Source organism: Hordeum vulgare, chromosome 4H (assembly GCF_904849725.1).
Source record: "Hordeum vulgare subsp. vulgare chromosome 4H, MorexV3_pseudomolecules_assembly, whole genome shotgun sequence".
NCBI classification, from domain to species: Eukaryota; Viridiplantae; Streptophyta; class Magnoliopsida; order Poales; family Poaceae; genus Hordeum; species Hordeum vulgare.
Genome location: NC_058521.1, coordinates 197,658,963 through 197,803,141, shown reverse-complemented (window position 1 = coordinate 197,803,141; position 144,179 = coordinate 197,658,963). Strand labels below are relative to the sequence as shown.

Here is a 144,179-nt window from a genome sequence, read left to right as displayed (position 1 = left end):
GCAGCGTCAGTCACCACAATATCGACGAGAGCTGCTCGACCCTGTGCCCGAGGTTATCCACGCGCAGCACATCAGCTTAGACGTTTGCTGGTGTCGGTGGTGAGCTGGCCGAGCCAGTCAGGTCATGCAGCAGCACCTGCAGCGGCTGACGTGGCCACCAGCGCCTCCCCTACTGCAGCCCTGCACCGTCCGGCGCCGCCCCTTGCACCTGAATGCTCCGAATGTTCCTTGTCCCTATTTATGTCGCGTATTCCATTGCCACGCCCTTGGCAGCGCATAGCACAAAATCTATTGCTGTCGTGCACAGTGAGACCCGCACAATCAAGCCACGTCTTGCGTCAATGGCTGGTCGATCTTTGACCGAATATGGAAACCCCTAGCTGAGTAGGTACCGACCCGACCACCTAACCGCCTAATTAACCCCCAAGATCACCGCTTGCCGGAGTTAAGATGCGCCACACCTCTCTCACGCCTCTATAAATAGAGCCCCCTCCGAGCTGTCGAACCCATCATCCACTCTACCACACTCGATCCCCACTCCGAAGTCGTGCCCAAGCCAGAGAAGGGCCTTGAAGAGGACTTCTTGTGGCGACCGGTTTTTCAGAAAATAGTTTACAAAAAAAAGGTCTTTGTGTTCACCAGACCCAGGACTACTGTTAGATGTTAGGCACTCACTTGATAAATTCATATCTCACAAGGCTGCTATCCTGGACCAGGAACAACTGACCTAGATAAATTCATATCTCACAAGGCTGCTATCCTGGACTGCTAGGTTCCGGGGTTGACGACATCGTGCTCCTCTCCATACGCAATCTGGCCAAGACAATAGCCAGGGACAAGTCAGTGAGTACTTTGAATGTACTCGCAAACATCAAGAAAACAAATAAGTTAAAGAAAGTGAGATTCATCATCCACTTAATAACTCTACCATGCCATTATATTTAATCCATGAATGCATTCATGTAGATAAGAAATTGCCACCAATGTTGTATGAACCAGCAAGGAAGGTAACAATGAATAAGTAATAACATGCGTGCCGCAGTCGGGCATCGGAGCGACACCACCTAAAGGGCTCACATGTAAGTAATAACAGTTGCCACAGCCGGGCGTCTAAGCGACACCACAGAAAGGGCTTATAAGAAATAATAACGAGCAAGCCGCAGTCGGGCATCTAAGTGACACCACAGAAAGGGCTTATAAGAAATAATAATGAGCGCGCCACAATCCGGTGTCTAAGTAACACCACAGAAAGGGCATATAAGAAATAATAACGAGCATGCCGCAGTCGGGCGTCTAAGCGACACCACATAAAGTGCTTATAAGAAATAATAATGAGCATGCCATAGTCGGGTGTCTAAATGACACCACAAAAAGGGCTTATAAGAAACAGTAATAAATATTGAATATCGAGGAGGTAGAAGCGTCCGAGGGATATTCAACAACCATAATCATAGGGGATAGTCCAGAGTAATAATAATAATAATATGAGCATCCACCATATTTCATGATTGGTCTAACGATTTATTTAACTTCCTTCGAGGACCGACACTCAGACCGACACTTTACTAGTCAACTAGTCGTTCTTGACCGTGGACACGGCTACTTGAATAGTTTTGACTCTACAGAGGGTGTACTCCTTACCCACAACCCATGGGTTTCAATAGTCACTTGGACTAACCCCATGTACGGTATCTCAGAAGAAACACTCAAAACTAGTACACACCCATTTTCCTCGCATGAAGACCGACATCACTCGGACTACGCTGCCACAGAAAAACCATAAGACGGGGAGGCTCCAACCTCGACTAGCCTGGGATCAAATTTATACCGCGCGCTACAAGGGAATGGCCATTATTCCCTGTTGGTCCCAGATCGGAAACACCCATGCCCCCTGACCGAATGACTGGATTTAGTCCAGGGCCATGGATACCTTCATCCCGACCTCTCTACTTGGTGTGTACCTGGTAATAGATTTACGACCTACTAGACCGTATTTCCTTTCGGAAAGACATGCGGCAGCATGAAAGTTAAGGTGACACACAGACAAGACTTGATCTACGGTTGACTTAGGAGGTTTAATATTTTTCCTGCAAGGGTTAGTACCACACAATCTTGCTGAAGGAATTATCTCATGGTTATTTCCATCACACTCCGACATGCTTTCAGTGACCACTCTCGTCCCACGAGATGTCAGCCCATGGTCTCATTTTCACCATGAGACACCTTACTCCGAGGTTGTCCAGACCAACATAGCATACGAGGTATGAGGTAGTAACCACTCACCACTTTCCTCCCACAAACTTAGCAACAAAAATATCCATCACATGCTCTTATGCAATGTATGATTTCATGCAAGAGTTTTATGCACATAACTTAAAATCATGCAATAGATGCACCACCTCAAACATCACACAACTTTATGAAAGTCATAGTTCAAGATGCTTTCCTTTGGAGTTGAGGAGGGTGAGGTGTATCCCAAAATCTTGAAGTAGGTATCCTCTCTCCAAAATCCTATTTTGAAAATATTTGAATTAACATGCAATCACAAAATAGCACATAAAAGTTATTTTTTTTCAAATAAATATAAAAATAAACTAAATAAAATTTTAGACTGGTAGGAAAAAGAATCAATTGATTTGGATTTGTATTGCAAAAGCTAGAGCGAGTCAAACTTTCTGGTCAAATCTGTTTTTTTAAACAATTTAGAAAAGAAAACGTTTCAGACCATATATGTTTTCTAGAATCTGAAAATGCATTAAGCAGAAGGCGCTTACGCACGGGGAAGGCACACCAGCAGGTGACTGACCGACAGGTGGGCCCCACCTATCGAGTTCGTCACTCACCTCACGCGCGCTTCTCGACAGGGAACAACGACGATTCCGGCGAGGCTCGCCGGCGCTAGACACCATCTCTCGTGGTGCTTCACACACTGGAGTGATCAGGAGGCACAACCGGAGAGCTCGCTACCGAGCAGGGCTTCACCCATGGAGGATGACAACTTTGGGAGAAAAGGGGTTCTTTCCCCTGGTTAAATTTGAGGGAAAGGGGAGGTCGGAATGAGTTTACGGTGGCTTTGGGCGTGTTTTGGTGAACGAGATAGGGTGGGAGCTGCGGCACAAGGTCGAATTCAGCATGGATAGAGGCGGCGGCTGAAAATGGAGGAGACGACCTCTCGTGATGCTCTGATGCTCGGGGCCACTCAGGAGACGAGGAGGGGATGATCATGTCAATTGAGTCGGTTTAGGGGCTTTATATAATCGGCAATGTCGGTTCACCGGAGCCTCTGGATAAGCACAGCAGCGGCGGCCACTAATGTTGAACCAGGAAGATGGGGCTAGCTGGCTGGTCTTGTCGAGGAAGTAGACGCATGTGCGGATGAGGACAACGAGTTGGAGGGCTTGGGGGCGGACCACGTGGCCCATACTAGACCGGCCACAACGGGCAGCAATGGCGGCTAGCGTCTGGCTTGCCTGGGATGCGGCGGAAACACTACAGAGTGGAGGGGTAGGTCGGTTGGAGGCTTGGTGGGACGAAACAGTCAGCACGGGATCAGGATAAGCTCGGGGAGAGGTGGTAGGTGGACGCGGTAGCGCGGGTGTTGCACATGCAAAACGCACGCTCTAGCCGCACTCTCGACATGCCCACTGAGTGCTCGAGTAAATGACACGGGTATCTATGATCGTTGGATGCAATTGAAATTTAAAGAGTCATTGATGAGGGCGGTTTAGGGGTAGTGGACATGTTGGTTTGGCCAGGGAAGCAAGTTCCCAATGCAATCATAGAACCATGACAACACTAGTCATGCACCATACGTGTTTGACAAAATGTCATTGGCATGAAGAGGACCTTTCTGGCCTCCAATCTTCCTAGAGTGGGGTCTCTATGGATGAAATAAGAGATGACATAATTAATTTGGCAAAAGTGAAAACTTGGTAATGCAAGTTTTGGTGAAAATTAAATCTGTATAGAAAAAGCAGGGGGCAAATTTTCCAACTTAAAATATGACCATAAGCCTGATCTCTTGGACTTAAGGTTTTGATAGGGTGAACAACCTGCAGTAAAAATCTCATGGGCATTGGAGCAATTAAAATTGGGCTGCAGTACAAATCATCAAACTGGACCAGAATAGACAAAGCATTGTTTTGCTAAATTTTTCCAAAGGGTGTAGTTGGGTTTTTGCATAAAAGTGAATCCCATGCATGTTGGAAATATGCCCTAGGGGCAATAATAAAATGGATATTATCATATTTCCTTGTTCACGATAATCGTCTATTGTTCATGCTATAATTGTATTAACAGGAAACAGTAATACATGTGTCAATAAATAGATCACAATGTGTCCCTAGAAAGCCTCTAGTTGGCTAGCTCGTTGATCAATAGATGATCATGGTTTCCTGATAATGGCCATTAGATGTCATTGATAACGGGACCACATTATTGGAAGAATGATGTGATGGACAAGACCCAATCCTGAGCATAGCACTAGATCGTATTGTTCGTATGCTAAAGCTTTTCTAATGTCAAGTATGTTTTCCTTCGACCGTGAGATTCTACAACTCCCGGATACCGTAGGAGTGCTTTGGGTGTATCAAACGTCACAACGTAACTGGGTGACTATAAAGGTGCACTACGGGTACCTCCGAAAGTGTCTGTTGGGTTGGTACGAATCGTGATCGGATTTGTCACTCCGTGTGCTGGAGAGGTATCTCTGGGCCGACTCGGTAGAACATCATCATGAGCTCAATGTGACTAAGGATTTAGTCATAGGATGACGTGCTACAGAACGAGTAAAGAGACTTACCGGTAACGAGATTGCACAAGGTATAGGTATACCGACGATCGAATCTCGGGCAAGTTCTATACCGACAGACAAAGGGAATTGTATACGGGATTGATTGAATCCTTGACATCATGGTTCATCCGATGAGATCATCGTGGAACATGTGGGAGCCACCATGGTCATCCAGATCCCGCTGATGGTTATTGGACGAAGAGCGTCTAGGTCATGTCTGCATGCTTCCCGAACCCGTAGGGTCCACACACTTAATGTTCAATGACGCTAGGGTTATAGGGAAATGTTATACGAGGTTACTGAAAGTTGTTCGGAGTCCCGGATCAGATCCCGGACGTCACGAGGAGCTCCGGAATGGTCCGTAGGTATAGATTGATATATAGGATGGATGGGTTTGGACACCGGAAATGTTTCGGGCGTCACCGTAGTGTATCGGTACCACCGGGAGGGGCCACCAGCCCCAAGAGGTAGCATGGGCCAAAAGGTGGAGGGCAACGTGCCCAAAGTGGTCTGGTGCGCCTCCCACAAAGAGGCCAAGCCACAGGAGGTGGAGAGGGGGGGGGAAACCCTAGGCGCTGGTGGGACTAAGGCCCACCTAGGGGTGCGCCACCCCCTCCCCCTCCCCTGGACGCTGCACCTCCCATATGGGGGGGCTGCCACACCCCTCCTCCTATATATAGAGAGGGTTGTGGGGCAGTTTTGCACACGGTTTTCCCTCTCCCTCGGTGCAGCCCTGCTCCCCTCCTTCCTCCTCTCCCACGGTGCTTGGCGACGTCCTGCCGGGAGACCTTGTCTCTCGATCGACACCACGCCGTTGTGTTGCCAGAGATCTTCCCCAACCTCTCCCTCCTACTTGCTGGATCAAGGTGCGGAAGACGTCACCGGGCTGCACGTGTGTTGAACATGGAGGTACCATGGTTCGGCACTAGATCGGAATCACACCGCGATCTGAATCGCCGCGAGTACGACTCCATCAAACGCGTTCTAGCAACGCTTCCGCTTAGCGATCTTCAAAGGTATGAAGATGCACTCACCCCTCTCTCATTGCTGGTCTCTCCATAGGAAGATCTAAATATGGCGTAGGAAAATTTTGAATTTATGCTACGTTACTCAACAGTGGCATCCGAGCCAGGTTTTCTATGCGTAGATTCTATACACGAGTGGAACACAAAAGGTTGTGGGCGATGATTTGTCAATTGCTTGCCGCTACTAGTCTTATTCTTTTCTGGCAGTATTGGGGGATGAAGCGGCCCGGACCGACCTTGCATGTACGCTTATGTGAGACTGGTTCCACTGACGGACATGCACAGTGTGCATAAAGGTGGCTAGCGGGTGTCTGTCTCTCCCACTCTAGTCGGATTGGATTTGATGAAAAGGGTCCTTATGAAGGGTAAATAGCTTTGGCATATCATCGTTGTGTCTGTCACGTAGGTAAGACGGCGTTCTTACTAGAAGACCAAATCAGCCACGTAAAACTTGCAACAACAATTAGAGGATGTCTAACTTGTTTTTGCAAGGTTTTGACATGTGATGTGATATAGCCAAAGTTGTGATGTTGCATGTGTGATGTATGAGATGATCATGTTATTGTAACAGGATTCAGGACTTGCATGTCGATGTGTACGACAACCGGCAGGAGCCATAGAAGTTGTCTTAATTTATTGTATGAGATGCAACACCATGTGTTTACTACTTTTACTTCATTGCTAACGGTTAGCTATAGTAGTAGTGATAGTAGTAGTTGGCGTGACGACTTCACGGAGACACTATGATGGAGATCATGATGATGGAGATCATGGTGTCATGCCGGTGACAATGATGATCATGCGATGGCTGAAGATGGAGATCGAAAGAGCAAAGATGATAATGGCCATATCATGTCACTATATGATTGGATGTGATGTTTATCATGTTTTTCATCTTATTGCTTAGAACGACGGTAGCATAATAAAATTATCCCTCTTTAAAATTTCGAGAACGTATTCTCCTAAGTGTGCACCGTTGCGAAGGATCGTTGTCTCGAAGCACCACGTGATGATCGGGTGTGATAGATTCTAACGGTCGCATACAACGGGTGTAAGCCAGATTTACACACGCGAAACACTTAGGTTGACTCGACGAGCTTAGCATGTACATACATGACCTCAAATACAAGAGACTGAAAGGTCAAACATGAGTCATATGGTTGAATACGATCAGCATGAAGTTGCTCACCATGACGACTAGTCTGTCTCACGTGATGATCGGACACGGTTTACTCAACATGGATCATGTATCACTTAGATTACTAGAGGGATGTCGATTTTAGTGGGAGTTCATACTTAATTTGATTAAATGAACTTAATTGTCATGAACTTAGTCTAAAAGTTGTCTTTATAAATATTGTAGATGGCCAACGTCAACCTCAATTTCAACGCATTCCTAGAGAAAAAAAGCTGAAAGATGATTGTAGCAACTATGCGGACTGGGTCCGCAACTTGAAGCTCATCCTTGAAGCAGCTAAAAAGGCTTATGTCCTTGATGCGCCGCTAGGTGACCCTCCTGCTCCCGCAGCAGCCCAGGACATTTTGAACATCTGGCAAACGCGGAGACATGACTACTCTCTGGTTAGGTGTGGCATGTTATACAGTTTGGAAACGGGGCTCCAAAGTTGTTTTGAGCAACACGATGCATTTGAGATGTTCCAAGAGCTGAAACTAGTTTTTCAAGCTCATGCCTGTGTCGAGAGATATGAAGTCTCCGACAAGTTCTTTAGCTGTAAGATGGAGGAGAATAGTTATATTAGTGAGCACATACTCAAAATGTCTGGGTTACACGGCCGTCTGACTTCACTTGGAGTCGAAGTTCCTCGTGATGCTATAATTGACAGAATCCTCCAGTCTCTCCCACCAAGCTACAAAGGTTTTGTGCTGAACTACAACATGCAAGGGATGGAGAAGACCATTCCCGAGTTGTACTTGATGCTCAAGTCTGCAGAAGTAGAAATCAAGAAAGAGCATCAAGTGTTGATGGTCAACAAGACCACCAGTTTCAAGAAGGCCAAGGGTAAGAAGAACTTCAAGAAAGACGGCAAAGCCGTTGCCGCGCCCGATAAGCCAGATACCGGGAAGAAGAAAAATAATGGACCCAAGCCTGAAACTGAGTGCTTCTATTGCAAGGGAAAAGGTCACTGGAAGCGGAACTGCCTCAAGTACTTAGCGGACAAGAAGGCCGGCAACGTTAAAGGTATATATGATATACATGTTATTGATGTGTACCTTACCAACACTCGCACTAGCTCCTGGGTATTTGATACCGGTGCTGTGCTCACATTTGCAACTCAAAGCAGGAACTGTGAATAAGCGGAGACTGGCCAAGGACGAGGTGACGAGACGCGTCGGGAATGACTCCAAGGTCGATGTGATTTACTTAGGGAAAGAATTTTATAGAAGGAAAATGAGTGTTTCAAAAATCAACTGAAAACCTAGAAATTTAGATAATAAATAAACCTCGCCAAAATAATATCCCTATTTCATCAAATAAAGAATTTAAAATGGTCTTAATCAAGGGCTCAAGCACTAAATTATCTTTAAAATAATACTTGAAAAGAAAAGTGTTTGGAAATTATTTCTCAAAATTATTTCTAAAAATAATACTCTAGAAGAGTCATGAAGCTACTTCTTCTCTACCTCCGGCCGCTCCGATCCGCCGCTGACCTCGACAACATTCGAGCAAGGTCCGTAGGGATGTGAGCACTAGAGACGCTTTGTAGCTTCCTACTGGTCCCCTCCTCCTGAGACCACTCCGATTTGATTGCACTCGAGCCCCTCGATGAGAGTCGGTGGTGTCCGAAGCTACCGTCCGCCGGAGCAAGGTCGTCCTCGACGTCGAGCCTCCCCCTCGAACCAATCCACCTCTCACCGACGCGTGGGAGCACGTTGAGTGCGCACGTGCCCTCCGTTGACTCTCCCCCTACGTTTGTAGCCGCCGGCGACAACCGCACGCCTCTTGCGCGAGTTAGTTCGAACCAGACTGGTGGGACCCCTTGTTAGGATTCTTTATTTTTTTGAAATGTTTTTCCCCAAGGCGTTCTCGCCAGAAGCCATCTTCCAGGTAGGTTAACATATTTTTCTTTTGGGCGTTTTGAGTTTCTCAAACTAGCCCCTAGACAGATTCTCTTTTATTACCGAATGTCCCCTGATTTTGTGTTGGTTATAACTATTGATTTATACCAGCATTTAAATTGATTCCTTTTGCAAAATCTTTCTCTCAGGGTCTAGGTTATTTTGAGATTTATTTGAAAATTATTTGGAGAGAGTAGCTAGCCCTCAACTCTTACGACGGTATGTGTTATATGACGTAGATTCCGACAAAGGAAACACCGACGTTAACTTCACCGAGCTTGATCCCGACTGCGTGGAACCAGGCATGCATGTATAAACTGTTGATGTGTTGTTTCCTCACTAACAAAATTTTAACATTCATCCATTGCATTATTCAAGCATATTGCATATATGTATCCAGTGTTAAAATATGACTGTGTCAAGTGATGGTTGTGAGAGGTCGTGGATAACCTAGACACGCAGAACATTATAGGTTATGGCTTGGTCATGACAATTGCATAACTGAGATGGGAAGGAAGTAATAACTACAGTACTGACCTAGATCCAGTCTTGTCATTGTCTTACTCTCAGTATCGTGCTACCACAGTTTCTTGAATGAGGATTCGGTACAGTCGGTCATAGGCCTATTATCAGTCGCACACCAAGTAGAGGGGAGAGGATGAAGGTATCCATGGCCCTGGACTAAATCCAGTCATCCGGTCAGGGGGCATCGGTGTTTCCGGTCTGGGACCGAGAGGGAGGGCACTCCCTTGTAGAGGGCGGTATAAATTTGATCCCATGCTAGTCGAGGTTGGAGCCTCCCCGTCTTAATATTTTGCCCTGGCAGCGTAGTTCGGGTGAAGCTGGGTTTCGCGGGGGTAAAATGGGTGTGCGATGATTTTGAGTGTCTGCTTCGAAAATACCATAAGCGGGATTAGTCATATAGACTATCGAAACCCATGGGCTATCGATAAAGAGTACACCCTTTGCAGAGTCAAAACTATTTGAGTAGTCGTGTGCACGGTTAAGGACGGTCGTTTGACAGATCAAGTGTCGGTCTTAGAGTCGGTCTTTGGAGTACAAGGTTGTTGAACAATAATGGTTGTGGATATCTAATGATATTGTGGAAAAATTAATTATTAACAACTTGGTTCAAAAATTATCCTGAAGGTTGGTTGTACGACCTTGATAATTCTTATTTAGTTTATGCCCTTTTGTGGTGTCACTAAGACGCCCGACTGCGACTTGTTATTTATTTTATGCCCTTTCTGTGGTGTTGCTAAGACGCTCGACTACGGGTTGTTATTTATTTTTTGCCCTTTCTAAGGTGTCCCTAAGATGACCGACTCAGGCTTGTTATTTATTTTATGCCCTTTTTGTGGTGTCGCTAAGACATTCAACTGTGGCTGGTTATTATTTTATGCCCTGTATGAGGTGTCGCTTAGACGCCCGATGGTGGTAAATTAATACTTGTTAACCTTTCGAGGTGTCACTCCACACACCCAATCAGTGCTTTTTTATTTTTTGGTTAGGATATCTCGGGAGGATTACCGCCCGGTTTATCCACTAACTTAATTTATTTATAACACCTCTATTTGACAATTTATGAACTGAACCATGCATATTAATAATTAACTGCATGCATCTCATCTTTTGTGCAAACTGTTTACGAGTACTTTTCGAAGTACTCACTGGCTTGTTGATGTGCACAGATATGGATGAAGGAGATCTCATGGATGAAGAGTTTGATAGAGAGTCCGATTTCTAGAAGAGTCCCAGTCAGTCTTGTGATCCTGGAGGCTGTTGTTGTATTATTTCACCGCTTCCGTCACCATAAATAAATCGTCAAGGCTGACTCTGATGCTTGGCCCGGAGTAGTACTTGTCATGCCACATTACTTTCATGTGACATGCCCTTTTTATTACGAGCAGTAGAGTTATCCCATTATCACTCTAACATATCTATCAATGTGAAACTCGGACATGTTGTAATAAATAGTAGACCAAGCTCTGCTCTACTTTGTTTAATATTAAGTTCTACTGGTTTTCTGTATCAAGATGAGTCTATCAGTGGAAAATATTTTTCTATAATGGGGAGGCACATGAATGATTTCCAATAAATTATTTTATTCGGAAACCGGTCATGACAACCTTGGTATCAGAGTCAGGCTGATTGTAGGACACCTCTAGGCATGATCGCTAACCAGATTAGTTGTTTTACTATTCTGTATGTTGTAGATATTTCCTATTAGTCGACATATATTTATGTTATGAATATATGAAAATTTTGTCTACTGTGTAGATGGCTGGCAGCGGTTACCAGTCTCAGGTGTTCGCCAACGAGCCGACGGGATTTTTGCGACTTCTTTCCGTCATTAGCAAGATTGTGATTGGACCGATGACTCGCTCCGAGTACATGTTCTACTGCCACAAGATCAGCGACTCCCTGACAATGCATAAGGCGTCTGTGCATTTTATTGGGGGCTATCGGAAGCCCGTCGTCTTCATTTCGTGGGGAGAGCTATGCCTACGGAGAGGCAGGCTATTTGGATGGCATCCACGGAGCCAATTGCCCATCTTCGGGACAATCTCCGAGTGATGAAGACTCGTCCGTATCACTACCTTCCATGCCACGTGTCATACACCAGTCACTATGCTTTTGCCTGACCTAGAGGTGAGGAAGACGATGCTATTGGGATGCTCGTGCAGTACCTCATAGCGTTGGAGTCAACCTTTGAACTCTTAGTGGATGACTTGGTGTCTGCTTGCATGGAGGCCCTTACTCGTCCTCACAGCAGGACTGAGCTCCTTCTCCCTGCACCACCTCGATCGTGGCCATCTTCCTCTGCTTCGTGCAATCCGCCAGCTCAGCTTGCCCGCGAGCTGCCTTCAATTGAAGAGTTCAATCAAGTTATTGCTCCTGCTCCCATTAGAGCTGCTATGCCTGCTAGTCTAGTTCCTGATTCACCGTCTCGTGCAGTCTACCCAGAGCCCGTGCGTGAGGAAGTGGAGTTCAATCCGTGCAGTATAATTATGTGCGATGTAAGACGTATCGCAGTCCTTCTTCAAACGCGACGGTTATTTGACAAAAAAGACTTTCCGTAGTGTGTCCTTGGATAAAATATTATTTTAATTTTTTCCTTGAACTAGGATTTCTCATTTGGTTTTTTTCACATTAACCCAGTTTTGAGAATATGAGTCGTCCCTGTACACGGTCCATGCCAAGTATGCAGGGAGAAAATCACTCTGTTGAGACGGGGAATGATTTCACTCAAGGACAGTCAAGCCTGCATGAGAGCGACCCAACATTTTTGGAAGTTTGTCTTTTTTATGAGCAGAGCGAGCAACAGCAACAAGAGATGATGAACCAACTGATGAATATGGGAAATCAGCGTGGCCCATACCCACAACACTCCAGGTTGGCTGAATTACACAAGACACGTCCGCCAACTTTTTCGCACACCGACAAACCTATAGAAGCAGAGGATTGGCTATGTGACATTGAAAGGAAGCTTATTATTGCGCAATGTTTCGACCATGAGAAGGTATTCTACGCACCTAACTATTTGACTGGAGCTCAAGATTGGCTAAATATGAACAAGGGGTTTATTGACTGCTTCAACCGAATGGTCACACTCACCCACCGTCAGGGTAAAAGAGCAAAAGTTGCAGAACTATTAAAGAAGAAGTCAGCTCAAGCACAAGTGAATAAAATGGAAGCTATAGAGCTGAAGGACGTCCCAGTGGTCTATGAATTTCCGGATGTATTTCCCAACGAACTACCAGGTATGCCACCAGACCGAGAAATGGAATTCGTTATTGACCTTGCACCTGGTACCACCCCAATATATAAGAAACCATACCGCATGGCACCTACAGAATTAGTCGAGCTCAAGAAGCAAATAAAAGAGATGTTGGACAAAGGATACATCAGACCTAGATCTTCGCCTTAGGGATCACCAGTATTATTTGTCAAAAAGAGAGATGGGATATAAAGACTTTGCGTTGATTATCGGGCCCTCAACATGGCCACCATCAAGAACAAGTATGCACTACCCAGGATAAATGATTTGTTCGTTTAGTTAGCTGGAGCAAAAGTATTCTCGAAAATTGGTCTGCGATCCGGTATCATCACCTCAAGATACATTCCGAAGACATTCCAAAGACAGCATTTGCGTCACGATACGGATTATATGAGTTCACTGTAATGCCTTTCGGACTAACAAATGCGCTGGCTTACTTCATGCATTTATTGAATAATGTATTCATGAAGTACATGGATAAGTTTGTCGTAGTCTTCATCGACGACATACTTGTCTACTCCAAGAACCCCGAAGAATTTGCAGAACACCTAAGGATTGTGTTGGGAGAACTACGTAAGCATCAGTTGTATGCCAAATTCAGCAAATGTGAGTTTTGGCTGAAAAAAGTCGGATTTTTGGGACACGTAATGACCCAAGAAGGCATAACTGTGGATCCTGAGAATGTCAAGGTTATAAGTGAATGGCCGCAACCATCTACCATGACAAATATCTGAAGTTTCCTCGGAATGGTGCGATAGTACCGGAGATTTATGCAATGTTTTTCCACCATTGCCAAGTCCATGACCCAGCTACTCAAGAAGGACAAGCAGTTTGAATGGACTGAAGCCTATGAGAATAGCTTCAAGGAGTTGAAGAAGAGACTGACCACAACACCAGTTTAATTGTTCCAGACATAAATAAATATTTTGAGGTATATTGTGACGCCTCAAGGAATGGCCTTGGATACTTGCTTATGTAGGAAGGGAAAGTCGTGGCTTACGCCTCGAGACAACTATGGTGACATGAAGAAAATTACCGCACTCAAGATTTGGAATTCGTCGCTTTGATACATGCTCTCAAGGAATGGAGACATTTTCTGCTTGGAAATCGATGTGAGATATACACAGATCATTAGAGTCTCAAATATATATTCACGCAGCCAGATATCAACCTACAACAATGACGTTGGCTGGAATTAATTAAATATTATGATGTAGGCATTCATTACCATCCGGGTAAGGCTACCCTGGTAGTCGATACTCTCAGCTGGAACCCCACCTCAGGCAAAGGCCCGGTACCAGAGCTAAGACATGAAATTGCGAGAGAGCTCGCTCTACTAAACCTGCTTCTTGTTACAGAAGGCACCATGGAACAAATAGAACTACAACCCACTCTGGATGGGAACATCAAGAAGGCTCAGAAGGAGCACCCCAGCATTGAAGGCATAAAGAAAAAGGTGAACCTTGGAAAGGCGCCCGAATTTATTATTGATGAATGGGGGATACTATAGTATGCAGACTAACTATGCACACCAGATCAAGAGGACCTCAAAGCTCAAATTTTGGAAGAAGCTCACAAACTTCCATACTCAATCCACCCAGGAGGCACAAAAATATTCAAGGATCTACAGGCAAAATATTGGTGGCACGAGATGAAAAGGGATATTGCTTCTTACATTGCCCGTTGTGATTCATGCCAACGAATCAAGCCAAAACACCAGAATCCAATAGGACTGTTACAGCCTATGAAAGTACCCGGGTGGAAATGGGATGAGGTAGGCATGGACTTCGTTGTCGGACTACCCCAGTCACGACGCAGACACGACGCTATATGGGTCATCACAGATCGACTTACCAAAGTGGCTCACTTCATTCCAGTACAGACTACATACTCCACTCAGGAACTAGCAAAGTTATACCTCTCCCGCAATGTCTGCTTACATGGCATACCTAAAACCATTGTATCCGATAGAGGCAAACAATTTACATCAAGATTTTTGGATTATTTGCAACAAGCATTGGGAACCCATTTGGTGTTCAGCATAGCATATCACCCTCAAACTAGAGGACAGACCGAACGTGTAAATTAGATTCTGGAAGACATACTCAGGACTTGTGTACTCACATATGCAAACAGTTGGGTGGACACTTTGCCCTACGCCAAATTTTCATACAAAATAAGTTATCATGCAAGCTTACAAATTTCACCTTTTGAAGCCTTATATGGAAGAAGATGTCGTACGCCTCTAGACTGGTCTGCAACTTTGGAGATAGCCATATCTTTGGCCCGCGACTACTTCAAGGGGTAGAGGACAAGGTAAAACTCATAAGGGACAGACTCAAGGCAACCCAAAGCCGTCAGAAGAGCTATTACGATCAAAAACACCGTAACGTCGGCTTCGATCCATATGATTATGTATATCTCGAGGTATCACCAATGAGAGGACTATAAAGGTTCAAGGTCAAGGGGAATCTTGCGCCCCGCTTCATCAGACCATTTGTGTAATTGCTCGAAGGGGCCAAGTTGCCTATAGACTCGACCTACCTGCAGAACTTTCAAATTTGCACAATGTGTTCCATATTTCTCAACTAAGGAAGTGTGTAAGTAGGGATGGCAATGGGTCGGGTTTGGTGCGGGTGGAGCTGGTCCAAGTCTAACACATGACCCATCTTCCTATCTTCTGCCCATCCACCAAAGTATCCATTGGCACAATTTGTGCCCATGCCCAAACACATTGGATACCCATATACCCATGGAGCTCCATGGGCATAAAATATAAACATGACACCTTCCCAAAGATGAAATTAACTCATCATTGTTCATTCGCAAATGACAACATAAGCTACACGCATAAGTAGGCAACAATTACACTGTAGATCACAAGCAAGGAGAGCACTGAGTTGTAAAAATTGTAGCAATAACCACTTGCACTGATGATGGTGTTGTCGTCGACACCCTGCTGCTCGCTTGTGCACGACGACTCAACTGCAGGTTGCCGACCACACAAACTCCACCTCGGGAAGCTAATAGTCCCTCCCTTGCCCTTCCCATGATTGATGCCATTTGTACTCTTGCCCCCTTCCATTGAAGGTTGGCTCCTATCAGACAAATAAAAAAGCAGTTTGCTCAGGATGAGATTGGTCGCAGATTGGGGAAGGAGAGAGGGAGTGGGACGGAGCATGTCGGTCACCGAGGCCGTTGTCGATGCTGGTTACTGAGAGAGTGAGAGGGAGTGAGATTGGTCGTGGATTGGTGAAGGAGAGAGGGAGAGAGGGAGTGGGATTAGGCGTGCCGGTCGTCAAGGCCATCCCCGATGCTGGTTGTCAAGGGAGTGAGATTGGTCGCTTGGAGATCACTCACCATTGTTTGTTCTCGTCTACCTGTCACCGATGTGTTGGCCACTGATGCGTGACACCGAGGCTGGTCACCGAGTATGGCCGCCGATGTTAGCCGCCGACCGCCGGTCACTAGTATGAGGTGGACAACCAGGGATAGGTGGGGGCGACGATTGTGGTGCTCGGCACCACCATTGTCACGATGGGGACTCGAGAGGGACTGAGGGAGGAGCACGACCTAGCTTGTGAGGATTGGGGTATGGGATGACAAGATGTGGGTTGACGCAAGGTAGACGGACTAAATTAGGTTTAATAATTAGGTTCTGGGATTAGGGAACATCGGCATGGTCCGGGTTTTCACATTTTTTGACCCCGAACAACTTGGCTTGGACATTTTCTTAGCCCAGTGTCACTATCATATGGACCTATCTATTATATGGGTATCCACTTGGTATCTGTGGAGGAGAAATCATAACCGTGCCCAACACGCCTATTTGCAGTTATCCAAGTCCCTGAATCCATGGACAGAATTGACATCCCTATGTGTAAGGAACCCTGATCAACAGGTCGCCCATGACAGTATAGCAGTGCAACCACACCTATCCTATCAGGAACACCCCATGAGAATATAGGAGGAGGTAGAGAGGAGGACATGACAGAAGATGACCAAGCTATTTCGGGTACAGTGGAGCAAGCATTCAGAGGATGAGGCCACTTGGGGATGGGAGGATTTCCTGAAAAAAGAACAACCACAAATGTTTGAGGACTGGCTGAAATCTCGGGGACGAGATTTTTCTTAAGGGAATAGGTGTTGTAACACCCAAAATTTTTAATTTGGATTTCTTGACTTTTTAATTGTTTTCAAAATGTATTTTTAAAATTTCCTTTGATAAAAAGCTTTGGGAAAACCACTTTAAGAAAATCTTTGGGGCTTTATTTTTCAACGTCCCTAGTTTGGAAAAATGGTTCGTTTAGCCTCTTCCCAAATGAAATGGTTTGGGAGAATATTTTATTCCTTTGCAAAACCTTGGAATTAATTTCTATAGGTTCAATTTTCAATTTCCTTCAAGATTTCATTTTCCCTCCATTCTGATTATACCCTTTGGCACTTCTCTAACATCTAGGTCTTCATTTTCATTGATTTCCCAAAGTTTTAGAAGGGTTTATCCACCTTTTATATTTAATTTCAAATAAAACAAATTTCTGTAATTAGATTTGACCCCACCAAATTTGCAAAGGATCTTATTGATTTCCTTGGAATTTGAAAGCCAAACTCCTACACTTAGAAGGCCTTAGTAACCACGATCCATTTCACCAAAAACCTTGGTGTCAGTAGTTTGAAATTTTCAAATTTCATTTGATTCAAGTTTAACCCAAGAGACTATGTTTCGATAAAAACCTCACTAAATTTTTTTCAATAATTTTAAAAAATTGTAGGCAGTCTCTACACTCAATGAGAGATCATCCCAAAAATTTCAGCTCAAATCATTTTGGCCACGTGCCACTTTCATTTGGTCGAACACCTAGCATGCACTGTTGCCCCTGTCTCTGAACTTGATTCAGTCAACATTCAGAGTTCAGTGTTTCAGTCAGTGCACAGCGTCAATCACCACAATATCGATGAGAGTTGCTAGACCCTGTGCCCGAGCTTGTCCACGCGCCGTGCATCACCTTGGACGCTTGCTGGCGTTGGTGGTGAGCTGGCCACGTCAGTCAGCTCCGGGAGCAGCACCTGCAGGGGCTGCCGGGCCACCAACCCCTCCCCTGCTGCAGCCCCGCACCGTCCGGCACCACCCCTTGCACCTGAAGGCTCCACGAGTCCTTGGCCCCTATTCATGCCACGTTTTCCGTCGCCACGCCCCGGGCAGCGCAGATCACGAACTCTGCTGCCGCCGTGCACAGCGAGACCCGCATGGTCGAGGCGTGTCTTGCGCTGATGGCTTGTCGATCTTTGATTGAAAATGGAAACCCCTAGCTGAGCACGTACAGACTCGACCACCTAACCACCTGACTAACCCCCTAGATCATTGGAATCGCTCACCAGAGTTAAGACCCCCGGCACCTCTCTCGGGCCTCTCTAAATAGAGCCCCCTCCGAGCTGACAAACCCATCACCCACTCCACCAAACTCCATCCCCACTCCGAAGCCATGCCCAAGCCAAAGAAGGGCCTCAGAGAGGCCTTCTTCTCCGACTCCGTCCACTCCGATCCGCCACTAACCTTGACAGCATTCAAGCAAGGTGAGCGGGTATGTGAGCCTAGAGACATTTTGTAGCTTCCTAGTGATTTCCTCCTCCCGAGCCAACTCCGATTTAATCACAGGCAAGCCCCTGAGTGACATCCGGTGGTGTCCAAAGCTACCGTTCGCCGGAGCAAGGTCTTCATCGATGTGGAGCTTCCCCTCAACCCAATCCAACTCTCACCGACACGCGGGAGCATGGTGAGTGCGTAGGTACCCTCGGTTGGCTCTCCCCCTTCGTCTGTCGCTGCCGTCGACCATCTCACGCCTCTGGCGCCGGTGAGTTCGAACTTGACAGGGTGGGACCCCCTGTCAGGATTCTTTATTTTTTTGAAACATTTTCCCCGAAGGCGTTCTCGCTTAAAGCCGTCCTCGAGGCAGGTTAACATATTTTTCTTTAGCGCGTTTTGATTTTCTCAAACTAGCCCCTCGAGAGATTCTGTTTTATTATAGAATGGTCCTTGTCTCCCTCATTTGTTTTTCTTATAACTATTGATTTATAACAACTTTTAAATTGATTATTTGTGCAAAATCTTTCTCTGAGGGTCTAGTTTTTTTCTAATTTATTTGAAAATTATTTGGATACAGTAGCTAGGCCTCAACTCTTACGATGGTATGTATTATATGACATAGATACCGACGAAGGAAACTCCAACGTAACTTCATCGAGCTTGATCCCGACTGCGTGGAACCAGGCAAGCATGTTCAAACTTTTGATGTGTTGTTTGCTCACCAACAAAAATTTAATATTCATCGATTGCATTATACAAGCATATTGCATATCTCATAATCAATGTTTAAACATGATTGTGGCAAGTGATGGTTGTGAGAGGTCGTGGATCAACTAGTCACACGGAACGTGATAGGTTATGACCTAGTCATGACAAGTGCATAACTGTGATGGGAAGGAAGTAATGACTCCATTAACGACCTAGATCGAGTCTTGTCATTGTCTTACTTTCAGTATCGTGCTACCACAGTTTTCTGAGTGATGATTCGTTATAATCGGTCATAGGCCTATTATCAATCGCACACCAAGTAGAGGGGCCGGGATAAAGATATCCATGGCCCTGAATTAAATCCAGTCATCCGGTCAGAGGGCATGGGAGGGCACTCCCTTTGTAATGCCCAGATGTAACCCTTGCCATTTTGGGAACCTTTCCTATTTTAGAAACCATGTTGTGATGTTATAGAGTTATCATTTCATGTGGCTTTAATTTGTGTCTTCATCTTGCATCATGGCATTCATTGCATTCATGGCAATCCCATTGTGTTGATGTTGCTTGATCATCATGATTCTCATGTGATTTTGAATGCTAGTGTGCTTGTGTTGATGTTGTGGTGTTTTAAAAAACAGTGGGGTTTCAAACATGGTTTCAAAAACCCCTTATCTATTAATATTTGAACTTATGAATCAACTTTGTTTAAACCTGTTCTAAAAATGTTGATCATTTAGTGTTTTATCTTGTGATTGAGGGGTATTGTCTTAGGGTTTTAAAACTTAAGTCATATGGGGTTCTTTTTACAAAACAGTGAATTAAATCCTGTTTTGATTTTAATTTTGTTGCTCCAAAAATCAGTTTCGTATTTTATTTAAATAGGGCATAATTCCCTTATGACCTAAGTATTTTTATTTTATTGTCTTGAAACACCAATGTGGCACTGTGCATTTAAGTTTGGGTGTTGGTTATTTTAAAAAGGAAAACCGCCCCCTCGTTTTCTTTTCTTCGGCACGCTCTATATAGCAAGTGGGCCAGCTCTCTTTCCCTGGCCCATCTCCTCCTTTCCCCCGTGCAAGCCCGCTCGCCTCTCCTTCTTCATCCTCGCTGTCGTCACCATGTATGACTCCACCTCCACCACCGATCCTTTCCCTCTTTGATCCGGTGGCTCCAAGCGCGCATCCCGAGGCATTTAAGCAGCCTGCAGCCCCCCTCTCTCTCCTTGGCGCCATCAGAAGGCGTTCCCGAGCGCTCCACCGCCATGGATCGCTCCTGTTGAGGTCGTCGCCGGCGGATCGCCACCTCGCCTTCTTCCCCGACCGGACCAAGAGGTAGCGGAGGGTCTAGGCGTTCCATTTTCTTGAAGATCCGGCGTCGATACCTCCTTCCCCGACATCCACGACGACCGGCTCCTTCTTCTCTCTGGCGAGCTCCTCCAGTACGGCTCGTCGCTCTGCTGCATCTCCAGCGACGGGTTACCTCTCTGACCCCTAGGTGAGCTGCGCCCCGCTCCCCTCCGCCTTCCCCTTCCCTCCGTAGCCGCTCGCACCGCGTCTTTGCCGACATTGCTCTATCGTGCAGAGTAGCAGCAACTTCAATCCAGTAGATAGGATGTCCATCGCGCCGCCGTCGTGGTTCACCTCCCAGCGAGTTTGAGGCGGGAATGGAACCCCTGGGGTTCCCTCTTCCCCCCCCCCCCCCGCAAGCGACATTTAGCCGATTCGTCGCCGTAGCATTTTCGGGGAGCCTCCCTCGTTCCGTCTGCTGCTGATCTGCGGTAGGAGTAGAGGGGGATGCTAAAATTAGCAACTCCCCCTCTCTTTTAAGAACCATAAGCATAGCAGAGTGGTAGGGATGTGTTTTTGCACCAGGTAGGTCCTGGGTTTGATCCCAGCATCTCCCCCTTTTTTATTTTCTTTTCCTTTTGCTGATATGTTTTGTTTTTGTTTTCCAATCCTACCAGGGTGTTGTTTAGTATTTTAGTATGCTTAGGAGATTTGTTCCATGCATGGGCATGTGTGTATGTGTTTATGTGTGTATGTGTGCATGAGTTTCTGTGCGTAGGTTGGAGATGTGTGTGTATGTATGTATGTGTTAAATACACACACTTCTGCAAGTATGCACAAACACATGAGTGTGCATCTCCACATATAGTGTGTGTTTCATTTATGTGCGTGTGCTCATGTGTGTGTGTGTAGGAGTAGGTTGATGTGCTCATAAGTGTGTGTGCTCAAATGCATGTGTATGTGTGAGCACATGACTGTGTGTCTGGATGAACACATCACACTTGATGTTATTTATTTATGTGATGCTATGCCTAGCTAGTTTGATCTTGTCCTAGTGCAAGTGCATGTGTAGGTGATGCATAGGACAACTTTTACATGTGTCTAATAGGCAATTGTAGCTCATGTGATTCTAGGTGGTATTTTCGAGCTAGTTCTGTGCCTTGATGTTACATGCAAGTACCCATGTATTATATTTGATTTTGGGTTAAAATCATCCTTGGAAGCCATTGGTGCAATCATATTTCACTTTAGAGCAACTTCATAAAACTGTCATTTTCTGTCATGATGCCATGTTTAGTGCTTTGTATTAGATGGTGCCTTGACCCTTTGAGGATGAATCCTTGATGTAGTGGTAGTGGGTGAACCCCTCTACAACATGGGGTCTTTGTTTTGTTCTTAGGAATTTGTATGCACCTATTATGCCTTGTCAAAGTTGACACTTGGCTGAAACTGAGAGATTGTGAAACCTTGTGATTTTCACTAAGTGTGGGAATCTGATGTTATTTTCTTCCCATGTTGTCTTGGATGAATTAGCTCATGTGTTGGGAATCAGCCCATGCAACAAACTAAAGTTATTGAGCTTTTGTGCTTGTCTAGCCCCCTGTTAAATTTCATGCTTATTCACTTCCTATAGATATCATTTTGGAGGCTGCCAAAATGCTGCAGAGCATAAGCAGCTGTTGAAAATTTGTGATTTTCACTATGTCCCAGAATCTGTAATATTTTGTCCAAGTTTGTGTCCATAGATCTGTCATTGGTGACTCCTTTGTATTAACTTCTTGTTCAGGGTTGTAGATCTTTCGGATGGCTTCTGCCTCATATCTTGTTTGGCTCATTTAGATGGCTGTAGCTACTTTAAATATTGTAGACAAACTACCATGATGTTGTTGAAAAACATATTCCAAGTTTTTGTTGATTTGTAGCTTGTGTGGGCATTGTTGATAGTGTGGTGTGTTCCTATGCACCACCCTACTTATATTCGGTTGCTTGATCATGTGGCAACCTGGTAACACCAGGAGAGTGCCATTGGAGTGTGTTTGTGGCTGATTTGAACCGTAGGTCTCCATAACTTGTTTCGTAGTTTCCGGTTGATCCTTAGCTCGGTTCTCTACGTTCATTATATGCTTTTGCATCGTTTTCTCGTGATGCACATGTTCATGCCATCTTCATGCATGTCAAGATAACTTAATATGAGGTTTTGTCCAGAGTTTAATTAACTCAACTAATCCGGGGCAACTCGGCTGATTTCTATCATACCACCGTACGCTTCGCTTATCCGACGTGTCCTGAGACTGCGATACGCGGATCTTATCGGGGTCGACGACACGTCGGGAGGTCTTGCCAGATTTGTCTTACCTTAGCGATATATCTAGCGTATAGGAAGCCCGGTGAAACTTTGGGTCTCCTCAAAGTTGAGGTTTTCCTCTAAGGAATCTGACGAGATCACGAGTTTCATGATAGAGGATTACTTTGCGGCCCGTGGTAGTTTGTGATGGACTAGTTGGGGCACCCCTGCAGGGTTTAATCTTGCAGAAAGCCGTGCCCGCGGTTATGTGGCAAACACCAATATTTTTTTAACATCCGGTTCTAGACAACTTAAAGTAACTCTAATAAAACTGTCAACTAAGTGTGTAACCGTGATTGTCTCCTTCGAAGACCACTCTTCGATTGGGAACATGGTGGGGTTATGTTTCACGTAAGTAAGTGTTTAGGATCACTTAGTGATCATCTAGTCTTCGTTCACTCGCGTAGACCACCATATGATTACTCTGATCATCGTAAGTTAGCTACCATATATTGTTGAGTCCCCGTGTCTCATAGCTTACTACAAACTCCAACAGGTACAGGTACGCCCGATGCTGGAGATCCTGATGACAACCAGCTGAAGTGGGAGTTCGATGAGGACTCTGGCAGTCCGTATGTGAACTATCCGGAAGACTGAGGCCATGGTCGTGATCGTGTGCTAGCATACGGGATGTGTTAGACCATCTATTTTTCTGTTTAAGTCTGTACCTGGACTTGCTGCTACTCTGAATAATGTGTGTCGGTAAGCTATATCATATATTCTTAACAGATGGCAAGTGTATGCCCTACTTGTTAATCTTTAATTATGTATTGTGTTGATTATCCCGTTTGCGAAACGCGTAGATGCGCCCCTTTCCCCTTTTGAGGCCTCACCCCCAAATAAGGAAAGGGCCGCATCTCAGTCGTTACAAGTTGGTAATCAGAGCCTTACGACCATAGGAGCCTTTGTGTGATCGAATTTTGCCGAGTCGAGTCTAGTATAATGTTTTGAGTCTTAGTTATATCGAAGAGTAGGTTTCTTTTTTCTCCTCTTCTATGCTCTGGTTAGGTTCTCGACTTAGGAAATCTTAATTATACTCCTCTTCTCGCTCAAAATTCTTTTTAGGATCACGCGGGTATTTTGAAATCTATATGATATCAATGTGACTGAGTTCTGTCTTGGTGCCTCCTGTCCGACTTGATTTCTTCTGGGGAGTTGAGCTCCAGGGGATTCTTGTGCACATCGCCATCATTCAGATTTCTTAGTATCTCAGGACGGAGGAAGTTCTTAATTGCTTCAATACTAGTTGTGACGTGAGGAGTCCGGCTTCCCTGGTACTAGTAGAGAGAGTTCCGGATGTATCGCCACACTTTGTATCGTTGTGATTACGAGGGTCTATAGTAGATGAAGGTTCGAGATTCCGGTTATGTGTTGACGGAAGTGATACACTTGACGGGTTAGTATAGGAGTTTTGTGACATACTACTCGTTGTATCCGCATACCAGATTGCATGACCAGATATTTCAAGAATTCATAGGTGGGATATCAAGTAGTCACTTATAGGACAATCTTCCTACAGATGCATGATGTGAGGTTGGGATTCGACATTCAGTTGGTACGTTTGTTCACAGTCGTCTGACAGCGGTTCTTGTTGTGTCTTAAAGAGTCCTTGTAGCTTGCTATGACTCGGCGATGCTTCGTAAGCCGTGTGCACTACCTTGCACAGGATGGCTACTATAAATTCAAGCCCGTGCGATCATATCCACGAAGATATCGGATGGAATCTTTGTCATACGTTTGTTTCGAGGAGTTCTAGCTCATACTTGGTTTGTAAGTGGTCTTAATCAGATTTTGTCGACAGTCACTTTGAGGAAGCATTCTTACTATTTTGTTCGATGCAATTGCTAATATTCTTGTTCAGATATTCCTGCCTTTTGATTCAGCTTTACCTTCAATGTTATTCTCTGGTCTAATGTGTTGTCCGTCTTTAGGATGGCTCCACCAACTCGTCAGAATCCGAGTCGCGAGGGTACTAATGTTCCGCCATCACCCGCTCGCCCACATCCGCCACGGCCTCCTCGTGCACAGGCTTGGCAACCGGTGATGGCTGCAACCAATGCTAACACCCAGATGTTAATCCACCTGTTGCAAGAGAGGACCAATCAGCAGCAGGGCAATTTCAACCATGGTGGTAATCAATTTGCATCTCCGAGTCAATTCCTGGCAAACCAGCCGAAGACCTTCGCGTCGTGTGATCCGCCGTTTGACGCTGAGGACAGGATTCGGGGCATGAACAAACACTTTGAGTGCGGCAATGTCCGTCGAGAGGACTCCGTCAAGTTTTCAACGTTTCAGCTCAAGGGGTAGGCAGCAGTTTGGTTGTCGCAATTGAAGGACTCCAAGGGTGGCAGATTGATCAGTTGGGATGAGTTCCACAGAGATTTTAGGTCTCACTATATCCCATCTAGCTTTGTGGAGGATATCCGTGAGAAGTTCACACGCTTGAAGCAAGGTGGTTCCTGTGTATACAAGTACAATGTCGAGTTCCATGAGCTGGCTTGATATGCCTTGTAGGACATTCCAGATCAGAAGAGCAAGATCTATCAGTTCAGAGGTGGTCTGAGAGAGGCCTTGCAGCTGGCCCTCGCCTTGCACGATCCCGATGAGTTTGATAAGTTCTATAACATGGCTCTCAGGGCTGAGGCAGCTTTGCTCAGGGTGGAGAATTCAAGGAAGTATTTCAGAGAGTCCAGTTTGTCGCCCTCAACTCAGGTGGTTCCGAAGTAGCAGAAATACTGTGTGTCTCCTCCTCCTCATTGGCAGACTCGGCAGTTCAAGCAATCAGTTGGTCGTGGTTCTTCCCACCCACCCAACCCAGCTTTCCAGCAGAGGTTTCAGCAGCAGAAGCAAGGGAATCCTCAGGTGCAGTTCCGTCAGCCGGGAGATATTACTTGTGACAAGTGTGGGCAGGAAGGTCACTATGCCAACAAGTGCACCTCTCAACTGCGTCTTCCTCCTCATCCTCCAGGGAAGCCTCCAAGCAATGCTATAGTGAAGTTCAACCCCAGGTCTGCAAGAGTCAATATGGTGAATGTAGCTGAAGTAGACAACTCCTCAGACGTGATTATGGTTAATCTCTCAGTTAATGATTTTCCTGCAGAAGTATTGCTTGATTCTGGTGCTTCGCATTGCTTTATGTCAAAGTCATTTTTCATCAAGCATGATTTCCCCTCTGCAAATTTCGATAGACTTTGGGTGTTGTTTCTCCAGGTGCGCAGAGGAGGTCAAATTCTATGGTTCTTGATGTCTCTGTCAAGATGGGTGATTATGCTTTTCTGGCATCTCTGTATGTCTTAGGTAACTCTGATATTGATTTGATCCTTGGAATGGATTGGTTGGCTATGAACAAGGCATCTATTGATTGTGAAGCCAAAGAAGTGAAGCTAACTCATTCTTCAGAGGACGTGATTATCTTCGCAACGTGTGATGACATGGTCCGTCTGTTTTCCTTGAATGAGAAGGGTGAGATCTCTCCAATTTCGCAAGTCCCAGTGGTGTGCGAATATGAAGATGTTTTTCCGTAAGAACTGCGAGGAATGCCTCCGCACCGAGCAGTTGAGTTCTCAATTGAGCTTGAACCGGGTACTGAGCCTGTGTGTAAACGGCCGTACAAACTGGGTCCAGAAGAGCTGAAGGAGCTGAAGAAACAACTTGATGAGCAACAGCGCCTTGGTCTGATTAGACCAAGCTCATCTCCTTGGGGCTCTCGAGTTCTTTTCGTCAAGAAGAAGGATGGTATGGAACGACTCTGTGTTGATTACCGTCCATTGAATAAGAAGACGATCAAAAACAAGTATCCACTTCCAACATCAATGAGTTGTTTGAGCAATTGAAAGGGGCTAAGATCTTCTCGAAGCTTGATCTTGGGATAGGTTATCATCAGATTCACATTCGCGAAGAGGACATTCCAAAGACTGCTTTCAGAACAAGCTTTGGCTCGTATGAGTACATTGTGATGTCTTTCGGTCCGACCGATGCTCCACCGACCTTCTGTCGGATGATGAATTATATCTTCTCCCCATTCAAGAATGAATTCTTCTTGTTGTATCTTGATGATTTTCTGGTCTTTTCGAAAACTGAGGAAGAGCATGAAGAACATCTCAGGCTTGTGCTTGATAAGCTAAGAGAGCATAAGTTGTATGCGAAGTTTTCCAAATGTGAGTTCTGGTGGAAAGAAGTTGTCTACCTTGGGCACATCATCTCTGCCAAGGGCATCAAAGTTGATCCGTCGAAGGTGCATGCCATAGTTGAGTGGGAACCTCCGCAAAATGTGAAGCAGCTTCGAAGCTTTCTCAGGCTTGCAAGCTATTGTAGAAGATTCGTTGAGAATTTCTCCAAGATTGCTAAGCCTCTCTCAAGTCTTCTTCAGAAGGGTGTGAAGTATGTCTGGTCTCCAGAGTGTCAGTTGGCTTTCGACACACTCAAAGAGAAGCTCACTTCTACTCCAGTCTTGGTTCCTCCTGATGACTCCAAACCTTATCAAGTGTTCTACGATGCCTCTCTTCAAGGTCTTGGTGGAGTGTTGATGCAAGACAAGAAAGTGGTAGCTTATACCTCGAGGCAGTTGAAGCCAAGGGAGAAGAATTACCCCACTCATGATCTTGAGTTGGCGGCAGTGGTAAATTGTCTGATGACTTGGAGACACCTCTTGTTGGAAAGAAAGGTTGAAGTGTTCACCGATCACAAGAGTCTCAAGTACATCTTCACCCAGCCTAACCTCAATCTTTGGCAAACTCATTGGGTGGAGATGCTCCAACATTTTTAATCCGAGCGTTGAGTACACTCCAGGCAAAGATAATGTTGTGGCAGATGCTTTGAGCAGGAAGGCTTACTGCAACAGTCTCATTGTGAAGCCCCTCCTGCCTGATCTTTGTGAATTTTTCAGAAAGCTCAACCTTCAGTTAGTACCTCACGGATTTCTTGCTAATCTTCAGATTTTGGAAGACCAGGTCCGACAAGCTCAACTTCTTGATGCAATGGTGAAGAAGGTTAAGATTGGTTTGGAAAAGGGAGTTCCCAAATATAAGTGCTTCAGTTTTGATGCTAGACATACATTGTTCTTTGAGGATCGCCTTGTCGTTCGAAAAGGAGATCTCATAAACCTTATCATGGAAGAAGCTCATAACTCTCTTCTCTCGATACATACAGGAAGTTCCAAGATGTATCGTGATTTGAAACATACCTTCTGGTGGACTCGCATGAAGCGTGAAATTGCTCAGTTCATAAATGAATGTGATGTATGTCGAAGGGTGAAAGCAGAGCATCAACGTCCAACAGGTATTTTGCAACCATTGCCCATTCCCGAGTGGAAGTTCGACCATATTGAGATGGATTTCGTCATCGGGTTTCCGAAGTCCAAGAAGGGTAACGATGCCATCTTCGTCGTCATCGACAAGTTGAGCAAACTTGCTCATTTCCTTCTAGTCAAGGAGTCTATCTCGGCAGCTCAGCTTGCAGAGTAGTACACTTCGAGGATAGTCTCATTGCACGGTGTTCCAATGCTGATTTCTTCGGATCGCGGAAGCATCTGTACTTCCATGTTCTGGGACTCATATCTGTCTGTGATGGGTACTAAGATTCGATTCAACACAGCCTTTCATCCTCAGACTAGTGGGCAAGTTGATAGAGTCAATCAGATTCTCGAGGATATGCTAAGATCTTGTGTCATTTCCTTTGGCATGAAGTGGGAAGAATACCTACCTTTTTCTTAGTTTTCTTATAACAGCAGCTATTAGGCAAGTTCAGGAAAAGCTCCGTTTGAGATTCTCTATGGGAGGAAGTGCCGTACCCTGCTCAACTGGTCAGAGACTGGCGAGCGTGAGATTCTTGGGAATGACTTGATTGAAGAAGCAGAAGAAATGTGTCGTGTCATTCCGGATAATATCAAAGCAGCGCAGTCCCGTCAGAAGAGCTACTATGATAGCAAGCATCGTGACATGGCTTATCAGCTCGATGACTTCGTCTATCTTAAAGTGTCTCCTATGAAGGGCACTCAGCATTTTGGCATCAAAGGCAAGCTTGCTCCTCGTTTTGTTGGGCCTTTCAGAATTGTTGGCAAGAGAGGCGACCTTGCATATCAATTTTAGCTCCCTTCAAACTTCACAAATGTGCATGACGTGTTCCATGTCTCTCTGCTCCGGAGATGCTTCAAGACTCCCGAGCGCACAGTTGATCTTCACGATATCGACCTTCAACCCGACCTATCCTACCGTGAGCATCCAGTTGCAGTTCATGAGATGACTGAGTGCAAGACCCGCAATAAGTGAATCAAGTTTCTCAAGGTGAACTGGTCAAATCATTCCGATAAAGAGGCCACTTGGGAGCGCGAGGATCACCTCCGTTCTGAATTTCCAGAGTTCTTTCAGTCCTAGATCTCGGGTCGAGATCTTCTTGTAGTGCGGGAGAGTTTGTAATGCCCCAGATGTAACCCTTGCCATTTTGGGAACCTTTCTATTTTGGAAACTATGTTGTGATGTTATAGAGTTATCATTTCATGTGCTTTAATTTGTGTCTTCATCTTGCATCATGGCATTCATTGTATTCATGGCAATCCCATTGTGTTGATGTTGCTTGATCATCATGAGTCTCATGTGATTTTGAATGCTAGTGTGCTTGTGTTGATGTTGTGGTGTTTTCAAAAACAGTGGGGTTTCAAACAAGTTTTCAAAAACCCCTTCTCTATTAATATTTGAACTTATGAATCCAGTTTGTTTAAACCTGTTCTAAAAATGTTGATCATTTAGTGTTTTATCTTGTGAATGAGTGGTATTGTCTTTGGGTTTTAAAACTTAAGTCATATGGGTTTTCTTTTTACAAAACAGCTAATTAAATCCTGTTTTGATTTTCATTTAGTTGCTCCAAAAATCAGTTTCGTATTTTATTTAAATAGGGCATAATTCCCTTATGCCCTAAGTATTTTTATTTTATTTTCTTCAAACCCCTATGTGGAAGTGTGCATTTAAGTTTGGGTGTTGGTTATTTTAAAAAGGGAAACCGCCCCCTCGTTTGATTTTCTTCGGCACGCGCTAGATAGCAAGTGGGCCAGCTCTCTTTCCCTGGCCCATCTCCTCCTTGCCCCCGCGCAAGCCTGCTCGCCTCTTCTTCTTCCTCCTTGGTGTCGTCATCCTCTACGACTCCACCTCCACCACCGATACTTTCCCTCTTCGATCTGGCGACTCCAAGCACGCATCCCGAGGCATTTAAGCAGCCAGGCGCCCCCCACGCAACCCTAGCTCCACTTCCCCCCCTCCTCTCTCTCCCTGGCGCCGTTAGAAGGCGTTGCCGAGCTCTCCACCGCCAAGGGTCACTCCTGTTGAGGTCGTCGCCGGCGGATCGCCGCCTCGCCTTCTTCCCCGACAGGACCAGGAGGTAGCGGAGGGTCTAGGCGTTCCATTTTCGTGAAGATCCGGCGTCGATACCTCCTTCCCCGATGTCCACGACGACCGGCTCCTTCCTCTTATCTCCGGTGAGCTCCTCTAGTACGGCTCGTTGCTCTGCTTCATCTCCACCGACGGGTTACCTCTCTGACCCCTAGGTGAGCAGCGCCCCGCTCCCCTCCGCCTTCCCCTTCCTTCTATAGCCGCTCGCGTCGTGTCGTCGCCGGCGTTGCTTTATCGCGCCGAGGAGCAGCAGCTTCAGTGCAGTAGATAGGATGTCCATCGCACCGCCGTCGTGGTTCACCTCCCGGCGAGTTCGAGGCTGGAATGGAACCCCTGGGGTTCCCTCTTCCCCCCCCGCAATTGCCATGAAGCCGATTCCTCGCTGTAGCGTTGCCGGGGAGCCTCCCCTGTTCCGGCCACCGCTGGTCTGTAGTAGGAGCAGAGGGGGATGCTCAAAAGAGCAACTCCCCCCTCTCTGTTAAGAACCGTAATCGTAGCAGAGTTGTAGGGGTGTGATTTTGAACCAGGGAGGTCCTGGGATCGATCCCAGCATCTCCCCCTTTTTTATTTTTTTCCTTTTTCTGATTTGTTTTGTTTTCGCTTTTAAATCCTGCTAGGGTGTTGTTTAGTATTTTAGTGATGCTTAGGAGATTTTTTCAATGCATGGGCATGTGTGTATGTGTTTATGTGTGTATGTGTGCATGAGTTTGTGTGTGTAGGTTGGAGATGTGTGTGTATGTATGTATCTGTTACATACACACACTTGTGCAAGTATGCACAAACACATGAGTGTGCATCTCCACATATAGTGGGTGTTCCATTAAGTGTGTGTGTGCTCATGTGTGTGTGTAGGAGTATGTTGATGTGCTCAGAAGTGTGTGTGCTCAAATGCATGTGTATGTGTGAGCACATGAGTGTGTGTGTGGATGAACACATCACACTTGAGGTTATTTATGTATGTGATGCTATGCCTAGATAATCCGGTCTTGTCCTAGTGCAAGTGCACATGTAGGTGATGCATAGGACAACTTTTACATGTGTCTACTAGGCAATTGTAGCTCATGTGATTCTAGGTGGTATTTTTGAGCTAGTTTTGTGCCTTGAAGTTACATGCAAGTACCCATGTATTATATATGATTTTGGTGGTAGAATCATCCCAGGAAGCCATTGGTGCAATCAGATTTCACTTTAGAGCAACTTCATAAAACGGTTATTTTCTGTCATGATGCCATGTTTAGTGCTTTGCATTAGATGGTGCCTTGACCCATTGAGGATGTATCATTGATGTAGTGGTAGTGGGTGAACCGCTCTATAGCATGGGGTCTTTGTTTTGTTCTTATAAATTTGTATGCACCTATTGTGCCTTGTCAAAGTTGACACTTGGCTGAAACTCAGAGATTGTGAAACCTTGTGATTTTCACCAAGTCTGGGAATCTGATGTTATTTTCTTCCCTTGTTGTCTTGGATGAATTAGCTCATGTGTTGGGAATCAGCCATGCAACAAACTAAAGTTTGTGAGCTTTTGTCCTTGTCTAGCCCCCTGTTAAATTTCATGCTTATTCACTTCCTGTAGATATCATTTTGGAGGCTGCCAAAATAATTCAGAACATAAGCAGCTGGTGAAAATCTGTGAGTTTCACTAAGTCCTAGAATCTGTAATATTTTGTCCAAGTTGGTGTCCATAGATCTGCTCATGGGTGACTCCTTTGTATTAACTTCTTGTTCAGGGTTGTAGAGCTTTCGGATGGCTTTTTCCTCATATCTTGTTTGGCTCATTTAGATGGCTGTAGCTACTTTAAATATTATAGACAAACTGCTATTATGCTGTTGAAAAACAAATTGCATGTTTTTGTTTATTTGAAGCTTGTGTGGGCATTGTTGATGGTTTGGTGTGTTCCCATGCAACACCCCACTTATATTTGGTTTCATGATCATGTGGCAACCTGGTAACACCAGGAGAGTGCCATTGGAGTGTGTTTGTGGCTGATTTGAACCGTAGGTCTCCATAACTTGTTTCGCAGTTTCCGGTTGATCCGTAGCTCCGTTCTCTATGTTCTTTATATGCCTTTGCATCGTTTTCTTGTGATGCACATGTTCATGCCATCTTCATGCATGTCAATATAATTTAATATGAGGTTCTTTCCAGAATTCAATTAACTAAACTAATGCATATGAAAGTGACCAGAATAGTGATGCATGCTTCCTTCTTCACACATGCATAATATTGCTTGTTGCATTATGTTGTATTGGTGTTCATTGGTTGTTATCTTATCTTGGATAGCACCGAGATCGGAGACCGAGTACGTGGATTCTGCTGAGTACGTGTAGGAACATCAAGAGCGGTTCCAAGCTGAAGACATCAGAGGCAAGATGACCGTGACCTTGATACCGTATCTAGCTTTGTTATGCATAGAATCACGTTTCCTTCGATACATGCTCGCTGCCTACCACTTGAAATATATGCCACCTATCTTTTCCATGAACCCCAAACACCTCCCTCTCCTAGCAAATGTTTTTTGGCTAAGTAGGCTTGCTCAACTTCTAATGAGTAGCTTTGCTAGTTGCAGGTGCGAGCTGTCTCATGTGTTAACATGAGTATTTTGATATCACTATGTTTGAAATGCTATTTAACTAATGCACCTATATACTTGGTAAATGACGGAAGGCCTAGCCTTTTGTCAGGTGATTTGTTCCGTTGTTGCCGCCTTAGTTTCGGTTACCGGTGTTTGTTTCCATAACTGATCGCACCTAACACATTCGGGGTTGTTATGGGGACCCCCTTGATAAATCGTGTAGTGTTAAGGCTCGTCTGGCAGTACCCAACATTGGTTTAAATCTACTAATCACCTAATAATAATTTGCATAGGGAATAGCTACCGCGAGGATTTAATCAACAACCCGGGCCAGTGCTCCTCATGAGTGTTGGTCCAAACTAGAGCATCGTGCGGGGCCAATCCGGGGCATCTCAGGTGATTTCTATCAGGCCACCATACGCTTTGCTTATCCGGCATGTCCTGAGACTGAGATACGCGGCTCTTATCGGGGTCGTCCACACGTCGGGAGGTCCTGCCAGATTTGTCTGACCTTAGCGATATATCTTGCGTATAGGAATCCCGGTGAAACTTTGGGTCTCCTCAAAGTTGAGGTTTACCTATAAGGAATCCGACGAGATCACGAGTTTCGTGATCGAGGATTACTTTGCGGCCCGTGGCAATTTGTGATGGACTTGTTGGGGCACCCCTACAGGGTTTAATCTTTCGGAAAGCCGTGCTTGCTGTTATCTGGCAAACATGGATATTTTGTTAACATCCGGTTCTAGACAACTTAAAGTATCTCTAATAAAACTGCCAACTGAGTGCGTAACCGTGACCGTCTCCTTCGAAGACCACTCTTCGATCGGGAACACGATGGGGTTATGTTTGACGTAAGTAGGTGTTCAGGATCACTGAGTGATCATCTAGTCTTCGATCACTCGTGTAGACCACCATATGATTACTCTCATCATCGTATGTTAGCTACCATATATGCTTAGGTTGTTGCAAACCCATACACTAAACCTTCCTCACCAATAACTTGACTAGATTCAGTACGAAGGTCATTAGATTGTTGAGTCCCCGTGTCTCATAGCTTACTACAAACCCCAACAGGTACAGGTACGCCCGACGCGGGAGATCCTGACGACAACCAGCTGAAGTGGGAGTTTGATGAGGACTCTGGCCGTTTGTATGTGAACTATCCGGAATACTGAGTTCGTGGTCGTGATCGTGAGCTAGCATACGGGATGTGTTAGATCATCTGTTTTTCTGTTTAAGTCCGTAGCTGGACTTGCTGCTACTCTGAACAATGTGTGTCTGTAAGGTATATGATATATTCTTAACAGATGGCAAGTGTATGCCCTACTTGTTTATCTTTGATTATGTATTGTGAGGATTATCCAATTTTCGAAACGCGTAGATGCGCCCCTTCCCCCTTTTGAGGCCTTGCCCCCAAATAAGGAATGGGCTACATCTTAGTCGTTACACCCTTGTAGCGCGCGGTATAAATTTGATCCCATGCTAGTCGAGGTCGGAGCCTTCTCCTGAGCCCCCTCCGATTTGATCACACACGAGCCCCTCGGTGACACCCGATGGTGTCCGAAGCTACCGTCCGCCGGAGCAAGGTCTTCATAGAAATAGAGCCCCCCCCCCCCCGCGACCCAATCCACCTCTCACTGACGCGTGGGAGCACGGTGAGTGCTTAGGTGCCGGTGAGTTCGAACCTGACTGGATGGGACCCCTTGTCAGGATTATTTCTTTTTTTGAAATGTTTTTTCCCGAAGGCTTTCTCGCCAGAAGCCGTCTTCCAGGCAGGTTAACATATTTTTCTTTTGGGCGTTTTGAGTTTCTCAAACTAGCCCCTGGACAGATTCTCTTTTGTTACAGAATGGCTGATTTTGTATTGCTTATAACTACTTTTAAATTGATTCTTTTTGCAAAATCTTTCTCTGAGGGTTTAGGTTATTTTTAGATTTATTTGAAAATTATTTGGAGAGAGTAGCTAGGCCTCAACTTTTACGATGGTATGTGTTATATGACGTAGATTCCGACGAAGGAAACACCAACGTTTACTTCACCGAGCTTGATCCCGACTACGTGGAACCAAGCAGGCATGTTTAAACTTTTGATGTGTTGTTTCCTCACTAACAAAAGTTAACATTCATCCATTGCATTATTCAAGAATATTGCATACATTGTAAGCAGTGTTAAAACATGATTGTGGCAAGTGATGGTTGTGAGAGGTCGTGGATAACTTAGACAGGCAGAACGTGATTGGTTTTGGCTTGGTCATGACAAGTGCATAATTAGGATGGAAATGAAGTAATAACTACAGTACCGACCTAGATCGAGTCTTGTTGTTGTCTTACTTTCAGTATCGTGCTACGATAGTTTCTTGAATGAGGATTCGGTATAGTCGGTCATAGGCCAATTATCAGTCGCACACCAAGTAGAGTGGCCAGGATGAAGGTATCCATGGCCCTCGACTAAATCCAGTCATCCGGTCAGGGGGCATGGGTGTCTCTGGTCTGGGACCGAGAGGGAGGGCACTCTCTTGTAGCGCGCGGTATAAATTTGATCCCATGCTAGTCGAGGTTTGAGCCTCCCCGTCTTATGATTTTGCCCTGGCAACGTAGTCCGGGTGAAGCCGGGTTTCGCGGGGGTAAAATGGGTGTGCGATGATTTTGAGTGTCTGCTTCTAAAATACCGTACGCCGGATTACTCATATAGACTATCGGAACCCGTGGGATACGGGTAAGTACACCCTCTGCAGAGTCAAAACTATTCGAGTAGCCGTGTCCACGGTTAAGGACGGTCTTTTCACAGGTCAAGTGTCGGTCTTAGAGTCGGTCTTTGGAGTACAAGGTTGTTGAACAATAATTGTCGTGGTTTTTTCACGACAGATGTCCTCGTGAAAGGAATCAAAGATGGAGCCATCGCACCTTGGTGGCGAATCGAAGGGGGTGAGCGAAAGCGAGACTCAGATTTACCCAGGTTCGGCCCCTCGTGAGGAAGTAAAAGCCTACATCCTGCTTTGTGTGGATTAATGGTGATTTCGATTACATGGAGGGCGTAAATTGCGTGGCCTAGCTCTTGATCCTCTCTAACTCGCCTGAACTTTCCCCGATACTCGCCTTTATATACAGGTTGAGGCCCTAGGCTTTACAAAAGTGCTGCCATACTAGTCCTTGTGGCTTTCCCTATCTCTAAGTTGTCGTACTCTCCACGATTGGGAACTCCCCTGGTAATCTACCATCTGCACGACCTCTTGAACCGACATCCATCTTCTGGGCCTCGAGACGCGCTTTGAATGGTAAGTCGCCCCTTTGATTATTTGGCCCACTAAGGGCGGGTTATCCGCAGGTAATATCCCCAACATTAATGGTTGTGGATATCTAACAGTATTGTGGACAAATTAATTATTAACAGCTTGGTTCAAAAATAATCCTGAAGGTTGGTTGTACGTCCTGGATAATTCTAATTTAGTTTATGCCCTTCGTGTGGTGTCGCTAAGACGCCCGACTGTGGCTTATTATTTATTTTATGCCCTTTCTATGGTGTTGCTAAGACGCCAGACTATGGCTTGTTATTTATTTTATGCCCTTTCTACGGTGTTGCTAACACGACCGACTATGGCTTGTTATTTATTTTATGCCCTTTTTGTGGTGTCGCTAAGACACCCGACTGTGGTTGGTTATTATTTTTATGCCCTGTATGAGGTGTCGCTTAGACGCCCGACGGTGGTAAATTAATACTTGTTAACCTTTCGAGGCGTCGCTCCAAACACCCGATAGGAGCATTTTTTCGGTTAGGATATCACGGGAGGATTACCGCCCGGTTTACCCACTAACTTAATTTATTTCTAACACCTCTATTTGATAATTTATGAACTGAATCAACCATATTAATAAGTAACTGCATGCATCTCATCTTTTGTATAAACTATTTGCGAGTACTTATCGAAGTACTCACTGTCTTGTTGATGTGGCCAGATATGCATGAAGGAGATCTCATGGATGAAGAGTTTGATAGCGAGTCTGGTGTCTAGAGGAGTCCGAGTCAGTCTTGCAATCCTAGAGGCTGCCGCTGTATTATTTCACCGCTTCCGCCACCACAAATAAATCGCCAAGCCTCACTCTGACACTTGGCGCGTAGTAGTTGAGTTATCCCTTTGATGTGTTACATTACTTTGATGTGACATGCTTTTTTATTACGAGAAGTTGAGTTATCCCATTACCACTGTAACATATCAATCAGTGTGAGACTTGGACATGTTGTAATAAATTTTAGAGCAACCTCTGCTCTACTTCGTTTGATATTAAGTACTACAGGGTTTTTGTAACAAGATGAGTTTATCAGTGGGGAATATCTTTCTATGATGGGGACGCACATGACTGATTTCCAATAAATTATTTTATTTCGAAACCGGTCGTTACAACCTTGGTATCAGAGCCAGGCTGACTGTAGGACATCCCTAGGCACGATCGCTAACCAGATTAGTTGTTTTACTATTTGGAACGTTGTAGATATTTTCTATTAGTCAACATATATTTATGTTATGACTATATGAAAATTTTGTCTACTGTGTAGATGGCTGGCAGCGGTTACCCATCTCAGTTGTTCGCCAACGAGCCGCGGTATTTTCGCGACTTCTTTTCGTCATTGCCTAGATCACGATTGGACCGATGACTCGCACCGAGTACACGTTCTACTGCCACAAGATTAGGGACTCCGTAACTATGCATCAGGTGTCTATGCATTTCATTGGTCAGCGACCGGAGGCCCGTCGTCTTCATTTCGTCGGGAGAACTATGCCTGCGGAGAGGCAGGCTATTGGATGGCAGCCAGGGAGCCAATTGCCTGTCTTCGGGACACCCTCCTAGTGATGAAGACTCGTTGTTATCACTATCTTCCATGCCATGTGTCGTACACCAGTCACTATGCTTTTGCATGCCCAGAGGAGAGGAAGATGATGCTATTGGGATGCTCGTGAAGTACCTCATAGCCTTGGAGTCAACCTTTGACGGCTTAGTGGATGACTTGGTGGCAGCTGGCATGGAGGCCCTTACTCGTCCTTAGAGCAGGATTGAGCTCCTTCACCCTGCACCACCTCGGTCATGACCATCTTCCTCTGCTTCGTGCACTCCGCCAGCTCATCTTCATCGTGAGCTACCTTCGAATTGAAGAGTTCAATCAAGTCATTGCTCCTCCTCCCATTAGAGCTGCTATGCCTCCTAGTCTAGTTCGTGCTTCACCGTGTCGTGCAGTCCTCCTAGAGCCCGTGCTTGAGGAAGTGGACTCCCCAGCTCCTCATTTGGGACTTTCCCTGGGCCAGCTGATCCAGGTCCCTTCTGACTCCACCTATAGATGGTGCAGCAGATCATCCGTGCGCTTGTACGATATGTATGATGGTGTGTTCCTCGACTAAAGGGAAGTAGTCGTCTTGCGTCGTGTAGGACGAGGAGAAGTGCACTAGCTTAAATAACATGTCAGGCAAATGAGAGTACGACCTGAGTGATATGTATAATTATGTGAGATGTAAGATGTACATCAATCCTTCTCCAAACGTTTCGCAGTGTTTTCTTGGATAAAATATTACGAAAAAGAATTTTGAAGTGTTTCCTTGGATAAAATTTTATTTTATTTTTTTCCTTGAACTGGGATTTCTCATTTGGTTTTTGTGACATTAACCCATCATTGAGAATATGAGCCATCCCTTGACACAATCCATGCCAAGTATGGAGGGAGAAAATCACTCTGCTCAACGGGGAATTATTTCACTCAAGGACAGTCAAGCCGACAGGAGAGCGACCCAACATTTTCAGAAGTTTGTCGTCTTTATGAGCAGAGCGCACAATAGCAACATGAGATGATGAACCAACTGATGAATATGGGAAATCAGCGTGGGCCACACCCACAACACTCGAGGTTGGCTGAATTACACAAGACACGTCCACCAAATTTTTCGCACACCGACAAACCTATGGAAGCAGAGGATTGGCTATGTGACATTGAAAGGAAGTTTATTATTGTGCAATGTTTTGACCATGAGAAGGTACTCTATGCACCTCACTATCTGACTGGAGCCTTAGCCTCGTGGTTGGAAAATATCCTCCGCGTACACCCTAACGAAAACAACATCACGTGGGCTGAATTCATGGAGAGTTTCCGTGGGGCGCACATTCCATACAACATCATGAAAATCAAGAAGAGGGAATTTGAAGACCTCAAAATAAGGAGTTCCATTCTAATGGAATATTTGGACCAATATAATCAATTGTCCCGTTATTCAAGTGAAGACTATAAGACAGAAGAGAAAAGAATGGAGAAGTTCCTGGATGGACTCGCTCCGGCATTGAAATCCCAGCTGTTCGTTCACACCTTTCGAGACTTCAAAATACTTGTGGACAAGGCCAACATGCTTGAGGCCGAACATCGCAGCCTGGACAACATTCGTAAGCACAGTCATAAAAACTCGGCACCAACTCGCAACATCAAGCACAAGACCGAGGACACAAAGAATCAAACTCCTCGTTCTCTAACTTCAACCAATAAAGTCAACACCCTATTTCATGTGAGGAACAATGATTTTACTCCCAGGCCAGATATCACATGTTTCACCTGCGGAAAGGCTAGACACTTCGCCTGACAGTGCCCAAGGGCCGGGAATGTTGCAACTAAAACCAACCCTCCCAGCTTTGACCCAGCACCAAAGCGCAACAACTTCAACCCCAACAACTTTCACATAAAGTGTCACGTAAATCTTGTCACCAAAGAAGATGCTATGAACGCGCCAGAGATAGTACTCGGTAAGTTTCTTGTCAACAAAATTCCTGCCATGCTTTTGTTTGATTCTAGAGATTCCCATTCATTCATTCAGAAAAAAATGGCCTTCAAACGCAATTTTTTAACCCTCCCCTTGGAAAATTCGATGATCATCAAATCCCCCGGAGTATAGCTGATTACACAAAAATATTGCAAGGATGGTACCATTGAGATCGAAGGCTTGAGGTTTTGGGAAAATATGATTGTGATCAAAAGCAACAATTTGTATGTTAGTCTGGAAATATATTGGCTAAATACCAACTAGGGATTTATTGACTGCTTCAACTGACTGCTCACACTCACCCACCATCAGGGTAAAAGGGTAAAAGTTGCAGAATTAGTAAAGAAGATGTCAGATCAAGCACGACTCGATAAAATGGAAGCTATAGAGCTGAAGGACGTCCCAATGGTCTGTGAATTTCTAGATGTATTTCCTAACAAACTACCAGGTATGCCACCAGACCGAGAAATAGAATTTGTTATTGACATTGTACCTGGTACCACCCAAATATACAAGAAACCATACCGCATGGCACCTACTGAATTAGTCGAGCGGAAGAAGAAAATAAAAGACTTGTTGGACAAAGGATATATCAGACCCAGCTCTTAGCCTTGGGGATGACCAGTATTATTTGTCAAACAGAGAGATGGGATGCTAAGACTTTGCGTAGATTATCGAGCCCTCAACCTGGCCACCATCAAGAAAAAGTATCCACTGCCCAGGATAAATGATTTGTTTGATCAGTTAGGTCAAGCAAAAGTATTCAAGACAATTGGTCTACGATCCGGGTATCATCACTTCAAGATACGTTCAGAAGACATTCCAAAGACATCATTTGCGTCACGATACAGATTGTATGAGTTCACTCTAATGCCTTTCGGACTAACAAATGCGCCCGCTTACTTTGTGCATTTAATGAATAAGGTATTCATGAAGTACATGGATAAGTTTGTCATAGTCATCATCGACGACATACTTGTCTACTCCAAGAACCCCGAAGAACATACAGAACACCTAAGGATTGTGTTGGGAGAACTGCGTAAGCATCAGTTGTATGCCAAATTCAAAAGATGTGAGTTTTGGCGAAGCAAGTCAGATTTTTGGGACACATAATGACCCAAGAAGGCATAGTCGTGGATCCTGAGAAGGTCAAGGTTATAAGTGAATGGCCACAACCATCTACCATGATGGATATCCGAAGTTTCCACGGAATGGCGGGATACTAACGGAGATTTATTGAAAGTTTTTCCACCATTGCCAAGTCCATGACCCAGCTACTGAAAAAGGACAAGAAGTTTGAATGGATCGAAGCATGTGAGAATAGCTTCCACGAGCTGAAGAAGAGACTGACCGCGACACCAGTGCTAATTGTCCCAGACATAAATAAAGGTTTTGAGGTATACTGTGACGCCTCAAGGAAAGGCCTTGGATGCGTGCTTATGTAGGAAGGGAAATTCGTGGCTTTCGCCTCGAGACAACTACGATGACACAAACAAAATTACACCAATCACGATTTGGAATTGGTCGCTGTGATACATGCTCTCAAGGAATGGAGACATTTTCTGCTTGGAAATCGATGTGAGATATACATAGATCATTAGAGTCTCAAATATATCTTCACGCAGCCAGATCTCAACCTACGATGACGACGTTGTCTGGAATTAATTAAATATTATGATGTAGGCACTCATTACCATCTAGGTAAGGCTAACGTGGTAGCCGATGCTCTCATCCGGAACCCCACCTCAGGCAAAGGCCCGGTACCAAAGCGAAGACCTGAAATTGCCAGAGAGTTCGCTCTGCTAAACCTGCTTCTCGTTCGAGAAGGCACCATGGCCCAACTAGAAGTACAACTCACTCAGGATGGGAATATAAAGAAGGCTCAGAAGGAGCACCCCAGGATTGAAGCCATAAAGAAAAAGATGAACCTTGGAAAGGCCCCTGAATTTATTATTGATGAACAGGGGATACTATGGTATGGAGACCGACTATGCACACTAGACCAAGAGGACCTGAAAGAAGCTCACAACGTGCCATACTCAATCCACCCAGGAGGCACAAAAATGATCAAGGATCTACAAGCAAAATATTGGTGTCACAGGATGAAAAGGGATATTGCTTCTTACATTGCCCACTGTGATTCATGCCAACGAATCAAGCCAAAACACCAGAAGCCAACAGGACTGTTACAGCCTATGAAAGTACCCGAGTGGAAGTGGGATGAGGTAGGCATGGACTTCATTGCCGGACTATCCCAGTGATGACACGGACACGACCCTATATGGGTCATCACAGATCGACTTACCAAAGTGGCTCACTTTATTCCAGTAAAGACTACATACTCCACTCAAAAACTAGCAAAGTTATACCTCGCCCGCATTTTCTGCTTACAATGGACAGCTAAAACTATTGTATCCGATAGGGGCACACAATTTACATCAAGGTTTCCGGATTATTTGCAACAAGCATTGGTCACCCAGTTGGTGTTCAACATAGCATATCACCCTCAAATTAGAGGATAGACCGAATGTGTAAATCAGATTCTGAAAGACATGCTTAGGACTTGTGTACTCACATATGGAAACAGTTGGGCGGGCAGTTTGCCTTATGCCGAATTTTCACACAACAACAGTTATCAGGCAACCTTACAAATGTCAACTTTTGAATCCTTATGTGGAAGAACATGTCGTACACCTCTAAATTGGTCCGCAACTAAGAAGAGAGCCATATCTTCGGCCTGCAACTACTTCAAGAGGCAGAGGACAAGGTAAAACTCATATGGGAGAGACTCAAGACAGCCCAAAGCCGTCAGAAGAGCTATTACAATCAAAAACACCGTAACGTCGGCTTCGATCCAGATGATTATGTATATCTCAAGGTATCACCAATGAGAGGACTACAAAGGTTCAAGGTCAAGGGCAAGCTTGCGCCCCACTTCATCGGACCATTTCATGTAATTTCTCGAAGGGGCCAAGTTGCCTATCAAATCGACCTGCCAGAAGAACTTTCAGATGTGCACAATGTTTTCCATATTTCTCAACTAAGGAAGTATGTAAGTGTAAGGAACCCCGATCAACACGTAGCCCATGACAGTATAGAGTGCAACCAGACCTATCCTATCAGGAACACCCCGTGAGAATATAGGAGGAGGCAGAGAGGAGGACATGACAGAAGATGACCAAGCTATTCAGGGTAGAGTGGAACAAACATTCACAGGATGAGGCCCCTTGGAAAAGGGAGGATTTCCTGCAGAAAGAACAACCACAACTTCTTAAGGAATGGCTGAAATCTCGGGGACGAGATTTTTCTTAAGGGGGTAGGTGTTGTAACACCGAAATTTTTTAATTTTGATTTCTTGACTTTTGAATTGTTTTCAAAATGAATTTTTAAAATTTGGCTTTGATAAAAAGATTTGGAGTTCTTTGAAAACCTTTTTAAGAAAATGTTTGGGGATTTATTTTTTGAACCTCCCTCGTTTGGATAAAAAATTCTTTTAGCCTCTTCTCAAATGAATTGTTTTGGGAGAATCTTTTATTCCTTTGCAAAACCTTGGAATTAATTTCTATAGGTTAAGTTGTCAATTTCCTTCAAGATTTATTTTCCCCGCCATTCTGATTATACCCTTTGGAACTTCTCTAACATCTAGGTCTTCATATTCATTGGTTTCCCAAAGTTTTAGAAGGGTTTAACCACATTTTATAGTTTATTCCAAGTAAAAGGAATTTCTGTAATTAGATTTGACCCCAGCAAATTTACAAAGGATCTCATTGGTTTATTTGGAATTTTAAAGCCAAACTCCTACACTTAGAAGGCCTTAGTAACTTCAACCCATTTCACCAAAAACCTTGGAGTCAGCAGTTTGAAATTTTCAAATTTCATTTGGCACAAGTTTGACCCAAAAGACATGGTTTTCAATAACAACCTGACAAAAAAAATTCAAAAATTCTGAAAAATTGTAGGCAGTATCCGCACTCAATGAGAGATCATCCAAAACAATTTCAGCTCAAAATAATATGGCCACGTGCCACTTTCATTTGGTCGAACACCTAGCATGGATTATTGCCCTTGTCTCTTAACTTGATTGAGTCAACATTCAGAGTTTAGTGTTTGAGTGAGTGCGCGGCGTCAATAACCACAATATCGATGAGAGTTTCTAGACCGTGTGCCCGAGCATATCCATGCGCCGCGCATCACCTTGGACGCTTGCTGGCATCGATGGTGAGCTGGCTGCGCCACACAGCTCCGGCAACAGCACCTGCAGCGGCTGCCGCGGCCACCAACGCCTCTCCTGCTGCAGCCCCGCACCGTCCGGCACCACCCCTTGCACCTGATGGCTTCGCGAGTCTCTCGCCCCTGTGCACGCCGCGTTTCCCGTCGCCACGCCCCGGGCAGCATATATCACGAAATCTGCTACCGCCGTGCACAACAAGACCCGCACCATCGAGGCGCGTCTTGCGCTCATGGCTTGTCGATCTTTGACCAAAATGGAAACCCCTAGCTGAGTAGGTACCGACCCAACCACCTAACCGCCTGACTAACCCCCTAGATCACCAGAATCGCTCACCGGAGTTAAGACCTGCGGCACCTCTCTCGGGCCTCTATAAATAGAGCCCCCTCCGAGCTGACGAACCCATCACCCACTCCACCACACTCCATCCCCACTCCGAAGTCGTTCCCAAGACAAAGAAGGGCCTCGGGGAGACCTTCTTCTCCGACTCCGGCCGGTCCGATCCGCCACTAGCCTCGACAGCATTCAAGCAAGGTGAGTGGGGATGTGAGCCCCAGAGACATTCTGTAGCTTCCCAGTGATTCCCTCCTCCTGAACTTCATCCGATTTGATCGCAGGCGATCCCCTCGGTGATATCCCGTGGTGTCCAAAGTTACCGTCCGCCGGAGCAAGGTCTTCATCGACGTAGAGCCCCCCCTCGACCCAATCCACCTCTCACCGAACCACGGGAGCATGGTTAGTGCATAGGTACCCTCCGTTGGCTCTCCCCCTTCATCTGTCGCTGCCGGCGACCATCGCACGCCTCTGGCGCCGGCGAGTTCGAACCTGACAGGGTGGGACCCCTTTTTAGGATTCTTTCTTTTTTTGAAACGTTTTTCCCGAAGGCATTCTCGCTTGAAGTCCTCTTTCAGGCAGGTTAACGTATCTTTCTTTTGGGCGTTTTGAGTTTCTCAAAGTAGCCCCTAGACATATTACGTTCTATTGTAGAATGGTCCCTGATTTGTTTTGCTTGTATCTATTGATTTATAACATCTTTTAAATTGATTATTTTTACAAAATCCTTCTCTGTAGGTCTAGTTTATTTTCACATTTATTTGAAAATTATTTGGAGAGAGTAGCTAGGCCTCAACTCTTATGATGGTATGTGTTATATGACATAGATATCGATGGAGGAAACACCGACGTTAACTTCGTCGAGCTTGATCCCTACTACATGGAACCAGGCAAGCATGTGTGTACTTTTGATGTGTTGTTTGCTCACTAACAAAAATTTAACATTCATCCATTGCATTATTCAAGCATATTGAATATCTCGTAATCAATTTTAAACATGACTATGGGAACTGATGGTTGTGAGAGCTCGTGGATAACCTAGTCATGTGGAACGTGATAGGTTATGGACTTGTCATGACAAGTGCATAATTGGGATGGGAAGGAAGTAATAAGTCTAGTATCGACCTAGATCGAGTGTTGTCATTGTCTTACTTTCAATATCGTTCTACCACAGTTTCCTGAATGAGGATTCGGTATAGTCGGTCGTAGGCCTATTATCAGTCGCACACCAACTAGAGAGGCCGGGATGAAGGTATCCATGGCCCTGAATCAAATCCAGTCATCCGGTCAGGGGGCATGGGTGTTTCCGGTCTTGGACTAAGAGGGACGGCACTCCCTTGTAGCGCGCGGTATAAATTTGATCCCATGCTAGTCGAGGTCGGAGCCTACCCGTCTTATGATTTTGCCCTAGCAGCATAGTCCAGCTGAAGCGGGGCTTCGCAGGGGTAAAATGGGTGTTTGATGATTTTGAGTGTCTACTTCTAAAACACCGTACGCGGATTAGTCATATAGACAATCAGAACCCGTGGGCTATGGGTAAAGAGTACACCCTCTGCAGAGTCAAAACTCTTCGAGTAGCTGTGTCCACGGTTACGAACGGACGTTTGACAGGTCATGTGTCGGTCTTAGAGTCGGTCTTGGGAGTACAAGTTGGTTGAACAATAATGGTTGTGGATATCTAACGATATTGTGGAAAAATTTATTATTAACAGCTTGGTTCAAAAATTATCCTGAAGGTTGGTTGTACCATGACGATAATTCTAATTTATTTTATGCCCTTTGTGTGGTGTCTCTAAGACGCCTGACTGTGGCTTGTTATTTATTTTATGCCCTTTCCGTGGTATCTCTAAGACGCCCAACTGTGGCTTGCTAATTATTTTATGCCCTTTTTGTGGTGCCGCTAAGACGCTCGACTGTGTCTGGTTATTTATTTTATGTCCTTTTTGTGGTGTCGCTAAGACGCCCGAATGTGGTTGGTTATTATTTTTATGGCATGTATAAGATGTCGCTTAACCGCCCCATGGTGGTAAATTAATACTTGTTAACCTTTCGAGGCTTCGCTCCACACACCCAACGAGTGCATTTCTATTTTTCGGTCAGGATATCTCGGGAGGATTACCGCCCAATTTATCCACAAACTTAAATTACTTCTAACGCCTGTATTTGATAATTTATGAACTAAACCATGCATATTAATAATTAACTGCATGCATCTCATCTTTTGTGCAAACTGTTTGCAAGTACTTCTCGAAGTACTCACTGGCTTGTTGGTGTGGCGAGATATGGATGAAGGAGATCTCATGGATGAAGAGTTTCATAGCTTGTCTGATGTCTTGAGGAGTCACAGTTAGTCTTGCGACCCTGTAGTCTGCCGCTGTATTATTTCACCGCTTCCGCCACCAGAAATAAATCATCAAGCCTCACTCTAACGCTTGGCGCGTAGTATTACTTGTCATGTCACATTACTTTGATGTGATGTTCCCCTTTTATTACGAGCAGTAGAGTTATCTCATTACCACTATAAAATATCTGTCAGTGTGAGACTTGGACATGTTGTAAGAGCAACCTCTTCTCTACTTTGTTTTATATTAAGTACTACTAGTTTTCTGTATCAAGATGAGTCTATCAGTGGGAAATACTTTTCTACACTAGGGACGCACATGAATGATTTCCAATAAATTATTTTATTTGGAAACCGGTCGTGACATGTGTCATCCAGGACTCGTGATATATTACATACCCGAGGTAAGCACCCGAACAATGTCTTTCCCTTGACCATACTAAACAAAGAGTACACTCGTTGATGTACATCATAAGAGACTCTCTTAAGATTGTACCATCCCTAAGGACACAAAAGTGTGTGACCGGTGTCTGTGTAAAAACCCATGGTCGCCCTACCTGACACGACCCAGTATCGAGAGAGTGAGTCGGCTCTCTCGCAACTAGTAATGCGGGCCTTGTGCTAGCATTGACCAAAGTAATCAAAAAGGTACCTTACCATAAAGGGGTAGTGTGGTCGCACATGTATGGTTCGGACGATTAACAGACCTTAAATCTAATCCATTTTCGAAGACACGAACGCAACTTGCCTCGGTACACCGCTTCTTTCTCAAGTGGTTACCTAGCTGAACTTCTCCCTCGGGCATTAGTGGCCCCTGACGGGGTTTCCAAAAAGTCTTTCGTAAATTATTTTGCATTTCATATCATGCACAATTCCGCCCCACTTGTGTAGCAACTACTTGCTCCAAACTATTCCCACCCGTATAACCCTCATAGGAAGGTAGGGTCATAAACAATGCATGTATCAATGGGAAATGCATCGGAGACCAACCCAACAAGGTTGTAACCACACCATTGACATGTTCTTTTATGCAAACAGTAAGGTACTACAATTCCCTACATAAAATTTGTTTCATCGACATGGTCAAAGGGTTGCTTACCTGGCTCAGCATAGTCTTTGAGGTCTCCACATGCTTCTGGTCCAATTCCAAGCACTTCGCCTACTTAGTCAACTATCGTCGAACACAACAATAATAAGAAATGCAACCAAGAAGGACAAATAAAAGTGTTCTTCAACAGGGAGTTCATTTTTACTGGACATCTTCAGCAATAAGAAAAATTACCACAGAGGTCCTACTAGATTTGGATCAATGAGTATTTTTGAAAGGTGGAAACGAAGGGATTATTGATATCTTGAGAAGCCATCAAAAAATATTTTATAAAAATGAGTGAATACAACTATTAAATAGGGCATGATTCAACACGAATTTAGAAGGTGGTATCACTGGATTTGGAGTTGGGATGAATTTGCTATGAATTTACTTAGATGTAATAAATGGAAAGTGTGACCATTTATTTGATACAACAAAAACATAGCATGGGAAATTTTTTAACCATGTATAGATAAATAGGTCATGGTTTTATAGTTATATAGGAATTTGAATCATTTAATTTGGAGTTGATTTGGACTATCTAGGGATTTTGCAATGCGGGGTTTTCATAGTTCAAATTTGAATTTTAATTTGACAATACTGAAAAGTCTGTAAGAAAAATGTCTAAGATATAATTTTGGATAGAGCCGGATTTTAGAAACATTTAAGATTTTAGAAAAACTAGTCCAAGTTTATCTCCCATTTGAGACTGAACCCGCAAGGAAGTTGGACCAGAGTTTCCTATACAACCCCAAATTATATGAACATGGTTCCACAAGCCTACCTTTAGTGTGCCACTTGGTACACCGTGCCACTTTGCATCTATCGTACTGAAGCCCACCCCGTTAGGCAAAGCTAAACACGACCCCTAACACTTCTCCTACAAACACTAGAAACTAGTGGCAACTCCTGGATAGAGATCAAGGCGATTAATAAGCTAGGAGGGCTTGTTGAACCTGGAGCCCAATGTGGGGTAGTATTTTGTCTAGGAAAACATAGAGAGAACAGAGTTCTTTAGGACTGTCCCAACGAGACAACCTATCATGGGCCTCTCATTGCTACCTTTACCAATGAGGACATGGACACAACCATTTCAATTCATCGCCCAGATGGATGAGACCCGACACGACTCTAACTATAGCAAGCACAAAAAGCAATCAAATATGAGTAGTCTCAACAAGGCTTAAGAAGTTGCTAGTCATGCGAAATGATTTCAAGTATTTACTATGGCAAAGACAGATCAGGCAAAGCAACAGGTTCAACTAGCGAGAACATGTAACAGTTGAATCAGAGTTGTTCCAATTTAGTAAAAGAGAGCAGGAGAGTGGGAGAGTGGGTTTATATAAGTATGCTCAAGGGGGAGGGTTCCTTGCTTTGCCCTTCTGAAGATAACTATGATTCTTCATTAGTTACATCGATCTTAACATCGGAGCAATGTATATCAAAAGGGAACAACACCGGCAAATATGAAAGGTGACACATTTAATTCAGGAAAATGAAACACTGTAATGCATGATCATGACATTGCAACATGTTGATGTTTGAGCTAATGCATCTATCAACCAAATTGAATGAAGTTGGGTTGAACGAAAGGTTCAAATTTAAACTTCAATTGTTGCTATTTAAATGATATTCACACCTTTTTTCCTAAATTAAGGAAATAAGTTGTCCTATGCTTCATGAAAAATCCATAGACATATTCTTTTGATTTTTTGATCATTTTTCAGATATCAATTCATTTCATCCGAGTTATAGTTTATTTTCTGGGATTTTAGAAGTTTTAAACATTTTATGAAAACAATATATCATTTTTGATTTATTTAATTCCAGAAAAGCTTTATTTTGTCATCCACTTGTTACGATGATGACAGAAGTCAACAACTACATGTCAAACCTGATAAGTGGGTCCCGCATGTCATTGATTCAAGGTGAATCAGAGGGTTATTATAATTTAACTGAATTGATCAGGAGCTGATTAGTGATGTAGCGTCCACCAATCACTGTCAATGTGGTTAAGTATAGGAGATTAGGCCTAATTAAGTAGGTGGCATGTCATCGATCGGACATCAGGTGGCGGTAACCACTGGACATGGTGGTAGCACACCATACTGGTGGTTCTGGCATCCACTTGGTGCGATGAGGGCAATGGGCGATAACTCTCTCTTGCCGGCATCCACGGGTGGTAGAGGTTGTTCGCTGGGGGGCAGAAAAGTGTTCGGTGTTGACCTTTGGTTGCGGCAACGGCTCGGGTTCGATCGAGAAGGAAATGTGGTGCATGCGGAAGGAAACTGGGTAGGTGGTTGTGCTGCACAGAGCTCCAGGAGAATGCAGAACGTATTGATTCGAGCATCAGGGAATGACGACTAGGTTACCGGCTGCCATGGCAGACGACAGCTCCCGATGCATATGGGGCAGCGATTATGGTAAAGATTCAAGTAGGGGAGTAGGGGGGATACATGTAGGATATCACTTCGATTGAAATGGAGGTCATAGATCAGTCTCGGAAGCACAAGGTCAACGACAAGCTCGTGGATTCATCGGCAAACAAACTTGGATGAAGGGTTTGATCCCGTTGATGTAGGGCACACCTTGACGCAGGGGCGTTTCGAGCATGAAATGGAAGTTAGCAAAGCCGGTGTACATGGTGGGGGGTCGAGGGGACCATGGTGAAAACGAGCTTCATGGAAGCGCGTCCATGACGGGCTCGGACCTGGTGCAGAGATTGCGAGGGAGATGAGGGGGAGACTGGTGAGGCGTTTAGAGGGATGACGATGGCAACGAGGGTCTATCCCACCATCAAACTGGCACACGGTGCTTAGGCAAGCTGGTGCGTTGTTGCGGAAAGTGGACGTCGTGGGTTGGGCCATCTACAGTGTTGTGCTACACATGTAAGCTCTTCTTATGTTAGTCTTTTCCTATTTTTTCTATTTTCTAATTTATGTAATTTGTTTTCATTTAGTTTCGATACCAAAGCATTTTTCTAATACCTGAAACTTTTTGTGAACACCCACTGAATTATTTCTGAGGCCCCCACAAAGTTTCAAATATTTGGAGCCATAAAACTATTTATAGGACTTACTTTGTCCTACTCATATACAATATGAGTTAATTCGAAAAATCCATAGATGTCCTATAAATAGGTGCATAATTTTTGACACACACTTTCACCTATTCCAAAAATCATGGACATTTATAAAGGCCATGCTGGATTCAATGAAAAAATATTTCATTTGAACCGAGTATTTCAAAGCGGTGCTAGGGTTTGATCTTTTCCCATTTATCATTCATTTAGATTTAACATGATGACATGAATGCCAATCCAACTAATTACAATCAAGTACTCTAGGGTTGCGACAGATCTGTTCCCTCTGGTCAGTGAGGGCATGGGGCTTGTACAACCCTAGTCCTCGACACCTAAAAATCCGATGCCTCATCGGCAAGTCGAGGCCATGGCCCACCTCCCTAGAGGTGGGCATGTCACAGCCGGTGTTTTTCCACTACAAAATTAGTGGACATAGATAAAAAATTAGGACCAATAAAAACTATTGTGTATACTTGTGATGCTTGACTTTTTGATTGTGTTCTAAAATCACAAAACTTCCTCCTACTCTCTAGAATCATCCACTTGCTCCAAATCTTTGACCAATGACTATGCCATGTGTATAGGACCTAAAACTTTTTTTACAAAATATTATTTTGTCGAAAAAGCTTTTATTTAATTTCAGCATTAAAAAAAATCCTGAATTTAGGTTTCTACTACAAGTCCTCAAATGAGGGAAAATATTTTGCCCCAATTATTTTATTTGGATCCTACTAACAAAATACTTCCGAAAACCACAAAATCATTATTTTACAATTTATTTTCCTATTTTATTTAAATACCTTTTTCTAAGGCCATAAATTGTCTCTTGTGAAGAAAAATATATTTTCTTGTTTCGAAAATATTTGAAAAAATGTAGGGAAACAAAGTGGACATATATTTTTCATATATAAGAGTTTCAACACATGCTCATGTGCAAAATATTGGAAAAAACCCTCCAAAAGCCTTTCTTCCTATTTCAAAATTTTGAAATATTTCTATAAGAAATATTCTCAATAAATTCAAGTGAAATTCTAGTCATTTACACATAACATATTTGATGATTTTGCAAAGTTTGATCTCAATCCTAGTTGATTTGATTCACAAAAATATTCTAAAATCCTCTTTGTCCAAAACAAAACTTCAGCAACTTTACATTGCCAAGTACCTCCATTTGTGTTCAAATATTGTGGACATGTTCTAATACCCTAATAATGCATCCAGACCAAGTTTCGCATCAAGAAGAACAGATGCACTTGTCCACATCTCGTCAAACCCACTTGTATTGATTTCTAGAATTGGGAATATTTGCATTGTCAAGTTCCTCCAGTTGAGCCCGAACTTTTTGGGCATGATCTAATCCTAAAATAATGCTACCACACCAAGTGGTGTATTAGGGGGAATTAAATTTCATGGATAGATCAAGAGAAAATAATTTCTGCCACTTCTAGGGTATATGGAGTTTGCATTGGAAACTTTCATCACCAAATCCCAAATTTGGTGGTCAACCTCATTTTGATGTACCATTTGATCTTGCTAAATCTTATGGCAAGTAGAAGCTTTTACCTTACCCAAAACAACATCAAAATCATTCTGGCTATTTGGTAAAAAACACCTTTTGGCCTTTCCACTGTTCTCCTTACTCTCAAACTTTTACAACAGCCCGAAGCTGATGTGATTTACACCCAATAAGGTTTGCATGGCCATGGATCAAGTAATGTGGCTGAAAACTAAATTTTTGGCCTTTGGGCAGACATGTTTCACCTCTCTCTCCCCACTTCCCTTCTCCCCTAAGGTATCCCAAAGAATCCAAGGGCATGCTCACATAGTTTACTCCATGCTGGACCCCTTAAACACCAATGGCCATGCCTCACGTGCGAGAGGCATGCCACGACATGCAATGTCCGCCCTCTCGAGCGTGCTATAGTGCCAATGTGCACTATAGCCACAGCCCAATCCAACACCCCAACGACCTCGAGCCCCTTGATGCGGTTGTACATTAGGGGTAGGGCCACACACCTACATTCTAGGGCCCACCTAAGTCCCCACATGGACATCAATGTACTCAAACCTACCGGTGCAGTCTGGGTCTCACTCGGGAAAACAGGTTCTCACTCGGTTGCACAAGGTTACTCACACCATCTTCGGTCAGTCAGACGTGGTCGGACACTCGTACTATAGCAAGATGTGGGTGACAAAGAGACTACAATGGCCACAGACTTAAACTACCACATGGCGATGAAGAGACTGGATGGAGCATCAAAGTTGCGAGTAATGCCAAAATTAGAGTTGTTGCTACTAGTAACTTCCATAGTTATTAGTATTAACTCACGCTTATAATGGCGCTCGGCCGGTCATGGTGCACTCTATATAAGTCACATTTGAGCTCCTTGACAAGGGTTGAGCATTTTGTAATCTCACACCCCACATAAGAAAACACTAGCCTCCGAGCTCGAGACGTAGGATCACTACTACTCCCAAGTGGTCCTGAACTCGTACATCCGAGTGTAACCACTATGTCGTAGCTAAGCATCACCCCCTCATGCATACCCCTAGTACTATTGTCAAGATCATTCCCATGATAGTTGGCGCCCATCGTGGGGACGCGCATTTAGAAAAATCTGAGGTAGTTAGAATTTCCATTCTTTTCATCATCATGATGACTCTCAGCACTCAGATCCTCTTAAGTTCCCTCAGCTTTGTCACCGATGACTAGGAGTGGTTGTGGGCGCGCCGTTGGACACGATGCTCTGCCTGCTCGAGGTGCATCACACTTTAGCGCATTGGTGCATGGGGTCCTGATCTGACAGCCGTCGGTGTCGTATCATTCGATGCTCCCACATCCCACTCCGGTTCGTCGCAAGCGGTCTAGGTGCTCACAACTGCAACGGTGGATCAAGCATGCGGTGGCCCTTCCGGCCACGTCAGGCAGATAGCCTTTCTCGAGTCAGATGAGCCCACCGTTAGCGTTTTCTAGTTGTCGGGCAACAATAGATACGACAACTCCGACAGCAAAATAAGCGCTGATGGTGCGGAGGTCTTGATGGCGGACACGACTAGAGGAGGAGCCCCTGGTTTATCCGCAGGGAATTCCCACCGACATGATGGTCGGGACTATCGTTATGCTGATGACATCCACCATGTTACTCAGTCGCTCACTGAGAAATAGCGGGTGGAACTTCGGTCAAGGAGCGATCCGGCTCTTCGTACCGCCATCACCGTGAACACCCCGGAGGATATAGCATTGGAGAGTGTGTGCCAGGCCACTCTACCCGAGTGCGAGTCAATCAAGCGGCTTCAACACTCACTCGATGCACGAGGCACAAAGGATATGCACCGTTCTAGTCGCAACCAGCGGCAATTGTTTTTGAACGACCACGAGTGTAACATCGAGGTGATGCAAACACCTTTGTAGACCCTGGCCACGGCAACTCGGATCACTGATTCCTTTCAGCCGAGTGATTCTGCGGCTGGAGAAGGCATTCAACAAATCCAGACACTGGTGAAGACTGCCCTACAACAGAACTATGGGGTATCACAATCATGTTATCTCATGCACAGCAGGTCCGTTCAAGCATACACAATGAAGTAGGCACACAGAACTCATGCATCTGTAAGTCACCAAATATCTTCTCCTCTTCCGAGAGGCCCGCAAGGGGATTGGAGGCACGATTATCGAGTTCGCAGCAGGACACCTCCCCTCAAGAGTGGTTCACTCAGATACCAACCCCATGACCACAAGACAAGACCCAATCGGAACAGGGGTTATGGAGACAACGGCTGCCACAGTCCCCAATTCAACGCGAGGTCCATAATTACACAAAGCATGGTTGACCGGTCACGATCATGTCGGGGGCTCTCTAGCCTTGAGTGTTTCGGCAGACACATCCGTGAAGTGGAGATCCCCTCAAACTATCAAAATGTTCAACGGTGCGTCCAAGCCGGAAATTTGTCTTGAATATTGCCGACTGTTCGTCTAGATAGGCAGCGGCAACGTCCTTGTCGCGATGAAGCACCTGCCCCTCATGTTGGACAGGTCGGCGAGGGCATGGCTCAATCAGCTGCCCTCAAGTAGCATCCATTGCACCGGGGACCTCGCTCGAGTGTTCATCAAAACATTCAAGGGCACTTACAAGCGCCCGGGTGGCTTGAAGGAGTTACAATACTGTGTTTGGAAGAGCAATGAGACTCTTCGAGAGTACATCCAATGATGGACGCTGTTGCACAACACCGTGGAGAATGTCATCGAGCATCAAGACGTGTGCGCCTTCAATGCAGGCACTCGATAAAGAGAGCTCATTCTCATGTTTTGTTGGTCGGGGGACCTGTCCCTAAATCGTGCAATGGAAATCGCTAATCGGTATGCGAATAGAGAAGAATAAGACCTCCTCCATAGAGGCAAGGGCCGAGTTGGTGATGCCCCTCGATTGAGGGGTAACACGGGAAAGAAGAAGAAACAAAAGGCCGACGCATCTGGCAAGGCCAAAGCCGCGGCTGTCTCAGGGCTAGGCCAAAACAACCCCAAGCATTTGAAGAAGAAATATTAGGAGGCTAAGAAGAAAATTGAGTCCAAGAGAAAGCTCTTGGACCAGCCGTGCCCGATTCACACCAGGAAGGATGATGACAAGGAGCCCAGCCTCCCAAGCATATGGCTAGAGACTGTCGCCTGCTGCGGCAGGAGATGGGCGGAGAACCCTCCGGGGAAAATGACGACGAGGACGATCAGGAGGTTACCTCTCGGTATCCGAATATCGAGAAGGTCCTCATGATCTTAGCTGACATTGAGAGTAAGAGTTGATTGAAGTTCATCAATCGGGAGGTGAACATGGCAGTTCTGATTGTTACAAAGTATCTCCATTGGGTAAAAACGCCCATCACATTCATTCGGTCAGACCACCAAACCCAATTTGCCACCCCCGGGAGGAAGGCGTTGGTTGTCGATCCGGTTTTCAATGGATTCCGACTTTATAAGGTCCTCATGGAGGGTGGCAGCAGCCTCAGCATCATCTACACCGACGCGCTCAAGGCAATGGACACCTCCTTGTCACAAATGAGCAAGAGCAACATGCATTTCCACGGGGTCATCCCAAGAAAAAAGGCCAACTCACTCGGCCCGATCACCCTAAATGTCATATTCGGTGGCGAAAAAATTATAGGAAGGAGCGACTGACCTTTGAGGTAATTGACTTCTGAAGCGCTTGTCAGCCATCCTGGGTAGGTCCGCCTACACACATTTCATGTCCCTACCATGCTACGTGTATCTTAAACTTAAGATGCCAGGGTTGAAAGGCATAACCATGATGACCGGCAATCAGAAAATCATCGAGGAGTGCCTCTAGCAGGGTTCCAAGATCACCAATGAACAAGTCCTCACAATCGAGCTCGAGGGATACAAGAAGACGGTGGGCACTGTGAACTTGCTCAGGTCGAAGCGGTCGGTTACTGATTCCGCCTTTCAGTCGGCCGGTCAGACCAAGCAGGTTCACATCTACCCCAACGATCTGAGTGCCTCCGCAACGAACATCTCTACCTCACTCGGCGACAAATAGGAAGCCAAGCTCATCGAGTTCCTCCGTGAGAACTGGGACATCTTGGCATGGAAGCCACGTGACATGTCATGTGTTCCTAGGGAGCTGTCTGAGCACCGCCTCTAAGTGGACTCCAAGTTCAAGCTCATCAAGTAATACTTGTGTCGTTCCTCCATGGAAAAACGTGAGGCGATAGGTAAGGATATCACTCAGCTCCTAGTTGTCGAGTTCATCCGTGAGGTTTACCACTCCGAGTGGCTCGTGAATGTAGTCATGGTGCCCAAGAAGAACAATTTACTCGAAATGTGTATTGACTTCAAGCACCTCAATTGGGCCTGCCCCAAGAACCATTTCCCCTTACCTCGCCTAGATCATATTGTAGACTCTACTGCTGGATGTGAAGGCCTGTTATTCCTAGATGCGTACTCTGTTTACCAACAGATCCATATGTATGGACCCAATGAAATAAAAACGGCCTTCATCATCACAATTGGGTGTTTTTGCTACATCACTATGCCATTCGGACTCAAAAATGATGTGGCTACTTTCCAACGCATAATTGAGAAGTGTTTCCATGAACAGATCACTCAAAACGTGGAGGCTTATATGGATGACATCGTGGACAAGTCTAGCAAAGGTTCTGACCCACTGAATGTCCGCAGCAAAACCTTCGCGAACCTACGACGCTACGGGATCAAACTCAACAAGGTCAAGTGTACCTTTGATGTGCCATCCGGCAAACTACTCGGTTTTCTCGTTTTCAAATGAGGCATCGATGCCAACCATGATAAAATTTCCATCATTGTCTAAATGAGACGAGCAGACTGCATCCATGATGTATAGAGGTTTGCAAGTTGCCTTGCGGCTCTAAGCCGCTTCATCCCAAGACTCGGTGAAAAAGCAGTGCCTCTTTACCAATTGATGAAAAAATGCGATAGGTTTTAATGGAACAAGGAAGCGCAAATAGCATTCGACCAGCTCAAGGCTTCTCTTTCCACCCAGTGGGTGTTAGCTACTCCGGGTAGCTTGGAGCCCTTTCTCATGTACATCGCTTCCAATAGTCAAGTGGTTTGCACCGTTGTCACTCTACAGCGTGAGGAAGAAGGCAAATCATACAAGGTTCAAAAGCCCATCTATTAAATCTCAGAAGTGTTGACACCCTCCAAACTAAGGTATATGTATTAGAAAAACTGATCTATGGTATCTACTTGACCGTGAAGAAGGTGGTCCATTATTAGATCACTCAGTCATAGTTATGAGTGATGCTCCCTTTTCGGAATTCCCGCACAATAGAGACACCACTTGCCGAGTGGCAAATGGTCGATTGAGGTCCTCCCGCTAGAGATCAAGTTTGAAGCTAAAAAAGCGATGAAATCTCAGGCCCTGGTGGACTTCCTGGCCAAGTGGATAGAACAAGAGCACCCGGCTCCTAGCGTCCCCAAGCATTTGACTATGTCCTTAGATGGATCCAACATGCTCCATGGCTCGAGGCTGGAGTAGTCCTCCTTTCCCCTAGGGGAGACCGATTAAGCTATGTACTCCAAATCCACTCTGACTCATCTAACAATAAGACCGAGTATGGGGCCCTAATCTACGGGCTCCATATGGCCATCTCACTCGGTATCCGACGTTTGATGGTCTACGGTGACTCGGATCTCGTCGTCTATTAGGTGATGAAGGAATGGGACATTCGGAGCCTGGCCATGACAATTTACTACAATGCAGTCAGGAAGCTAGAGAATAATTTTGAATGGTTACAGTTGCACCATGTGCCCCGAGCCGAGAATCAGGCGGCGGACAACTTGGCCAAGATCGATTCCACTCGGCGAGCCATTCTAGGCATGTTCCTTGAACACCTACGCGTCCCCTCAGATAAAGAAGATAATTTTTATAGAGGATCCCACAAAGGAAGTCGATCCTGCAAATCCGACTCAAATCGACGTCCCGACTGTGGTCGACCTCGTCCATGAAATGCTCGTCATCATGCCCGAATGGAGTCAACCTTATCTGGCTTACTTGCTCTCGCAAGAACTCCCTCAAGACAAAGAGGAAGCCCGCTGAATCATTTGGCTGTCTAATGCTTTCGAAGTTTTGGGACACAAACTGTACAAGAAATGTTCTACAAGGGTCAGTCGAAAATGCATTTCCGAAGAGGACGGACTACAAATCACGCACGAGATTCACTCGGGAACCTATGGTCATCACGCATACTCTCAATGACTAGTGGCGAAAGCCTTTCTAGCAAGATTTTATTGGCCCCGAGCCAATGAGGCAACAAGAGACCTGGTCGAGCTCTACGTCGGATTCTAGTTCTACAAAAATCAGACACACAAGCCTACATTCACGCTGAAAACATTTCTGCTCTCCTGGCCATTCGTCCTGTGGTGTCTCGACATGGTCGGCCGTTTACAGACTGGGTCAAGTGGATTCTCCCACCTACTAGTATCGGTGGATAAGTTCACCCAATGGGTCAAAGCAAAGCCCATCAAAAGCCTGGATTCAGCGACTGCCATCAGCTTCATTTGGAATCATCGACAACGGGTCCAATTTTGTATATGACGAGTTACGCAATTTCTACCATTCGCAAGGCAATTGGGTGAATTACGCATCTGTGGCTCACCCGCTGGCGAGTGGATAGGCAGAGCAAGCGCATGGTATGATACTGCAAGGTTTGAATCCCTGATTGATGAGGGATCTTAAGAACACCACACGCACATGGGTAGAAGAATTGCCATCTATCTTGTGCGAAATGCGGACGACTCTGAGTCGTTCCACCAGGCATACCCCTTTCTTCATGGTATAGGGATCTGAAGTTGTTCTGCCGAGTGACTTACATCACAACCCCCCCCCCCAAGTGCAGCAATACAATGAAGCTAATGCCGAGGCAACATGTCAAGATAGTCTCGATCTCTTGGAAGAAGAGAGAGAATTTTCCCTCATTTGGTCCATGCTATATCAACAAGATTTGAGGCGCTGTTGTGATAAACAAGTCAGAGGGCGAGCCTTCTAGGAGGGTGTCGTGGTCCTCCGGCTGGACCAACAAAAGCCACACAAGATGGCACCTCCATGGCAATGTCCCATCGCAATCTCCAAGGTCTGCATAAGTAAGCTTATCGGCTTTACAACTTCAAAAATGAGATGGAAGAGCCCAGAACCTGGAACGTAGACCTTCTCTGCAACTTCTATACATAGAACATGTATCTTTCTTCTTGTTACAGTTCCAAATGACTTGACGAATGAAGTGTTTTCCTTCTTCACTTTTTTTGTCAAACTTCTCACTTTGGTGAGACATCCTTCCCTATCTCGCCAATAACCTACCCCGAGCAAGGACGATGTCCACGCTCGGGGGCTTAGTAGCGTCCCTATTTTGACCTAAGTACAAACGGTTCCGAGTGCGGGCACGACCCACATTCAGATACCATGTTGGACAGGACCATCGTTTTGTCGTCAAATGCTACCTTCACTTCTTGGTTGCGAATCATAATTCGCTTAAGATAAAACAGACCCCGAGTGAGGATAACATCCACACTAGAGAGCTTAGAAGCGAACCTGGTTTCAGCTAAGTACAAACGGTTCAGAGTGTGGGCATGACCTTCACTTAGTTGCCAAGATGAACATGATAATCATTCCTTAGCTGTGAACCTGTTTTTGCCTAAGCCAAAACCTGCGCCGAGTGAGAACCATCTCCGCACTCGAGGGCTTAGCAGCGAACCTATTTTTGCCTATGTCCAAACAGTCCTAAGTGCGGGCATAAACAACATTCGGAAACCACAATGTACATGACCATCATTTAGTCCGCAAGGACCATCTTCACTTCTTGGTTGTGAATCATAATTTGCCTTAGTTAAAACTAAATCCGAGTGAGGACAACCTCGCCGCTCATGGGCTTGGCAGCAATCCTGCTTTCGCCTTAATACAGACGGTTCTGAGTGTGGGCATGACCTTCACTCAGCAAGCAAGATAAACACGACAATCACTCCTTAGCTGCTAACCTGTTTTCGCCTAAGTCCTAACCCACCCCGAGTGAGGACGACCCCCATGCTCGGGGGTTAGCTACGAACCTGCTTTCTACTTAGTAAAAACGGTTCCCAATGTGAGGACAACCCTCACTCGGACGCCAAGATGAATACGATAATCATTCCTTAGCTACGAACCTGTTTTCGCCAAAGTCAAAACCTGCCACGGGCAAGGACAACCTCCAGGACCAAGGACTTGGTTGCGAACCCGATTCCTCCCAAGTAGAAACAACTCCAAATGAAGGAATAATTCACACTGGGAGGTCACGATGGACTCATCCATCAAAAGTTCGAAGACCCAAATTCGAATGAAGCATAGCAAATAAAACCGCATTCTGATTCAAGCGAAAAGTGCGGATAAAGGGAGCCCAAGGCTTGATCGAAGTTTAAAGGTTACACTCGACATTCCGAGGCAAATTAAACATAATGTTTTTTCTCAGCATCACTTGGAAGACGAAGACTCCACAACTTCCACGAAGGTGTCAAGGTCGATCCCATCAGTGATCCGAGTGGTAGTCGGCATGAAGATATCCATGAAGTATTCAAACTTGGCACTCTTCCTGTTGATGAACCTGGGGTTCTTCAGCTTGTCTTCGTCCACTCCTATGCAATGGATGCAAACGAGTGAGAGGGGGTTGTCCGCTCCGGCCCATGCCCCAATTTTTTTCCAAGATTATAGTCATTTTGGAATCGCCTTCACTCAGTCAACAATGGCCTGAGAATTCTTGTGGAGCTCTTCACCAGCAGTAACCTCTTCAAAAATCTCCAAGGGAGCTGATTTGATCCACTTGAGGCAGCCCAACACGTACTGCATACGATCCTCCAGTCTGAGGAGGGCCAGAGCAGTGCTGTCCCTTAAGAGCCCTCACTTTAGATCCAACTCCTTCTCAATCCTCCCCGTCTCCTCGTCGATGTTAACATAGAAAGATGGATTCGTATGAAAAGCAAAGGATTTGAAACATCACTCGGAAATCATAAAGTAACTTCGAAGGATCTGTTGGATTTCGGGTTCCGCAAAACCCTAAAGAATCAAACTCAGGGGCATGTATGAAGATCTCTCACGGCCTAACCTTGCCTAGCACGCTACTCGATGGGAACTGCGAAGAGCTCACTCGATGGTGAGGAAGACACAGAACACGACAATTTACCCAGGTTCGGGCTGCTAGGAAGCGTAAAAACCTACTCCTGCTTTGGTGGATTGCCTCTCTTGGAGGTGGGTGGATGAACTAGTACGGTGTTCTTGAGGGCCTTCGGAGGCTTCGTGACTTTGTACAAAGCAACCTGTCCTTTATTTATAGTGGCAGCCCCGGTCCTCTTCCCTTATTGTTTCGGCGGGAAGGGATCCCGCAACGACCAATTTCAAAGGGGGACAGGGGAACATGCTTCCCCTGTCCAAAATGGTCTTCGCCTGCAAAGTAGCTGCTAGCGCTACAGGGGCTGGCTCAGGGATGAGGTTCGTCCTGCCGGCGGGCGGCAAGGGTCTTGTTGCACCAGAATGGAAACCTTTAGGAGATGCCTTGGGAAGCTGCATTCGTCCTTGCCTCCTTTGCGCAAAAGGAGAAACTGCTCCGTCCTGCTGTCCGACGCTCGCCTGTCCTTCCCTTGCGTCATCCTGGACTCCTGAGGTCGGTCTCGCCTTAGAATATCCGCCGCTCTAGAGGGGTCCTAAGGAAGACCCCCTACGGGTCTCGATGTCATTCCTACTCGTGAAGCTTGGCCCCTCACGAGGGCCTTGCCTTCAGTGATGTCGGGCCCGTTGGTTATCTTGATGAAGTGGGACAGCCCTGGGCCATAGTAAGATAGGTCTGGGAACCCCCATTCCCAGAACGGCGACAGTAGCCCTCGGGCCCAAGTCGTGCCTGGGTTGGCTTCTTGACGAAGCCTTGAGGGCGACCCGAAGCGTCGCGGGCCCTAGTTTCCTGCGGGCGAGACGGCACACATGTCCAGCGGCCATTTGGTGACGCTCTCGCTCCTCGAGGCGTCCGGGGTGCGCCAGGCCACGATGACACGATCTCCAAGAACCTGGTAGGCCATAATTGTTCTCATTGAATGGCCTCGTCACCCAAAGGCGCTTCGCGGACATGCACGCTCGGAGGATAGATGAAGAGACATGAGCGGCATCACTCTAGTCAGCCTACCTCGTGACCCTCGTGGGGCGCGCGACGCTCGCGCTCCCATGATGTTTGGTGGCCGTGGTTCGCCTATAAATCTACCCCGCCCCCGCCAAGGGGGAGGCACCGTAACCTTGAGCTCCTTCTCTACTTCTTCTGCTTCGCCGTGAAAAACCTTTTCTCCCCTTCATTCCTCGTCTCCATGACGTCTCCCGGAGGTGATCGTAGCCGTGGGAAGCGAGCGGCACCATCCGCGCCTTCGTCCGTCCCAGGGGGCAGCGGCGGAGGGTCCTCCGAGTCGCCGTGCACCCGCCACCGTTGGCCCCTGAGCGACGAGTGAGTCCCTCGTCTGCATCTACTTTCCTCGTCGCCTCATCTGATGCTTGTTGGTTGATCTTTCCTTTACTCCAGAGCGCCCTCGGCCAAGAAGCTCAAATTAGGCGAGCTTCAGGAGGAGGTGGAGGGGTTGCGGGCTCAGCTCATGAGTGCTGAGGCCGCCCTCCTGGTCGCCCACGAGGGAGAAACGCAGGCCAAGGCCGAGCTCTTATCGCTGAAGAAGCAGGTCCAGGAGGTGATCGACTCCTCTTGACCGCCAAGGACGAGTTGTCCTTCGCCCGGATGATGGCGTCCCAGCGGGCCAAGCAGTTCGCGGGTATAGCCAGTCGGGCGACTGATGTGATGCGCAGGCTTGCGGGGAATACCCCGGAGCTGCCAAACGTGAGGAGCGACGGGGGCTACCTCGCCTTCTTCGAGAAGGTGGTGGAGGCGCTTCATGACGAGATGATGTATATACTTCTCGCCCCTTGTTGGTTACCCCAATTGTAAGGTGGAGATGTAGTCAAGAGAAAATTTCCCTTACACGAAGACTGTAAGGTTTATTGAACCAGGAGGACTCCTAGGCTCAACACGTAGGTGTCTTCCACCCTAGCGCTAGCAGAGGACGTGGACCTGCACACACAACAAGTAACTTTGCTCCCAACGAGTACAGAGAGGTTGTCAATCTCTCCGGCCTTGTAGTTTGCAAAGGAACAAAACACAAGCGGGAAGGTAATAGTGATTGCAACGGAAAAGTAAATGAAAGCGGTAAATAGTGGAGGTCTAAACAATGATGGTGATATGGACCGGAGTCACATGACGTTCACTAGTGATGTCTCTCTCCAAAAAGACGATAAACAAGTATGCTAGGGTAAACAAATCACAGTTGGGCAATTGAAAGAACTATGATCGCACCGCAATGCTAATTATGCTCCTTGATAGTTAGAGGTTCAATAGTAATGGTCACTACGCCGAGACAAGTAGACCGTTTATTCATCAGCATCTACTTATTAATCATCCACCTTGAGATATCTATCTAGAACATCTCTATGGTATTAAGTTGCGAGCCCCACCCAAAGTGTAAACTCAAAGCAATGGACAACTGCATTAATGAACTATGTGTAAGGTAAACAATCCTTGCAATCGTGTTCACAAGCACCATTGTTGTTCACCCTGGTGGCAACAAGCACATCCCCTAGTCTCATGTTTCTATGACTCAAGCTAGACATCGAGGGGCCTGAACCGACAATCATGCATAACACTCCCTCTTGGAGTTACGATCTACTACTTGGCCAAAGCAATAAAAAGCAACGGAGAACATGCAAGAATCACTAAGGAACATAATATAAAAGGATAATCAAATATATAACTCATAACAATCTGAACATAATCTCATAATTCATCGGATCCCAACAAACTTAGCATAGCAATAGAAAGAGAATTACATAGATGCCTTGATCATGTAGGCAGCTCACAAGGACTAACCATTGAAGCACAAGATTGGAGAGAAGACATCACATAGCTACTGGTCATGGACTCATGGTCCAAGGGAAACTACTCACGGCACATCCGGGAGGCGTCCATGGTGGTGGAGAAGCTCCCCGAGGTCAATCCTCCCTCCCACAGGGCACCGGGAAGAGGTATCGTGACGCTCCCGATCTCTGAAGCGCTGCAGCGATGGAACGCTGAAGAAATTCGTGATTCCAGAAAGTCTGTGATGGTTTCCTCATGGAACACAAAATATAGGACAAAGGACGGCACAAGAGGAGGTGCGGCCCACCCAGGCGACATCCTGGCGCGGCTTGGGGCCTGGCCGCACCAGGACGCTGCCTAGGAGTCCCCTGGCCCCCCTCTGGCCCTCCTTCGTTGATCTCAAAGCTTTGGTTTTGCGGATTTTTTTATATATCTTTCTGGATTTTTTCGGGCTTCGGAAAATTGGGTAAAAGCACGTGCAAAAAAAGACATCAGCAGACAGAAACTAGCACTGGGTGCACTGAGTTAGTAGGTTAGTCCAAATAGTGTAAAATGATATAAAAGTGTAGCAAAACATATAACAATGTCACCCAAAATATTATGGAACAAGCAGAAATTATAGACACGTATGGGACGTATCAACATCCCAAGCTTAATTTCTGCTCGTCCTCTAGTAGATAAATGGTAACACAATAATTTATGTGGTGACATGCTAACATATATATAAGAACTTCGAAGTAAAGCAAGTGAGATATGCAATTCAAGTCAAGACAATAACAAGCAAGATTCTGTATCTAGTATTGAGTTTAGCAAAGTAAGAACATAAAGGTGCAAGAGGTCTCGCAGTCCGCGACTCGAATGTCTCCAAATGGTGTTTGCGTGCAAGAAGTGGGAGATGGGTTTAGAGATAAACTATTTTTTAATTGAGAAGTCAATCTACTAAACCTCACACTTAGTCTCCTTAGGAATCTTATTTTGACTCATCCCCAGACCACTTGTCAGGCACAAGTCAAAATGATCCTCTCCCTTTTGAATTTGAGCACTCATGCAATGGATGAGCGTAAGCAAGATATGTTGGCACTTAGGATGGCAAATAGAATAATGATGGGGAAGGAAGACAAAAAGGTGTGACAGGCTCACATCAATGAGGACAACCATAGGAGAGATAAAGCCAAATGATAGATATGATGTGAGGAGTCGGGATTGCCATGTAACGGATGCACATATGAGCTAATGTAAGCTCTCCAATGGAACTAGTGGGGGTGCATCCAACTCGTTTTCTCATGAAGTCCTAGAGCTCATTTTAGGAGGCTCGTCATTGGAATATGCAAACTAAGTTCTATAGTGTAAGGATCCCCACATAGTTATGCATGAATGATGATCTCTATGTAGTACCAATATAGTAATGGAGTACGAGTGTTGATCTTTCAAAAGGAATAGTAGTGTTGCCCCCTTCTCTATTTTTTTCTTTTTTTCTTTTTCTCTTTCTATTTTTTGTGGCCTCTTTGTGTCTTTCTTTTATCTCTCATTTGTCCTCTTTGGGATCTTTTGTTTGTGCTCTTTGGGATTTTTTCCTCACTTAAGGGCAACACTCTATATTTTACATGAATAGAAAGAAAAATCATCACACTTCATAAGAAGTACTGAGCATAAAGATAAGTGAAAACTATCATGATGTATGCAAATGTTTGCCTCTTCTAGTGTAGCAGGATATGCAATGATACTAGCGCGTCATGTAATAGTAATGATAGCAAGGCCTAACCAGCATGCGACTCTATGATCAAGCAAAAGCATGTATGACATGAAGATCAAGTCATGAGATGATGGATGTTACATGGCAATGTATCTCGGAAAGGCTATGGAAATGCCTTAATAGGTAGGTATGGTGGCTGTTTTGGGAAAAGATATAATGAGGCTTATGTATGACAGAGCGTATCATGTCATGGTTTTGGATGCACGGGCGGAGTTTGCACCAACTCTAAATGTGAGAAAGGGCAATGCACGGTACCGAAGAGGCTAGCAAAATAGGGATGGTGGAAGTGCCAACAATGAAATACTCACATTATTCCGAAGAACTCATACACTTATTATCAGTAACTCTCTATCTAGTTAGGAAATTCACAGAAAGACATGTACCCCGAGGAGGAATGTTTGGGGGTTTGGTTATCCTTGCGCATCCTCGACTCATGGTAATGTGAGGGTACTCTATATATTCCAACCCCTCCAGAGGTTAGATATCAATTTAGTAGCTAGAGTTCTCAACTAATTTTTAGTTTTTGAAAAACACACGGATTTCCCGAAATATGACACCTATCACTAATAGGCTCAAGCTCCTGGCACCAATAGTCCAAACATTACTCAAATCAATACCTCAAAACTATTGCAAGTTACTACTATACTTAAATAGCAACCTCAATTACCTACTTATGCAAGACACACAACTCAGTGCAAAAAGCCAAGTCTCTAAACAAGATAAGCATGATAAATCAAGAGAGTTCCAAAATCAACCTAAGTAAAATCCCTTGAGAAGATAAGCATGAAAGCCAAGAGCTAAGCATGACAGTAGCTACGAAAAGATGAAGAACACATAAAAAGAATAAGCATGAAACCCTATGTTGTGTTCTAGAGTGGAATGGAGTGTGTCTCTCTCCCAAACAAGGTAGGCTAGGTTCTGACTTGTTATGACCATCAAACTGAACTAAAACAAAACTAAAAAGAAAATAGCGGGACGCTCCAAGCAAAGCACAGATCATATGAAGTGATAAAAATATAGTATGGAGATGGACGACCTGATGATTGTTGATAGAGAAGGGGATGCACGGGGGCATCCCCAAGCTTAGACGCTAGAGTCTCCTTTGAATATTTATTGGGGTGCCTGGGGGCATCCCCAAGCTTCAGTGTTTGACACTCCTTTATCTTCTTTCATCATCTCTCCCATCGCAATACATGAAAACTCCCTTCATACAAAACACATCATAAGCTGATTAGAGTAGTTAGTTCCCTTAATAAAATAATTTAATACCTGCTAGTAATAAAGATTATCATGAAAATATACTGCTTCTCATGAAGGCCAAAATATTTTTGCAAATAAAAAGCAATCTTAGGATTCGCAAAACAATGAAAACACAAAACATGGCAGAATCTGTGAAAAACAGAACCACAGGTAGTAAATAATTTATTCGGCGCAATTTTGCAACTCAAATCAAAAAAACTCAGAAGAGATGCCAAAACGACAATTATATATATCATGCTGTCAAGAAAATTCAGATCAAAAAGATCATCTGGTGATTTTTGGCGATTGTTTCCGTCAAGCAGACATAATCTGTTTCTGGACAACATGTCACAATTTTTGATCTTTCTTGCAATCGGAGGCTATAACTTGGCAAAAAGCTTAAAAATAAAGATACAATAATGTTTCTAAAGTAGTAACACACATCAAGAGCACTAAAACAGAAAGTAAAAACCTATTGGGTTGCCTCCCATCAAGCGCTTTCTTTTATGCCTTTGAGCTAGGCATAATTCAAGAAGATCAAGTGTTATCAACTCCAAAAGAATAGCTTGCCCGTGTAACGGACTCATAAGGTAACTTAATTTTCTTTATATGGAAGTGTTCCATTCCCTTTTTAATAGGAAATTGGAATTTATTAATTCCCTCTTTCATGTCAATGATAGCACCAACGATGCGGAGAAAAAGACGTCGCAAAATAATTGGACATGAAGGATCACATTCAATGTCCATAATAAGAAAATCAACGGGAACATATTTATCATTGACAACAATAAGCACATCAGCAATTCTCCCTAAAGGTTTCTTTATGGAAGAGTCAACAAGACAAACACCAAAAGAACATGGATCATAAGGTTTCCAATCAAGCATATCATACATTATTTTGGGCATAACGGAGGCACTAGCTCCAACATCACACAAAGCAAAGCAAGAGTTATTATTCAATTTAATTTTGACCATAGGATCCCAACCATATTCTAGCTTCCTAGGAATAGAAGTCTCTAGGTTGAGCTTCTCCTCCCTAGCTTTGATAAGAGCATTGGCAATATGCTCGGTGAAGGCAATATTAAGTGTACTAGTGTGGGGGTCTTTAGCTATTCTTTGCAAAAAGGTGATGACTTCGGAGAGACCACAATTGTCAAAATCAAGGTTACTTCCATTAATTAAAGTGGTAGTAATTTCATCTAGGCTCATTCTTTTGGTAGTCTCTAAATTCATAGGACCTTCTTGTCCTATAGTTGAGGTATTAGCATCACCATTAATAGGTCCACTTGGACTAGGAGTGCGATGGGTGCTAAAAGTTTTTAGGTCCTCAACAACTTGTATAGTAGCAATGGTAGTGTGTGTAGGAAGGCTCTTAATTCGCTCTTCCTCTTCCTTTTCTCTAGCCCATCTCTCTTTAAGTTTGGCTAGCGTTCTTTTGTTCTCATTAATTTGGACTTGGATAGCATTCTTGGGTGTGGTGTTCCTCTCCTCAAGTGGGGAAGTTCTAATTTTAATCATCTCTACATCATGAGCTATGTTGTCCACCTTCAAAGAGAGACTATCAAATTTCTCTAGTTTCTATTTTACACTCTTGTTGAAGGCTTTTTGAGTAGTGATAAAATCTTTAAGCAAGCTCTCTATTTCAGTAGTGGAGTTTTTGGTGATAGGATAATTGTTGTTGTTCCCATAGTTGTTTGATGGGAACGGTCAAGGATTGCTACCAAAATTACTCCTATAAGCATTGTTATTGAAGTTGTTCCTAGAAATAAAATTAACTTCCACTTGCTCTCTTTCTTGAGCAACCAAAGAATCTGAAGGAACATCATGAGGATCAATAGAAGCTTTCTTAGTAAGTAGAGTCATGATCATGTCAACTTTATCATCGAGGGAGAAAATCACCTCAATAGTGTTTACCTTCCTACCTGTTGGAGATCTCTCGGGGTGCCATTGATAATAATTTGTTATCATCTTATACAATAGCTTTGTGGGAGCTCCAAGTGTAGTTGACATAAAGGTTCTCCCACGACCGAGTCTAACAGATTCCGCGAGGTAAAGTTCAATCTTGCATAAAAAGTTTGGATAACCATCCAAGTAGTTAAAACCATGAGTAGGGCAAATGTAAACAAGAGATTTCATATGTTCCCAAGCTTTAGCAACATGTTCATTATCCAATTGCCTAAAATTCATAATGTTACTCCTCAACTGGATGATCTTAGCATGCGGATAATACTTCCCAATAAAAGCATCTTTCCACTTATCCCAAGAATCTATGCTATTCCTAGGCAAAGATTGAAGCCACACTTTAACTCCTCCTCTTAAGGAGAAAGGAAGAAAGCTTAAGTTTAACAATATCACCATCTACTTCTTTATATTTTTGCATATCACAGAGCTCAACAAAATTGTTCAAGTGCAAGGAAATATCATCTCCAACACCGGAGAATTGATCTTTCATAACTAGGTTTAGCAAAGCAGGTTTAATCTCATAGCACGTGGCTCTAGTGGCGGGAGCAGCAATAGGAGTGCAGATAAAGTCATTGTTGTTCTGACTAGTGAAGTCACACAGCTTGGTATTCTCAGTGGAACCCATAGTAGCGGCAACAAGCAAGAGCAAAGCAACTAATTTTTTTGTGGTTTTTGGGTATAAGACTCTAAAGCAAAAACTAGAAAGCAAACTAACAAGACTAAAAAGCCAAGGTAAAAGATAGTGTGCAACTCCCCTATCTTGAAGAGTGGAGTCCCCTGCAACGGCGCCAGAAATTCGTTTGATAACTTGATGATGTATATACTTCTCGCCCCTCGTTGGTCACCCCAAGTGGAAGGTGGAGATGTAGTGAGCAGCAAATTTACCTTAGACGAAGACTGTAAGGTTTATCGAACTAGGAGGACTCCTAGGCTCAACAAGTAGGTTTTTTCCACCCAGGCGCTAGCAGAAGACATGGACCTGCACACACAACAAATAACTTTGCTCCCAATTAGTACAGAGAGGTTGTCAATCTCTCCAGCCTTGTAGTTTGCAAAGGATCAAAACACAAGCGGCAAGGTAATAGTGATTGCAACGGAAAAGTAAATGAAACCAGTAAATAGTGGAGGTGTAAACAATGTTGGTGATATGGACTGGAGTCACATGACGTTCACTAGTGATGTCTCTCTCCCAAAAGGAGATAAACATCTATGCTCGGGTAAACAAATCACAGTTGGGCAATTGACTGAATTATGATCGCACCGCAATGCTAATTATGCTCGTTGATAGTTAGAGGTTCAGTATTAATGGGCAGTACGCCGAGCCAAGTAGACCGTTTATTCATCAACATCTACTTACTAATCATGCACCTTGAGATATCTATCCAGAAAATCTCTCCGGTATTGAGTTGCGAGCCCCACCTAAAGTGTAAACTCAAAGCAACGGACAACTGCATTAACGAACTATGCGTAAGGTAAACAATCCTTGCAACCGTGGTCACAAGCACCGTTGTTTTCTCCCTGGTGCCAACAAGCACATCCCCTAGTATCATGTTTCTTTCACTCAAGCTAGACATCGAGGGGCCTGAACCCACAATCATGCATAACGCTCCCTCTTGGAGTTACGATCTACTACTTAGCCAAAGCGATAAAAAGCAATGGAGAACATGCAAGAATCACTAAGGAACAAAATATAAAAGGATAATCAAATATATAACTCATAAGAATCTGAAAATAATCTCATAATCCATTGGATCCCAACAAACCAAGGATAGCAATAGCAAGAGAATTACATAGATGCCTTGATCATGTAGGGCACCTCACAAGGACTAACCATTGAAGCACAAGATTGGAGAGAAGACATCACATACCTATTGGTCATGGACTCATGGTCCAAGGGAAACTACTCACGACACATCCGGGAGGCATCCATGGTGGTGGAGAAGCTCCGGGAGGTCCATCCTCCCTTCGGCAGGGCGTCGGGAAGAGGTCTCCTGACGCTCCCGATCTCGCAAGCGCTGCGGCAGCGGAACGATGGAGAAATTCGTGATTCCTGAAAGTCTGCGAGGGTTTCCTCAGGAAACACTAAATATAGGCCAAAGGAGGGCACCGGAGGAGGTTCGGCCCACCCAGGCGACCTCATGGCGCGGCTTGGGGCCTGGCCGCGACAGTAGGCCGCCAGGGAGGCCCCTGTCCCCCCTCTGGCCCTCCTTCGGTGATCCTGAAGCTTCTGTTTCGCTGAATTTTTTATATATTTTTTGGATTTTTTCGGGCTTCAGATAATTGGGTAAAATCCCCTGCAAAAAAAGACATCAGGAGACAAAAACTGGAACTGGTTGCACTGAGTTAGTAGGTTAGTCCAAATATGTGTAAAATGATATAAAAGTGTAGGAAAACATATAACACTGTCACCCAAAAGATCATGGAACAAGTAGAAATTATAGATACGTTTGGGACGTATCAGCGCTCGAGGTTGGCACTTCCCGGGTGGAGGAGTAGGGCGCGTCCGACACGCCCGAGCTTCTGGGCCTTGCCTTGACGCTTGTCCCGAAGCTCGATCTCCAGGGCATCGTCGAGCCGGTGCCTGCCGAGCCTTGGCGCCTTCTCCAAGACGAAGTGCGCTCGCACGTGGAGGCCGTGGTGGAGCGGTATGACCGGGCGCCGGTCTCCAGCAAGGAGGAGGCCTCCAAGATCGAGCCCACAGGCACCAAGGGCGATCCCGGTGGCCTTTCCCCCTAGGCGTCTCCCAGCTCCCGTTTACTTGTCCTATAACATCAGACCTAGAACTCTTCCCCGTTGGGGGTTAAACTTTTGTTCGTTACCTTCGTCGTTTTCCGTTTTTCCTTTCACCCATGGGTCGATTGCTCGCTTGCCAGTAGTCATTGCAGCTCGGCTTCTTTGCATAGGGCTGGTTGCTACTCTAGCCATCGCTCAGGAGTAACGGCGGCCGGGGCCCTCAGGAGGCCCAGTCCTCCCGAGGTACCACCCGTGTCGTCGCACGCTTGGTCGATGACCTCGTTCCTCACTGTAGCTGAATCCTTAGGCCCTACATCCCGTCATTAGTGTGCACGTTTTTGATTCATCGTTAGTCTTATGTGGAACCAAATGGTCCCGGTCTGGGCCTGCGGGGTACTTAGCTCGGGGGTTTGCGCCGGTCTCTTACATAGCTCCTCATGAGTGGCTCCTGCTCTATAGGTGTGATGGATCAAGACCCTTTCGGCCTTCCATGTTTGTGGGCCCTAGCCCCGCTCCTTCGACCGACGAGGCTCCCGAGGCTCGATGCTCAGGAACCCCCTTGGTGCTTGAGTGATTCCTCTCCCCGTTTCTTTGGTCATTGCCTCACGACGCCCTGAGGCCTCTTGAGACTCTTTGTTGTGATATTGTGCTTCGATCGAGACCCACGAGCGGGGGTTGATCGTTGAAAATGTTCGCCCCTGGGACGGCAAGTCCATGCTTTTTCTCCTTGACCCCTAGGCGCGGTGCGGAGTGCTTAGCTCCTCAGAGATTGTTATCCAGAAAAGAGGCTTCAAAACCGGTAGAAGATAGTTCCACCCCCTTTGTTTTTCAAACGTCAACTTTTAAAATTGCAGATCTAAGTCCGGCAGAATATTGTTCCAAATCCTGGAAAAGCAAGCAAACGCCGTTTCCGGCACTTAGGCTGGCATACTCATTGGTGGACTACATGGGTTTCCTTGCCAGCTGCGGGCATAGTCTTTGGTGGACTAAGTTGATTGCCCCTGTCTGCAGCCAGCGTGGAGCATAGGTCTTCCACTAGGCGTCGGGTGGACCCCTTCCGCGTCCTCGGGGGGCCCTGGCCGCATACATCCTCGGCTCGTTATTACGTGAGAGTGTCACGGTGGGGTGTATATGGGAGGTCGCGAGGACGCTTTCAGCTCGCGAGTGTCCCTACCCCCGAGTCATTGGTGGACTGAGCTTCTCCCTGGCCCGGAGCATAGGGCTGTCACTAGGCGCGGGGTGGACCCCTTCCGCGTCCTCGGGAGGCCCTGGGCATATACAACCTCGGCTCATTATTACGTGAGAGTGTCAGGGGATGAAGTTGATTCCGGAAGGATTCAAGGACGATGCAGAGGTGTGACGGGTTGATGCAGGTATTGCACGCTCCTTCTCCTGATGTCGGTTGAGGGCTTTTATGGCCCTACGTCGACAGGTCCCAGGACCGCACATTTCCTTGCGGTCGTGAGGCGCCTCACGAGGCAAGGCCCCGACACCCCCCGATACCGACCCAACCTGGACGGCAGCAGGGTGGTCGAGTGGCTTTGTGACCGGTAAGGCTCCTGAGGCGCGATGCTTAGAATCCCGCTTTAACGTTTCAGTGGCTCTGCGTCGCTAGGATCCAGTCCCGCACATTTCCCAACCGCCGTTGCGTGGGACCGAATGAACGGATGTAGCCACGGGGTTAAGCCCTGCCACCCCTGATAACGACCGGATGACCGTGGACGATATCAAGGGCGGTAGGTGGCCTTGTGACCGGTAAGGCCCCGAGGCGCGATGCTCAAGAGCCCCCTTTAATGCTCAAGTGTCTCTAATTTTATCCCGTCGATTGTGGCCCTAGGAGCCGTGGGGCCTCCCCAACCCCATGTTTGGGCGACGCACACTGGCCGGAGCCCCCGAGCGAGGGGAATAGATCACCCGAAGATGCAAGCAAGGCAGGGTGTGAGGTCGCCAAATGGGTGCAACCGGAGTTACAAAGACATGAGTAAATTATATGATATGCGGGGGCATGCTGCGAACACCTGAAGTCCCTACGGTCAGCAGGCACTCCCTAGAGCATTGAACCCAAAACTTACCTCACATAGCTTCTCTGCGTATGAGGGGCGCCTCATGAGGCCCGGTCCTCGGCACCTGCTTCAGCTCCGTGGCTGCCGCGGGTGGCCCATGCCACTTTTGTCTCGTCGCTCCATCTAACTCGTCCTCCTGAGGCCTGTGGTTCGGCTCTTCATAGTTCCACAATGGGGGAGTAGGCTGGCGTCACGCCCCGCGGCCTAGGGGCGCCTCCCTGCCGGCGCCTCTTGGGCTCGGCTCAAGGAGGAGCCCCAAAGCATTCCTCACTCTTGAGGAAGTTAGGCTCCCGAGGGACGCTTGAGGCTCTTCCTCGTCGGGAGGGTCAGGTGATGCGCCATACTCCGGCACGTACATCTCCATGTATGTGTTCGATCGTCCTCCGAAGCCATTCAGCAGCGTGATGGTGGCGGTCCCTTTCGGCGGTGGAGGGGGATCCCCTCGGCCGTGCTGCTCGAAGATCTTCCTGTGATAAGCCTGTGCGTGAAGTCGCTTGTTCCTGTTGCTACTGTTGGTTGGTCACAGCGCCGCTCGGTGCTGACTCCCCCCTTGGTGTCTTGGCGCGTCTCCGTTGTCGTTCACCCGTGGTGACGCCTCCGCCTTCTGCTGGCCTCTCCGGACTATCGAGGGCCGGCCTGGTCTTCGTGATGCGCACAGTTGTGCGCATCGATCGCCCCGCCATTATCTTCGCGCCCCTGGTGGTTGTCAGCATGATGCACCTCGGGGCCGGTCGATGAAACCTGGAGGAGAAGGAGGGCGGCACGGGGCGCATCTCTCTCGGCCCCGCCCAGCATAGCAGGGGCCCCATTGCCTGCAGCCCCGGGGGCCGGCATGAGGTGCGAGACCCTGGTGCGTGACAGTTGTGGCCTTGAAGAAGAGCGGGCTTCGATGGCTTTTTGGGCGATGGCGATGAGATCCATGATGTGGTCCGCCCAGGCATTGAAGCCCCCTTGCGTCGGTCGTTGGCGGAGCATATCGCTTGCCATCTTCAATATGTCATTCGTGCCAAGGTCCCACAAGTTGATGCGACGCGTCGTGGGTGTCATGGACGCTGCCCAGACGTCGTGCGCCTGGGTGGCACCGGTGGTTCCGACGGTGGAGACGATGTTGACGACCTGGTACGAGCCGTCTGGTATCACAACACCGGTATGCATGCTTACGTCCTCTCTGATGTGGCGGTCGGAGGACATCTCAACGAGGCTCGAAGAGACTGCCTCGGCGTCGTCCATCGGAGCAGCAGGCCTAGGTAAGACAAAGCTCAAAGAAGACCTTAACATGCCCCTACCTGGCACGCCAAATGTCGTATTTTGGGCTCCGCAAAACCCTAAAGATTTTAACTGACTAGCATGTACGAAGATCTCTCACGGCCTAACCTTCCCTAGCACGCTACTCGATGGGAACGGCGAAGAACTCACTCGATGGTGAGGAAGACATAGAACATGGTAGTTTACCCAGTTTGGGCCGGTTGGAAGCGTGAAACCCTACTCCTGCTTTGTTGGTTTGCCTCTCTTGGAGGTGGGTGGATGAACTAGTACAGTGTTCTTTAGGGCCTCCGGAGACTTCGTGACTTTGTGCGGAGCTAGTGGGTGAATCAACGGTTCGGCTTAGATGGGATCCCCCTCTACAAAGCAACATATCCTCTATTTATAGTGGCGACCTCTTTCCTCTTCCCTTTTCGTTTTGGCGGGAAGGGATCCCACAACGACCAATTTTGAAGGGGCATAGGGAACATGCTTCCCCTGTCCAAAAGTGGTCTTTGCCTGCATAGTTGCTGCCAACGCTGCAGGGGCTGGCTCAGGGATGACGTGTGTCCTGCCGGCGGGCGGCAAGGGTCTTATTGCACTAGAACATAAACCTTTAGGAGATGCCTTGGGAACCTATGTTCGTCCTTGCCTCCTTGGAAGAAAAGGGGAAACTTCTATGTCCTGCTATCCAACGCTCGCCTCTTCTTCCCTTGCATCATCCTTGACTCCTGAGGCCGGGCCACGCCTTGGAATATCTGCCGCTCCGGAGGGGTCCTGAGGAAGCCCCCTGCGGGTCTCGATGTCGTTCCTCCTCATGAGGCTTGGTCCCTCACGAGGGCCTTGCCTTGAGTGATGTCGGGCCCGTTGGTTTGCTTGATGAAGTGGGCCAGTCCTGGGCCGTAGGCAGGCAGGTCTGGGTACCCCCATTCCCAGAACGCCAACAGGATGATTCATATTAACAGCACACCTTTAAGTTTCTCACTCATCTCTTTGCTGTAGTCTTCAAAAAATTCCTCCAACTCAACCCTCTTGGTGGTGACCTTCTCGAACTTGGTCTCCCACTCACCATAATGCTACTTCATCTCAGCAACCTTCAAGAGCTGGTTTTTCTCTTCAAGCTTTTTGACTGTCTTAAGCTTGACTTCAACTGTTTTGGATTTTTGGTTGGCCTCCTTCCAGGCTGATGCAAGATCTTCATCCATGTTCTCAAGGCCCTCCTTCATGGTAACTAAAAAATATAAGTCTCCAGCCTCTCAAAAAGGCGACCTGATAAATTAACCTCAGTCTTATGGGGAGAAAGATCAAACTATAAGACAGTCGGACGGGAAAGGTTTACCTTCAAATGCACATTTCTCCTATTCCACACGTTTATTCTTAATCTTTTCAGCACCAAGACTGAGACGCGGGTACTGCACCTCCTGCTCCGTAGCGTAATAATGGCACCCGATCCCACAGACATCCTGCCAGCAACAAACACAATTATATCAAATACAATAATTATAATTCTAAGACTACTACCGACTGACACAATCGACGGCAGTCTCGTGGACTACACCTAGTGGTTGTGCTCAGCGCGTCCCCACTAGAAGGATAAGATGAGGGACAAGAACCCCGTACCCCATTACCTCTCTCTAGTCAACAAAGGAACTAAGACTACCGCCGACTACTTTAGTCACGACAGTCTGGGGACTACACGCAGGGGGTGCGCTCAGCGCGCCCCCACTAAAAGTGAACACCTAGTGTGTGTGCTCCATGGAAAACCCACTCGGGATCCAAAACAAAATATGTATACAAAGGAAAAATTCCAATTCTCGATTGGAGGCGATGTCTACAAAAGAACTAACCCATATGTTTTCTCAACATCCTTGCTGGCATCACATGCCTCCTTCAGTGATCCAACCATTAGCCCCGGCTGGGCTAGGACCTCTTTGTGTGCGCCTTCTTGGTCCTCCGGGATAAGGTCTAGCTAGAAAATTTTGGCCATGGGAGGAGGCGACAGAGTGTCAGTCAGACCAGATCCATGTGATGCCCAGTTGAGATAGTCTCCTGAGCCATGGGAGTCATAGCTTTGGCAACCGAGGGCTTAGCCACTTGGTAGGGAGTCGCGTCTTGCTTTGTTAGTTCATCAACGATCGGAGGACTGTCGGGGCAAGGCTCGATCCCGTCTTGTAGCCCTGCAAATGTCAAAAGGAATTTCAAGGATCATTTCGACACAAAATCTGATGTCCCGAATGAAACACAAACGAGTTCAAGAATTACCTTTGGAAGAAGCGACATCAACGTCAGCCTATCCTTTATCTGACATCTATGGCTCTAGTGAAGGAGTCGATGTATTAGGCTTGCAACAAAACATCAAAGAAATCAACCGTCACTCGCAGTACCTTGCTCGACAAAAATAAAACCACTCGGCAAGCATACTTACGCCAAAGCAACTCGCACGTCAACCTTGATGCACGACAAGATGGCCTTCCTAGGCTTGGAGACCATGGTCTTCGGCAGCTTAGCGGCCTTTTCGACAACACCTCACGCTCACTCCGGCCCCATTTGGAACTGCAGGTCGGCATGGCCGACACAGTCAGTTTTGTCACCCTTGGGGTCTTGGCACCCCTAGCATTGACTCCAGGGTCCCCTCGCGCCTTGGTGCAAGCCTGAGTCAAGACTTCATTTGATGGAGAAGATTCTGCATTGTCCCCGTGTTGTCATCGTCGTCACTCTCCCCGGTATCCACTTCATTGTCGTCATATTCATCATCGTCTCAGCCATTTTGACGCTCGATGTCACTTGCCACATCAATCAGCTGCGTTCAACCATTGGAACGGAACAGACCAAAGTCGTAAAGGTCTGCCAAATCGGGTAAAAAATTCACAAACAAAGACAGTAGACAACAACAATGAAGTTCATTCAGATCGAATATAGGAAAGTTTACCTCATTCAGTGGATTCTCCTCCGATAAAGGGGGTATCAGCCTGGTCCCCCTAGGGTTGTCACGCACGGGGGTTATGGCTTTGAGCTTGTTCTCCGACTCCTCTGTGACAATCTCCTCTAGGTGAACACGGGTTGGGTCATTCGGTCCTCCATACATTCATATGGTGTGGGCTCTGTCCTGGAGGGGTTGGATCCTCCGGTGAAACAAGACTTCCAGAAGATTAATTCCTTTGATGCCCTTCTATAACAACATGAATAGAGCGATGACCAGGTTGTCTACATACACCTTCTACTCTTTCGACACACTCAAAGAAGGAGCCGACTAGAAACTCTCAGCCAAGTAAGGTGGAATACCTGACGAACTCTCGCCGAGTGGGACGTCCTCGCTGTAAAACCAGGAGTCCTGCCTACCCTTCATAGAATGAGGGAAAGATATCTGGGGGAAACTACTCTTACCTCTAAGTTGTATTCCTAAACCCCCGCAGAGCTGCACTATGTTCGTCATCCCCCTGATTGAGAAGACATCTTCACCGTCATCACTCGACAAGTGAACATGTGCTTGAACAACCCCTGTGCAGAGAGCTTCCGAGGAAGTTCTCGCACAAAGACACAACAGTAGGTAAATACAAGACGAAGTTGGGGGAGAGATGATGAAGCGGCACGCCAAAGAAATCAAGGAACGCAAGGAAGAATGTATGCGGCGGCATAGAAAAACCTCTCTCCACATGGGTGACGAGGAGCACTCGCTTGTCCCCTCTTGGTGCGGGATCCCGCTCGCCAACCTCCGGCAGTCGCCAGCTCTCTGGGGCCAGAAGCCCTTCGCTCTCTAGCTCTAGGAGGCATCCCTTGGATACGCGAGACGTCATCTAGTTGCCCTGGAACCAGCCCAGCGCGAGCGCTCTGGCACTCGACCACGACCCGTGCGAGCCCTTCTTGGCTCGCTCGGCCTTCACCGCTGTGCCCTTCACCATGTTGCACGGAAATATGGTCGAGGCAGGTGGAGGCTGGAGACGTGGAAGAACTCTCGGCCACGGCAACAGAGATTGGGGAGAGGGGTGAAAGTGGCGTGATCCTGTCCTCTCTCTGTCTTGCACCTTTTATATGCGACCCAGGGATTCCTCATCGAGAAATTCACCTATGAGGAGGAGATCCACAGGATCCCTAGGACAGTGCACCTGTAGCACAACAGCGACATCTCAGGCATGGGAATCGAGGTGCATCACCACTTCCTCCACTTCCCACATTGCTCGTCATTTCTGCTCCCACTTGCGCGCTCCCTCTATTCAAAAAACACGGAAATACCGCCTCACCCACAACCCGAACGTATTCCTCATACATGGCTTAGAATGAAGTGAGCCGAACATCTAGTGGCTCCTCCTTCTATGGGACTCGAATCACTCGGATAGGCGAGAGGGTGACCTGATCACCCTTACTATAGCGTGAGTGTGATCCGTCCTAACTCACAACTGGACATTCGGAGCTGTGGGCTCATGATCATCTGAATCAGCAACTTATCTACCCGAAAGATAAACAATTGCTACCTATTGCAAGCATGCAAACATCCTCGAACACTCAAAATTTTTCACTCCTGAATCCGTAGTGGTTTACTTAGATTTCGAGGGGAATAGCCCCAACCTACAACACTGGTGCAGAGACACCGCGGACACTAAGAAGTGTCTTTAACTTGGCTAGTAAAACCCAACCAATTCGGGGTCTACTGATTGGGTTGTACATTAGGGGTAGGGCCACATACCTTCATTCCAGGGCCCACCTAAAGCCCCACATGGACATGAATGTCCTCAAATCTACCGGTTCATTATGTGTCTCACTCAAGCAAACAAATTCTCACTTGGGTGCACAAGGTCACTTGGACCATCTCCGGTCATTCGGTCGTGCCCCGACACTCGGACTACAACAAGATATGGACGAGGAAGACACTGCAACGACCGCAGACTTAAACTACCACATGAAGTGAAGTGAAGACCAACACTACTAGTAACACCAGAGTTAGAGACAGTGTTACTAGTAACTTCCATACTTATTAGTATGAATTTACCCTTGTAATGGCGCTCGAGCAGTCATGTCGTACTCTACATAAGCCACACCCCAGCTCGTGGACATTGGTTGAGCATTGTGTAATCTCACACCCGCATAAGCAAACACCAGCCTCCTGGCTCGAGACGTAGGGTCATTACCACTGCCAAGTGGGGCCCGAACTCGTACATCCAAGTGTAACAACTACGTCATAGAAATGCTTCGCCCCCTCGTTCATACCCCTGGTACTATTGTGAGGAACATTCCCACGACATCCCTCTCCTCGCCTCCAAGATGCCCACGATGTCCGGGACATGTCTTTATTTAATCCAAACATAAGCGCCCTTTAGCCCTCCGTTGAACCCCTCTCACCTCTAGTCGAGATCTCGAACCACACCCACAAGCCCCACGGGCCCCTATGCTTGGAATTGAGCAGAAGCTCCATGGCCGCAAGCTACCATGACCCGAGCGGTACGGAGCCTGTCCAACCACCCTTGCTACCCCATTCGCTTCCCCTCTCCCCGAGGAGCCTAATGCCTCTCTCCAATTCATTTGAATCCCGGAAGAGCGAGTCGCTCGATCTCGAGCTAAACCGCCCCATGCGGGTTACTCATCGCCAACGATTTACTCGACTCCGACGAACTTGTTCACCACCCCCTGGCTGGCAACGGTGCCCTGAGCATGCTCGTGGCTTCAGCTCCCCGAACCACTGCCCGAGAAAGGCTGTCGGTGATCCCTCCCTCTCCTCTTTCCACAGGAAGAAGACGAACGCGGGGAGGGGGCCGCTAGTCAATCTCTCCTCACCTCCCTCTCTCATTGTGAGGAGAGGTTGTATAATGGCTTAAATTAAAACATGTTGCATGCACCATTTCACCCCTGTGCCGAATTCTATGGGACGGTTCGGCTCCCTCTCTATTTTGGCACATTATGGGTAGTGTCACCTTTTCTTTTCAATTATCATAAGGATTCCAAAAAAATCACAATTAAATAAGACCACATCCAAATCATATGATTCAAATCCTAATAGCTTAAAAATTCCAATCCATTTAATGGTACCACTTTCATATTTTTCCATGAAATATTTTTAGTGTTTAAATTCAAATTTAAATTTAAACTATTACGGGCCACCTTGCAAAAATCCCTAGAGGGTGCAAACCAACTCCAAATGGAGTGATTCAAGTTCGTAGGTGCCTATAAAATCATAACCTATTTTTCTAGACTTAGTTAACATTTTTATCATGCATTATTTCTGTTGGACCACATATGAATCCCCATTTCTATTTATCCCATCTTATTAAACCTCTATGGGATTCTTTCCAGCTCCAAAAGTCATCAAAATGATGCCCTATTAAATGAGTGCCCCACTAATTTTTAAGAAAATATTTTCCGCTAACTTCTTGTAGGACCAGTAATTCCTCTGTTTCCATTAATAGAAAAAACTCAGTGATCTAAATCCATTAGATTAAACCTTAGGTATTTTTCTTGGGACTAGAGGTGTCCATGAAAAATAAAACTCCTATTTACAGAACACTTTCATTCATTTTCTTGTTGTGTTGCTTATTGTGGTTGTTTCTGGCGGTAGTTGACGAAGGGATCGGAGTTCGACTAGAAGCCCTTGAAGACCTCGAAGACTTTGCAGAGCCAGGCAAGTAGCCCCATGACCATAACTTGAAACTATTTTCCATGCAGGTCATACAAAACTCTACTTTATTGCATTGAACCATGTTGAATCGGTGACCCCCTTCATGGGTTGGTCCCGATAACCCCTTGTTGACACTTGCACTAAGGATGACCGGAGCTCCTTATGAGGGTTGTGCGGGTGGGAAGTAGATAGCATGCAAAGTAGATGCTATGCAAACGAGATGGAAAATATGCATGCTATCAGAGAGGAAAAAATTTCAAAGACCTTTTCAAAAACCCCGTCAGGTGCCCCTCACGCTCGAGGGAGATGGTGTTGAGCTAGGTAACCACTTTATAAAGGAGTGGTCTACCGAGACAAGTTGTGTTGGTGGTTTCGAAAACATGAGACATTTAAGATTTGTCGAGCGCCCCAACCTTACATGTGCGACCACAATACCTATTTATGGGACGACGCTTTCTTGATTACCTTGGACGATGCTAGACGAGAGCCCACATTAATAGTGGCGAGAGGGCCAGAGATACCCTCTTGATACGCGGCCATGCAAGGTAGGGAGACCATGGACTGTTTTTGCAGACACCGGGGACACCGTTGTATCCCCTGAGGGACGGTAGATCTCGAGCGAGCATCGAATGATGTACATTACGAGGACGTGGGCCAACGAGTGGACCCTTTATTTAGTATTGCCAAGACAAAGGCATTGTTCGGGTGCTGACCTTGGGTAAGAAAAATACTGAAAGTTGTGGATGATAAGAAAGTTCCCTGAGTCCTGTGGGTACAACACACAAACCTCTAGAGAGTGTAAAACTATTCGAATAGTCATGTCCACTGTCAAGGACAGTTGGGTTGTGATGTTTAAACTACGGCCAGATGTTTTAGTGTAAACCATGTGTGTGTATGTGAGAAATACGATACTTGAGCTAAGTCAGACGACTTGAAAGGATGAAAGAACATGAGATGTTCAAGCCCTTCTTATGATAATATCTATAGCTTAATCATATGGATATCTGTAACCTTTTCATGCATGCTTTTACAAGTTTATTAATCATGACATTGCACTCAAAACTAGCTTTCTATTTACCTATTAGTGCTATACCATGCATTTTTATTGACTTGTTCGAAACATGAGTTTCTTGCTAGTACATTCAAAGTATTCATCAGCTTGCCACTTCTTATTTTATCGAGGAGGCATGAGAGCAGAAGATGAGGTGAAGACTACCATGGTGATGTACGTGCGGGCTAGGACACTTCCAAGTCGGAATGTCTGTAGGGTTAAGGCACATGTCATGGGTTTACGCTTTCTATGAAGATTTTCCGCTGCAAATATATGAAGACTTGGCCATAAAGGCCATATTCATGTAAAAGGGTACATAATGGATGTAAGACTCTTGTTATTTAGTTTCTGTGTATTTAGTGATCATTGATATGTGGGATCACTGTGCACGTATATTCGGTGATCACAACTTATCAGTCGGTCTGCCCACAGAGCTCGTACCAGAGCCATCCTGGCTGTAGTAAACCCTTAGTTAGCATGGACTTCAGTTAGGATAGGAACTAGCCCTTAGTCCAAAAGATCACTTACAAGACCTATTGCACTTCTATCCTCTTCTGATCTAGCCACTTATCAAACCTTTCATGCTAACCCCATCCTCTCTTGTCATATTAACCCTCATATGTCCATCTTGTAGATGGTCGTTGCTCCCATGAGACTCCTCATGACTGGATTCGCACCTCTCCTAAGAAGCTGCCTCCAGCAATGCCACTACCCTTCAGAGCCGATATACACCCTACATGAGTTGTATAATGGAGACCTCGAAATTGAGTTATATGCCAAAGTGGTCGGACAAGAGAAGACACGAACCCAGAATTGGTTCTTTATTGGACCACCTACGCCAACAAGGGACATAGCTATTCAGGCGGCATCCTACAAAGCACTTTTCCATCTTTGAGACCATCTCCCAGATATGAAAGTAGGACAAGCTACACCCTACTTTCCCATCAAGAGTGGGTTAGGAGCCCCTGCTCAAGTGATGGATTTCCTAGAAGACGAGGACCCAACCCTCAAGCTCCAAGTCCGCTTCATCAACGTGGAAGATCACCTTCTTCGTTACCTTACTGAGGAATACATCAAGTCTCGCCATATTTTCCCCTCAATCCTACACCTCCAATACCTCGAGAAGAATATGGTGGTCGAGCAAGAAGAACATATTGCTACCCTGCAAGTCTAGATCACCAACCAAAAGGAGCAAATTCAGGAACTCCATGAAGCCCGCAACCGAGCCCCACGCAAGAGTCATCGGAACATATGTCCATATCCACCGCATGGAGGGCCATCTTTGAAAAACCAACGTCACAAACCAAGGATAGATAACAACCCTTTTGCTCCCATCACATGCCAAGGATTTGGTGAATAGGGGCATATTGTATGGAGATGTCCCAATAACCAGCCGACTGTCGCATACCTACCGGTGCCCTAGGAGAATTTAGAAGATGAACACTAAGCGTGCTTTCCTCGAGGCATGAAGCAAGGCATGGCTACTTGAGTCCAAGAACCCCTAGTGTAGCATAGGTCGTGTACCCCCTATGTGAACTCAAGTCTGTGTAATGTTTCATATGAAACCATGTGTGCTTGTTGTTTGTTTTGTTGTATGTGTCTCGATGCGAGTCGCGGTTTCGCCTTATGCAACATGTAAGCGACTACATTGCATATCTTATCTTAATGAATGTGTTAGTCCTTTCGGCACTTGGTTGATTGCACTTGCACTATTCCACCCCCGTAGGCACGCCCTCTATGCTAATTTCCTCTGTCATCTTTCTTGCGAACTCAAGACCAGCAAGACCAGATGCACCAAGGATACACCTTGACAAGAAACTCGCCTTGTCGAGCTTTGCAACAACCTATTCAAGCTAGTTCAACTCACCAAATTTAAGTTTACCCCTCTATATTGGAAAAACCCTCCCTAGATTTAACCTAAAGTTCAATAGTTACCCAACTCAAACCACCGACCACGTGTTCAATATGTGGATTTGTAGGAACACGTGTTGAGCCCCAATGTCCACCCAGCTTAGCATTGTGTTCATTATGGAAATAGCAATCATAGTGAACAAACATCATCCAATCTTAAGCCACTACCGGGAAAGTGATGCCATAGGGAAGTTGGTTGAGGATATGGCTAGGAGGCAAATGATTTCATGTGACTATAGCAGGTGATTTGAGGATGTAGCTAAGCCGTTTTGCTAGATCATAAGACTCTTATGTTGGTGGGTGAACTTCGTGGATCAAGTTGGTAGAATGACATACTTCTCCTTTGATTAAATTGGATTTAGTAGGACAACTTGGGATCACACGTTCAAAATTCTTGGACGTACAATAAGTTGATTGTGACATGTAGTGGTCATTAATTGATGAGGTCATAATAATGAAATGGAGTAGAAATTAGGAGTTCTTGTTGAACATGAGGTTTGGATTCAAATAGGTGATCCTAATAAATTGTTGGTGTTAAGTAAAACCACCTCGTTTGGAGTAATTGGGATTTAGTCCAATTATCTTGATTATGATACCATGTTTCCTAATGGATGATAAGTAAAGGTAATTTGATGACATTAGGGATGGTTTAAGAATCTATATAAGCTCGACCTTGGGGTTTATTTGTTTATGAGATTGATAGTTCGCGGATATACTACGATAATAGACCTTGAATGTTTTGTGAATTTTAGGAACTCTATGAAACTCTGTAGAACTCCATCGACATTGGAATTGTAGGAGTAGTGGGTCATATAGTGATTGATTGCATTTAAGAACCACTTGAGTGGATTCCTAGGAAGGAAGGAAGATATTTGATTGATATATTACATGTTTTTAGCATAGAAATGTAGTAACTTACACCTTGGATAATTTAGTCAAGTAGTGGGGATTTGCAGTATCATATTGAAGCTTAGCAGCTGGAATACTCTCACGTATTTTTACATAGGGTACATGTGAGTTAGGTATAGTACGCATATGAGGATATGGGTTAGTTCTTCTCTCTAAACCTTGGAGTTGAATAGCATAAGTGATGTTGGAGTTGACTTAGAGGACATGGTACTTTTGATGAGATTGGATGATTCCATTTGGAGAAATAGGTAGGATTATTGGCATCTAAGGACTATGCTCAAGGATAAGAAGGTAGACATTCATTCATATACTAAGCTCCTTGAGACTTCGAAGCTTCATCGAACTGTAGAATGGTCGGATTATGACCATAATTCTTATCTCTAAGTCATTAGACTATGGTCGATACTCCACCTCGATCACCCCCAACCCCCTAGACAAGTGACCATCCAAAACAAATGACCCTTCCTCTCACATATCCCATAAAATGTGCTTATGTGATGTTTGGATAAACATTGTGTTGTCCTCGTGGATGACATATTCATGTACCAAATAAGAGAAGGAACACGCTTTAATCATATTTGGATAAACCCAGAAGCACATGTTTCCATTCTTCTGAAGTGTAAGGTTTTACCTTGAAGAAGTAGGACTCCTCCAAGCACCCTCCAAGCAGTAGAATACAATCTTGCCCAAGCAAGATGAAGGACCGCTATGGTTGGGAAACCACGAGAATGGAGAAGAAGCAATAGAAGTCAACCACCACTCCTCTACCGGCTACATCGACTATGGCAAGAAGCATCGACATTCAAGCACGATGAAGCCTTTGGACATCAAGAGAAATTAAAGAGCCCCTTTTTGGTCCAATCAAGGACATGTAGCCTGATTGGACCATGGTGAGACACACTAGAAGGTGGTTCACCCCACTTTCAAAGCCTCGGACCTTCGGGATTGGATGAGTGGTATATAGTTTTGGGTAGCCAGCTCATCTAGGACCCTCAAAATATTCCTAGATGGTAGAACCTATTTTAAGCACTGAGTCTCTAAGCTTAGTTTTAGTAATGAGATCCAACCCAGAATTTTTCACAAGTATCTACGAAAGGGAAAAAACTAAACACTTGAAGACACACTGGAAACGTGCGTCCGTGAAGATGAAGTCAAATGGCTGAAGAAAAATGAGTAACATACCTAGGAAATTACTCAAAAAGAAGGTCTCGACAACAAGACAACGTTGACATGCCTCAACACTCCCAAGGCTGAAGCACCTATCTTGTGGAAGTCAAGGATCCCCCCCCATAGGTGAGAAGCTATACCAAAACCTTGGCCCTTCTACTCTAACACAAGACATCTAGATGTCAAAAACCAATGTGAGCAACCCCAAGACCAGCATGCATATGCACTACTTTGCCATGTATTCCAACTTTGGGGTACACACGCAAGCTAGACCCTTGCATGAACCTTGTTCACCAAGCCCCTTGACCTCTAGTAAAGCTTAACATGTTGCAAGAACCCCGTTCACCCTCGGACAAAGCCAAGAGAAGAACTCGAGGATGTATCATCTAACACTTCAAGATTCACTAGAGCAATCACATTAAAGATGGAGCAACATGGGAACGTGAAGACTATCTCAGACCTTAATTTTTGTATCTCTTCAACGACTTGCTTAGGAATCTCGGGGACAAGATTCTTGTAAGGGGGTAGACCTGCCACGCCCTGTGTTTTGCCTCTATTCACTTAGTCAACATAGCTCAAAACTTAGGACCAATTAAAACTTTTTTGTGTGCTTGTGATGCTTGACTTGGTTCTGATTTCTTGCATGTTTGATTGTGTTTTAAAATCACAAAACTTCCTCCTACTCTCTAGACTCATTCTCTTGCTCCAAATCTTTCCCCAATGACCATGCAATGTGTATAGGACCTAAAACTTTTTTTACAAAATATTATTTTGACCAAAAACCTTCTATTTAATTTCACGTTCAATATTTTTCCTTAATTGAGGTTTGCTCTCCAAGTCCTCAAAACAGGGGAACCATTTTGCCTCAAATATTTTATTTGGATCCTACTATGAAAAAGACATGCGAGAACCACAAAAACATTATTTTAGAAGTTATTTTCCTATTATATTTAAATAATTTTTTATAAGGCCACAAATGGTCTTTTGTGAAGGAAAAAAAATTGTTGTTTTAAAAATATTTGAAAAAAGTTAGGGAAAATCGATGGACATATTTTTTCCATATAAAAGAGTTTCGACACACGGTAATGTTCAAAATATTGGACAAAACCCTCCAAAACCCATTCTGCCTATTTCAAGCTTTTGAAATATTTCTATAAGAAATATTTTCAATAAATTCTTGGAAAATTATAGACACTAACACCTGATATATTTGATGATCTTGCAAAGTTTATCTCAATCCAAGTTGATATGATTCACCAAAATATTCTAAAATCCTCTTTGTCCAAGACCTAACTAGAGCAACTTTACATTGCCAAGTACCTCCTTTTGTGCTCAAATTTTGTGGACATGTACTACCCTAATAATGCATCCACACCAAGTAGGAATCAAGGAGAATAGATGCACTTGTCTAAATCCCGTGAAAGCCAGTTCTACTGATTTCGAGAATTGGTAATATTAGCATTGTAAAGTTTCTCCTATTGACCCCAAACTTTTTTGGCATGCTATAATCATCAAATAATCCTACCACACCAAGTGGTGCATTAGGGGGAATAAATTTGCATGGATAGATCTAGAGAAAACCATGTCTGCCCATTTCTAGGGTTTATAGAGTTTACATTGGAAACTTTCATCACCAAATCCCGAATTTGGTGGTCAAACTCATTTTCATCTACCATTTGATTATGTTAAATCTCATGTCCAGTAGAAGCTTTTACCTTGCCCAAAACAGCATCAAACACATTCTTGTAATTTCATAAAAAACACCTTTTAGCCCTTTCCACTGTCCTCCTTACTCTCAAACTTTTTCCACAACCCCAAAATGATGTCTTTTTCCTCCTATAAGGTTTGCATGGCCGTGGCTCAAGTATTGGTGGGCGAAAACCCAATTTTTAACCTTTGGGCAGCCAAGTTTCACCTCTCTCTCTCCACCTCCCTTCTGTACTAAGGTATCCTAGAGCATCCAAGGGCATCCCCGCATAGTTTACTCCCTCCTTCCCCCTAGACACCAATGGTTGTGCCCCCTCGCAAGAGGCATGCCATGGCATGCAATGGCCATGCTCTGGGGCGCACTACACTGCCAATGTGCACTGTAGTTGCCGCCAAATCTAGTGTCCTGACCACCTCAAGCCCCTCTCCCTCGCTTGCAGGACACCCTCGACGTCCCGTACATGGCATCCCCTACCCCCTCCTTTCCCCCCTATCTTTCCTCCCTCGCACGCGTGCTGGACCACCCGAGCTAGACAATGAGCAATCTCACACACACGACCCCTTTGACTGCGGCCGGCTCCACCTCTCTCCTTATCTCAATATGGACTACGCCTACGAGCGCCTTGGACACGGACCAAAGAGCCCAAGAATGCTAGGGATGGCCAAGACCCCCACCGGACCTTGGTCCACGGTGGGCTTGCCCCCGGGCTATTTAACCTGAACCCGAGTGCCCCTAAGCCCTCCATAGAACCCCCCTCACATCTAATCAAGAGCACAAACCACCCCCGCAAACCCTGTGGTCCCTTGTTTTTGGAATTGAACCGGAACTGCGGTGTCGGAATGTTCCATCACCTAACTCGTACGGAGTCCCTCGATCCACCCTAGCTACCCCATTCGCTTCCCCTCTGCCCCGAGGAGCCTAACGCCCCTCTCCAATTAGTTTAAATCTCACAGAAGAAAGCTGCTCGACCCCGAGCCGAATCACCACCGTGCGGGTTACTCCTCGCTGGCGATATCCTCGACTCCGATGAGCTTGTTGACCACCCCCTAGCTGGCGACGGTGCCCTGAGCATGCTTGTACCTTCATCACCCGAACCACTGCCAGAACGCCACTAGTGAGCCCTCTCTCTCATCTCTCTAGAGGAAGAAGACGACCGTGGGGAGGGGCCCACAAGTCAGTCTCTCCTCGCTTCCTCTCTCACTGCCAGGAGGGGCCCACATGGAGGTTTAAATTAAAACCGGCCGCACCCATGCTTTCACCCCTAGGCCAAATTACCTAGGCCGGTTTGGGTCCCTCCATGTTCTCGCCCATTATGCGGAGTGTCACTTTTTGTTTTCAATTATCAGATGGATTCCAAAAAAAACAAGTAAATAAATACATCTCCAAATGCCATGATTCAAACTCCTAAATTCTTCGAAAATTCGAATGTATTTAATGCTACCACTTCCATATTTTTCCATAATATATTTTTGTACTGTTTAAATTCAAATTCAAATTTAAACTATTAGGGGCCACCTTGCAAAATTGCTAGAGGGTCGAAATGAACTCCAAATGGAGTGATTCAAGTTCCTAGGTGCCTATAAAATCATAACCTATTTTTCTAGCCTTAGTTAACATTTTTATCGGCATTAGTTCTATTGGAAAAAAAATAGCCCCATTTCCATTTATTACCTCTTATTAAATCTCTAGGTAATTCATACCAGCTCCAAAACTATTCAAACCACCTCCAATGGTATTCTAAAATCATGCCCTATTAGATGACTGCCCCCACTCATTTTTAAGAAAATATTTTCTGCTGAATTCTTGTAGGACTAATAATTCCTCCATATCCACTATTCAAAAATCCCCGGTGATGCAAACCCATTATAGAAAACCTAAGGTATTTTTCCTGGGACCAGAGGTGTCCAAGAAAAATAAAAGTCCTGCTTATAGATGACTTTTATTTTCTTCTTGTTGTGTTGCTTATTGTGGTTGTTTTTTACGGTAGTTCATGAAGTAGACAAAGTGCTCGGAGTTGGACTAGAAGCCCGTGATGACCTCGGAGACTTTGCGGAGCCAAGCAAGCAGCCCCTTGACCATGAATTGAAACTATTTTCCATGCATGTCATATATCACTCTACTTTGTTGCATTGAACCATGTTGAATCAGTGACCTCCTTCATCGGTTGCAACATGGAGTAAGCATCGCCCTACCTCCTTATGAGGGTTGTGTGGCTGGGAACTAGATAGGATGCATAGTAGATGCTGCACAAACGGGATGGGAAATATGCATGGTGTCGGAGAGGAAATATTTTCAACGAATTTTCGGAGAACCCCGTCGGGTGCCACTGATGCCCGAGGGAGATGGTGTTGATCTAGATAACCACTTGGTAAATAAGTGGTGTACAGATACAATTTGTGTGTGTGGTTTTGAAAACAAGAGAGATTTAAGATTTGTCGACCTTCCCAACCTTATATGTGTGACCACGATACCCATTTTTGTGCTTGGGACTTTTTGATTACCTTGGTCGATGCTAGCATAGAGCTCACATTACTAGTGGTAGGAGGGTCACAGTTACCCTCTCAATACGGGGTCGTGCCAGGTAGGGCGGCCATGCAATGTTTTCACACACAGCGGGCACACTGTTGTGTCCCCTCAAGGATGGTACGATCTAGAGCGAGTCTCATATGATGTACATCATCAGGGCGTGGGCCAACAAGTGGACTCTTTATTTAGTATTGCTAGGGGAAAGGCATTATTTGGCTTCTTACCTCAGGTATGTAAAATACCACGAGTCTTGGATGACACGGAATTCCCAGAGTCTTTAGGGTATAGTGCAGAAATCTGTGTAGAGTGTAAAACTATTCGAATAGCCGTGTCGACGGTCAAGTATCATTGGGTGGTGCTTCTTAAACTACATCCAGATTTTTTCGCGTAAACCCGATGTGTGTGTGTGAGAGAGAAATATGATACTTCAGATAAGTTAGACGACTTGAAATGATGAATGGACATGAGATGTTCAACCCCTGCTTATGATGATATATATAGCTTATTCGTATTGATATCTCCAACCTATGGATGCATGCTTTTACAAGTTGATTGATCTTGACATTCCAATCAAAACTAGCTTTGTGCTACTGACCTATTAGTGATATACCATGCATTGTTATTGCCTTGTTCCAATCATGGGTTTCTTACGAGTACATTCAAAGTACTCATTGGCTTGCCACTTGTTATTTTATCAACCAGGCATGAGAGCACCAGATGTGACAAAGATTACCGTTGTGACGTAAGCGCGGGCTAGGACTATTCCTAGTCAGAATGGCTTTACGGATAAGGCAGATGGCATGGGTTCACGCTATCGGTGAAGATTTTCCGCTGCAAATATATGAAGACTTGGCCATAAATTCTATATTCAAGTAAAATGGTACGTAATGGATGTGAGACTCTTGTTATTCAGTTTGTATCTGTTTAGTGAGCATTGATCTCTAGTATCACAGTGCACGTACACTAGGTGATCACGAGTTATGAGTCAGCATCCCCATGGGACAGCCGAGGCGATTCCCCCATCCTCGCCCGTTCTTGGGAAAGCATGGACATGATTGCCGGAGTAGGGACAAAAATCGAAGGGCTCTTCCATCCTTCCTAAACACCATGCCCTTCTAGGCATGGGACCCACCATATCCGGTCTGCACAAACTAGAATGAAGGAGGCCTTCAAATTGCTCAAAGGCTTTGAGGTATTTCAACTTATATTCTCAAGTGGTTAAGGATCAATACCCAGTAGACCTAAACGGGCTATGCTGGAGAGAACATGTCAGAAGACTTGGTTTTATTCAAAAGGGAATAATAATTTAGCCAAGCGCGCTTTTAAGAGCATAGTGATAGTAGCCCCCGAGCCTCGAGTTAATTTAACAAAACTCACTTGGTGATCATTTGCATGATTGCTTCATGTAAAAACTTGTATGTCGTATCCCCCGAGACTCTGGATGGATTTGAAAAAATACGAGCACAGGATTGAATGTCTCTTTTGAGAAGTAATATTTTGTCTACAAGTCACAACTTCTAGATCAGCATCCAACTCCAGGAGTTGGAGGAGCTGAACCATAAGCTTGCTCGCTCTCAAGAGGACATCGACCTACTTAGAATGCACATTGATAGTGCACAGGCTGAGTTCATACTGTTGTTGCCTTTCTGATATTTTGTTTTGTTGTGATGAAGGTGTGGCTAACACAAAGTATTCACCTTTTTTTAACAAATGGTGAGGCAGAGATATAGGTTCTCTGTACCAAGCTCAATGGAGATCTAAATGAGTCCTAGTAGCTAAAGGATTCCGCCAAGAGGGCTAGCGCAGAGCTAGTCCAAGAGAAGGTAACCCAAGCCAAGGACGAGGCCCGGATCAGCAAGGTTGAGGCTCACCTAAAGGCCTAATACGCGAAACGCGATGACCTGCAGGTAAAGGAAACAGAGCTCGAAAGATTGAGCTTGGCCCTTAGGGAGGCCCAAATCTAGGCAAGGGCGGACCACGAGGAACTTCTACAAGAAAAGTAGATAGCCAGCAGTAAGTCATACTTACCGAGGTACATCTTTGAAGACGCCCGATTTGCTGAACTACCTCAAATCTGGCATTCCTCACAGGACTCCACTTGTCTACCAAGGAGTTACATAGACGGATGCCACTACATCGGCTACCGAGAAGATAGTGACCAAAAGTCATTGTGGGCCCAATTACATGGGCGCTTTGCGGGGACCCTAACACATAAGTCATGATCACCAAATGCATGTGTACAGTGATCCCAGAGATCAATGCTTATTGAAAACACAGAAACTGAATAACAAGAGTCTTACATCCATTTCATACTATTTTACTCAAATATGTCATGTATGGCCTAGTCATCATAAACTTGCAAAAGAAATCTTGAATGATACTATGGACCCATGCCATCTGCCTAAACCCTACACGCATTCTGAGTAGGAAGCGTCGTAGATCGCATGTTCGTCACCAAGGTACTCTTTGTTATATCCCGTTTTTAAGGAATCAACAAAATAACCAGTGGCAACCCAATGAGTACTTAGAATGTACTCGGTAGCAACCCATGTTTGGAACAAGGTAAAAAATTCATGGTAAGGCACTAATAGGTACTTCTGCAGAAAGATAATTATATATGCAATATCGTGTCCTACCATTTTTAAGGAATCACATGTCCTACTTTTGCGGTTGCATATATCCATACGAACAGGTTACAGATATGAATATAAGCAGGTTTGAACAACACATGTTCAATCATTTCATGAATTCTTCCGACTTAGCTACATTAACTCTTTGTCACACACACCAAGTTTGGAAAAACATCTAGACGTAGTTTAAGTAGGACCTCCCACTGTCCATGATCATGGACACAACTATTCCAATAGTTTTACACTCTATAGAGGTTGCACGTTTTACCCACAAGACTCGGGGAACTTTCGTGTCATTCACGACTCGTGGTATACTACATACCCGAGGTAAACAGTCGAACAATGCCTTTCTCTTGACGATACTAAATAAAGAGTCCAAATGTTGGCCCATGTCCTCAGGAAGTATATCATACGAGACTCCCTCATGATCGTACCATCTGTGATGGGACGGACTAGCATGCCTTGTGTTTGTGAAAACAACCGATGAACTCCCTTCCTGGTACAATCCCGTATCGAGAGAGTGACTCGGCTCTCTTGCCACTCGTAAAGTGGGCCCTCTACTAGCATCGACCAAAGTAATCAACAAGGCCCCTTCCCATAAAGGAGTTGCGCGGTCACACATGTATGGTTGGATGATCAGCAAACCTTAAATCTAATCCGTTTCTGAAAAAACACTCACAACTTTCCTTGGTACATCGCTTCTTTCTCGCGCCGTTACCTAGCTCAACTTCTCCCTCGAGCATTAGTGGCACCGAACGGGCTTTCCAAAAACTATTTTGTAAAATAGTTTTCCTTCTATCTCATGCACAATCTCGTCCCACTTTCTTAGCAACTACTTGCTCCTAACTAGTCCCTCAAGTATAACCCTCATAGGATGGTAGAGTCATAAACAATGTAGGTATCAACGAGAAATGCACCGGTGACCAACCCAGCACGGTTGTCAGGACATCATTGATTTGTTATTTCATGGAACAAGTAAGGTACTATAATGCCAAGCATAAAAGTAGTTTCATCAACATGGTCATAGGGTTGATTGCCTGGCTCAGCAAAGTCTTCGGGGTCTTCACATGCTTCTGGTCCAACATTGAGCACTCAGTCTACTTCGTCAACTACCAAAGGAAACAATCACAATAAGCAACACAAGGAAGAGGTCAATACAAGAGTGTTCTAAAATAGGGAGTTCAGTTTTATTGGAGACCTCTGGCTATAAGAAAAATAACCAAAGAGGTCCTACTAGATCAGGATCAATGAGAATTTCTGGAAGTTTGAAATGGAGGGGTTATTGATCTCATGAGAAGTCTTGAGAAAATATTTTTATAAAAATGAGTGAATACACCTATAAAATAGGGCATGATTCTAGAATAATTTAGAAAGTGGTCTCACTGGATTCGGAGTTGGGATGAATTTCCTATGAATTTTCTAAGATGAAATAAATGGAAAGTTGGGCCTTTGATTTGATCCAACAAAAATATAGCATGGGAAAAATGATAACCATGTCTAGACAAATAGGTCATTGTTTTTTAGATATTTAGTAATTTGAATCACTCCATTTGGAGTTGATTTCGACCCTCTAGGGATTTTGCAATATGGGATTTTCATAGTTCAAATTTGAGTTTAAATTTGAACAACACCAAAAAGTTTGCAGGAAAAATGTGTTAGACATATTTTTGCATAGAGCACGATTTCAGAAACATTTTGGATTTCTAATCATCAAATTTCGAGTTTATTTGAATTAAATATGAATTTCTGAATCCTTCTCATAAAAGAAAAATGGCAAAGATTCGTACCAAATGGGGAAAAATGATGCCCTTGGCATGGAATAACTATTGGGCCTACCTAGTGGCTCAACTGCACAAGCATAGAGGATACGTCAGAGATATACTCTGAGGGGTATGCTTCAATAGCGGGGAGGCGGTCGTGCATAGAACCAGCTTCCACTTAACATGGGGGCATAGTCACTTATAGGTGGGCCCCGCCTATCGGGTTCTTCCACCACCTCCCGCACGGAAGGGGAGAAACAACAGAGGTCATGGCTGAGCATGTGTTGGTGTCGTTCCGGCGACACAGGCCATCTCTGGTGATGCTCCGTCCATCGGAGTCCTTGCTAGGGAGCCCCGCATCCGTCTGGGTGGTCATAGGCCTCGGGCAGGTCGAGGTTGGCCGAGACATCGGCCCTGGCGGAAGAAGTCGTACGCGTCGATGGGCATAATGCAACAAGCCAGGGCACAAGACACCAAGCTCGGGAAGAGAAAGATGGAGCTCAGGGAGGATTTTGAGAGAAGGGGGGCGACCATAATTTAAGACTTTGAGCATGGGCCGGTAGGAGAGCTTCGGCCATGGGAGTGGAAGGTGGGCATGAGAGGACAGGGGAACCGGTCGAGGGGGTCTGCGGGAGAGAGTGGGAGCGAAAGGAGTGTGGAGGGGCGCTTGGGGCTGACTTATATGGTTGGAGATGTGTCCATCATGGACGGCGTCCCAAGCCATGGCAGAACTGCCGCTAGGGGTCAAAGGGGTGATCCAGGGCATGTCTACTGGCCTCGTGGATGTGGACTACATCTAGGGAAGCAGAGAGAGGAAGCCAGGGGAGGTAGAGGCTCGCATGTGCAAGGTCGCCCATTGGTGGTCTCGCGCGGCCAGGGCAAGTGCGAGGGGAGTTGGCAGGATGGGGGAGAGGAGGGGGACAGGGGTGAGTAGTGTGTCGGACGTCGAGAGGCTTCGACTAGCGCAAGGGTAGAGCCCAAGGTGATCAAGGGACACGGGGTGAGCGCTCAAGGGCCTTACAGTGTGCTCGAGAGCCTGCTTTTGGATGGCATGGGCGCATCTCCATGCGCTCTAGTGCAGCCAGTTATGACCATCAGCTGCAGGAGGGAGTAAAATACTAGGAAAGATCACTGGATGCTCTCGATGCTGGCTAGGAGAGAGAGAAAGCTTAAAGCATGAGAGCAAGTGGATGTCCCAGATGTACAAGTGGGGATTCCTCCCACTCAATCATGGAGCTGACTGTCACGATCATTACTGGAGTTGGGGAGAGAGATGATGAAATTGTAGTAAAAATCGCGAGGGGGTCTGCGGGAGAGAGTGGGAGCGAAAGGAGTGTGGAGGGGAGCTTGGGGAGCATTTTCCTATTTCGTACAAAGGTAGCATTCGGTCTTAACATTGATTTTGATAACACCATTTGGACCCGACATTTTAAGGTTTAAGTAAGCATAGTGTGGGACAATGTTGAAATGGGCGAAGCCAGCCCTCCTGAGGAGTGTGTTATACCTAATGCGTATTGAAGATAAATTCTTAACTTTGAAAGTCCTCGGGGCATATGAAGAACTATTCTAATGTGATTGTCCAGATGCAATATGCCTACACACCAGGTATAAGACCTCTATATGTGGTGTTGCAGGATTTGATCCTTAATGGATCGATACCCATTTTTCAGACCGTGTGAGCATAGATCAAATCCATGTTGCTACCATTATCCATGGGAACTTGTGTTAAGTGGAAACCGTTCATGATTGTGTCGAGGACCATAGCCAGGATCCCCCCATGACGGACGTTGGTCGAATGGCCTCTTCGGTCAAAATTGATCGGGTAAGCTGACCATGAGTTGTATTTAAGTGTTATAGGCTCTAAGGCATACACATCGAGAAGTGCTCACTAATTTTCCTTTTTAGGGATGTGAGTAACATATATCATGTTTATATCGGTAACTTCGGGAGAGAATTATATCTGGCCTCCATTCTGTGGCCTAGGAGGTTCATCCTCATTTTCTCCCTTTGTGGCGACATTTATTGTTCTTGTTGCACCAAGGTTTTCCGTTCTCGTCTTGCGCTTCGGAGGTGTCGGACCAGCCTTATTAGTGCCACTTCGGGACAATTTGATCATGAGGGAGGTGAGGGCTGCCATTGACTTCGGTTTGCCGTGACCTAGCTATCGAGCCATTGAAAGAACATATGCTCCCTTGGTGGTTTTGATAATTCATGACTACATACATTGTCTCTTGGACTAATACTTTTGCCTATTATATTTCAGATATAGAGAGGAATTGCTAAAGATTGTGAGGAGAAGCCCCAAGGAACGAAAGGAATAGGATTGGCCAAGCTCCAAGCTGCAATATTCAAGACTCTACATTTTATATTTTGTGAGAAATCACACTTGAGTCCATAGGAAAGTCGACACTATGAAAAGGGAATGAGGTGACTATGATGATCTAGTTGCTCAATTGCTTAGACATAGCCACCAAAACTACTCATGATATTCTCCCAAAAATATTCTGTCAAAATTGAAAAAGTCCAAAATTTCGTGCCACCAACTTTTTCCATTAGGCCCTCGTGAGTATTCCACCAAACAAATCCCAAGACAAACCCTAGCTTCTCGGTGGCACCAACATTCCATTCAGTGCAACCGAAATCAATGACGACCTTTCCAATTAGCCATTTTCAAGAATCAGAATTTTCGAGTTTTGGAAATCAGTCTCACTAAGATTTTGTAATTGCCTAGGACAACCATTTCGGTACCACCAAGAATTATATATCACTCTCACCGAAAGACAAAAGTTGCCACAATTTGCACTAGTCGGTGCCACTAAATTGCTGTTTGGTTTCACCGAGTTGGGAAATAATGTTGTAACTTATGGATTTTTGGAGATGCCTATATATACCCCTCCACCACCTCTCATTCCCAAAGAAAGCACTCAAAACACACATACACTTTCCTTATCCATTTTTCTGAGGGTGAGGCACCTACTCATGTGTTGAGATCAAGGCATTCCAATCCTACCATTTGAATCTTGATTTCTATCCTCCCCAAATTGCTTTCCACCAAATAAATATCTACTACCCAAGCCAAATCTTTGAGAGAGTGATTTCGTGTTAAGGAGACTATCTTTTGAAGAACAAGATCAAGGAGTTCATCGTACTACCGCATGTATTACCTTTTGGAGTGTGGTGCCGCCTCTATTGGTTAGTGATCACTTGGGAGGCTCCTACTTCATGTTGTGGAGTTGAACCAAGAAGTTTGTAAGGGCAAGGAGATAACCTACTTCGTCAAGATCTACCCCGAGTGAGGCTAGTCCTTCGTGGGCGTAAGTTATGATGGAATAGACAAGGTTGCTTCTCCATTGACCCTTCGTGGGTTGAGCCCTATATGGACTCACGCGTCCATTACCCTCCGTGGGTTGAAGTCTCCATCAATGTGGACGTAATATAGCACCACCTATATCGGAACCACGCCAAAAATCACCGTGTGCATGTCGTTACTTTGCATGTGCATGTCGTTATTTTTCCGCTGCTATACCCGTAGACTTGCATGTGTAGGGCATGTATGAATTGCTATAAATGCTAAAATATGCAATTAAAATTGGGAAAAGGCTAGGTTTTAATTTGTCAAGTAGTCTATTCACTCTCTCTAGACATCCCTTCTAGTGATCCCACAATACGTATGAGAGCATTGGTCTCCACAGCCTTGGTTTAATCACCATTGGAGGAAGATGGATGTGTCTAGTTTGGGGAATATCAGTTTTAGAGTGCCTATTCTGTATGGAGAGTACTATAGTCAATGGAAAGGTGAAATTCTTGATATATTTGACGAATTCCATTTGAGAAAATGCGTTGAAAATCCCAATATGCCTCCCGTTGATCCCTTACATCCTTCTCCAGATGAAGAAGTTAATATGCTTTGCAATCGTAAAACCGTTAATCTCATCATTAGAGGGCTGCCAAGAAATGTGCTTAGTCAAATAAAGAACTTCGAGTGTGCTTATAATTTATGGAAAGGTTTGAAGAAAAGATGTCCCGACTACTCCGTGAGGAATCTTGATGTCATTTTCTAGAAATCTATTGTCTTTCACAAAATGAAGCCCAATGATCATAACTTTGATAATTATCTATTTGGGCTTTGTGACCTCATGTGTGCTAAAGGATAAGTCAATGCCGTCAACAACATTATTGGTGAAACCATTCACATTCATACATTTGAACATTGTTATGGTCAAAATTCTAGCGAATCTATTGATTCTTGTGATGAGGATTCTCCATTTGACAATGACAATGTGGATCACGGCTACTACGATGAAGATGAGAAGTTTCAAATCGAGTATGATAGTACCATGAGGAGCCAAAGTCTTATGGCAAACCTTAGAGACTAAATGGTAGAAGGAAAGGAGTGGATACTCGACAGTGGATGCACCGATCACATGACCGGAGATAAAGTCGTGTTTCATGACCACAACAAACCATTGACCACAAAGGATATGACATTTGGAGATAACTCCAAGGGTAAGGTACAAGTTCTTGGTAAGGTGGCCATATCTCATGATAGTTCTATTCAAAATGTCATGCTTGTTGAATCTCTTTGCTATAATTTTATCTCCGTATCTATATTAGCAAACATTGGTTTCAATATGATATTTATGGAAGTTGATAGCCAAGTCTTTCTTCGAGATAAACATAACATGGTCCTTACTCGCTTTCGTAGATGTGATCTATACATTGTACATTTCACCATAAATTTCAAACCTCGTACATGTCTTATTGCAAAATCTTCCAAAGGTTGGTTATGGAATAGAAGGCTAGGGCATATTGGAATGCGTAATCTAGACAAACTTATCAAAGGTGATCATATTCTAGGTGTTAAAGACGTTATTTAGACAAAGATAGGCTTTGTAGTGCTTGTCAAGAAGGAAAACAAGTCGATGATAGTCATCATGTTAAGAACATCATGACTACTAGAAGGCCACTCAAGCTGCTTCACATGGATCTCTTTGGTCCCAACGCTTACAAGAGCGTCGGTGGAAATTCTTTTTGTCTATTCATTGTTGATGGTTTTTCCAGATTTACATGGGTATTCTTTCCTCATCACAAGTTGTAGCTACAAAAGATCTTCAAGAACTTTTCTCGGAAAGCCAAAAAATAGTTTGAAGTGAAGATCAAGAAAGTTCGGAGCAACAATGGATCGGAGTTTACGAACACAAATGTGAATACTTTTCTTGACGAACACGGTATCTCACATGACTTCTCAGTGACGTACATACCTCAACGAATGGAGTTGTTGAGAGTTAGAACATGACTCTCATAGAGATGTCTAGAATGATTCTCGATGAATACAAGACTCCAAGACACTTCTGGGTAGAAGCCGTGGAAACATCTTGTCATGTGACAATCGGACTCTACTTCCACAAAATTGTTTGTAAAACGGCATACGAACTACTCACCGATAACAAAACCCACTTTTGAGTACTCGGCTCAAAGTGCTACATTCTTGATAAGCATCGTCGTTCTGAATATGCTCCTAAATCACATGAAGGTTTCCTACTTGGTTGCGGATCAAACTCTCACCCTTACCGTCTCTACAACAACTTCAATCGAAAAGTTGAAGAAACGCTAGATATGAAGTTTGATGAATCTAATGGTTTGCAAATCTAATAATTGCCGAATGATGTAGGAGATAAGGAACCTTCAGAAGCCATATTCAAGACTTGTCCATCGACAAGATTCGTCCTAAGGAGGTGAGAAAAGTACATCATCAACACAAGTGGAAGCTCCTACCTTGCGTCAAGGGAAACCAAAAAATGACATGCAGGCATCCGAAGTGGTACACAACATGATGAAGAAGGGGAAGAAGTACATCGTGATGATACCCATCAACCTTCTTCACCACCTACTCAAGGAGATGATACCTTCAATGACAACAAAGAAAAAGATGATGATCAGGAAGCTCCACCACCCAACAGGAAAAAGTTGTCACGGGTTTGAGCACATGTCGGCAAGAATCATCCGCTAAATCAAATCTTCGAGGTCATACAAATTGGGAGCATTACTCGCTCTATCACTTGTTTAGCTAACTTTTTTTCGCATTAATAATTCATATCCATGATTGAGCCTATGAAGGTGTAATAAGTACTTCAAGAACTGGATTGGGTGAATGCCATGCACGAAGAGCTATGCAACTACAAGAGGAATGAAGTTTGGACACTCGTGGCGAAACCCAAGGACGAGCACACCATCATTTGTACAAAATGGGTGTTTCAGAACAAGCAAGATGAAGATCGACAAGTGATTCGCAACAAGGCACGTATCGTAGCTCAATATTACATGCAAGTTGAAGGTATGGACTACAGTGAAACATATGCCCCCATTGCTAGACTTGAAGATATTCACATTCTTTTCTATTATGCCAATCACCATGATATTATTCTTTACCAAATGGATATCAAAAGTGCTTTTTCTAAACGGTGAAATTGAGGAGGAAGTTTATGTCAAACAACCTCCTAGCTTTATGAACCCTAATAAACCTAATGATGTTTAAAAACTTTCTAAAGATTTATATGGTCTTAAACAAACCCCTCGAGCTTGGTTCAATTGACTAACGAAGTTTCTCATTGAAAAGGGTTTTGAGATTGGTAAGATTGATGCAACCTTATTCACTAAAAGAGTTAATGGAGAATTATTCGTGTGCAAATTTTATGTGGATGATATTATGTTTGGATCTACTAACCCACACTACTAGAAAAAAGGCTATTAGTGGCGCACCACTTTTTGCTATTAATGGCGCACTACAGGTGGGCCACTATTACCACGCCACTAGTAAAAAATACTAATGGCGCACCTCTGGTGCGCCATTAGTATTGCAGGTAATAGTGGCGCAACTTGTAGTGCGCCATTACTAGTAACAAATAGCAATGGCGCACCTGTGGCGCGCCACTGGTAACTTTTTTTTGAATTTTTTTGAATTTTGAAGGTGGGAAAATAGTAGTGGCGCACCGTCTAACCCCCACCGTGCGCCATTGCTATTTTTGAATTTTGAATTTGTATCTGGATCTAGATGTGGCTCATATCTTTGGCTTGTTTTTTGCTCTTTTTTGTTGCTTGAATTTTTTTCAAATTTCATTCTCGACCTAGATCTGGTACGTTCTTTGTGCCGGGGGAGCTCCACATGTGGCCGGAAGTAGATGAGGAGGGAGGAGAGACCGTGAGGAGGAGAGGAGGGAGGAGAGACTATGAGGATCAGGAGAGAAGGGAGGAGGAGGTCGACGGAGAGGAGGAGGAGGACCGTGAGCAAGAGAGGAAGGAGGAGCACCGTGAGGAGGAGAGGAGGGAGGAAGTGGTCGCCGGAGGAGGAGTACCGTGAGGAGAAGAAGAGGGAGGAGGAGGTCGCCGGAGGAGGAGCGTCGTGAGGAGAAGAAGAGGGAGGAGGAGGTCACCGGAGGAGGAGGACCGTGAGGAGGAGAGGAGGGAGGAGGAGGTCGCCGGAGGAGGAGCACCGTGAGGAGGAGAGGAGGGAGGAGGAAGTCGCCGGAGGAGGAGCACCATGAGGAGGAGGAGGTCGCCGGAGAGGAGGAGATTGAGCGGAGGAGAGGAGGATATCGAGTGGAGCAGAGGAGGAGAGGAGGAGGTGGAGTGGAGGACAGGAGGAGAAGAATGAAGGTGTAAGTGGTTGGCCAACCCTTTTAGCCCAACTTAGCAGTGGTGCACCTTGCAGTGGTCCGTCATTGCTATTTTTTTGAATTGTGAAGGCGGGAAAATAGTAGTGGCGCACTATTGACTGATGCACCATTGCTATTTTTTAATTTTTTCAAATTTTTGTTCCTCCAGATATCAAAAGCATCATAACTTTTTTCTGTTAGGTTTTTGAGGATTCTAAAAATCTTGAACGGGGTTCTTCTATTAAATTTTTTTTGTTAGGTTTTTGAGAATTTTCTGAATTCGGATGTAACTTGTTGATTAGATGATTTTTCATATAAAAAACTTTTTCATCGGAGGTCGTATGCAAAAGTTACGGCCATTTTACCGAAACACGACGGCCTTTTGGAAAAAAAATCAAAATTCATGTTTGTTAATTTCCTAACAACTAGAACACATAACATGTGGGCATCTATTTTTTGAATTTTTTTTGAATCTTTTATCATTTCTTTTATTTTTTTAAAAAACCTAAAAGGCGATCCACTTGGGGTGTGTGTGTGTGTTTGTGTGTGTGTGACTTTAGTAATGGCGCACCAAACCTAGGTGCGCCACTACTATGTAGCATAGCAGTGGCGTATCCAGGTGTGGTGCGCCATTGCTATGTGTGGTGGGGGGGATGGACCAAAAAATAGCAATGGCGCACTGCTCATGTGGTGCGCCATTAGTAAAAACATAGCAATGGTGCACCTGATTCTGGTGCGCCTCTACTATATAGCAGTGGTGCACCACCATCATGGTGCGCCACTAGTGATATTGGGGATAAGCCTTTTTCTAGTAGTGCCACATTTTAGTCAGAAATTTGAAAGGTTGATGTCCGAGAAGTATGAGATGTCAATGATGTGTGAGCTGAAATTCTTCCTTGGTTTGCAAATCAAACAAACAAGCTCAAACCAAGTACACCAAGGACTTAATAAAACAAACGAGAGTGCAAAGATATTAAAACTCACATGCCAACTAGTGGACATGTTGATCTCACCAATGAGGACAACCCGTTTGAACAAAAGGTTTATCGATCAATGTTGAGTTCATTGCTATTTCCATGTGCCTCCCGTCCTGATATCACGTTGACTGTTTGCATGTGTTCCCGATATCAAGCGCCACCTAAGGAGTGTCGTCTAAAGGTTGTGAAAAGAATTGTGAGATACTTGATATATACATCAAACTTTGGCATGTGGTATCCAAAGGGATCTTCTTTTAATCTTGTTCGCTATTACGACTCGGACTATGTCGGAGATAGGGTTTATAAAAAATCCAAATCGGTTATATTTCAATTTGTTGGGAGATCTCTTGTGCCTTGGTCATCCAAGGAAGTAAATTCGTTATCCCTATCTACCACCAAAGCGGAATACATTGCAACTGGATCATGTTGTGCGCAATTATTGTGGATGACATAGACTATTAAGGATTATGGCATTCATGTGATACATGTTCCATTGTTGTGTGACACTGAAAGTGCTATAAAAATTGCCCGTAAAATTGTGCAACATTCTCGAACTAAACATATTCAAGTTCGACATCATTTTATTCGTGATCATGTTGCCAAAGGGGATGTCAACCTCGAGAATGTTCATAATGAAAAACAATTGGTCGATATCTTTACCAAGCCACTTTATGAGAAAGTGTTTTGTCACTTGAGGTGTGAGTTGAACAACATTGATGCTTCAAACATGAGCTAGAATCACTCGGATGCATGCAAGGGCATGAGCTTACTTGATTATTCCATTATTCTATCAATAAGACACGATCTTATATCTTGGAAAACTATGCTCCCTTGTATTTCATCTAACCTTTTGGAGGTACTTGGAAGAACAACACTTCAGAAGATTGCCGTCAACTCACATCAAAACCAGCCTTGTCATGGCCAAGTATCAACCACCCCTTCTTAGGAGATGAAGGAAGAAGACAGCAAAGTCATATCCTTGACGATTGTTCGATGAATAAGTTCACTCTTATCATTTGGATATATTATGTTCTTCCTTACATGACTAACCAATGTAGGTAAAAATTGCATCAAAACGAAAAGGATGGCTCCCAACTCAACATGATCTTCATCAAAATTGATCATGCACAAAGAAGTTGACCTACATGACACATCATCAACACCATTCGAAGCTATGTACTCATATACTTGATAAATCTGTACACCAAGTCATAACATAAAGCAACTCAAGTTCTATGAAGACATTAAACTGCTTAACAAAAAATGGGAACCCCATTTTGAGCTTAACAATGAGTATGACCTATGATCATGCATTCTTGCTTGGCTCCTCAAGTCAATAGACTCTAATATAGGTGACCTAGTCGCCAACCAACATGTAGATAAAGTTTCTTGTATGGTTCATCTTCTCATTGCTTGCTTTCTTGGGACCATTAAATTCTCGTCTAGCTGTGGAAAATTCCTTGCAAATCTATTGGAAAATCATTTGAATACTTTCTCACATCTTTAGCCAAAATATCTAAGAATTTGTTTTTACAAAATAGCAAGGTAGGATATACGACAGTTTAGAATTGGTCCCATATTTTCAAGTAGCTATGTTTCTATTTGCACCCCAGTCTCTCCAAGTTGGAAAAATCGGTTATACCAATATCTCCCAGAGGATCATATTAATTGTGAGTTCTACCAAACGACTTTGCATCGGAGACTCCAAATTTTGATGCTACCTGAGCTCTCAGTTATTTTACTGGTTTTATTCTACCGTGGGTTTCTTTCGACAAAGTTCTAATAACATCAAAGGGGGAGATATATCTAGGATCCCAAATTGAAAGGGGGAGAAGTGTCAAGGAACCCTTATCTATACTCAAGAGGGAGAAATTTCAAGGAACCCTTATCGATACTCAAGGGGGAGAATAATCAAGGATCCCTTATCAAAGTAAGAAAAATCCAGGATCCCATACTCTCAAGGATCCCTAACCCTCTGACCTTTTTGGAAATTAATTATAGAGGGGGGGAAATATATCAAATCTTCTAAGCTTCCATGGGGAGAATATCATTTCTAGGGGAAGAAATATATTCAGGGGGATGAATATCATTAAGAGGGAGAAATATCAAAGGAAGAGAAATCCTTAAGGGCAGAGATATCGAAGAGTTATCTAAGGTTATTCTTACCCTAAGGAGAGTTATCTACGAACTACTTTGGATTAAACTTGTCTCACGCTACCTACTCACAATATCTACATGCAATGATTTAGCGGGATAGGAAATCCTAGATATCCATTCTTAGGGGAGAAAGTTCAAAATATTCCTCGAGACATATCTATCATCAAATCCTACTTTCAATATGTATTTCATGTGTTGGTACTATTGAATCTCTTTGCATATTTACAGTGTACTCCTACTACTAAGATGTTGAACAACTTCAAGGTAAGTATATGCATCATATCCTTGTTGAGGATGATCTCTTGTCTCTTGCACATATTGTTTGCAAGAATGAGGCTTGACCATGCAAAGCTTTCATTCACATATGTTTGATGCACATAGCCAAGATACACATGATTTGTCTTGTCCGTTCTACAATGTGTGTGCCCATGTAGTCCAAAGAAAACATCTCTTAAAAGGGATTGCACACATTTAGGGGGAGCTTGTATCATTTTTGTATCTTTCAAAGCTGGCATATTCTAATGTCTAGATATATTCAAAGGTTGGATTGTATGATGTCATCCAGAAGCGCTGACTTCCTTTTCTTTTTAGGGATTTGAGTAACTTATATCATGTTCATATCGTTGACTTCGGGAGGGAATTGTATTTGGCCTCTATTGTGTATCATAGGAGTTTCATCCTCATTTTCTCCCTTTGTGGGGACATTTATTGTTCTTGTTGCATCGAAGTTTTCCATTCTCATCTTGCACTTTGGAGGTGTCGGGATCGGCCCCATGACTGCCACTTTAGGCCAACTATCTACCCTCCCCTACGTAGAACTTGATCATGAGGGAGGTGAGGGCCGCTATTGACTTCGATTTACCTTGACCTAGCTATCAAGCCATTGAAAGCACATATGATTCCTTGGTGGTTTTGATAATTCATGACAACATACATTGTCTCTTGGACTAATACTTTTAACTAGTATATTTCCAATATAGTCCATAGAGAGGATTGACTAAGGATTGTGAGGAGAAGCTTGAAGGAAGGAAAGGAATAGGATTGGCCAAGCTCCAAGCGTCAAGCATCAAGACTCTACATTTTATATTTTGTGAGAAATCACACTTGAGTCCATAGGAAAGCCTATACTATTAAAAGGGGATAAGGTGACTATGACGTTCTGGTTGCTCACATGTTTAGATAGAGCCACCAAAAAATCTCATGAAATTATCCCACAAATATTCTTTCAAAATCCACAAAGTCCAAAATTCGATGCCACCATTTTTTTCATTCGGCCTTAACGACTTCTCGACCACACAGAGCCCATGCCAAACCATAACTTCTTAGTAACACCAATATTCCATCCGGTGCAACCAAAATCTATGACCAACTTTCTCGTTAGTCATTTTCAAAAATCGGAATTTCTGAGTTTTGGAAATCGGTCTCACCGATATTTGGTAACTTGCCTAGGACACCCATACAGGTACCACCAAGAATTTTATGTTGGTCTCGTCGAAAAAACAAAAGTTGCCATGTTTTGCACTAGTCGGTGCCACCGAGTTTCACTTTGCTTTCATCGAGTTGGGAAATAATGTTGAAACGGTTGGATTTTTGGAGATGCCTATATCTACCCCTCCACCACCTCTCATTCATAGAGGAAGCACTTAGAACGCACATACACTTACCATATCTATTTTTCTGAGAGGAATCCACTTACTCGTGTGGTGAGATCAAGATATTCCAATCCTACCATTTGAATCTTGATTTCTAGCCTCCCCAAATTCCATTCCACCAAATCAATCTCTTCTACCCAAGCTAAATCTATGATAGAGTGATTGAGTGTTGAGGAGACTATCTTCTGAATCACAAGAGCAAGGAGTTCATCGTACTACCGCATCTATTAACTTTCGGACACTTGTGTCATCTAGATTTATTAGGTGTCACTTGGGAGCCTCCTACTTCATGTTGTGGAGTTGAACCAAGAAGTTCCAAAGGGCAAGCAGATCGCCTACTTTGTGAAGATCTACCCGAGTGAGGCTAGTCCTTCGTGGACGTAAGCAATGATGGAATAGACAAGGTTGCTTCTCCATGGACCCTTCGTTGGTTGAGCCCTCCATGGCCTCAGGCTATTACCCTTTGTGGGTTGAAGTCTCCATAAACATGGACGTACTATAGCACTACCTATCGGAACCACGCCAAAAATCACCGTGTCAATCTTTGCGTTGTATATTCCTAAACTCTACTCCTTACTTTGCATGTGCATGTCCTTATTTTCCGCTGCTATACTCGTATACTTGCATGTCTAGGGTATGTATGACTTGTTATAAACGCTAAATTGGTTAACAATTAAAATTGGGAAAATACTAGGCTTTCATTTGTCAAGTATTCAATTCACACCCCCTCTAGACATCCCTTCTAGTAATCCCACATCCACTCATTCATCCTGAACACTATTTCTAAAGGAGGCTAGCGCCTCGATATGGAGGCAGTCAATTATCTGATTATTTTTGGTGAATAACCGATTCCGGAATTTCTGAGTTGATTTACCGGGTTGTTGCCTGATGTGGATCAAGTTGTAGGCATCCGGAGGCCGCACATAGATGCCTTGGAAGTTAGCTCGAAAGGCTTACTCAAGTTCCTCCCAACTTCCGCTGTATTTACTGGGCAAGCTATTAAGGCAATGCCTAACTGGTCCTTTGAGTTTTAGTGTATAGTATTTGATGGCAATGGAGGTCATCTTCTTTGGACAAGAGTATGTGGAGAAGGAAATCTTCAATCCACACTACCAGCTCACTGGTCCCATCATATTGTTTGATGTTGATAGGTCTTATTGGAACTAGAGTTGCATGACCTTGTCTATGAAGCACATCGGGTGTGTGGCTCCTATGACCTGGTCTACAGATTTCTGGATGTATGGATCTACCCGAGCATGCTGAGCTTCCCGAGCTCTATGGGACTTGTGCATCCAGGCTTGGTATCCCACTTCTCCCATAGGTGTCTGGTCCCTTGATCTATGTATGGTTCATGGTGGAGCGTCTAGCCTTCCTCGCAAACCAAACGGTGGGAGGGTATTTCTATTCTTGTGTCGAGGGTTGACAACATGGTCACGAGGCCGTCCTAACGGCATGTCTCGTCCCCTAGGAGGGAAGTCGGTCTGACCGGCATAACCATGGTTATTGCACAAATCCTTGGTTATTTCATCCTCGAACGACGGGAGCAGACATCTTCAAGGATAAAATATGGGCTCACTCTCGAATCTAACCTTCATATCTTTCTCGCCCGCGAGGACCTCCACCTATTTATGGTTGAGCATGTTATGATCGGCTTTAAAAGGCTATACGGCTTTGATTATTTTCAGGGACATCGAACTCGTTATGAGGAGTCTCTTTTGAAAGGCTATATGGCTTTGATTATTTTCAGGGACATCGAACTCGTCAGTTCCTAGACTAGTGTCCTTGTAATAGTCCGGGACCAATTCTTACCATTATTATATCGTTCGCTCTACGTTATTTTTCCATTGTGTCATTTCATCATACCATCATGTCACTAATTTTTGCAACTCAAATAAATAAAGTGCATAGTCCTGTGATCTATTGAAATTGTGGAATTCATATGTTGATATCTCTTCATAACATATCCTCCCAATATTGTAGGGAGTTATAATACAATATTCTATTGATTTGGAATTAGCCTTGACACGCTTAAAAATAAATCCCACACTTTTCGACTTTATGTTTGGATCCCAAACTTTTCCCTTAATTGGTTTATCTTTTCCCCAAGCTCCACCTAAATCTCAACATTTGTTGGACCTTCCAAATACACGTTTCCTACTCAACCCCATTTGAATCTAATTCAAATGTTTTCGCGTTCAACTTCACACTCACGTCCACTTCTATTTTTCTTCGGTGAAGCTCATTTTTATGAGTCCATGAAAATTGACCCCATCCCTAAAGTTCTCCTCACATCCTTTCTTTTCTATCTTTTTCTTTCTTTGCAATTCTTGAAAAGTAGAAAAGGATTGAGAAGGGAAGGAGAGAGGAAGCCCAGCCAACATCCGCAAACCAAAGGCCCACCTAACCATCTCTAAGAGCATCTCCAATAGGCCTTGTAATTATTGCGCGCACGGGAAAACACACTTTTCATGGGGGAGGGAGGTGTTTGGCGGCTCTAGCAGACGCGGGAAAACACATGCACTAAACAAAATTGCGTGCACGCAAAAAAGTGGCACCGTGCGCGGTAGTTTTCACGCGCGCCGTACAGTGCGCCCTTTATAAACCGCGCGGGCGCCTACAAACTGCCATCTCCGTCGCCTTTTTTCTCGCCTTCATTGTGCCACAGCCGACCCCCGCGCCCTTCTTCCTCGTCGTCAACACCATTCTCCCTCGCCCCCTTCTCTCCCTTCCTTGCCGCCATGATGTTGTCGCCCCCTGGAGCAGCTCCGGCTTTCACGCCCGCCCCTCCGACGTGTTCTACGTGTTGATATCCTACGGGAACATTCGCCTCAGGCTCGACACTTTTGATACCACCGAGGAGGCCGCCCGCGCGTCCAAGACGGCGGCGTGGCGGCTCTCCAGGCCACGCTCGTAGATGAATTTTCTGGCCGTGTGCCTCCCGTGCTAGTAATCACTACAAAGGACCGCCGCATCTAGGCGAGACAGGATCGCCACCTCCTCATCACTAAGACAGACGAGTAGGCCATGGATGCATGGCGCCAATGCTTTTGGCATGACGTCATCGTCGAGACTGGGTTATAGGCGCGGTAGAGGACGGTGCAAGCCGCGGAGCGGGCAGAAAGGCGTGAGCGGAAGGCTGCAGCACTAGCGTAGTGTGAGCTGAGGGATGCGTCGACATGGAGCGATAATGATGATCATTGGGATGACGCCTTCCTCACGTCGGACTACACCACCGAGGAAAGCGGTGAGGAGGAGTAGTTTATCTAGTTTTAGTTTAACTATCTAGTTTATCTACTTTATCTTTGAAGTTAATCATTTTCGTTCGTGTCGTTTCAACTTGAACTATGTAAACAATGATTTGGCATTTTTATTGTTGATTTATTATTGTTTTTTTTATCTTTAAAAAATTAAAGTTGTGTGTGTTCAATGTGGATGTTTAAGATTTACAGGGTCTAATGGAACGACAGCGCCGCACCTCATTTTGCGATGCCTGCTCGAGGGGGCGCGCTGCCGCGTGAAAAAGAAGGCATTTCGATGAGAAATTTAGCACTAGCGGAAAGCATATGCTCGATCCCCCATATCACTCCCGAGCAGTGTCACACACAGAGGAAGAGCGCATCGCGCCCATTCCCCACGGTCGCATGCTGCTCGATTGCAAGCGTGCCTCCTTCTCCTTCCCCTGGCCGGTGTGCCTTACCTTGCCTCGTTTTGCCTGGCCTTCCTGCCATGGCCGTGCGCCCGTCCTCGCTCTCTTCTTCCTTCTCTTCCTACCTCGCTCCCCTGATTACCCTCCTTGGACTCCTGCGACCGTGGCCATGGCGAGACGACGAACAGCCCCTACCTCACCTCGCGTCCATGGCCAACGACCCATGTATTCCTGTGTTTCGAGGTTCTGGAGGCCTTCACCTCTTTCCCGACGCCAGCCATGGCTTCCTCGCTGTGAAGCTTAACTGCCCACCTCTATTGTTGTCGTACGGCACTGCAGGCTTCTGACCCGTTCTGCCGCATCCTTCGCGCGGGAGCTCCCATGCTTCAGTTGCTGCTGGCTTGAATACATATTTGCGCATGTATAATGTGTCAATGAGCCCATCTCCTAGTTTCTTGGATAGTTGAGGTAAAGTCCTATCTTGTACCTATATATACGTGCCTAGTGCATCCAATCAATATTGAGAGTTCCACAGCCTAAAACCTAATCCTCTACATGGTATCAGTTTCCTCCACGATCCTGAGGTAGCCGCCGCCACCGCCGCGTCATCTCGTGCACAACCACCGCCGCTGCACCCTCTCTTGCGCCGCCACCGTCGTCGCCATTATGCCCTTCCTCGGCACCGCCGCCGCCGCCTCTCCCTGCTGCCACAACCGCCGCCGCCGCTATTCTCTGCGTCGACGCCGCCATCTCCCCACTACACCGCTTTCAGCCACCACACCCCGTCATCCCCAGACGCTGCTATGGCCTCTCCGCGCTGATTGATCTCCTCTGGCAGCAATCCGCTTGTCGGCCCGGATGTGAGCCTTGTTCGTGATCTCAACAACTTCGACCGCGTCTCGGATCTTCTTGACCAGTCCACCGGCTCCTACTCCGCCTGGAAGAGTTACTTCTCCTAGGTGTTCCGCAAGTACTTTGTCCACGGCCACATCAATGGCACCATGGACTCGGCTCTCATGGTGAACGACGAGGACTGGATGAACCATGACACCACCATCATCCGCTGGTTTTACATCACCATGTCCAAAGATATTTTTCACATAGTGGTGTGTGATGAGGACGACGCCTACACCGTCTGGACCAAGCTCAACGTCCTCTTCACCTGCAACAAGCTCCAGCGCAAGGCCTCCTCCACGGCAAGTTTTATGGGTGCCAGCAGCTTGATTCATCCAATGATGATTTCTGCATGCGCCTCAAAAAGCTTGCTAATGAGCTCCGCGATCTTGCCGAGACGATCAGCGGCGAGCTCCTCATCAACACTCTCACTGCCGGCTTCAACGACGATTTCGGGATCGCCGCCTCCAACTTAACTCTTATCCCGAAGCCTACCTTCGACAATGTAGTGGCGTACCTCAAACTTGAGGAATACAACCTGAAGATGTCGCGGATCCGGGCCACCCACACAGCTCTCACCACCGCCACTCTCGGTGGACCAGCTCCCCCGCAGTCGTCCTTCCTGCATCTAGTTGCCTTTCAGCCACCGTAGCCGGCCCCATCTATAAACTGTCGCGATCATGGTGGTTGGCGCGGTGGGTTTCAGCAGCAGCAGCCGAACGGCGCTCCGGGTGGAATCGCTCGCCCTCCACATCAGCAGCCAGCCCTATGGTACGCCGGGCAGAATCCGTGGACCGACGTCGTGCACACTTACTCCATATCGGTTCCCTGTGCTCCTGCTCCCGGTCTCTTTGGCCCCTGGCCCCCGTCGCATCATGCTTTCTACGCCGTGCCCCAGCCAGCGCAGTTGGGCAGGCAGACAACACAGTTAGGCGGGCTTGCCCCGACCCCTAGGAGCCGTCTCTGCTCGCGGCACTGCACTCCGCCCCTACACCGACAAGCTACAATGGCGGCGGTGACTATTGCATGGATATCGGCGCTACGACCTACATGGCTGCTCATTCCGGTACCCTCCACACCTCCTATCTCGTGAACACTTCTACACGCTTCACCGTCGGTGACGGTTCCTCTCTTCCCATTACTCATATGGGACATGCTTCTTTTCCCTCCTCCTCCATCCCACTTTCTTTATCCAATATCTTAGTCTCCCCTGACCTTATGAAAAATCTTGTTTCCATTTGCTACTTTACACGTCAAAATCCCGTTTCTGTTGAATTTGACGAGTTTGGTTTTTGTGTTAAGCGTCCCTACCCGGATGGTGCTTCACCGATGTGACAGCCCTGAAGACCTCTACCCGGTCAGCTCCACTGCCTCCACCAGCTCCACCGCCCCTGTTGCACTCGCCATCGTTGTAGACCTTTGGCATGCTCGCTTGGGTCATCCCAACCCAGCCACCCTTCGTCATATTCTTCGTAGTTTTTTTTCCACATGTAATAAGAACGAGAATCACTCCTGTCACCCCTATCTCCTTGGAAAACATACTCGTCTCCCCTTTCGTGCTTCTTCTCATGCTGCCTCATATCCGTTTGAGATAATTCATAGTGATGTGTGGACATCTCCTGTTGCAAGTAATACGGGCTTTTCTTAATATCTCGTCATCCTTGATGATTTTTTGCACTATGTATGGACCTTCCCGTTGCGGCGCAAGTCCGGTGACATCACCACCCTTGCTGCTTTTTACTCCTATGTTTCTACGAAGTTTGGGCGTCCCATCCTTCTATTCCAAACAGACAATGGGAAGGAGTTTGACAACCTGGCTGTTCGTACTCTCCTCACCACACATCGCACGATATTTTATCTCATTTTCCCCTATACATCGCAACATAACGGTCGGGCAGAATGTGTCCTACGAACCCTCAACGATTGCGTTTGTATGCTTCTCTTTCAGGCCAATGTGCCGCCGTGATTCTGGACTGACGCCCTCACCACCGCGTCCCTTCTCCTTAACATACAGCCTTCACTACAGGAATTAGCTTCTTTGCCATCCGCCATCACAGACAGCAAAGAGTAATCCACCGACGGCAAAGAGTAATACACAGACGGCAAAGAAAACTCCCGTCGGCAAAAATTCTGCGTCAGCCTACGACGGCATTGTAGCTTCTTTGCCGTCAGCCTCACCGAAGCGGAAGGCAAAGAGCATTGTCGTCAGCTTTTCATAAGAGCAGTCGGCAAAGAGGTCGTGACGGCAGCCGACAGGCGTTGCCTCCGTTAGGGGCTAACGAAGGCTTTGCCGTCTGCCACTCCCTCTTCTTTGCCGTCTGCCTCCACCTCCTCCCCCCCTCCACTCTTTGTTGTCTGCCTCCACCTCCTCCCCCTCCACTCTTTGTCGTCTGCCTCCACCTCCCCCCCCCTCCACTCTTTGCCATCTGCCTACCCCTCCTCCCCCCTCCTCTGTGCCCTCTTCTTTGTCGTCTTCCCCCCAAGGAAGTAGACGGCAAAGAGCCCATATTGTCATAGTTTTGTTTTTTTGTTTATTTCACAGCACATATACATATACATAGCACATATATAGGTCACAACACATATACATATACATAGCACATATAATTCATAGCACATATATAGGTCACAACACATATTCATAGCACAAAGTTTCATCCATATATATACATATACATATAGTTCCACATATACTGTTCATCCATATATACATATACATATATTTCCACATTGTTCATCAACTCAAATGAAAACTAGAACAAAAGCACTCCATCAATGCCAACTTCCATGCATGTAGTACATCCAATCAGCAAAATGGGAATAAGAAAGTCAGAAAAAGAACAACAACAACATATATATGACAAATAAGCTAAATTGAAGAAGAAAGAGAAGAAGCAAGAAGAGAACAAGGAGAAGAATACCAAGAAGGAGGAGGAGGAGGAGGAGGAGGAGGGGAAGGAGAAGGAGAAAGAGGACGAGAAGAAGAAAAATGAAGAAGAGAAGAAGAAGGATAAGAAGGAGGAGAAGAAGGAGGAGAGAAGAAGAAGGAGAAGAAGGAGGGCTCCTTCTCCTTCTTCTCCTCCTTCTCCTTCTTCTTCTCTTCTTCTCCTCCTCCTTCTTCTTCTTCTCCTTCTCCTTCTCTTCTTCTTCTCTTCTTCTTCTTTTTCTTCCTTCTTTTCATTTCTCCTCTTCTTGGAGCTAAATTATCTAACTATGTCTTTTTTGAGCTAAATGGCTAATTATGTCATTACAGAGGAAAACAAGCTAACTATATAATATTAATGAGCTAACCAAGGTTCTTATGCCATTTTGAGCTTATAATGTCTTTTTGGAGCTAAATGGGCTAATTATGTCATTGTTGGGGAAATTAAGGCAAGGAGAATATGAAAGAGGAGAAGAAAGAGGAGGAGGAGGAGAAGAAGAAGAAATAAAGAAGAATGAGGAGAAGGAGGACGAGAAGGACTAGAAGGTCCTTGGCCTTCTCCTCCTCCTCCTTCTTCTCCTTCTCCTTCTCTTCTCTTTCTCTTCTTCTTTTTGTCCTTCCTTTTCATTTCTCCTCTTCTTGGAGCTAAATTAGCTAACTATGTCTTTTTGGAGCTAAATGGGCTCATTATGTTATTATAGAGGAAAACAATCTAAGTATATAATATTAATGAGCTAACCAAGGTTCTTATGCCATTTTCAGCTTATAATGTCTTTTTGGAGCTAAATGGGCTAATTATGTCATTGTTGGGGAATTAAGGCAAGGAGAATATGAAAGAGGAGAAGAAAGAGGAGGAGGAGAAGAAAAATAAGAAATAAACAAGAAGGGGGAGAAGGAGGAGGAGGATGAGAAGGACTAGAGGGTCCTTGGCCTTCTCCTCCTTCTCCTCCTCCTCCTCCTTCTCCTTCTTTTCTTCTTCTTCACCTCCTCCTTCTTCTCCTTCTCCTTCTCTTCTCTTTTTCTTCTTCTTTTTGTTCTTCCTTTTCATTTGTCCTCTTCTCCTCTTCTTGGAGCTAAATTAGCTAACTATGTCTTTTTGGAGCTAAATGGGCTAATTATATCTTTATAGAGGAAAACAAGCTAAGTATATAGTATTAATGAGCTAACCAAGGTTCTTATGCCATTTTGAGCTTATAATGTCTTTTTGGAGGTAAATGGGCTAATTATGTCATTGTTTGGGAAATTAAGGCAAGGAGAATATGAAAGAGGAGAAGAAAGAAGAGGAGGAGGAGAAGAAGAAGAAATAAAGAAGAAGGAGGAGAAGGAGGAGGAGGATGAGAAGGACTAGAAGGTCCTTGGCCTTCTCCTCCTTCTCCTCCTCCTCCTCCTCCTCCTTCTCCTTCTTCTCTTCTTCTTCTCCTCCACCTTCTTCTAATTCTCCTTCTCTTCTCTTTCTCTTCTTCTTTTTGTTCTTCCTTTTCATTTCTCCTCTTCTCCTCTTCTTGGAGCTAAATTAGCTAACTATGTCTTTTTGGAGCTAAATGGGCTAATTATGTCATTACAGAGGAAAACAAGCTAAGTATATAATATTAATGAGCTAACAAAGGTTCTTATGCCATTTTGAGCTTATAATGTCTTTTTGGAGCTAAATGGGCTAATTATGTCATTGTTGGGGAAATGAAGACAAGGAGAATAGGAAAGAGGAGAAGACAGAGGAGGAGGAGGAGAAGAAGAAGAAATAAAGAAGAAGGAGGAGAAGGAGGAGGTGGAGGACAAGGACGAGGAGGAGGAGAAGGACTAGAAGGTCCTTGGCCTTCTCCTCCTTCTCCTCCTCCTCCTCCTCCTCCTTCTCCTTCTTCTCTTCTTCTTCCGCTCCTCCGTCTTCTCCTTCTCCTTCTCTTATATTTCTCTTCTTCTTTTTGTTGTTCCTTTTCATTTCTCCTCTTCTTAGAGGAAAACAAGCGAAGTATATAATATTAATGAGCTAACCAAGGTTCTTATGCCATTTTGAGGTTATTATGGCATTTTGGAGCTAAATGGGCTAATTATGTCATTGTTGGCGAAATTGAGGCAAGGAGAATATGAAAGAGGAGACGAGAAACTTACCGTAGTGGTCATCAAGGAGGAGAAACACCTAGAGAAGGGTCGTGCGATGCCGCTCGGCAGTTATTCTGCAGAAAAGATATTTTGCAATGTCTCAGTTAGCATGATGACACTCAATTATTAATACTAGTTTATAATGAAACTCACCGTGCCAATCGAAGAGAAGACGGGCATCGTCGGAGGGACTTGACCGCTCTTCTCGCACAGACCCTGAAGAGTGGGTCGTATTAGTTAGTAATGAAACAGACATTACACACATGATTTGGCTAATGTGAAAAAAAACTTACCACAAAAAGCTCGTACAGGGCCCGTTGACCTGCCTCATTCCGGGTCTCTCCTCCTCAATCAATCGTGCCATGGTCTGGTGCCTCTCATCAAGAGCAGCCTGAAGAGCAGCCTGGCTTGCGAATCTCTCTTTCTCAAGAGCAGCCTGGTTTGCCGCTCTCTCTTTCTGAAGAGCAGCCTGAAACACCATTCCTCGTTACCATAGTAATGATCTATGGTGACACACATAATGAAATGGATGAAAGTTTTCTTAGTCCGTACAACTAACGTCGTTGGCAAGATCGACTGGCCGTGGACGACGCGTTACCTCAGGACAGCTGCTCGACTGGCGTGCCTTGATCTCCGGGAGAGTGAGTGGACAACGTATTATCCCATCTCCAATGTCTATCGAGCCATGGGGCCTCCCGCCACCAGATATCATCACCAGCTCTGGATCCAAAGGTTCCTGGCTAGGGTTAAAGTCATCCCCTTTCGTAGCCTTCCCCGTGCCCATGTATGTCACGAGCTTGTGGTGGGATGATATGTTGGTGAAGTTATTTGGATCATCCAGGTCAGACTCAGAGAATGCCTTCGCCTTCTTGTACGAGGCACTATTGGCCGTGCCATAAAGGTCGTACAAGTGTGGCATCTAAAAGAGACGAACAAAATATTAGCATGAAGAATGCATTGCATGAATCATGAAGCAAATCACATACCCAGTTTAATCCGAACTGAAGTAAGTTGGTGCTGCATTGATGGTGTGGCACACCAACCATTTGGCTACGCCGATCCTTCGCATTCTCGTGGACGGCTCGTCAGCTGCCTATGCACCACTCATCAACCAACGCCTCCCAACAATCCGTCTTATCCGCACACCATCTCGGGGGCACCTGTAAGTTATTAGAAAGAATTTTGAGAGCTACGCCTATGAATGAAATCAAGAAAACTACGTACAAGGACTTAAGAATAGGTAATTACCTTCATGTGTTGCTCCTTCTTCAGAAACATTCCGCGGCAATCCTTCTTCTGCTTCTTGATACCACGCGTGGCGTAGTAGTCTCGAATAGCCTACGGCCGAGCCTGCGGCCGAGCCTGGTAGTGCTCCCAGGAAAATCCTAGTGTAGGAACCTGACCCTCACCAGGCAACGTGACAAACCCCGGGAAATTTGTCCGGCAAAGCACACCAAGGACGGAGTTTGGCCTGAGGACTCCACGAGGGTGTGCCCATCCCCTGCAGTATGATAAGGTCAACGCATTAGATATTTGAACAAACTTGAAGGCAAAAGCTAAAAAAAGAGTAAATGTACTTACCTATCTCCTTCAGGTTTAATCACCGGCCTCTGCTCGCGGGTAGCCGGCACGACCGGGAGACGTGTACTACCACGCTTGTACACGGGGGCCCCGTCCACCTGCACATCGCCCCCACTATCCGTAAACCCATCCCCACCATCCCCGCCCCCTGAGCCACCCGGACCCTCAGTCCAATCCGGCAACTCGGTCCGATCCGGCCTGGTATCCCATCCGGGCCTCTCCACGTCGGGTGAAGCCTCCAGAACCGTAGTCTCATGGGCTGAATGCTCCTCGACCCGAGGCTGATCCTGGACCGGAGTCTCATGGGACGAATGCCCATCAACACCTGGCTCCTCGACCGGATTACCCGTAGCCTCCTCCACAAACGGGTCAACCATAGTAGTCCTATGCTCGGGTGAATGAGCTGGTGGTGGTGGCGAGGACGGCTCAACAGTCCTCCTGGATCTTCCGCGGCCACCACCTCTCCCTGTACCCTTCCCCTTCTTCCCTACCCGGCCAGCACCTCTCCCAGTGGGCAATGCCGCCGACGAAGAAGAACCCACGGGTGGTGTCGACAAATTGTCTGCCAAGGCTCTACGGAGAGATAGGGGTGGAAGGGAAGTACCACCCCTCGTGCGGGGTGGCTGGCAAGAACCCGTCGAGCGCTCTGGACCAGCGCCCACCATCTTTCAACACCTGGTGACCTTCCATGATAAAGATTAAAGAAATTAGTACAACATAAAAAATTGAATAACTAACATGAATAATAGTATGTACATGAATAATAAAGATTAAAATATATATAATTTTAGTTGTGAATCATACAAACTAATAATCATCATCAATAAATGCATCATCATCATCACTATCACGCATGTCTTCATGAATGGCGTGCTCGTCGTGTTCAACGGCGTGAAGTTGTGAAAGGCCTTTCTTTAATTGTTGAAGCATTGACAAGTCATCCGCATCAGTAACCTATACGAGTTCCAGGTCTTCTGGTTCCGGCTCAGGGGTGGAGTCGGATTCATTGTCGCTGTCTACTTCCATGTTCTTGGGTGAAGCACGGCGGTTCTTGAAACGTTTCTTGGAAAGACGTGTTTCTTGGAAGAATTCTCCATCATATGTGTCTGGGTTAATGTGAGGTTCATAATCCTGTTCATTTGGGAGAGGTGGTATGACATGTGGCGGCACTTCATAAACAACATACCAACCTGCCAGATTCTTATCCGTTTGGCATGCCCACGGTAGATAGAAAACTTGGGTTGTCTTTTGAGCCGTAATATAGACATCGGGAACATCTAAATGGGTGTTTGGATTGATTTCGACTAGTCCTATATGTTCATGAGTCCTTCTAGTCTCCTTCGGCTGGAACCACTAACATTTGAAGACTACGACGTTCGGTGGGTTTTCCACCATTGAATTGAAGTTCATAAATTGCTTCAACTATTCCATAAAACTCGATAACACCTTCGTCGATAGCAGAGACACCACAATTTGTAGATTTCTGGTCGGGCATAGATAGCTCTTTGCCAAAGGTACGAAAGAGATACCCGTTGATGTTGTATTTCTCAAATGAACGGACCTTATAGTCAAAACCATTAGCGAGTTGTCTCAATTCGGCGTCCAAAGACTCTGAATTAGCCTACAAGTTTAATACGAAATGATTGTTTCATTAGCCGCAAGTTAGACCAAGAAATGAAATGGTCCATTATTGATAATTACCGTCTGTTTGAACCAAAAGATGAAACCGGGATAGCCGCCTCCTGTCTTTGACAGAAGATCATACTCTTCGATGGAATCATTTTCGATCACCGCTCCATCCGAGAATTTGGCGGCGTAACGGCTGTTTGAAATATCTGGGAATAAGAGCAGTTCAAAGGAATTAGAAGTTACAGGACAATGTGTCGAGAACTCACTCGATGTACGGCCGCACTTCTGTTAGGTTGTTGAAGATATACAACGAAATGTTCCGCCATTCTTCGACATCCAAAGTTATTGGTTTCGAAGCACCGGCTCGTGCGAGCTTCCCTTTGAATAGGTTGAGGTTGGACCCACCTTTTTTAGGGTCTGCATCATTGTGCCGAGGCTTCGGATTATGCAAATGATGATTTTTGGCTTCGGAGTGTGCTGTCACAAAGTTTGCCACCTCCTCAGTAATGAATGCCTCAGCCATCGATGCTTCAATTCTACGCTTATTTTTACATTTAGCTCAAAGGGTCTTCTACATCCTCGCAGTTGCATAGCACCAACGATCTTGCACGGGCCCACCCAATCTTGCCTCGGTCAGTAGATGTAAAATCAAATGCTGCATTGGATTAAAGAAGCCCGGTGGAAAGATCTTCTCTAACTTGCACAACAACTCCGGTTAAAATCCTCCATGTCTTCTACCACGCGAGGCGACAATTCTTTCGCACAAAGAACACGGAAGAAATAGCTCAGCTCCGCCAGTACTAGCCATTCATCATGAGGAATGAAGCCACGTAACATCACCGGCATTACCCACTCTAGCCATATGTGCCAACCATGACTCTTGAGACCAAAGACTCACCAGAAATAGCTCAGCTCCGCCAGTACTAGCCATTCATCCTTAGAAATAGTGTCTCTTGATCGACTCTAGCCTTAGTATTATCCTTTGTCTTCCCATCTATGTCGAACAATGTACCAAAGATAGCCTCTCCGATATTCTCTTCAGTGTGCATCATGTCGATATTGTGTGGAAAAAGGAGGTCTTTGAAGTAAGGCAGATCCCAGAATCATGGCTTGTGAGTCCAGGCGTGTTTTGAATTATACCCCTTGAAATACCCTGGACCCTCTGGATCAGGATCAAGGGTGTTTAACTGATCCAGGATCTGTTGGCCTGTCAACGCTAGTGGTGCCAAGTTATTGACAACTTTACCTTTGGTAAAGTTCTTCTTGTCTTTTCTGAACTGATGTTCATGATCGAGGAACTGTCTATGCAAGTCAAAGCAAGAATACTTCCGACCCTCCTTCAACCAATGAAACTGAAGAGCTGCCTTGCATTGGGGGCACGGGAACCTTCCGTGCACACACCATCCAGAGAATAGTGCATACGCCGGCAAGTCATGCATAGAGTACATGTACCACACATGCATTTTGAAGTTTTGTTTTCTAGCGGCATCGTATGTCTTGACCCCATTATCCCAAGCTTCTTCAAATTCATCCTTAAGCGGCTGCAGGTACGATTTCATATTCTTCCCCGGATAATTGGGCCCTGGAATTATCAACGTCAGAAACATGTTCTTTCTTTGCATAATCTGTCCGGGGGGAGATTGAGTGGAATGACAAATACAGGCCAACAACTATATTTGGTTGCCGTCATGCCGAAGGGATTAAAACCATCCGTGGCGATGCAGACTCGAGGATTCCTTGGATCTGCCGCTTTATACTGATGCAATCCAACGAAATGTTTCCACTCTTCCCCATCCGATGTCTGTACCACCATCTTATTCCCATCCGCATCTAGTTCGGTTCTTTTGCCCAATTTGTGCCATGTCATCTGTCTGGCTGTCCTGTCTCTTCGACCATGAAAAGACGTTGAAGTCTTGGTACGATTGGCATATACCGAAGAACACTAACTGCGATTTTGGTCTGCGTCTTCTCGCCCATACCGTTGTCTACCACAAGATACCTCCAAGACTCGCAATTGGGACAATAGTCCAAGTGTGCATACTCCTTCCTAAATCAGACACATCCTTTCTCACATGCATCAATCTTCTCATAGGGCATCTTAAGTACACGAAGTATTTTGTCCGACTGGTACAGGTTTGTAGGCATGACATGGCCTTTGGGTAGGAAGCATCCAAATAGTGTCATCATCGCGTCATAGCATTTTCTTCCCAAGTTGAACTGAGCCTTCAGAGCCATTACTTGTGCAATTGCATCCAGCTGATAGAGCTCAGTGTGCTCATGGAGAGGATGTTTTGAAGACTCCAACATTTCATAAAAGGCCTTTGCGGATTCCTCCATCTCATCTTCCGAATCCCGAGCATCATCAAAGTCTTGCACCATGTCTTCGATCCCGGTACCATGCTCGTTGGTTCGACGACGGACCACCTCTGCTCTTGTGCATTGTATAGACTCACCATGAAATGTCCACACCATATAATTCGGCTTAAAACTCCTCCTCTGCTGGTGTTTAATCATTACAGCCTCTGTCATCTTTTTATAGTTGTCGCATCCAGGCCAGGGGCAATAGTTTCTTTCCTGGCCATTTGCGAATGCGGCTTTTACAAATTCCTTTGTTTTTACAAACCATTCTTTCGTCATCTCTTTCTGACTAGGGTGACCGGTATACATCCACGCACGATCACTCATCTTGCCTAGCTACTAAAGACAGAAGAAATATATTTATATATAATTTAGCATTTATATTCATCGGTTAATCCGGTTCGCCATTTTTATTACGTCAACGCAACCTACACGCTAATAGGTAAAGATAGGTCCTAATCCCACCCGAGTATGTGTAGATTGGGTTCGTTTTCCCATGCTCTGCTCCAGATCCAATGCAAAATTTTGGCAGCACCTCCCCGATGTTCTCCTGATACACGTCTCCGCAATAAACAAAGAGGATGTGCATCCGGAGAACAACAGGGAGGCACTGACGAAATTCCGCATCGGATCCAGAGCACAACATACGGGAAAACGAACCCAATATCTACACATACTCGGGCTGTCCATGGATAATGTTGGACAATTCGAAAGGATGGCATTTATAAATATGCAAAGACATGCATATTTATAGATGTCGCCCTTTCGAATGGGAGATGCATACTGGTCACGCATACTGATAAATTAATTTAATTACCTAAATCTAGAAAGTTTCATCCGGAAATCGAGCCACAGTAAATGAAGGGGCGAGGAGGAGATGAAATTTGTACTCACCCACGAATGGAGGGGCGGAGCTCGTACGACGCACGTGGAGATCTTCGCACAGCAGACCTCACAACGACGAGACAACTATCACATGTAAATCCACCCGTTCAACACAAATATTCTAATTATGTCTAATTATGTCATTTTTTAGGAAAACAAGCTAAGAATATAATATTCATGAGCTAACCAAGGTTTTTAGCTTATTATGTCATTTTGGAGGATCATTAGCTTAACAAGATAAAAAATAAGAAGGAGAAGGAGGGCTCCTTCTCCTCCTCCTCCTTCTCCTTCTTCTTCTTTTCATTTTTCCTCTTTCTTCTCCTCTTCTCCTCCTCTTCTTCTTCTTCTTCCTCTTATTTCTATTTCCATTTTTCTTTATCCTCTTCTTCTACTTATTCTTTTTTTCTCTTCTTTTCCTTCTTCTTTTTTCTTCTTCTCTTCTTCCCTTCTTCCCTTCTTATCTTCTACCCTTTTTCTTCCTCTTCTTTCTATTAAGCTAACTAACTAGTGGCAGATGGTCTTATATGAAAAGCTAAGAATATAGGGCTCATCAACCGGTACACCGACTACTATAAAAACTACAATAATTCAACAACAACTACTACAACAACTACAATAACAACAACAATTACAACAACTACAATAACAAGAACAACTACTACAACAACAATAAAAAATCAACTTTGTAGTTATAATCTAATTCCAAAAAACTAAATACCAAACAATAAAAAATCAACTTTCCCTTGTGGGGGGTGGGGGGTGGGGGTGGGGGCTCACCGAGTGGGGCGGCTGTTGCGTCGTGGGTGGCGGGGCCGGGGATGTTGGGGGTGGCGAGGCGGTGCCGGGGGCGCCAGGGCCGATGGCGTGACGGTGGTGGCTCAGCTGCTCCAGGGGGCTGTGGGGCACCGGGGCAGCGACGAGGGCGGTGGGGCGGCGGCGGCGGGGCTGTGAGGCACTAGGGCGGCGCCGGGGGCGACAGGGGCGGCGGCGCCGGGGGCGACAGGGGTGGCGGCGCGACGGTGGTGGCGGCGGTGGCCGTCGGGGAGAGGAGTGGGAGAGAGAGAGAGGGGCGGGGTGTGGATCCGTTACATAGTGGGTGAGAGAGAGAGGGGCGGGGTGGAGCCGTTAGACACGGAGTTAGCTCTTTGCCGTCAACCGGCGGACGGCAAAGAGTCTAGACTCTTTGCCACCTGCCTCCGGACTCTTTGTCGTCCGCTAGCAGACGGCAAAGAAGGGACTCCAGTTTGACCTAACGTCCCCGCGGTCAGGTGGGCCCCAATTACATATTTGCCATCTGTTGTGCAACTCTTTGTCATCTGCAGCTGACGGCAAAGATGTGACTGATGGCAAAGACATTCTATGCCATCAGCCAGTTCTGTGCCGTCTGCTTTGTGGCAGCTGACGGCAAAGATATGGCATACGGCAAAAAACTAATTTCCAGTAGTGCTTCCCATACTCACGACAACTTTGGACCTCATCATCTTTTCTTTGGTTCCCCACCCTCTTACGATGAGCTTTGCATCTCCGGCTGTCCTGACACACGACGCTCCATGTCAGGCTGTTGCGTCTACCTTGGTCCTTCACTTATCTGATGGTCGTCCAAATGGCAACCAACCGTTTCGTGCTCCAGCACGGAGGCCGAGTACCGAGCAGTGGCTAACGCACTTACTGAGTGTTCCTCGCTTCGACAGCTTCTACAAGAGTTGCATCACGGTGTAACCAAGGACACAGGCTATTATGACAATGTCTCTGTTGTGTATCTTTCCGCCAACCGCATTCATCATCGGCGGACGAAGCCCATCGAGCTTGATATCCACTTTGTGCGTGAACAGGTCACCCTTGGTTTCATCCGGGTTCTTCAGGTTCCAACAACACAACAGTTCACTGATGTGATGACTAAGGGACTGCCTACTTCCACCTTTGATGAGTTTCGTTCCAGCTTCTGTGTCTCTAGTGACGCTTCGATTGCGGGGTGGTGTTGAATATATATTTGTGCATGTATTTTGTGTCATTGGGCCCACCTCCTAGTTCCTTGTATAGTTGAGGTAGAGGCCAATCTTGTACCTATATATACGTGCCTAGTGCACCCAAGCAATATTGAGAGTTGCACAGCCTAAACCTAATCCTCTACATGTCGTGCCTAGCTAGCATCTTGCTCCACCGTGGAAAGAAGTGACAAGGAGGTTGAGCCTCCTCATGCGCCTCCTACTCCACCTCATCATTGTTGCCGCTGCTCCGCTATTGGCCTCACAGCCGAGCGCCTCGCCACTGCATAGTACGCCCGTGCCCCTCACGTGTTGTGCCTCCCATGGCCTCACCACCTCGGTCGCGCACCAACAACACCTCCAACCTAGCCTCAACTCGTTTCCAACAAATAGGAGAGTGGGGGAATCTTCATTTCGAGCACCTCCTGAAAGGCATGGCTTCACCCACGTTCACATCAACCATGGCCACGACCACGACCACGTCCAGCCAGGAGCTGCCACGCTTCGACACCTGCGACCACAGGACGAAGACCGTATCGCAATTCACCAAGAACAAGACGACCAATTATGCGGCGACGAATTCGTCAAGTTCCACTTCAACAAGTGTACCTCTACGCATGGATATGCCAAGAGCCCAAGATTGACTACCCGACACCAAGTCCTGCAAGACCCGAACCTCGACGACCGTCGTGTGTGCCACTACTTCCATGACATTTATGATGACCCTTCAAAATCTACAACGCGTTGATTTGGTCCGCCCCAAATAGACACTTGAAAGGTATAACTGTGGAGAGGATGTCGGTGAACGAATGTACGTGTCATTTTTGTGGTGGACAACGTGTTTGCCCTGTAAATGATTGTTAGTTCCTCTTTTTTTATGCCATCGATCCATGGGACACCCGTTACGGGGAAACTCCCTGTCATTCTTGCATTTTCCGCAAATACTTGTTCTTTTACATTGGTTTCTTAATCAATTACCGAAACCGAAATGTTGTTGTGGCACAATTTCCGTTTTTATCGCTATGGCACAAAATTCTTTCCGCCATGGAGACAAATGGTCCATATCATATTATATGCCATTATTTTCACCAAATTGCTTCAAAATTGATCATGTCATCCTCATGCATGTTAAAATAACATTTAAAATGTTGTCTACATAAAACATTGCCCAATGCCTTGATAAACGATTTATTCGATAACTAAATAACCGTAACTTCGATTTTAATGAGATATATATGTAACTTGATTAGAAAAACGTGTTTAATAACATAGTACATTTTGTTTTCCTAATTAATCTAGACTTATACTAATTATGCACTCCCTAGAAATTGCCACGTTAATCAGAAATTATAAGCCATATATTTGGTAGGACCAAGTTATTACGGTGTAGATCTTCCGAATTGTTTTCCAGATTAAAAGGAAAAACAAATATATGAGCCGTCCCTTTTATAGTACCAGTATTTAGAATGGACCGTGCAATGCTTTTTTACTCTTGCTTCCCTCGGATTTTTCATTACCTCAGAGGCTGATTGGAGGAGGAGCTGGAAGAGGCCGATGGTTGGTACACTTCTTGGAGTAGTGTCCCTTCTGACCACACTTGTGACAAGTCACCTCTAACAACGGACGAAAATGAGCTGGAGGCGCTCTTGACTTATGCGACTTAGACTTGTGCTGGAAACCTGGGTCGGATGGGTCGGAAAATCCACGACCACCGTTCTGCTTGAACTGTTGAGGAGGACATGGCGGAGGAGGAACCCGAAGCTTCTACTGCTTTGGAACAATGGGAGCTGAGGATGAAGACAAATGAGAATCTCTAAATCACTTTCTTGAATTCTCGATCATGAGAAAAGCTGACTCAGCCCTGTCAGCCAAGTTAAAGAACTGATCGCACTCAGCACGGTCCTGCACGGGAAGAGAAAGCTACAAATCTTCCTTGAAACCACTGCTGAATTGATAGATCTTGCTCTTCTCATGTGGAGCATCATGCTTGGCATAGTGGGCAAGGTTCTGGAAGTCGATGTTATATTGATAAACAAATGAGCTTCCTTGCTTCAAACTCCTGAACTTCTCACACATGTCCTCAACAAAGCTTGCAGGAATATGATGAATTCTGAAATCACGCCAAAAGTCATCCCAACTGATCAAACGATCACCTATGTATTCCTTGAGCTGCTGCCACCATTCTGCTATCTGACCCTTTAGCTGGAAAGTAGCAAATCTGACATAGTCCTTAGGCATGACATTGTAGCACTCGAAATGCTTACTCATGTCACGTAGCCAATCATCTTCATAAAACGGTTGGTCACAACAGGTGAAGAACTTGGGCTGATTTTCTAGGAATTGATTGAGAAACGCAAAATGCGGCTGGTTGTTGAAATTCCCTTGATGGCCTTGGTTCCTTTCTTGCATAATTTGAAGCAACATCTTAGTTTTTGCATTGGTCGCAGCCATCAAAGCTTGTCATGCCTCTTGAGTAGGAGGAGGTGGTAGCGGAGGGTCTGCCTACTCTCCATCACGACTTGGATTCTCCCGAGTTGCTGGAGCCATCCTGGAGAAGGACATGAATATTAGATCACCGACGCAAGATGAAGCTGATATGCTGAATCATTTTTGAAATTAGTAAGAACCCTAATTAGTGAGAATTAGTAAGAACGCTTCTTTCAATCATTTTGCACTCAAACTAGAATTAGGAAGAACGCTTCCTTGAAATTAGTGATGACAGTCAAGTTTGAGCTAGAATTGCTCGGAAAAAATGTATATCCCACTTATATCCGACGAAAGAATTTTCTAGGTGACTACTTGAATTCCCACCTGTGAATTTTAGAAATCTTTCTTGGTTATTCTATCAGGTTGTGGGTCTGGGAAGCTACTAAGTGTACTCAGCTACACCTTTCCCGCAACTATCAACACACATCCCCGAAGTTCTGCAAATTAATATACCTCAAACCTTCGAAAACACAATGATACCAAGCCCGGCAGATTTCCGCGCTATCTGCACTAGTACTGGGGAAAAGTCATGGCACTATTCGCCACCAAGGAAACTATATATGCATTTCGATGTCCGCATTCTGAGATACTATGGAAGTTGAGTGATAATGATGTCCCAAGAATCCCCTGGAGCTCAACTCCCCAAAAGATATCAAGTCATACAGGAGGCACCAAGTTAGAACTTCGTCACATCGTCATCATATAGATTCCAAAATACCCGCGTCATCCTAAATTCTTTTGAGAAATAAGAGGAGTAGAATTAAAATTCCTAAGTCATAAACCTCACCAGAGTAGGGAAGAGGAGTAAAAAGAATCATACTCTCCGATATAAGTGGACTCAAAATAGATTTTCACTAGGCTTGACTCGGCCTAGTTCGATCAAGCAAAGGCTCATATGGTCGTATGATGTTGATTACCAACTTGTAACGTCCAATATGCGGCACTATCCATATTTGGGGACGAGGCCTTAACATGGATAGAGGGTAATATCAGCATTTTGCAAGTACATAAATCCTTGCAGATACATTTATGAAGAGATCAGTATATGGATTAGCTTACACTCGCCACATGCTAAATTACAAGTCACACAACATTATTTCAATCATGCATAAGACAGAGTCCAACTACGGATTAAAATAAACGATAAAATAGCATTGAGTTTGTCTCGCTAGCCCAGGAGACGACCAAGGTCCTCTACTCATCGGGGTATGTCACATACATGCGCCCGCTGCCTTCGTCAAACTTCCACTAAAGCTGCGAAGTGTTGAATGCCTCTGATCTATGGTACCTGGACCTATGGTGTTGTAGTAATCTCTAAGCCATGGGGACACAACAATCTTGCGACCATGATATCATGACTAATAAAGTTATTTGGTTAAGTAAGGTTAAGTGTTGAGGTTGCAGCAGCACTAAACATATTTGTTGGGTAACTTACGGGAAAATAATTGAAATTGAGTGGTGTATGTATAACGGACATGAGCTAAATAATGATTAATTAGTGATCCTGAACACCTACTTATGTCAGTCATAACCTCGGTCAGACTAGAGACTCACGAAAGAGACAGTCACGGTTACGCACATAGTTGGCATGTTTTACTTAAGTTTACTTCAATTTTCTAAAATCGGATGTTAACCAAATTTCCATGTTGCCATATAACCGTGGGCGCACCTTTCTGAAAGATCTTAACCCTGCACGGTTGGTCCAACTAGTCCATCAGAAACTATCACAAGCTGCAGTGGTGAGAAAACCTCAACCTGGAGATAGCCTGAAGTATCACTGATATCTCAGTGGACAAGACATTCACTAAGATTAACACAATTCCATCACGACTGCCCTATAGGCTAGATCCCAATAGGATGTACGTGTATCCCTATCTAAGGGCACTACCAGATGGGTCACACTACGAGTCAAATCAAAACTCGTGTTGCCCCATGGTGGCCCCACAGTTTGCCCGTTTGGACCAACAATCATGAGGCACTACTAGGAAAATGGCTATAGATGATATAGACACTAATGGCGCACCAGACAAGTAGTGCGCCACTATTATATAGCAGTGGCGCACCATGTGCAGGTGTGCCATTAGTGTGATGGACACTAATGGCGCACCACACACTCGATGCACCACTACTATAATTTTTTTTACGGAAGTACTAATGGCGCACCGGGGCAGAGTGCGCCATTACTAGTTTAACTAGTAATGGCGCACCACTCACCCAGTGCGCCACTACTATATATATATATAATTTTTTTTGCAAAACTACTAATGGCGCAGCACGAGTTGGTGCGCCATTAGTAACCGGGGTTACTAATGAGGCATTTGTAGGTGGTGCGCCACTACTATATTTTTTTTTGTTTTGCAAAACTAATAATGGCGCACCACCAGCTGGGGCGCCATTAGTAACCAGGGTTACTAATGGCACATTTGTAGGTGGTGCGCCATTAGTAACCTGGGACCAGCTAGATATTTTGGACAGCCACCTACCACACTCACTTTCCCCACTTTCATTCTCTCCACCTCCTCCAAGCTTGTCTCGGGTGCCTCCTCCGCCACTCCACCGCCGCCGACGACCCCCGGCACCCTCCCCCACTCCACCGCCGCCGACCACCAACCGCACCCTCCCCCGCTCCACCGCCACCGACGACCCCCCGCACCCTCCCCGGCCTGCTCCACCGCCGCAGATGACCCCCCGCACCCTCCCCGGACTGCTCCACCGCCGCAGATGACCCCCCGCACCCTCCCCCGCTCCACTGCCGCCGCCGACCCCAGCACCCTCCCCCACTCCACCGCCGCCGACGACCCCCCGCACCCTCCCCGGCCCGCTCCACCGCCGTCGACGACCCCCCGCACCCTCCCCCGCTCCACCGCCGCCGCCGACCCCCCGCACCCTCCCCCGCTCCACCGCCGCCGAGCACCCACCGCACGCTCCCCCGCTCCACCATCGCCGACAACCTCCCGCACCCTCCCCGGCCCGCTCCACCGCCGCCGCCGACCCCCCGCACCCTCCCCCGCTCCACCGGCCCCGACGACCCCCCGCACCCTCCCCCGCTCCACCGCCGCCGACGACCCCCCGCACCCTCCCCCGCTCCACCGCCGCCGCCGACCCCCCGCACCCTCCCCTACACCACCTCCGCTGACGACCCCCCGCACCCTCCCCTGTCTCCTCGCTCGGTTCCCCCAAACGGAATCGATCGAGCGCACCACCCACCCCTCCCTCCCCCCGAGCGCCATTGCTATCCAAAAAAATATATATTACTAATGGCGCACCTCTCTGGGGTGCGCCATTGCTATCCAAAAAAAGAAAGATTACTAATGACGCACCTCTCTGGGATGCGCCATTGCTATCTAAAAAAAAGATTACTAATGGCGTACTGCATGGGGATGCGCCATTGCTTTAAAAAAAATTCTAATGACGCACCGTTCGGGGGTGCGCCATTGCTAACCCGCCTGCTCTCTGCCTCTCTGCCTCTGCCCTCGCCTCTCCTCTCCCAAATCCAACCGAGATCCCGCCTCGCTCGTCGATGCCCACTTCCCACTACCCACTGCCCCGACCCGTACTGCGCCGCCGCCGCCCCCGCGCCCCCGCGCCTCCTCGGCGGCGCTCCGCTAGCGCCCGAATCCCCTCTCCAATCCTGAGCTCCCACGAACCCCCGCCTCCTCCTCGCTCCCCTCCCCCTCCCCCTCCCGTGCCGCACCCGCCGCCGCCCTTCGCCTGCCGCCGACGAGGCGCGAAGATGTCGGTCCTGATCGTCATGAGCGTGGACGACATCGAGCTGGATCTCCACACCGACCTGTGCCCCCTCACCACCAAGAACTTCCTCAAGCTCTGCAAGTAAGCACCCACACCCAGGGCTCCTCCAGGCCACGGGTTCCAATCGATTGGTTTCGCCTTAACGGAGACGATGGGCGGGCAGGCTCGCCAGTACTTTGCCTGTAATTTAGGGTTGCGCAGTGCATGGATTGGTTCGAGATTGCGTGCAGCTTCGTCCAGTGTGCCCCCATAGCTTTTGCAAATGCTCCGCCAGTGCTCGTGCTGTTCCCCGTTGCAGATGTCGTGACCTGCATAGACAACAGCATGGTGATGCTGTGAACATTTTTATGAGGTCAGCCCCGGATTGGGGATAAGAGGATTGCCGTCTGATTTTACCTCACTTATAGCAAGCAGAGCTCTAGTCGCCATCCTAGGGTGCGCTGGAGCATTTGCTCCCTGAAGCTTAGAGTTGTTGTCATCATAGCATAATCTCCTATGAAATTATCAGGACTGAACTGGGATTGTGCTGTAGGTCATGTGTGCCTCAATGTGATGCAGCTCTTGCGTGTCTCTAGTGGCTTGTTTCCACCCTGCTGTAGATTTAGGATTTCAAATTACAGTGATTATAGATGTGTATGTTGTTCTTATATCACAACATAGAGGTGCTCATTCTCTGACATTATGCTTTGACTTAAACAGAATGAAGTATTACAATGGATGTCTGTTCCACAAGGTGGAGAAGGATTTCCTGGCACAATCTGGGGACCCTACTCGAACTGGCAGTGGTGGTGATTCCGTGTACAAGTGAGCATTGTTTTACAGAACTCTCATATATGTGTTCGCCCCAACTTATGTTTTTGTGTGCGTGCATGTGTTTGTTACTACTTACTAAGCTCTGAACCTTATACTTTGGTCTTTTGTTTTCGATATTTACTTGAACTTAGGCTGGCTATTCCTCTCAAAGATATGTCTGAAAGCTGAATCTTGTTTCTCCAGGTTCCTTTATGGTGATCAATCTCGATTTTTTAATGGTGAAATCCGTCCAGAATTAAGGCATTCAAAAACTAGTACTTTGCTATGGCAAGTGCTGGTGAGAATTGCAATGCCTCACAGGTACAATATTACAACGCTACTGATGTTTGTTTTTTTAGGACCTAGGTCTGCCTGCTTCTAACTTATTGATATCTATTTTTTATTTCTTTAGTTCTACATCACCTTGAGGGATGATGTCGACTACCTTGACGACAAGCACACGGTTAGTAGTACCTTATTTACATTTTTCTTCTTTCTGTCTGGGTGAGAAGTTGATGATTGCTTGAGTGAGTTCATCGCTTTGTTCTGTTGATTGCAGATCTTTGGGACGGTTGCAGAAGGCCTTGACACACTGACAAAGATAAATGAAGCTTATGTTGATGATAAAGGAAGACCGTTTAAGGACATAAGGTGGAATATTGTTTCACACGTCTAGTAAATTGCATAGTTAGGACATATCTGCCAAAGAACGGGGCTGTTTGCTTTGGTGCCCTTGAGAACAAGAAGTTTGCCAGCCTTTTCAAACGATGGCTGCTTATTTTTTTTATCTGATATATGGTTTGATGCCAAAATTTTAGGTTATGTTCTATCTACCCGTCAGTTCATTTTTGGGGCCAAGCGTGGCCCAAATCTGAGCTACCACTTTGGTCTAGAGAATTTTGCTGGGTTTCCATGGGCTAAATTTGGGCACACACCAAACATACCTTTTTTCTTTTCCAGCATTAACTTGTTTTCATTCTTTATGCTTGCTGATTGTTCGCCAATATTCTTATTGACAGGATTAAACATGCATATATCTTCCTCAGCTTGCTCCTCAGCTTGCTCCTCAGCTTGCTGAACTTATTCCTGAGAATTCTCCATTAGGAAAGCCACGTGATGAGGTAAGTCGAGTTATGTCATTTGTGTTCATTTCAGCAAGATCTCGAGTATGAATGCACCTGTCTCATTGACATCCTTCACCATATAAAAGTGGTTATGTTCTCAATGCCATATTTTGCCTTCTCGGTGTGCAAATTCACAGGTTGCAGAAGAGCGCCTAGAGGATAGCTGGGTCCCTCTAGATGAAACAGTGGATCCTGATCATCTTGAAGAGTTGATCCGCTCTAAAGAAGCACATGCTAATGCAGTGATCCTTGAGAGTGTAAGTCCTGGTGCCATATCAAAACCAACACCTTACTCGTTAGTACTTCTAGTTACCATGTCGTGGTTATTTAATTCAATCATCACCAAGTTGTGTTAGGAAGAAACTCTAAATGGTTATTCTAATTCCACACCGGAGCCTCTTACAGTCATTGCCTATTTGTGCTCTCGCCTCTTCAACAATCAGTAGAGCATCATTCTGAAGTCAGCTAAGTAGCAAGCTAATGTGGTTGTCGCCTTGCAGGTACAACAGCTAAGAAAGATGGGAGAGAAAATGGGAGTGGAAAACACTTAAATTTGGAGCTGCATGAACTAATCTGTGAGTATTTTTATATACTTTGTTGATACAATTACCAGTAACTTTTTTAAGCAGGATTGAATATTTGCTGATGAGCATGCTTCCGCATGTCTTCCTAGATTTCTGGCTTGATTCATCATCATATAATTGAAGGGCTTCAGTGATGATATTGCCTTTCTTTCTCTGAATAACCCTCGTGTTGTATCTTCATAGGTTTGTAGCACAATTGATCTAGCGTCGTTGATTGTCAAAGCATTGCTAGATTACACACATATCCCATCACTGTTTGATACTTTGTTCCCAGATGCATCGCTTCATGGTCTCAGTGCTGACAGGAGGAAAGTAGTCTAGGCTAAATGATTAAACACCCCAATAGCGGTAGCCTAGGCATCTTTCCACAATTTTTTCATCCCTTTTTTTGCCTAGTTGGTTGTAGTTTATGCATTTCACATGTAAATACAGATAAAACTGAAGCAACTCTACATAATATTTATATCGGAAGTGCATAGTTCAAGATCACTCTATATAATAGCTCAATGCATAGTTTTACAAGCACTGGAACATAGTTCTATATAATAGCATGTGAGATGACTATAACTTTTATATAAACTATGTTGTTAACTATGATATCATGATAATCTTTTGATCAAATATTTTTAATACGCATATGTTCCACTTTCTTGACAAATTTGTGCAAAATGTTTTCAGGTACTCAACCTATTGATGCACATGGACATGATGACTCTTTAGCGTTTATGGAGCAACCAACCTGTAATCATGGACCTTATTGTCTTGTAGACCATTTGGTGTTTCGAGTGTTTTGAAGCTTGCACTTTGTGCATGTAGATACAAACTTGTGTGTTCTGGACCATCTGAAGTCTCTCATAGTAACCAATAGTCCTTATATTTTTGCGACTTGTGTGTTCTAGATGATTGTTAAGATGGTCAAAACTATGCTTCCTCTAGGTTAATTTGTTTGTCAACTTGCGTCCAATGTATGTGCACGTTTATAAACATATTTTCATTGTGGTGTAATATGGCTTTATCTTGAACCTTCTTGTTGGTGTGAGGATAATAATTGATTATTATTGGAGCTGGTAGTATAACCTGTGGCGCACCATGAGCTATACTAATGGCACACCTGGGAGGCATACTAATGGAGAACTTGGGAGGCATACTAATGGCGCACATGGGAGGCATACTAATGGCGCACCTAGGAGGCATACAAAAGGCGCACCTGGGAGGCATACTAATGGCGCACCTGGGAGGCATACTAATGGCGCCCCTGGGAAGCATACTAATGGCGCACCTGGGAGGCATACTAATGGCGCACCTGGGAGGCATACTAATGGCGCTTCATGAACTATACTAATGGCGCACTGCCTGGTTCGTCATTAGTATACCAGATACTAATGGCGCACCTGTGGTGCACCATTAGTAAAAAATTCTGAAGGTGTGATGCTAGTGGCACACCTATATTGCGCCATTAGTAGCCAAAACAGGTGCGCCACTAGCAGGCCTTTTCCTAGTAGTGAGGAGCGCTAGCCTCGGTTGTTGATCAATTATTAACGAGGTAGATATTCGCTATGCATTTTTATTAAGTTGTTTAGCAAACGTACTACCAATGTTGGGCCTTGCTGCAAGAATCTTCACTCAAAACGAATTATCAAGTTGGTCCCCATAACAACCCAAGCATGTTAGGAGCGCTCAATATGGAACATAACACCGGTAACCGAAACTACGGCAGCAAAAGTGGAACAAAACACCAAGACTTTCGCCTTTTACGAAGTATATAGGTGCATTAAACTAAATAACATAAATAAGATGATATTAAAAATGTCCATGTTAGCACAGGGATTAGTCTACACCTGCACCTAGCAATGCTTTATGATTGTTTGAGCAAGTGCGAAGTTAGCCAACCAATGTTTTCCTATGAAGTGGAGGGTTAGAGGCTTTTCATGGAAAGTTTTGGAGGCTTGATATTCAGGTGGTAGGCAGCAATAAATAGTGATTGAAACGAGACATCTAAGCATAATAAAATTAGAAGCGATATCAAGGGCACGATCATCTTGCCTCACACTTCTTTTTACGGATAAAGCTCTTGCTTTCAGGAACGTTCTCAATGGGATTCTCGTACTCGTTCTCAGCAGCCGATGCTACCCAAAAGAATAAACACATCCAATGAACAAACAGAAAGGCACAATGCCTCAAACATGATGATGCATGAGTATAGTATGTAAGGAGCATGGCAACGCTACACTAGTAATCTTTCTCATACATTAATTTAGTTGTTACCATTCTGGAAAGAACCTCAATATAAATTATTTGGTCATGCATGAAAATGGAAAAAATGGATGCATAACGAGAATACTATACAAATCCGTATAAAGAACGTCGAGTTACAGATCTCCCGGAACTCACAAAACAAGATACGAAAGGCAACGATGTTAAAACAGAATTTGAGATAGGCTATGGGCAGTTCCATAGCCTTCTGAGTATTCTACTGGATTGGGCACAAAATTCTAGGTGAAATGTTCCTAAAGTTTATGTAAAACAAATGAGCACAACTCCCACATGGCAACAATCCAACAAATAGTTTATCCACCAACACCAATATACCACTTTGATCATGTGATAACAAGCAGCTACATCCACCCATCAAGTTCAACCAAGACATGAATATGAAGAGATCAAAGTGTACAATAACCCCTAACTAATAGCAACCTGGATATTTTCCTGGATCAATGGCCATCAAGCTCATAACATGGAAAAAATTATACAGATTAGGGCTTGGTGAAATTCTCAGTTTTACACTTGCAGTTTTAACATGATGACATGTTGAGAGTAATAAAACTCTAATCTAAAGCAACTTCAAGGCATGAAACTTAACAAGGTGATATAGGGCAACAACTACTTCAAATCACTCCCACTAAACATGAGTTAAAACTGCACAGAAATCATGATAGCATCCTCTACACATGGCATGAAGATAATTGTAGAGTTTTACACATAGTCAATTTTCAAAAAGTGAGTTCACAACAATTTACATCAACATGGCAAGTTTGATAGGAAGAATATCTAAGATGCAAAACCTATTTTGTAAAGTAGTGGCATCATTTGACAGAGGGAAACATTCTCTTTAATTCACACCAAAGTACGAGCGTAAGGAACTTGTATAAGCATCACAATCATCATTGAAACACAACAACATGAAACCGTTTTTAGACTTAGTCATATTTCAACATATCTCAAAATAACATTATTGGGATGTTATGTTCACAACAAGAAACCCACAAATACATAAGGTTTTCATGCCAAATAAAAATACCATGACCTAGTATTCTCAAAACATTACGACTTTCATGTTCATAAGTTTAAGAAAGGGTCCAAGATTAATTCATACCAAATTAAGAACATGGCACCAAGGCACAAAATAACATTTTCACAAAGTATCTCAAAATACAAAACTAATGACACCATTGTATTCCTTTGATTTATCTACCCCAAATTCATATATCACAAGCATATGTTACTGTATAAAATTCAACCACAACACTAAAATGAAAATGCACATAGTTGGTTTTAACCCACTCATATGCCAAAATTGGCATATTCCATATATGGAGAGATCTAGATTTGAACATTACTCAATTTAGAATATTCCAGAAATGGATTAATTCAAACAAAACAATGATAATATAAATCAGAGGGGGGGGGGTCCACTGGCCGTCACACCAGTGCCTCTTGAGGGTAACAAGTGGGGTTAGGGGCCCGCGATGAGCCTCAGAAGAAAACAACAGTCGTGGGAAATAAAAGAGGCCCATTCATACAAAATTAACAAACTGGCATCAAGGCACAAAATAACATTTTCACAAACTTTCTCAAAATACAAAACTAATGCCACCATTGAATTCCTTCGATTTATCTACCCAAAATTCATATATCACAAAGCTTATGTGACTGTATAAAATTCAACCACAACCCTAAAATGAAAATGCACATAGTTGTTTTTAACCCACTCATATGCCAAATTTGGCATATTCCATATATGCATAGATCTAGATTTGGACATTACGGAAATGGATTAATTCAAAGAAAACAATGATAAAAAAATAAATCACAGGGGGGAACTACCTGCAGTGACACCAATGCCCCTTGAGGGTGAGAAGTGGGGCTAAGGGCCCACTATTAGCCTGAGAACAAAACAACACCCGCGGGTTCTCAGGGTTCTTGTACCGAGGAAGGCCACGGGGCCGAGCGGGCTAGGATTTCAAGCTCGAGCCTGGCTCGGCTCGCGACCATGGAAACGTTAGGCGAGGCGAGGCGCTGGCTGGGTAGGCTAGGACAACAGGGTCGATGTTCTGGAGGCAATCGACACCTACTAGCGCCGGGAAGAGGTCGAGGACAACAGTGAGGTGCACCCTCGCATGGTTGATCACCGAGGAAGACACGTCGATGCAAGGACGAAGACGAAACGACAACGCTGATCCTGCTCGCACTCCCAAGCTCTCTCTGTCTCTCTCTACTGGTTTCAGAAGTTAGGAAGAGGGAGGCGAGGGGGAAAGGAGAGAGGTGACAGCGATGCGATAGAGAATGGGGAAAGCCTGGGATGACACGTAGATTGAGGGTGTTAAATAGGCAACGGGGGAACGACGTCCTTGGCGTCCATGAAGCTCACGGATGTTGGTGCTCTCTGTGGCATGGGGAAAGGACGGCGGCGTCAGGGAGGGTAGGTGGTCGTGACGAAAGGAGGGATGGGCCCCGCTGTGCTGCTGGTTGCCTTTGGGAGAGCCCCATGTAGGCTGCCACTTTCTATTGCGAGCACTGCTGCTGCTGGGCCGCGTGCGACAGCATGTTTTTTTAATTAAAGCATTTGCAAGACAATTTTACTAGGAAAGACTGGAGAGTTTTTTTGGCGATATAAAATACATTCACACTCACAAAACACAAGGTCTGCTTTATAAAACACAATTGACATTTCCAGAGGCAAGATTTTACATGGCATTAATTAAGCCGAGAAAGCATTTGGGGGTTTCGAAACATGGCATGACGAATGCACAAGACCAACATAATTTATAAAACCCAATCACACAATCGTTTGGGTTGTTGTTCGTGTTCTTGTGCATGGTGATTTTTTTGGAGAAAGAAGAGAAACGAATCGTGATGCCACAACGGATGAATTGAAGATGTTATAATACAATGCTTAAGCTTGCGAAATCTTGTTCAATAGCATGTGCGTCGAAGAATTCAACAAAATCAGCAGCCTTGGGAATGCAAAGGAAATTTCAAATACTTTGATTGATATGCAAGAAGGTACTGATTCTTCCAGGGAATCTAAGTTGGACATGCTTCAATGTCAGCTTGACAAGTTCAAGATGAAGGATGTTGAAGGATACGCTAAGATGTACTCTAGGCTAGCTCTCATCACAAATGAGATTGCCTGCATAGGAAGCGAAGAGATGATTGACAAATTCATCATCAACAAGATATTTAGAGCCGTGTGTATATTAATCCATCTCAGGCCAAACTACAAGGATCTCAAGCTAACTGATGTCATGATAAGGATTGTAGCTCATGAAATGTCACACAAGGACAAAGATGAGTTGCACAACAAGTCAAGCTATGCTTATAAAGCTTTGAGTGATACTCCCTCTAGTTCAAACGACAACCTTGTTACCAATGAACAGATCAGCCTCATGGTCAGAAAATTCAACAAGTTCTACAAGAGTAGATGGAAAGAGAGAAGTTCAAGCTCAAGATATGATGAGAAGCGTTCGTCTAGTCATGACCAAAACTGCTACAACTGTGGAAAGCCAGGACACTATTCCAATGAGTGCTTGGCTCCCCACAAAAGAAGAGAAGAGTCACCTAGAAGATGAAGCTTAAGAGATGAGTCACCTCACAGAGAGAGAAGGAGTAGAGAATATCATTAGGAACGAAGACACTCCCGGAGAGGCAAGGAATCAGAGAAGAAGGACACGTACCCCAAGAGAAGCTCAAGAAGAAGACATCAAGCTCACGTTGGTGAATGGGTTTCCAACTCCAAGTCTGACAACCAATCCGAGAGAAGCTCCCACTCGGACTCTGACTATAGTCAAGATGAAGTTGTTGCCAGTCTTGCAGTCGTTTACTACAACTCCTATGACTTATTTGATTAACTAGATGAAGGGATTGGAAACTGCTTCATGGCAAAAGGCCCAAAGGTATCACACCCCGAGTATTTTGATTTTGATAGTGATGAGGATGACTTGTTAGGTGAAGATGACTTCCTCCTAGATAAGTCTAGTGATAAATTGAAATGAACTTGAAAATAATCATGCTATTCATCAGAAGTCGTACTATGATGAAACTACTCTAGAAGATCATAGAGAGCTTGCAAGAACTCATGAGAAGCTAGGCTTCAAGAAGCTACATTTAGAACAAGAGCATGAGTTTCTAAAAGAAATCAGTGATGATATTCGAAAGAATAGTTCTTATTATATAGCCAAATGATTACGCTGGTCTACTTTTGTTCCACAAGTTCAACCTAAGAACACTAGTAACAAAGGCAAGAAAGTTTCTTCATCTAGTAACAACAATGCTTAAGTTAGATCAAATGATATTGTTGCTAGTACCTCTCTTGATTTCACTAACGATTCTCTTAGCCAAGTTACACTTGAGCAAGAAAATTATATATTGAAGGGAATTATAGAGATAGGTGTGTTCAAGAGTCTTGTCGGAAGATACACTCAAGGAAATTGTGCGCAAGCAAGGAGGACATGTAAAGAAGAAAGGTTTTGGCTACTTCAATGACAACGGAGATGAATAGGAAGAAGGTCCATATCCCATTCCAAAGTTTTTTCCTCAAGACAAGAAGTATGATGCTACTCTTCCCAAGGGAAGAATCTCTCAAGATGACCTTCCACAACAAGACCATAAGGGCAAGGGCAAGCTTCAAGAGGAGGTTGACTCATTTGAGGAAGAACCTCAAGCCAAGCTCTAGTGGGTTCCCAAGGACACTACTAGCACTACCAGATCTAGTGCTACCATAACTACAAGGATCCCCATCGAGTTGATGTGGGTCCCCAAGAGGAAGAACTAAAGAGTTCTTGAAGGGTGACTCCATCGTTGAAATTCACTCTTATTCATTTTGGCAAGAACTATATGCAATCAAGTCCAACCATATGCGTTGGTGCAAGGAGTCACACATTCCCTCAAAGGTAAGCAAGGGACAAGGTAATTAATTCATCTTTGGACATCATCTCACATGCACTTCATTCCATTTCCATAGATATTCTTGCACATGTTCCTTGTGCTTTGGGACTAACCCATGTAGGTGAGAAGAGTAAGAAACAACAAGGATAGCTCCCAACTCAAGATGATCTTCATCAACACTAAGCATCCACCACTACTACACATACTTGAAGTCTTCTATTACAAAACCAAAGGTTAGTTTATCCCCTTTAGGGGGGATATCACATCAAGGGGGAGCTTTACTCTAAGACTTGAGTACAAGCATCTCCTAAATATGTGAACACATTAATGCTTTTATGGAAAAGTGGTAACCCCACTTGTGCTTAAACGATGAAACTGACCTATGATCAAGTATTCTTACTTGGCTCCTATGTCAATATACCCATATATAGATGACTTCATCATCCCCATAGTGTTTGATAAATACTAGAATGTTTGTGCATGGCTAGCATGTTTGATTTGACATCTTATTGTGTGAGCATGTTGGTATACATATTTTTCTCATTCGAGGATATCCAATTATTGTTATTTGGCTTTCTATTTTATTTGGCCAATTTGATATACAAGAATGCCTAAGTAGCTCCCTCTAGCTATCTATGCTTTCTTGTCTCAAATTCTTTTCATGCCACATCACAAAATTTGACCAAGCACTTTAGGGACACTCTTTGTGAGGAGCACTCGGAGCTCTATCTTGACAAGGGCTGAATTCCAAAACTTCCCAATGTGCATCTCGGTGTGACCAACATCACAATCTCGGTCCCACCGAAGCCTAGGGTTGGTCAGGTTTTCTTATCTCTGTACCATCGAATTGTCATTTTTGGCCTCACCGAGTTTCACTATGTGCTGATAGTTATGGAACTCGGTGTCACGGAAAATTCCATCTGCATGTCACCAACAGCTAGGAGATATATATATATATATATCCCGCGGACCCCCATGGTTTGAGAAGTTCTTCAAACATCACCTCCCACACCTCCTTGCTATCGCGCCTAAGTCCTCTAGACCTTGCCTTGAATCTCGTGTGCGCCCTCTCCACGGGAGTCTTCTCCGTCGATGGGAATCGTCACCACCATCGCCATCGTAGCCGATCCATCACCAAGCTAGGGTATGGATCCGACCACTTTTTGTTCTCCAAATTTTGAATTTTGCACAAATAGGATGTGATGAAATCTATCCATAATTGCACTCTTTCTATCCAGAAGAAAAACATCATAGATTAGAGAACAATGGAAGCACTACACCACCTCCCCCCCAGGTTGTGTGATGCCAACTCCCACCTCCCACCTCCCACCTCCCACCTCGGCGGCTCCATGGCGATCTGGTGCTCTAGCCGGCGCATCTACCCTTATCGTCGCTCTACTGCTCAGGTGAACCCTCCCGACCCCCCCCCCCTCACGTGGTCGTGCATGGCTTGCATGGGTGGTTCCACGCTGGATCTAGATTTTTCTCATGGTTTGGCTTTCCCCGAGGAGGTTTATCGCCATTCTGGGGTTACGGTGCACCCTCTGAAGCACCGCCGCTCCGTCATCATGGTGGTTTCTTTTGGTCACCATGTGTTCCTTCTCTGTGAGGACACGACGCCGCGGCTCTAGAATCTGTGATTGGGGGCTCTGCCATTGAGTTTCGCGTCTCTCAAGTGACAGATTCGGTTTTCTCCTTCAAAGTGTCCTGCATGCAAGTTGGTTTTCATATTTTGGATCTACGCTCATTCAAATGCTCAAGTTTTAAGTGTTTTTTCCATCTATGGGGCCATGGTGGTCCGAATTGGCGTCGGGAATTCTCTCTATGGAAGAAGCAATGTGATGTTGAATGGATTATTGTGAGTCCATCTAAGAGGAGAGCCTCACTAGGTCTGATGGCAATGCATTCCAGACCTCTAAAATCTTCTCTTTAATCTTAATCATCTGTTTGTAAGAAGCTCACATTCGCATCCCTCCAATAATATGAGGTTTGCAAAGGTTACAGATGTCCTGTTTCCCACGATGAGCTACTCACGCTTGAACAGGCTGGTTATACGGTGCCTTCTCCTGAACGTGTCATCATCTCTGCCCCACCGCCGGCAGAACTCTGGTGGACGACGGCCACGCCGCATATCACGTTCGGCACTGTTCCTCGCCAACAATCACCCCCCGGATCTCCCGGAGCTGATTTTCAAATTACCAAAAGTAACGGAACTTCTCCCGTGCAACAAGGTGCTGCAGCTGATCCCGTCGAGATTCATGGTGTTTTGAATTATGAGATTCAATTTTCGGTGGAAAGTTGTTGGAAATATGCCCTAGAGGCAATAATAAAATGGTTATTATCATATTTCCTTGTTCATGATAATCGTCTATTGTTCATGCTATAATTGTATTAACAGGAAACAGTAATACAGGTGTGAATAAATAGATTACAATGTGTCCCTAGCAAGCCTCTAGTTGGCTAGCTCGTTAGTCAATAGATGATCATGGTTTCCTAATCATGGGCATTAGATGTCATTGATAACGGGATCACATCATTGGGGGAATGATGTGATGGACAAGACCCAATCCTAAGCCTAGCACTAGATTGTATTGTTCGTATGCTAATGCTTTTCTAATGTCAAGTATCTTTTCCTTCGACCGTGAGATTGTGCAACTCCCGGATACCGTAGCAGTGCTTTCGGTGTATCAAACGTCACAACGTAACTGGGTGACTATAAAGGTGCGCTACGGG

At 45.2% G+C, this 144,179-nt stretch overlaps 1 pseudogene; it reads left to right on the top strand.

Moving 5' to 3' along the window:
- The first annotated feature begins 131,765 nt into the window (after positions 1 to 131,765).
- LOC123450392 lies at positions 131,766 to 134,603 on the top strand (annotated as a pseudogene).
- Positions 134,604 to 144,179: the final 9,576 nt, after the last annotated feature.